This window comes from Amblyomma maculatum, chromosome 1 (assembly GCF_055883805.1).
Source record: "Amblyomma maculatum isolate TAMU_Amacu chromosome 1, ASM5588380v1, whole genome shotgun sequence".
Taxonomy (NCBI): domain Eukaryota; kingdom Metazoa; phylum Arthropoda; class Arachnida; order Ixodida; family Ixodidae; genus Amblyomma; species Amblyomma maculatum.
The window spans coordinates 242,213,205-242,357,383 of record NC_139344.1 but is presented as its reverse complement, the minus strand read 5'-3'; the positions used below and the strand labels follow the sequence as shown (position 1 = coordinate 242,357,383).

Sequence of the window (144,179 nt, the reverse complement as noted above, 5' to 3'; positions counted from 1 at the left end):
AAACAAATGTGGGAACAGGTTAGAAAGCTAAATGGCAGCTACTCTCCATTTACCATTCCCCTTCTAACAGCCCCCGGAGTACAGACAACTATACAAGAACAGGCCGACATTTTAGGTGAATACTTTTCTGCAGTTTCCAGTTCATCACACTACACTCAAACATTCCTAAAACACAAAAACACAGCAGAGAAACAAAAACTCCCTATAAGTAGTGGTACAAAAGAACCCTATAATAGCTTAATTACACTACAAGAAATAAAAAATGTCCTAGCTGCCGATAAACAAACTGCACCTGGTCCTGACCAAATTCACTACAAAATGCTCGCCCACTTATCCGCACCTGCCATAGAGGCACTATTACAATTCTTTAACAAAATATGGGTCCTAGGAAAATTGCCAGAGGCGTGGAAAAAAGCTGTTGTCGTACCATTTTTAAAACCCGGAAAGGAGCCGACATCTCCTGGTAGTTATAGGCCCATTGCTCTCACCAGCTGTTTAGCAAAATCCTTTGAAAGTGTTTTAAACATCAGACCAACTTTTGTTTTAGAATCTCATCAACTTTTAAACATTCATCAGTGCGGTTTTAAAAAAGGATGCTGAACAACTGACCATCTCGTGCGTCTTGAAAACACTATCAGAGAGGCTTTTATACACCGACAACATTGCCTTGCCGTTTTCTTTGACCTTGAGAAAGCATATGATACAACTTGGAGGTATGGGATATTGCGCCACCTAGCAGATTTAGGCATATGTGGCAGAATGCTAAAGGTTTTAAGTGACTTTTTGTCACATCGGTCGTTTCAAGTACGTCTTGGGACCACTTTATCAAGAACCTTTCTGCAGGAGAATGGTGTGCCCCAAGGGTGCATTTTAAGCACCACACTTTTCGTTGTAAAAATGAATACGATTAGTAAAGTAATACCAAATTCCATAATGTATTCACTCTATGTGGACGACCTTCAAATAGCCTACACATCATGCAACATGTCCACATGTGAGAGACAGATCCAATTAACAATAAATAAGCTAACAAAATGGGCCAGTGAAAATGGGTTTAAATTTTCTCCGCAGAAGACAGTGGCAGTTATGTTCTCGCTCAAACAAGGCATACAGCCCAATCCTACCTTACACCTAAATGAAATCAAATTGCCCATAAACAATAACCATAAATTCTTGGGCATTACTTTTGACAAAAAACTCACTTTTCTCCCTCACATACAAGTACTAAAGAAGAAAGTCTCCAAATCCCTAAACATCCTAAAAGTCCTTTCACGCAAACATTGGGGATCTGATAGGGCATGCCTTTTGCATATATATCGCTCTGTTGTGCGCTCCTCCTTGGACTATGGCGCATAGTTTCTAGATCAGCTAGGCAATCATATTTAAAGAAATTAGATCCAGTGCATAATTTAGGCCTCCGCCTTGCTTGTGGTGCATACAGAACGTCTCCTGTGCATAGCCTCTATGTTGAAACTAACGAGCCTTCACTGAAAGATAGACGAGCTTTACTTACATGCGCATATGTCCTCAGAATAAGGACACGGAAAAAACACATCTGTTACCCAATTGTCACAACTTGCCCCTCCCGAACAATATTCTCAAATAAGCCTCAGACAACAAGACCATTGATAATGCGATTTGAAGACATTTGCCGTGAGCTCCATATTCTGGACACCTTGCCTGATGTCGCTCAAGAAAATAGGCCCCTGGCCCCATGGTACAACTTTCCGACAGTCTGTGACCTCACTCTTACACAGTTCAAAAAGAGCGAAACTCCTACAGAACATATATTACAAGAATATCGCGCACTAAAACAGAAATACAGAAAATGCACAGAGTTTTACACGGATGGATCAAAAACTGCCTCCTATGTTGGCTGCGCTGTAGTGGATCGGAACTCCGAAAAAATTATTCGACTTCCTCAATGTGCATCAGTAATTGCAGCCGAGTGTTATGCTGTCCTGGTAGCTGTAGCAAAAATTGTGTACGAGGGCACTGAGAACAGTGTTATCTATACAGATTCACTGAGTGTACTCACAGCTCTAAACTCCAGAAATGCAGTCATGCCATTACTCGGTAACATAATACACGATGTAATAAAGATATCAACCCAAGGACATAACATAATATTCTGTTGGGTTCCAAGCCACATAGGCATTGAAGGAAATGAGAGAGCGGACGTTTGTGCTGCTCAAGCAGGCAGGAAAGAAATAGAGAAAGTAAACATACCTTATAAGGATTGCATAAAGTTAATTAAACGAAAACAAAAGGATATATGGCAGTCTATATGGAATAACCAAGAAAGTAATAAATTGCACCTCGTAAAGCCTATAATAGAAGAATGGGAAACAAGCACTCATCAGGAACGCTTCATGGAGGTTACAGTATGCCGTCTGCGTATCGGGCACACACATCTCACACATAACTCTTTACTAATGAAACAAGATAAGCCTACGTGTGGAGAATGCGGAGAAGTACTCACAGTCAACCACATCCTGATTACATGCCCAAAACTAGAGACACTACAGAGAAAGCATTTCACTATTTTTTATAATCTTGCCATCCCTTTCCATCCCAAATTACTTTTAGGAGAAAGAGCAATAATAAACTTAACATGTGTTCTTAGTTTTTTAAAAGAAGCAGACGTTCTGAATAAACTGTAAACTTTAACGAACCTTCTTCCCCTTTTCAAATAAGGACAGATTTTAACCTTGCTCTTGGCGCATGATAGCCTCAGTTGCTTATGCGCCAAAAAACCCCAATACAATACAATACAATACAACTTCATGCCAGCACATGTCAGGCGAGGAAGATTGACAGAGAACATTCTTTTTCAACAGAAAGAACTAATTTTAGAATCATTTGAAAAAACAGAACTAATCCTGGTATATTTACAGACTTTTCTAAAGCATTTTACTGAATAAATCATAACACCTTATTAGCAAAACTCAATATCTACGATTTTTGGGGCACTTTCCTTCAATTCATATAGTCTTATTTGCCCTTCCATTGTCAGTGGGTAAAGATAGGTAGTGAGTTTTCAGATTTCAAATCTGTACGAGCTGGTGTCCCACAAGGCAGCATACTGTGTCCAATGTTATTCAACCTTTACATAGGCAATATTATTAGTCTAGAGAAGAAAAGAAATGCACATTTGTAATACATGGCGACGACACCAGTCTTTTCTTTAAAACAACTCGCACATCTGATCTCTCTGCACAAGTGGATCAGTGTTTGCATGCTCTTAATGAATGGACAACCCTTAATTCTTTTTTAATGAATACTAACAAAACAAAAGCTGTACTTTTCAGACCCAGAAACTCTCTCTGAACACTTTTCGCTCTGTTTGCGTTCAACAAAAATTGAAAGTAAAAAGCCTTGGAGTTTATTTCAATGAGCATTTATTTAGGAATGAACATATAGAGACCACCAGAAACAAACTATCTAAGGTAGTTGGTATTTTATCAAGACTTCGCTACTTTTTCCCGAAACATGTGAAAGATATAATTTACCGCTCATTATTTTCTTCCATCATTAGTTACTGTTATTATTATTTTCTTCTGTATTTAATTACTGTTATTTGATGTGGGTAACAACCACGTTTTCAAATATTAGTAAACTCCATAAGTTACAAAAATGAACCCTCAAAATAATTTTTAATGTTTCCCACGACACATCGACAGCGGCAACCTTTCATGCACTGCATGTAACTCCAATACCGCAACTATATAAATACTCTATTAACACGATATTGGGCAGCCGATAATAATGCACCCAAGTTTTTCAATACTTCGCTCATGCTAAAGTACAAGCCCCGCAATTGCAGCACACTCACCCATGAGCATTTTTACATTCCTCAAATACGAACAAATTATGTACTTCAAATGGTAAATTAAAATCTACCAGCCTTTCTGAACACACCAGATCAACCATAACATTTTTTAAGTGCATTTCCTACAGTGTTCTTTTTTACATTTTTTTTTCCAGAAAGTTCAGCATTGATGTGTATATATGTATGTGCACACTGATTTATCTTGTTTTCTTATTGCACGGATTACGGTCTACTGTATGAGAAAATGCCGGTTTTTTTTTTGCTGTTGCTGTATAAGAAAAACACTTTTGTGCCGAAGATGACAAAGTTTAGTACAGTGGCGCTGTCAAGCCTTTTAACGGGCTTCTTGGCTGCGCTCCTGAAACCTATGTGGTGCCAAATAAAGGTGACTTGACTTGAAAGTGTTTTACAAGATCTATATTAACAAGATTCTAGTGATTTTAGTAAAAGAAACCAAAAAGTGTTCACAACAGTCTAATCTCAGTTTACTTTCTTGCATGACTGGACATTTATAAGCCTAATTTTATGAGTAAAATGTTACCTGTGGTATTAAACCAGCGTATACCCAAATGTTCACTGGCACATTGTTCTGTTGCTTTTTACAGTCGCATATTTTGGTCTTTCTTTACTTTCAGATGCTGAGGCAAGAAGAAAACGAGCAAGCCCAGGAAATGAAGGGCTGGAGTCCAGTCGAACAGAGTCTACTCCGGCAGAGCCAAAGACAGTTCAGCTGAAGCCTCTAGCATCCAAGCCTTCGGAGTCTAAACTAGCTGAGCTCCAACCCCTTCAGTCCACGCCCCTTGAGTCCAGGTTGTTAGAGTCGAAACCCATTGAGCCTCAGACCATGGACTCCAAAATGCCTGAGCTTTCAGCGCTGGATTCCCCTCCGCTAGAGTCTGCGGCAGACACAACTACGTCAGCGCATTAAACTGCGCATTAGTTCTTTCAGGATCTTCTTGTAAGCAGGGCCAGTTTAAATGTTCACTCTGATGTTCGTGCACCTGTCACCAATTGCAGAGCAAGAAGGTGCCCTTACAGCTACTCTTCACTGTGAACAATTGTACACCATACAAACATGGTCCATTTATGACAAGCATTACTTTTTCATGCAGATTCTGCATGGTCGAAATTTACTTTTAATCCCTTTATCTTTTTCATTTAAAAATAAATGCAGTGTCTACTTTTGTGTGAGCATTCATAGTTGTAAAGTATTGCTACAGGGATATGTTTTTGTGCAGGATGTGCACAGACACACAGGCAGACAGACACAAACACACACTCCTTCTACACGACACACCCAGGCACTTTTTAAGTCATTCCTTCCAGTCTGCCCTCATTCTAGCTCACACTGTGCCAGTCTTACTAGCATGACTGTTCATACACTAGCTAGCTCTGTGCACAGGCACAAAACTTGCTGGAGCTTTTTAATGACACTATGCCAATATGTACACTTCATGCAAAGGAATATATGGTAAGATTTCAGCTTGCTGTTGGCTACATTTATTTATCCTTTTAGAACATTTGTTTTCCATTCCTTTTTCTCATTGTATGCATTTTGTACACTGTGACCATTAAGAATCCACGGTCTGAGATCTATCCTATACAGATCATGTATTGCTACTCTGAATGTAAGGTTTAAGCATCTCTAGAGAGACACTTGAAACCTGCATACTTCATGCTATGACTCATTTTTGGTAGTTCTCATTCCAGCCTTTTATTTGCTTTGGCATTTGCAAGGATAGTGGAAGGATGTGAAGAAACGTACATTTCAAATTTAATTGAACCGATACCCCAAACTCAACACATGAGAATGGAGCTTGCATTTTTGCTTTACAACTGGCATGCTTGTGCAATGCTGTTGCTAAAGGTAAATTTAAATTCAGTGCACATTCCTCATTCAGATTTATTAAAGCCGAGTGTTTTAGCTTTCACAAGCAAGCCAGCAGCTACTCGGCTGAGTGTGCCACACATCACTTCGAGGCATTTTTTTCTTTTGCACACCGAAGCTCCGAGGCAAGCAATTCGTGCGTTTTATTTTTACCAGCATTCATGCGTGGGTGTACACGGGTGAAATCTACTTGTAGTGACCTTGTTGCATGTGATGATGCTGTGCAAGTTGCTTACAGCAACATTATGCTGTGGCACCATGTGATAACGATATTCATTGGGTAATATATGCTTGACAGGGATAACTGATTAGATAGCAGTGTGAAAAACCCTCACTGTAAGCTGTACTGTGTATTCAAGTGCAAATGTGGTTTAGCACCCCTTCTAAAATGATGCTCGCAGTTCCATGTACATAGCACTGAAAGGCAAAATGCTTTTTTTTGTGCATTAAAAGGAACCATGGCCTTATAATTTAGGCTTGCCCTTAGCATTGTCATGAGGTACAGAAATATCCAATTTGTGACTTCTCATAATGTAGTTGTACACTGAATGCAGCTAACCCAAGACAGCAGCGCCTTCAGATAGGGACGTAGTTTTGTATAAAAGATACAGCCATATATAACTATTTTATCGTGCAGAACTATATGCAGAGCGCTAACAGGTATTTTTGCAAAAAAAATAACCATGTCCACTCGAAAAAATTGAAATTCTAACAGCCACATATACTGTGAAACTTGTTGGCTTATTTACTCTGAGTGCTCCTGCTGTTATCATTGCAATGTTTTTGCTGCCCTCTTGCTTTTCAGTGAGAGTTAAATTCCACAAAAGCTAACTTTCTGTTACATCTAGTATTATGTTCAATACCATGTAACAACGAAAACGTAAAGTATTTTGTTTTCTTGATTCAGTAATCTAAGCTCTGTTCATTCAAGGGTATGAATTATATATACACATGTAAAAGCATATGCTATGTACACATAAAAACATTATATATATATATTTACAATTCATGTTGACACCAACATTATTCTAAAACAGCAGAAAACACTATCCTTGCTTAAAACTGTCTATAGTGCCACGCTGATGCCCATCTTATTGCGAAAGATATTTTCATAGGTCGAAGATGTGAATAGCAACGAATGATTAGCATTTCTTTTTTTCTTTTTTTCTTTTTTTTCAGAAAATTACTCGTTTGTCTTTTTCGTAAGTGTCCAGACTTTCAAACCATGCTTGGGCATAAGGCTTGCTTAGCTTCAGGCAGACTATCATATCAAATGATAGTCGTCATCTATGCTTGAAGGCAGTGGTTACACTAGGCGTCTTGTTAGCCATGTAATGCTGCCTTTCAGCTGTTGGTGACAAATGTCGGCTCTTCCCAAACACCAAGATTGTAGCAATGGAACCAAAGATGGAAAAGCGCTGAAGTGTATATCTAGGATATTTTTTGCTGCTAAATAGGCATACTTGTTAAGCTATATGATGTTACCAGGTGTCCTTTCAGCAGTCTTGAGCAGCTTACAGTGCACTGCTTTGAAATGTAGACCCCTTGAAATGTATATATGCACAGCACATTTTACCAGCATGTATGGACATCCTGAATGTGTGAGATGCACTCGGTATTCATATAATGGTTGTGTATAAGGCTGCAATGCTATACGGTGTACAAGTTTTCCTGAGTGACAAGGTGCCCCCCGCCCCTCCCCCCTAACCTTACAAGACTTTGCAAGCTGCCAGCGTGCCAAGCTGTATGTTTGCATGTTTTTCATTGTGCGTGTACAGAAACATGAGTCTCCAGGAACAAGGGACCGCGCGTTGAGTGAAATGCACCCGTTTTCCATGTATGAAGTTGCATTTAATGTCAGAACAGTAGCCTGCAGCACTTCCACTTTCGAACACCTCCATTAATCCCTCCAGCTCTCTGCAGTCCCCCTCTTCCACCACAATTCTTTCTCTTTGAAGTGATTGTGCAAGAAGCTGAGATCTTGCATCCATGTACTGCATACAGTGATTCCGCTGACATTTTGGCATCCCACACTGTAAAACGCTTTTCATCTCAAGAAGGGACCGGCATGTGGCTCAGGAGCTTCTCAACTTCTCTGCTACTGCGATAAAGATGTGGACTGTGGCAGTTGCTGCAGTACTCTGTGTGGTTATGGCAGACGCTTTCAGATAGAGTAATTTGCTCAGGGCTAGGCTTTGCATGTTTAGGACAGAAAATTAATTTGCAAGCTTTTACACCTAGAGGGAACCACTACTGCCCACAAAACGATCAAAAATAGGGTGGCAACTGTGGAAACTTAAAGGCAAGAAAATGATTTCCTCATTTTAGCTTGCTTTCAAAATCATGCCAGCAAACTATGAATGTAGAATCAGTAAACTAAGCCTTATTTTCTTGTCATTGCACAAAAGCAGCAATGAGCAAACTCCAGTATGCTTTGCAATGTTATCTTGAGCTAGATCTTTCTGCTTGATTAAAGATGTGTACATCATGTCTTGCAATGAACTATGGTCTAGTCAACCCTGCAACAGGAGAACAAATGTCAATATAAATAATGCTTTTTGTCTTTTAGATATATCTGTCCATAAATTGCAAGCATAGAGGTGCTTGCAGTTTCTGGCCGATTATGTAACACCCAATGGACCAGGCACTGTTTTTTCTTTTTTTTTACACAAAGCTCCAAGTATACCACGGGTTGGAAAAACAAGAAACAGAACTGAGCTTCTGCAAACAGTCATCCAGCCACTGTACTGCTAAAGACTTATTAGTGTCTGTAGTGGTTCAGTATCATATCTGCTAATACCCCTGTTGCCATATAGTACAAAAAGCTCCCTTTTGCTGATCTTCTATACTGGAAGTGCATGGTACATATCATGTTAAAACGGTAATTTGGACCAGATGGTAGATAGCTGTGAAAATAAAGACAAAAATGTGAAAGGACACACAAGGGCCAAACACTACTAGCATACACAAAATGTCTTTCACTTTTTCCCTTTACACTATTTGATGTCAACCGTTAAAACTTTTTCTAACAGGCAAATCAAAAAGCAATGGGCCCCTCGGTATAATTATTTGTTAGCAATGCCATATTAATGTTGAAATGATTTGACCTTGGGTCAAATTGCTAAAGCTGAAAAAACAAACAGGATAGGACACACTTAAAAATTATTTTCAAGACTTTGTATTCCAAGCGCAAACTTATTACGATGGTACAGTAACACACGAATGCAAATTGAGAGAAGCCATGTAATAAAATGACACCAATCTGCTTGCGGTGCGATAAACCAGGAAGGACAGGGCAACTCTTACTTCAAAGATAGCTACCTTAGCCTAGTTACGAATCACAGAGGCTCAAGACAAGCCAACTCTTGAGCTGCTATGACAAAAATGCAGTATCCTCACATACTAACTGTTGTTCAGCAACATGACTGCTAAAAAAAAAGTAGTCAGAAAATGAGGCAGAGTCATGAAAAAATTGTAGAACGAAGTTTTCTCCATCGCATTCTTTTGATTTTGTGCATTATCGGAGTATGCTTCAAGACAACCATGTGTGCCCCCAACGGCTTGTCTAGAAACTCCACAAAATTCCTCTCAGGCTAAAGTAATGTGCTGGACATGTTGAAGTTTAGTCCGTTTTCACCAAGCTGCAGTCAATTCCCGAGTACCAGTGTGAGGCGTCTTCTCTGACATCATAATCCTATTCCGAAGAAAAGATTGTGCTTCGTGAGCAGCCAACTATTTCTTTTCTTATTGTTCTTATAGTGCTCCAGCCTTAACATTATAAAAAAAAACTGCCACATATTTAGTGCTAACCCTTAGTGGTCTAAGCTGAAGAATTTGCATAGTCATTTATTCAACCTCTGTAGCCATTTCTGACCTATCAGGAGCACTGTCTGCAACACCTGCTTGCAGCCCGGCAGCTTACCAATGTAATCTCATGTGGACCACCTGCTGTAGTGGAAATGTGCCAATTTTTGTCCACTACATGTACCATAACAGTAGCGCCACGTTAAGACAAACAACTATAATGAAGAATCCTTTACAATGCTTTTGCCAGTGGAGGTATTCACTCCTCCACAGCTCTTGGTATGTATGTATACCTCATGCAAAGCTGTTCCCGACAGGTTAAATGAGCAACCCTATGCTACACAACTAAAGAAAGAGAACTGCAGGGCAAGAAAACTGTCATCGGAGCTGTTTTCATAGCTGTACAATTGTTTTATTTGCACACATCAGCCATCCCACTATATGTGAGAACCTTGCAAAGTACTGTAGTGCTCCAAATGTAGTTTTTAAAGCTTGAAGATGCAGCTGGAGAGGCATTTACAGTGTAGCCATGCATTCGTAACTCACCTAGATGGCACTTTTTTTCTTCCCAAATTCAGATAGAAAATCTGCTTAGCTACAAGAATTAGCACTTTTTTTTTCTCTTCTTGAACCTGCTTAAAAGTTGCAGAAACTTGTTGCAAAGACAACCCTTCCTGGTATTGTTCTTTCAACAGCAGTTCAAGCACTTCGACAGCTCATACAAATGACTAATCTACTAAAGCATCTCTGGCTACTCGAACAAAGAAGTAAAAAATTAGTACACTTCACAAAGTTTCACTACTATATATCCTCCGATCATTGACCTAATGTTTGTGACGTTCCAGAGTTTGACCACGTACTGACCACACTTGACATGCGCGTTCCAGCTTTCAAACCCCTTACTGGCGTCAGCATCTCTCCAAAACTGCATTGTTTGGTTAGGTTTCTATGTTGTAAGTTATGTGTAGATGTGTACCAATGCACATCGAAGAGTTTCATAGCCCACGTGCATTCTAAATGACAACTATTGTGCAAAGTATCTTACAAGAAAAGCCTTCAAAATGCAAACCCTTATTCCATTTTTACCTCTGTGCTCTGCAAGTTGGTCATCTGCATTGTTTTTGAGTGTATAACCTCCTGTCTGCCCTTATGCTTAGGGAGCTGCTCCATTATTTGCAGCAAAGAAATCTTGTCATAATAAAAATGTAACATCTGACCATGTAAATATGATGTTTTTTGGGTGACTGCCCATGACACTGTTGTCCAGTATGTAAATTTGTCAGTGGTCTGCTTTTTGTTGCCCCTGTACATTCAGATTAGTAGCAAAAAACACTGGATTGGTACTGCTTTCAAGCATTTGGTACTAGACCATTGTTCAGTGTCAGTATAGATGTGAAAAAGGGAGGTTTATTCAGTGACACAAAGCACGCTGTTCAATATGCCACATTTAAGCAAGAAAGGGATATTGCTTGTTGACAAGTGTAACCTAATTTAATGTAATAAAGGATGACTTGTCAGTTACTGCCTGGTTCTTCACTGTGAAATAAGTATACAAAGTATATTTCTAACATACAATATGTTCATCATCAACGAGCAATGCATGCCATGTGTGTGCACAGGTACACATACATCCACAGATTGATGACGTTTAACGCAAAGTACTACAGAGGCACATGCACTACTAAGGACCCTACTAATGACTTGGGGGGCCAGTCACCCAGACTGACCGTCCACAAAGCCAATGTCAGAATTCAATGAATTTAGTGCATACTGAAAAACGTAGAATTAAAAATTTATGTAACCAGCCAAAATTCCAGGTGATGGACACGCATACAAACCACATTTCCAGGTCTTGCAATGATGAGCTACCAAGAACTGGCTGGAAGGTGCCATGCAGGAACATAACTGCAATATCTCTATGTATATTATTTTTTGAAAAATTAGGACATACCTTGACTGTGGCTGGAGTACAAGCGCGCTCAACTGGTGGCGCTGTTTACTGGCAGTGCCTGGTTTCTGTCGGTTAAGGAGGTATGGCTCTCTTGCTCTCGTGTTCTTGCAATAAGGTCTCGCATGAGCAAGTTTCAGAAACAACAAAGTTTTAGCGAAAGCTGTATACCTTTTCTTTGTAGCCATAGGGCTGCACTTGAATGGGTACTAATTAGTAATTACATGATTTATTACAAAGAAGCATGAATTGTTGCACTGCTTTTGTGAATGAAACGTTATTAAAAATACCAATAAGAGAAAGACAGAAACTGCATTCATTTCTCCCTACTGCATTTTGAAATGACAAACCAATAGCTTCTATTTATCTAAACCTGTGCTGATGTACTGACAGCATTTGTCTAGCTTCATAACGTGGAAGAGAGAAACCAACAGGATTCCTACTTCTTTATCGGTTTACTGGCTGTGTTTGTACAATGGGTATATTCTACATTAAGGATTGATACTGTTGTTGATGTAGTTCAATAACAAATGAGCAAATAATCTCCAAGGGTGGCTTCCAACGACGACCTAGTTTCATGCAGCTATGGTGAAATGCCTTGTAATTGCTATGATCATCTGCAGGTGAAACCTCCCAGGCGCAAGATGATTGACAGTGATATAAAAAACTGCTGGCTTTTCAGAGGGTCTCTTTTGAGACATATTACCCGCATTATTTTTGGGTTGTGACCAATATAGTATGTACCTTCAATAATGAAAATAATGAAAATATAAAAAATATGAAAAAAATTGCATTTGACAGATATACAGTTAAACCTATATATAATTATACCTCCATGTAGCAAATTCCTAGATATTACAAAGTTTTTCAATTCCCCAGTGCTGCCACCATTGAAGTGCACATATATCCGCAAGTTTCATGATAATAAAACCCGAATTAACTGACCACTGATGGATATATGACAGCAACGAGCGTTCAACCAGGTGATATGACGCAGCAGCGCTGACGACGTACGTCCCTGTGGCAAACGCAGTGGTCTCCACTACTTTTGCTTTTGAAATGTGGAATTCTTTTTTTTTTTTTTTTCAAAGGCTTGCCATGTGGCATAGAATGAGGCTGTCTTTTAATTTAAAGGAAGGCATGCAGCCTATTTTCTTCTAGGAACCGAAGCAAGCTCCGGCTCTTAATATTGTCCATTAGCCACAAGTGTAAATGTTCCTCCTTTGTAGCCGACGGTCCAACTTCTTGTAATCGTCTTATTCTTGACGGCTGCATTCCTGGGCATGTCCATAAAAGGTGCTGAAGATCTACCTCGGCAGCTGGCATTGGACATTTAGGGCATGTGCTCTGCACTGCATCCTCTTCAGAGCCCCATCGGCACGTTACTGACTGAGTAAGGGCCGCCCCAGCCCTAATCCTTGTAAGGGACACCTCTTCCAATCTCGTTAGATTATGAGGGAGGGGGTAAGTGCACGGGGGAATAAGGGCACGTGCACTTTTCCTTACAACAGATACTAAGATTGGGTATAAGCGGAGCGAGGATAAAATGGGAGGCTTGTGGGTGGGGCGCTCATGTTAGGGGCTTGGTGTGTAAGCGTATATCTTTTTTTTATCTATGTTATTACCGTCTTCTTGTATCCAATGTACCTGAACGCGTTTTGTTGTTTTCTTATTTAAAGCATGTATCTCCTGGGTAACACTGTGTTTTTGTAACTCTCTTGAACTGTTTAATAGCCGCTAGAGAGTCGGTGTAAATGTGAGCTTCGATTATAGACGGTATGGCATTTATAGCCTCCATCGCATTGCAGATAGCATACAGCTCCATTACAAGTGAGTCCGGGTGGTCCGTTACATACTCTCTATGTGTGAATAACTCTGCATGTGTGGGACTGGTGGTTACCGTTCTTCCACCACTTTGAATCACTGATGCGTCTGTATAAGCTATACATATTCCGAAACTTATGTCAACCACCGGACATGTTGTCGGCTGTGGTTTACGATGGAGCTTCATAGTCTTGTTAGTCGTAATTGTTGTGTAGGCCCAGGGAGGGGGTCTATTATTTTTGGTGTCTGTACTGTCACCTCATTGTATACAGCTGCAACAGGCTCAACATACTTTCTTTTTAAATTTCGTCTTTCTTCTCTTTGTTGAATAATTTCTGTCAGAGTGTTCAACTGTGCGTATTCCTGAAGTATAGGGATGGGTGTAAGTTTTGGCAAACCCGTAATGGTGCGCATTGCATTTCTATTTATCCTTCTAGCTCCACCCATTGTCGTTTTAGTCTATGAAATTGCGCTTGGTACACTATCCAAGGTTGAAGTACTGAACGCACAAGACGTCTAGCTATATCAGTTCGGGCCCCTCCTCCTCTAGACGTGACTCGTTTGATTAAATGTAGTGCAGTCACTGCTGCCTTTTTTTGTATTATGAAGCCATTGAGTTCCTTTGCCCGACTTATATATGTCTAGCCCAAGGACCCTTATCTCGTCCACTTCCTGTAAATTGTGGTTACCAATTTTCAATGTGAAGTTATTTTGCAATTTCTTTCTTCCGTTTTTGTTCCCCACATGAATTTAACTGAATTTTTGAGGCGAAATTTCCAGTCTTGCTTCCCGTACGTACCCGTCCAAAGTTTTTAAAGCTTCTTGTAACTGAAGGTTCTGCGTCTGTAGATCTTTGTGTTGACCATATTGTGATGTCATCAGCATAAATCAGAAACTCTATATTTCGCCTAGTTCCAAGCCAATGGTATGAAAGCAATATTAAACAGTAAAGGGATTGAAACTTGTGGTACTTCTCTGTTTGATTTGTTTATTTCCAACTTGTTCTCCACTGAGCCTAACCGGGAATGCCCGGTCTTGAAGCAAGTTATATACAACTTTTGTAACCCGCAAAGGAATTCTTCCTCTCATGAAGAAAGAATATTCCAATTTCTCCTCAATAGAGTTTTCTCCTCCTCCTCTTCCTTTTGAGCATGAGGAGGAGGAAGAAACTTTATTGAGGAGAAATTGGAGTATTCTTTCTTCGTGAGAGGACGCTTCTCCTCAAGCCGCCCCATGTATATATATATATATATATATATATGGCAGAGCTCCTGCGGAAACGTCAAATAATAAATAAAACTAAAACAAGAAGCAGAAGCATTTTTTACATGTGCATACATCTTTCAACCAAGTATGTGTATTTTTTTTTTATATACTACATCTCTTCGATGGCTACTAGCAAAGCTTCAAAGACTGTTTCTTGGAAATATCCTGTTCATCAGTCAACATGGACAGTAATTGATGACTCTCAAACAAAACATATCTTCAACCACTTCGACGCCTTAAGTTCATTCAGTTCAGTTCAGTTCAGTGGTTCAATCATGTCCGACTCTTCGTGACCCTATGGACCATATCACACTACGCTTTCCGGTCTCTCACTATCTTCCTAACATCACATACTCTCGTACTCTCTGGCATTTATCCTCCAAGAGCCTTGAAAAAGGCAGGGCTCTTGCCGACACGTCGACTAATAAATAAAACTAAAACAAGAATCCTCTACATATAGCATTCACTGACTACGAGAAAGATTTTGACTCAGTCGAAACCTTAGTGGTCATGCAGGCATTGCGAGATCATGGTGTAGGTGAACCATATGTGAAAGTACTGGAAGATATCCATAGCGGCTGCACAGCAACCATAGTCCTACATAAAGAAAGTGATAAAATTCAAATTAAGAAAGTGTTAGGCAAGGAGACACGATCTCCCCAGTATTATTTACAGCTTGCTTAGACAGTGTATTCCAAGACATAGAATGGGACCAGTTAGGCATCAGGGTCGATGGAGAATATCTCAGTAATCTGCGATTCGCTGATGACATTGCCTTGTTAAGTAACTCCTGGGACCAACTGCAACTAATGATAAATGGTCCAGACAGGAGAAGCAGAAAGGTAGGTCTGAAAATTAATATGCAGAAGACTAAGGTAATCTTCAACAGCCTCGGGAAGGAACAGCAGTTTACGTTAGGTAGCGAAGCACTGGAAGTAGTAGGCGAATATGTCTACTTAGGACAAGTAGTAACCGTAGATCCGGACCATGAAAAGGAAATAACAAAAAGAATAAGATTGGGGTGGAGCGCATTTGGCAAGCATTCGCAGATTATGACTAGCAGCTTACCGGTATCGCTCAAGTAGAAAGTATACAACAGTTGCATCTTACCTGTACTCACCTATGGGGCTGAAACGTGGAGGCTAACCAAGAAGGTTCTACTTAATAGTTGAGAACAGCGCAGAGGGCCATGGAACGAAAATGGCAGGTGTAACGTTAAAAGAAAGGAAGCATGCAGAGTGGGTGAGAGAAATAACTCAAGTTACTGACATTCTAGTCGAAATTAAGAAGAAATGGGCATGGGCAGGGCATGTAGTTTGAAGAGGATAACCGATGATTTCTAAGAGTAAACAATTGGATTCCAAGGGAAGGTAAGCGTAGCTGGGACGGCAGAAAACTAGATGGGTGGGTGAGATTAAGAAATTTGCAGGGGTCAAATGGATGCAGCTAGCACAGGACCGGGTTAATTGGAGGAAAATGGGAGAGGCCTTCGCCTTGCAGTGGGTATTCGCCGCGAGATCGACCAAGAGGTGGCGAATTCAAATGCCATGGCAGGCTGATTATTTTATGAGGAGACCGTAGCTACGCCTCTTCACGGCGTAGCTGCACCCACCCAAGGTCTCGCTTTGGCTATCGTAGTATTGCTTTTGCAATAAAAAGAAAATGTATATGCCCAAATTGCGACTGTGTACGCCTCTCTGTTCACGCTGGCTCTTACATCGTGCTTTCAGCTTGCTCTGCTCATGAGTGGCCACGCTAAAGATGTGGCCACTCATGAATAGTTTCCGCCGTTTGCTCCATTTAATTCTCCAAAATCACCGGCAGCGTCCACAGCCCTAAGGCCCTTTCGTCTCACGACTGAAGTCATGCTTTACTCGACCAAGCATAGAACGTCAAGCGGAATAGAGGCTTTACAAAAGTTAGTGCCATCTAGTGAAAGAGACAGAAACTGTGCGTGGTGGCCATGTTTTGTTCAGTCCGCCCAAGCCTCCCATCGAGTACGGTGTCGACGTGCGCCCTCGTCGAACCCGTGCTTGCACCACAAGGTGCATTGGAATGATCACAAGCGATTGTTTCATTTTTTAAGATCACAGCAGTCGCTGCTAGCAACAAGCTCTATTCGCAGCAAGCGCACCATCATAGACACGCATGGAAACAAGGTATACGCATGTATGCGACCGCTCGTTTGCAATTCTAATCAGCTTTACAAGTGTCATTTGCATCATGTAAAGCATTACTGCACGTCCCTCTGACTGGGAGCTAGCTCACAGAACATGCTATCACCTAAAACGGCAAGGTTGTTTTGCGTGCTATGAAGCCTTGTTAACTTGGAGGATAAGCTTATGCTTCGATGGAGGACACGGAAGAAGGAACAATGCATGTATAACGAACGCTATAGTTCAAATACGTTCTTTGAAACCTTTTGTACGTAGGTTGCATTTACCATTGTGTGTTTGATTTAAGACAAGGGCATGATTGCCCAAGGTGCGTGTTTCACGTTGCAAAAGCGGCTGCCAAACCCGCGGCATCTAGTAAAGCAGGAAAAAATGACATCCCACTAGTGTGTTGTAATATGCTCACGTCCAGCCGTTTCGAAAGATGTTATCACGTGATAATGCATGTGAAGTCTGCTCTGCGTCCAGAGTGTGCAGCTCAGGCTTGCATTTTGTGCCTTCATACCTGCCAGCGCGGCCGATAAAATAACGAAGCGTGCACTTCACTTTTGTGTGTTTTGTCAAGTCACCCGATGGTTCGCTAATTGACAGTCACCTGAAATTCAGTTTATTTTGTAAATATGTCGATTTCTTGTTTATTCCCTCTGTCAGATAGTAGACATTTGAAGCCTTAACCTCGTATGAAAGCGCTGCCATGGGAAGCTTCGAGGAACTCGGAGGCAGAGGAACTAGGCTGAAACGAAATTTGAAAAGTCAACTCACATTACTGCGAAGTGTCTGTGCTCGGTGCAACTGGCTGTGTTCATAAAGTCAGATTTATATTATATAATACTGTTATAAAAAAATTAGGGGGACACTTCAGCTCCGTCGTTAAGGGTATGACGCGATAGCGTCTCTCTCTCTCTCAGACACACACACGATATTGTCTTCACGTTTTAAATTTTTAGCTTTTATTCATTTTATACTTGTTTCTTTATTTTATTTATTGTTTTATATTTTTATACACCAATACTCAGGGTCAGCAACAATCGCCTTTCCATTCTGAGCAATTTGACACCGTTGAACATATTCTTCAGCTATTTCAATTAAACATTCTAAATTTTCTTCAATAGCATCACCAAGCACTGGTTTTTCATTCTGAGCATTTTGACACCTTTAAACCCTCAGTTTCCGATTTTTTCTTTTTTTCGTTGCTTTTCTCATCGATTGATCAATTACAAATATTTTATTAACTCATCATCGTCTATCGCACACCAGTCAATCTTCACTCACTGGAAGTAGAAATTACCATGGCACATTTCTTTTCTTTTCTTTTTTTTTTTTTTGCTTAGCCCCCGATTATTTTCGAGACCCGTGCCAATTCTACTGCGTCGACGGCATAGGAAAGTGCTAAGCGCCATTCCAACTTACGTCAAATTACGCACGATTCTTTCATCTCAAAATAAATTGCATCCTCGCTCATTTCACCAACAAGTTTCTACCAGTGGGATGAGCGACGGTGATGCGCAAACCAAGCAATCAAACTCGCGATCGTCTCTCATAGTCGTTCGAGTAAATAGCAAAGGCACACAGCCAAAAAAAAAGTTCTGCACATTACAAAACTCTGAATACTGTACCTGGATAGGGATGACGCTGCGCGGATCGACGAGGGGCCCATGCACGACTCGTAGAGCAGTTTGTAACTGCACTCGGCAGCGCGGCTCCTCGGCTGTCAAAATACGCTTCTTGGCGTCGCTGACAGACACCGCCAGGCTACATGCCACTGTAGCTGCAGGGACAGAAGAGAGGTCCAAGCACAGCACAATAGGTTACAACGTGAAAAGCGCGGACAGAACGGCGGGCGCTGACGGACGGACACGAAGCGAACCAAAGCGAACGGATGGAGCGATCAAATTATGGCTGCCAGCGCGGGGTCAACGTGCCGCTCGCTCTATCGCCAGACTTATTTTTGTAAACCCTCTATTGGTGCGAGAATCGCACGACCGTCGCGACGATGTGTTTTTTTTTTTTTTCTTTTTTTTTTTCCTTTTTCTTTTTTTTTTTGGAATGACACGCTATGCGCCTACTTTAGCGCTGTCTCGTATCGGAGCCCATCAGTACGTCTGTTCATGCGTTTCGACGTGAGAAGCCACCATTCAACTTTTCCGCCCAAACTTTCGCGCCAAAATTTGCATGACGTGATGTTTGACCAATGAGGCGCAGCCTTGAAATCATCCGATCCCCGGGGATGGCATGTCATTCGCTGTAACCGTGGAGCGGGGGAGAGGCAGAGGGAAAGTACATCACAGCGTCGGCAGGCAGGCGGCCAAGACAGGATTCTCTCCTGGTTTACGCAACGAAGAAGTCGTGTTTTTTTGCAGTTTTGTGATCACTACCAGCGAGTCAAATTTTGTTCGAAGTGTCTAAAGGTACGTCCGACGTATCCATTCGATTCTCGTAAAGATACGGCGGACGTCGATATACAGGCTTATGGCTATATGCACGTCGAACGCGGCCACATTCCGCTTGCTACGCGTGAATGAATCTTATCCTCTATGATATCAGCTAGCCGCGACTCTCGATGAGGTGCTACGAAGAGTGCATCCGTTCTAACATAGATCACGGTCTTCACTTAAGGTTGTGTACGGCAAGCATCGCTGTCACGCACATAGCTGCAGGCGACGCTACGTACTGCACCAGCTCCACCAGCTGGCATCGAGATACGCACATTCACGAGCAGCTTTCGCTTCGCACTAAACTATCACCTCGATCTGCCCGTAATGCGAGCGAGCTATTCCTAGCATTTACGCTGTCTTAGGTCCTGCATCGACCTCCGAAGATCTAGCGCCGGCACAACACACACACACCTCGCCGTGCACAACATTCTCCAAAGTATGTATGTGAAATGGCATTATGCTCGTTTCTCACATGCAGACCGAGGAAACAGGATGTTTCTAGCTAAATTCTTCGTTTAAATTCTACATCAGAGCCATGGCACAAGACATGCCGAATCTACTAGAGGCCTGCGCTGCTACTGCGGCGAGCTGCACATCGACTCGTCGAGGCGAAGACCTACTGCACCGCACCGCAAGAGTGCACAACCGGAAAGCCGGAAGTGCGAATGATCCGAATTCTCTGTGAACAGCAATGTTATTTGGTATTTAGGGAAAGACTAGACTAAAGTGCTTAGCCTGCATCTTTTTATTGTCGTTGAATTTTGCGTAGATGTAGTTTAAACCCCCGCATGCTCGAGGTTAGCGTGACCCGACTGAACGGCCGCGCAGCTTTGAAACGATCGGGATCGATATGCATGCATCGCCGGACTTAGGTACGCGGTAGAAAATGTGCGCTGCACATTTCGTTGCAGAAGCTGAATCTTGGAATTTTGCAGAGTGTGCCATGCAAGTGATCGTTGCTACAACCACGCATCCATGTTCCAACGGCTGGCCTACACCGAGGTGCATAAATGTTCAACCGTGGACGTATCAAAGATCGAAGAGAGGACAATTTTCACAATATTGGGCGCGAAATCGATAGCTACCAGTGCTCAGTGTTAGAGAAATTCTGCCTTGATCATGCGCAATTCAGTGTTTCAGGTGTGGTCAGTAAGTTTGAACAGTTCGCCTGTCAAGTCAGCGGCGCCAGCGATAGACCGGCGGAGCGATTTTCCACGCTACACCGCTGTCTTGCTAGAAAGCCTACCTAAGCGGCGTTTGATATTCAACTGCTTTTTATGGGTCCCGTAATTGAAAGCAACGCCTTCAGAAACGCGTTAAATGTACAAAAATGTATTCTCTTCAACAGTTTCACTCCAGGCTGTCAAAGCAGGCGGACGTTGATAAAACATTTGAGCACTCCAGTCTTTAGAAATCTGTAGAATCGCCTTCAGTTTGTAAAATTATTGGAATAGGTCACTTTCCGATCGCTGGGACATAGGCCCTCATGACAGCGCTGTCACGTGAATAAGGACCACACCAGACCGAAAGCTTGACTCGTATAACATAGCTAACCAAGGTATACCTTACAGCACTGTGTTGATTTTTATGGTGCATAAGCGACTAATGCTGCCATACACCAAGAACAAGGTTTAATGTGTTTATTTTGTGTGTAATGACTAAAATGTTCTTTAGGATGTAGCTTGCTTAGGAACATTTTAGGAAACCAAAAATGCAGGAAATTTGCACGTCTCTCCTAGGATCATGCTGGGATGGAAAGGGATCTGTTGCAAAATTATACAAAATGTTTCCTCTTATTTTGTAGACTCTGGCGCATGTGTAAGATATGGTTTATTGTTAGTTCATCTCCACACTCCTTGCATATTGGTTTGTCCTCTTTCATAAGTATGAAGCTGTGTGTGAGGTGTGGGTATGTGTTTTGTGAAGATGACCTAAAATGGCCTCCATGTTGTGTTTTTGATTACTGCATGATTTCCATTCCTTAATGACAGGTTTGACAAGTATAGTTTGTAGTTTATTTCAATGTTCCAAAAATCCTGCCATTTCACTGTCACTTTTCTTTGTACAAGTTTCTTGGTATCTTCATGCAGCATATTCACCCTCTGTAATTTAGCATTGCATCAAGGTAACCTGGTTATTTCTTTTCATCACCTTTCAAGACAACTGTCCCGATTTCATAAAGTGTAGGATTTCTGACGACAGGAACTCCTTGGAAGTCATAGAAATAAATGAGATCCACAATCATGAGCTATCTAGGGTATGCATATACATGTCCATCGCTCAGTGGAATGGTGTCAGTATGCTGTTAGAACAGGTCTTGTGGTAACAACAACCATTGTCTGAGGTGGTCCTTTAATGGACATTGAAATGCTATGTAACTACAGGTACTGATAGAACTCTTGATCATGTTATATGATGCGATCCTTGCATGCATATAGGTATACATTTCAGAATCTGCAGTGCACCACTTGACCATTTGCCACCAGTTTGTGTGAAAATGTATTTTTCATGCATGTTAACCAGTATTTAACAGATGTCCCCTGTGCACAAGCCAAAAGTGCCACGAGCCAAATGTCACGAGGCCACACGACATGGCAGGAGCTGTTAAGTCAAGCTTACAAAGTTATATTTGAATATGTTCTGGGACGTTTCAGCTCCAATTAAGAAAGGTTGAGGCTTACAGAGGTCTATGCCAGGTTGTCTATCACCTAACAGGGCAGTCTACGACCATATGCTAATGAGTATATCTGAGATAACGGAGACATGAATTAAGGAATTAGTAATTATGTTTGTAGCAAAGGGCATGTAAATTAACGGGAATCCACAGTGGGATCAGCAGACAAGAACCATTAACGCTGGCACACCATACCCATACAGGTGGAGATTTGGAGTCCTAATTTTTTTTCTGATCAAAGCGTGTCATTTCCTTTGTTCTTCCAGATGAGGAAGATGTGAAAATGATAGCATCGAAAATTCCAGAGACCATCGTTAACAAGGATGCTGATCCCAACAGCGTAAAAAGGAACTTCAGAAAAGATGGGTGATTAGTAATGCTGGCAACAGTTGAAGCTAAGTGGAAAGGCATGAAATTGAAATAATATGCAGAGATATGTTGCGAGACGACCAGTCTGTGGTGTGCGACATCCGTCTCCGTTAGTTTCATCAAGTGATTGGCCAAAGCAGATGGGGCTTGTGGTTTTGTGATAAGTGCAGTGTAGTAGCATAGATGCAACCTTGCCCATTAATAATTGGAGTGGAGTAAGTGCATTGTTTTGTTTTTGTAAGATGTTCATGGTTTCCATGCAAACATTACGAGAAATTTTTTCCTAGAGAATGTTTGCTGAAATGTGAATATAATGTGGAATAAAACTAGTGTTTTCTTGCTATTTACTTTTCCTTGTATACATTAGTTTTGTGAAGAAACCACCGGCTAGAAGGAAATGTAATGGCATGCATTTTGATACTTGGCCCCGTTGTGCTGGCTCAGTAGTTAGAGTGCTTGGCTGCTGAACCGAAAGATGCAGATTTGGTTCCAGCCACAGCAGGGGCATTTCAATAGAGGAGAAACAATAGGCCGTCATGCACCGTGCGGTGTCAGTGCATGTAAAAGAACCCCAGGTGGTCGAAATTATACCGGAGCCCTCAACTATTGTGTTCCTCATAGCCGTAGTTATTTTGGGATGCTAAACCAGATATATATCACATCATACTCTGAGTAAGATGCTATTCATGGTCAGTTAATCATACACTAAATGATCAATTTTTTTCTGCATGGTACAGCAGCTGTTGTACAATTTTACTTTTGCCTTCATGAAGAATATCACACTGGCTCCACATGGCCTTCTGTTGACCCTTGATATGCGTCACAATCACACACCCGAGTATGTATTTGTCTAAGGGTACCTATGCATGCAAGGAAGGGACCGTTACTTTACATTTGTCAGAACTGAAATGCACGATCCACATCATTTCTGTAATTCAACTGCCTCCTATTTGAACTGTCCAGCATTGATGCAAGTTTCAAAGAACTGCAATTAGCAAATTAATCCAAGCAGGAAACCATGCCAAGAACTGCTTCGGTTTCATCTTTAACAACTGTTTGAGAACTAAAATTAGCCAAATGTTGCAAAACATAGATGAGAGGTTACAAAATCTAAAAAACAATGCAGCCTACCTGTGGCATGTAGGGTTTCACATCCTAAAGTGACATATGTAGCTATGAAAAATACCGTAGTGGAGAGCTCCAGACTAATTTGACTGCCCGGGCTTCGTACTTTGCGTTGACATCTTGCAGGAAACAGAAGCATTTGCATTTCACCTGCACCAAAGTGCGACTGCCATCACTGGCATTAAACATCACGACCTTGGGGCAAGTAGTCGAACGTGCCACTAAGATGTCGCAGCGTCTACGTACATGCTATACACGTCAACCTTTCTAGCATTAAAGCTGTCACATGCATGGCAGATATTCATGTTCAGCTTTGGACTCACAAGTTCAAAAGTGTACTATTTGTTTTTGTCTAGCATAAAAAACAAAGGAAACTAAGGAAAAACGAAAACAAAAATGAACATATGTTGAAAAAGCACTAGTCATTAACACATAAAGCATATTCGTTCCTTTATTAATGATAAAGTGGCCTTCAACAATAGTACAAAGCCTGAACATTTAGGAAGGTGCTGTGCCAGGCAGCTATTTTACAGAAACCTGAACCATTTCACCTGCAGTAATGCGCATCCCGGCGGTGTGGGCTGGGCACTTATTTTTCGGTCCACTCCAACATGCGAAAACTGTGTCATGTGCACTCCCATTTTCCGAGTTTTGAGCTCTGTAGTGCAGGCTAACAAATTGTCGATGACTTATTTTCGTCTGATTGTTGCACAGCGCGTGTAAATAAATTACCACTGCACCTAATAGGGGAGAAAACCTGGGCCAGGGGGCGCTGCGCCGCTCTGTGCGTCAGCGACCCTCCATGGAGATCCCGTCAAAGCCTACACGCAGTGTGGCCGCGTCGTCTGCTCCCCTCCGCATAGAAAAGCATGCTGTCGTCTGCTCCGCGCTGCTCTCCAGCACGTGTTTGCGCTCGCGCGCTCGGTTGTTTCTCTCCTCCTCCGGCCGCATTCTGGCCGCCGTCGCGCTCCAACAAAGGGGGCAAGAAAAAAAAAAAAAAAACTGGAATGAAAAAGTGACGCGCGCTTTTTCGCAAAACTCGTGAAAGTGTTTTTTTCTCTTCTCTCTTTCGTGTTGAAACGATGGTTGTCGTTTTTTTTTTTTTTAGGTATCTCGTACCGTTCGTATCTCGCACCTCTGTTTGTAACTGGCGGTGCCGCAGCAGCCATCGCAGAACCAAGTCGGCCTAAAGAAACAGATATATGTCATTAATGCCATCACTCGGCGCTTATAAAGGGAAAACACATACGTTAATCGTCCTATCCTCATATGCGATCCTGCTTCGGGAGCTCAAAACTGCCCATTCGCTAGAGGAGATAACTGAACTAGGGATTGCACAGCGTAGCTGTGGAATTAAGAAGACAAAGGTTTACTTGGAGAGATGTCCCCGCCTGCATGAAAAGTCGTCAGGCATTTCCTCGCTCTTCGTCTCACGGAGAGAGGAAACTGCCGAAAGAATGGCATGCCTCGGCTTCTCGTCAGTGATCCAGGTCGTTAAGAAACCTCTCATCGTTAAAGGTAGATAAGTCATTGATTTCGGATGGCAGCGCCACAGCAGCGAACTCCCCCTGACCGCTGTCAGCAGGAACCAAAGGGTAAGGCGGCATGCTTTGTGCCTTTGTAGGGAACGCGTCCTAAACGCGCCGAAAGCAGGCACCACGGCGCCGGCAGCATCGCCTAAAACGTCTGTCCCCAAAGAGTTGAATAGGCCCCTTTCAAGTGAGCAGTCACAAATGGAAAGGAAGCTTCCCAACCAGCGCCCGGAGCACTCGTCGCTGTGTACACGCGTATCAATTCTCAACGAGAAGGCTGGACCCTTCATTCTCTGAACATGGAAGAGACATCAAGAGGTGCCGCCTCAAGTCCTTCAAAATACCTGTCGCTTGCCTCTGCCTTCGAGTACCGAATTCGCGTTCGTTTTCGTTTTTTTTTTTTTTTTTTTTTTTTTGTCTGAGCCTGCCAACAAGCGCTCTTTGAAAACAATGTCCGCGGCGATCAATTAATCATAATTTCTCACTTTCGAAAGCACCGATAAAAAGCGTGCCTCCAGCCAGCCTCTATGTCAGCCGGGGCACAGAAAAAATCAAAAATAAGAAACACCACTGGCAAAGAGCGCCGGCTTTGCGCGCACAGACGCACGACCATCCCCCCTTGTCCTCACTCTCCTTCTCCCGCTCCGCTTGCACGTGCGGCTGCCTGTAGCACGCGCTCCCGAGCGAGCGGGCTGCGCAGACTCCGCAGACAGCCGCGCGCAGCGCGGGCGCGGATGCGCGTAGGTTTTGTAGTTCCTCTCCGCTCCGCTGGAAACCAAGCGCTGGCGTCGCGGAGCAAACTCCAGCTTTGGTTCCCTATAAACACTGACATGCACGTGCAACATCGCCGATCATAAACGGACACACTGATGTCCGTCCGGACATTGGCGCACTCATCACAGCACTCTTCGTAGTCTCACACAGCACTCTAGTAGGACGTAATCCGTACATCACAGCATCTCACGGTAAGCACAAACCACACCTCCAACAAACACGAATGACGCGATGCTTGGGCTAGAGACACTCCGGCGGCACCCAGCTTTTTCAGCGCCGCTTGTATATGTACTACGTAGAACTTGCAGCACCAAACCTCAATGCGAGCAGAAAGCGATGCGTTACGTGACGCATCTCATCACAGATGGAAGTGACGAAACTTTGAAGAATCAAAACTACATAACGACCGTCATAGACGTTAATCCACATGATAACGAGGACCAAATGAGCGGGCGTGCGGGCCGCGGGCTGGCCGTCAACACCGCGATTACATGCGCTTGCGCTCTGGTCGTGCTTGCCACCCTGCCGCGGTCCAACTCACGTAAACCTATCATCATGCCATCACGTAGTATATCACCCATTCTAGGCACTATTCTTGCCACTGTACTATTCTTTGTAATTTTACATTTCACGCATGCAGTATGTAGTACATACTTCTTTCACCTCGCACGTACACCTCATACCAACTTCGATTTGGCTACATATGGCTACCATGTTGTTGCCAAGGGATCTAAAAACGTTGGTTGTTGCGTTGCTACAACGCTACAACCACATCTGGGAATCTCGGATCCGTCCGGCTTTCCCGACGGATCCCAAGGCCCATATCGGAGAAAAATGCGTTGGGTCCGTCGGAAGAACCCTACCGATCGGATCCGTCCGCCGTACCCCTGAAAAATATTTCCCGGATCCGTCCGTCGTATCCCGAAGAAAAACGCACCGGATCCGTCGGACGTACCTTTAAGACCATCGATCGGGTCCGTCCGACGTACCTTTAGCCACAGCCAATTTTGTTTCGTCGGCGGGACGCGTCGGTTCGTCTCCGAGGTGGTTGTTGTTGTGGCTGTAGGAAGAAGAAAAAGAAAATGCGCAGGCCTGCTACTGGCTCTGTAGCTGAACCACCTCCGCTGCCTTGTGCGGAGGGAAAGACGCGCGCCGCAACAGCCGTCGTCCACCACCTAAACGGTGACGGGTGCAATGACGGCCTACAACCTCCGAAGGTCCAGCGTTTCGGCAAGTACGTGATTCTTTTGCTCACTCCCGTTCGTCCATAACTTTGCTTGTTTTGCGTTTTTATCTTTATATTCATGATAAAAAGTACGTTAACACCATTTCGCAAATTGGCCCGCATGTTGCATTTCCTGACTGCCTGCAAGGTTCAGCCCAACAAGCTTCTGTGACTGGAGAGCTGACCTGCTCATTAGATGTGCGCATTTCTCAATAATAAAGGTTTTATTATTATCATTTTATCTTTAACTGTTTGTTATCCGTTTCTTATTTATATTTCAACTTTAAAAGTTTATATATATCTGAATCTTATGTCCCGCGTTCAGTTGTATTTCCTTATTATATGTCTAGCTTGTGTTTTAGGTACCACAAATTTGTTGCGCCTGGGATTGTTGTTTATTTCATGTAGATTTCTATATTACTATAGTCAACGACTGTTCTTTGTTCTTTTTATGTTTTTTTTTTAATGTGCTCTACAAGACATGCTCAAGGTCAATGTACAACTGGTCGCGCAACTTGGAAGAAAACGCGTGCAGCTGCCTACTGTCAGAGGCATCAACTCGATGATGAGGGCTCCTGCGAACTGTGAGGCAAATTACTAGCGCACAGAAAATAAGATCTGCCAGAACTCCAAAGAACTAGAAAGTAAACATAATATTCGCGCTCAGGAATGAATGCAGTTTTTGTTTCTTGCGTAAGAAAAAACGTGTCACATTTTTAATAATATTTTAACTTGTTTCTAACGGCCTCTCTCGGCCACTTATCCGCTGCGTAGTTGCCCAAAACTTTTTTCATCCGCGGAGTGGGTGCGTCGTCGGCCCCGGTTCAACGTTCATCGTTGCGTGCTGCGTACAGAGTGGGTTATCTGTAACAAACAGTCAGTATTTCATTCTGCTGGTTGTGGTAGAGGTTTACAGCAAGGCGAAGACTGTCTGTGCTCGATGAGAAACTGATTGCCGCTGCATGTGCGCATTTCCGGACGATGGGACAATGCTGCGTCACAGCTCGGCGGCTCGGCTCGGCCTCCCAGGCACGTCGCAAAAGTGGTGGCTTGTTTTACGGATACACGTCTGCATAAGCGGCGTATCGCTGCATGTTTTAATTGAGTGGTGAAGGTGAGATTTTATTGTTTATTGCCCCCAAGACGCGTGTCGCATTGCTCAGAGCCCCCCGTTCCGCTCCCTTTGCTGCGTGTTTTGCTTACTGCGTCGTATTACCGCACCAACGTTCGCTGAACGTGCTTTAGCTGTTATTACAGTGACGTTCCTATTGTCAATGGGATCTTTCTCATGAACATGTTAAATGCTTAAGTTGTAAATTTGTAACCCCACATTGACTCCTTTCAGTGGCAAATGAAGCGCGAGTAAAATATGGGAATCATGAACAGGGCGAGATTTATTGGAGCGAAGCTATATCGTAGATATTTTCACTTCTCAGACGCATTAACTTCTAAATACTAGCAATCCCAATTTGAATTGCTTACCTAAGCTCTTACAGGTTGGCGTTCTAGCGCTAGCGTTAGTTATTCCGTTCGTTTGTTTTTGTTGTTCTTTGACGCTGATATGTACTTTGTTTGTTAGCAAGATCTTTCACCCTTTTATAATCTCACCGCGTCTCGCTTGGAGACCTACGCTCAGGAAATTTTGTTATCACGAGGATTTCATGAAGACCGTGACGAATGAGCGGTGGTCGCTTTCCTACACTTAAAAGATTTCATTGTCGTGAAGCGCCTATGTAAGTAATCGTGAATTAATAAAGCCTGGCTTCCTATGCAGCACAGCTTCACTCATTTATGCCCTTAGTGAAATGCCTCAAGCCATGTGGTTCTATCCATGTGCTTGCCGAATTCACTTGAAGGCCCTTGTTCACAAACGTGCCCGAAGAAATAAGCCCCAGAATGCGTTTACATGACGCGCGACGAAAGACTAGGCTAACGACGACGGAGGCAGAACGATGCTATGATAAGGTGGTTAAAGATGCCGTAACATTTCAGTTAACGTTAAACTTGACAGTAGAAATCCATGTCAAGTAAAGTTGGCTGAACAGTTACGGTGTCCATTTTTCTGCCTTATCCGAGCATCGTTCTGCCTCCGTCGTTGTTGGCCTTGTTTTTCGTTCATAAGTAAAAAGACAATCAAATTCCCCGCCAAAAGTACGTTACTGTGACGTCACAAGCAACGTCACGTGTTTGTTGTGCCTCACAGTTCGCAGGGGGCACTGGGAAACTAAAGCCTCGCTCAGAGTCGACACGCAGGCTTCTATGGGAGTTACGCTACCATTTGACATGCTACTCATTGATTTCCTTCTCACCGTAACTCTTTTGTATAAATTTCATTTCATGCATGTGTTATCTGTTTCTTTTTTAAGGTTCTATCCGACTGTGTAAAACTTGCGTGTGCATTTTTTTTTTCTCCTTTGCAAAGATCATACGGTTGTTTCTGCGCACATTAAATAAAGATTGATTATTATTATTATTTCTTCTTAATATCTGACGGAAATCATGTGGAATAAACGGACAATATTTTCTATCGGAATAATACGCACGTTTCCATGAACAACCTTTTTGCGATTGTTTTCAATCCGAAGGGCTTAAATCATGGCGATATATGTAAACGCTGATTCTTTCTGCATGGCCGATAACAATCACGACAGATAACGACAGCGAGGAAGAGTCGCCCAAAATACTCTCGCTCCCAAAGCTCTTACGCAACGGCGCCGCGTTCTAGAGTAACGGTGCACGAGCGCGCGCGGTCTTTTGAGAAGGGCGCCAAAATGGACAGCGACAAGAAGCGCCGATTAGCAGCTTTGGCTGTCATCCTTGAAATGTCAGAGGATGATGAAAGCGCAGGTGGTATTGCGCCCAGCAAAAGATCATGCTGGGTTAAACCATGGCTGACGAAGAAGTCGCTTGGCGTGCAAAATCAGTTGTATGAGGAGCTGCGCGCTACTGACCCAGAGCAGTACAAGTGCCTGCTCCGTGTCAGCAGCGAACAGTTCCATCAGCTCTTGGCCCGTGTCCAGCCAAGGATCGAGCGCCAGAATACCGTAATGCGGAATGCCATCCCAGCGAAGACCAGGCTTCAAGTTACCCTGCGTTTCCTGGCATCAGGTGAGCAATTTCACCTATAGTAAGCTGACGACAGTTTCCGTGTCGTAAGGCATACAGTTTAGGAGTGTGCATAGGCGCTATGTTTAGCGCAAGCGAATAATGAGCGAGAACAGTGATTCAGCATCAGATCGAGGGGAAGCTAGGAAGCAAATGTCAGCAGCAGCATTAGGTTAGTAAGTGGTGCCTTAGGAGGCTACTTCTCGCATACCCGGAATGAATCATGTCACCGGCTCCTTAAAAGGTATATGTGGATATTTGAATAATGCGAGACGTGTATATACGTCATCGTAATTAGAGATGCATTATTTATCTCAATTAAAAAGGGGGTGTGGGAGAAGTGAGAAGTTTGTGTTGAATACAGGTACAGTGTCTCATGACAATGTAATATTCTTTTCATTTGTGCGTTTTTTTTTTGTTTTTCTTTTTGTGTGTGTGTGTGTGTGTGTGTGTGTGTGTGTGTGTGTGTGTGTGTGTGTGTGTGTGTGTGTGTGTGTGTGTGTGTGTGTGTGTGTGTGTGTGTGTGTGTGTGTGTGTGTGTGTGTGTGTGTGTGTGTGTGTGTGTGTGTGTGTGTGTTTACATTGCATGCGACTTATTCAGTGCTTGCTTTGCTTTTCAGGGGAGTCTCAGTTTTCACTGAGCCACCAGTTCCGGTTGGGGCACTCCACAGTAAATGGCATTTTACTTGAGACCTGTCTGGCCATATACTTGGAGCTGAAGGATGACTACCTCAAATCTCCAAAAATGAAAGAACAATGGCACACAATTATTAAAGGTTTCAATGAAAAATGGCAATTTCCAAATTGTTGTGGTTCCATCGATGGAAAGCATGTTTGCATTATAAAGCCCCAAAAATCTGGATCTTTTTATTTCAATTATAAAAAGACATTTAGCATCATTCTCTTTGCCCTTGTGGACTCTAATTATAAATTCACTTATTTGGACATTGGCGCTCCGGGTTCACAAGGGGATGGAGGTATATGGCAGACAACTTCCCTGTGCAAAGCTATCGATAACAACAAAGCCGGTCTGCCAGCTTCAGTGAAAATTGGGAACTCCCCCACGCTGACTCTGCCTCCAGTGATTGTTGGAGACGATGTGTTTCCGCTGTCCGAGCACTTGATGAAGCCCTATGCTGGCCATGTCCTGCCACTGGACAAAAAGATATTCAACTACAGGTAACCATAATCAGTGTGTCACATATTTAATCAATCTGCATACCACTTTGTGGCTTGCCATAGCACCTTAGGGCTTGCTTTTATTCCTATAGATATCCATTTGAAACTATGAGCTCTACACACTGATTTACATTAAGCTGTGATGACTTTCTTGTGCAGGCTATCAAGAGCACGCTGGATAGCAGAAAATGCATTCGGAATCCTGTCAAATAGGTTCCGTTTCCTTCATTGTACAATAGAAGCAAAACCGGAGCGTGTCAGCATTTATGTGTTTGCTGCATGTGCCTTCCACAATTTCTTGGGCTCCGACTTGCTGGGTGCTCCAGATGCCAGCGCAGCAATGCCACAAGACACATTCTTTGGTGTTCAATGTCCCATGGGAGCCGCCCAAGGGCAGCAGCCTGTGCACTTAGAGATTCTCTTTGTGAGTATTTCAGTGGCCAAGGAGCTGTGCCTTGGCAAAGAGACATGGTGCATTCGGACATCAGCAAGTACAGGCAGCCTCCTAGCCGACTTTGCTGAAGTGCGCTCTAGCTATTCATTGGTGCACTGTGCTTTCTTCTCTGTGCTTCTGTGCTTTTTTTTTTTTTTTTTTTGAAATTTCCCTCCCATAATATGCCTGATTTATGTTGTGGTGTTTGCTGTTTGTTTGCATGCTATGCTAATGCTGCAACAAGCTGCATTATTTAACACTAGCTGGCTTAGAATGCATGACATGAATAACGAAGAATATTTATTCATATCAAGAAAAATTGTGCATTGTGACTAATTCACATGCAATGGATTGTAAAGTGAGTTGTATTAGAACCTAGTTTATAACTACAGAATAAATAGAGGTACAGAATTGATACAGTACAGAGTAAATATTAAAAATTATAGTCAGCATCAAAAAGTACAATGAACACAGTTTCACAGTTGTCGAGTATTGAAAGACAATTTGATAACAACAAGTGTATTGTTCTTTTCGGCCACTTGGCTAGTCAGGTACACTCAAGATGAAGATCTAGCTTTGTTTTATGATCTGAATAAATTCACCTTAAAATATTGCACTTTGAGGGCATCTCGTTTCTGTAAAAACTGTCAATTGAGTTGTATTAGAACTCAGTTCACAACATGGATTATAAGCACAATGTAAACAGTATCAGAGATCTTGAGTATTAAAACGTAGTTCTATAACAATTTGCACTTTGCCCTAGCACCAACACTACCACAGACTTACCATGCCATAGCACTTATCAAAGACATGGCACTTCACGCACTTATGTGAAACAAGGTAAAAGAGAAACTAAGCACCAGATGAATTTGTAAGTGTTGGGTTAACTTGTGACCAGAAAATAAAGAGGTTGCCTATGTGAAACTGTGTGTTCTTAATGGCACATTACAGCTACAGCACATTATAAACTGTCTCTCCATAGCCTGAGTCACTTCGGGATGTCAGACACCATAAACCAAATCATTAGAAACCTTGATAATTTGAACTCAAAAAGGCCGAAAAATTTGCTTTAATGGTATTAGCTGCTGCCATGGCTCAGTGGTTATGGCACTCAGCTGATGACCAAAAAAAACATGAGCCTTTATAATACATTTCATTTTGTGGGGCCAAAGTGTCAGGTAGAATTTAACGAGTTTAAGTGAATGTGCTTACCATACCTTGTAACGGTTGTTTGACCATAATGCTGTAGTGACACCAAAGCAAAGTAAGAAGTTACCTAGAATGGGTATGCAACTGCAGCCAACACTTCGTTGGGTATGGCACTTTGGTTCCTCTAGCATCACAGTAAAACAAAGTAAAAAATATTGCTAAGAACTGGCTAAATTCAATGCAATTGCTGCTAACACTTAATTAATTATAGCGCCTTGATTTCTCTATAGTAGAAGACAACCTAAGAACACAGCAGTTGCTAACTATGGGCCATGGTATGCGCCATGTATATTGCTTCACTCAAAAGTAAACAAAAGCTGTTTTTGGTAATTGACTACATTAAATTCTTGAGCTTGTAATGTTATGGTTATCCTGACTTAGGCAACAAAGTTTTTTACAATGAACTAAGTACTGCCACAGATAGAATGAGAGGAACAAGATAGATGACACAGTATAAAAGAGCACTGAGCAAAGATAAAAAGGGGGGGGTGGGGGGGAGCCTCAGTTCGCAGGTCGAGCCAACATTTCAACAAGCAGACTTGTCTACGTCCAGACGAAGACAAGTCTGCTTGTCGAAATGTTGGCTCGACCTGCGAACTGAGGCTCCCCCCTCTACCCTTGTTCAATGCTCTTAGTGCCACAGAGGACTTCGTGTTTAAGGTACAGTTACAAAAGTTGCACATGACTACACTATCAAATTAAAAGCTGCTGAAAAGAATAAAAAAAGACATTCAATCATCATTCGGCACATATTTCTTTAAAACTGTGAGCAAATCTTTTTGGCACCTTATGAGGTCACGGGGTGGCAAAGAACACATCATGGCTGCCGTCCCCTTCGCAAAATGAGTTGCAGCGTCGTCGTCTTGCTGAAAAGCATCAGCAATCTTTTCGATGGCTGCCGTCCTTTTTTGGATGGTGTCACCCTGTAATGGACCCCGATTTATATGGCGTGGGCAACTGTTGGGTGTCAGCGTTGGAGGATCCAGCAGCACATTCCTCGTGTCTAGAGATGGGTCAGCCGCCCTCTCCGCGTTGCAGCATGTGGCATCATCATCGGGCTGACGTGGAAAACACACCAAAATAATGTGTCAATTGGTAGCCACAATAGCACATAAATTTAGACGGCGCTAATGCTGCGATGCTTCAAGCTTGAGCACAGGCAAAGAGGTACTTTGGAATAGGTCTGGTGTAAAATGGTTTATATTTTAGTGCATGACACATCCTGGTTATGTTGATGTGTAGATAGTGAGGCAGCACTTACCAATTCACATTCGTCGCCGAAAGCTTCAGTGACAGTCCTGGCCGATGACGATGGTTGTGTAGCATCCAAGAATGTCATACAGGAAAAGAATTTCCATTTACCAGAATAGGTGTCTGAAGCAGGCTGGCCACTCTTGGTCGTGCGGACCTTCTTTTGCTCTGTGCGATATGTTCTCCTTTTATTGTTGAAAAACGTCCGCAAGAGGTCTGAAACAATTTACAACATCTGATTAATAACTGCCCTCGAGCCATCATACACTGGCAATAACTGTAATGTGGATATGCGCAGCTATAAAGCACAATTGGGACCACCAGTCAGATTTTTGTTTTGCTTTTTTAAATATTCTGGTCTTTTTTATTTTTTAAATTCCTGCAACTGTTGTCCTTTCCCTCAGTGCCCTGCGGCACCCTTATGCTAGATGAGGAAAACTGGGGACTTCTTAGAAAGCCGCAGTAGATGTTGCTCAACGCATATTTATTCAGGAGACGGTGGGGATATGGCAGCAGTCCTGACTGGCGCCTTCATTCCGAGACACCAGAGTATGGCATGCGCCTTGGCTGGGGAACAGACTGATGGTGGTTTGAGTCCTGGCGTGGACACAATCTTATTTTTTTTATTGAACCTTTTTTTTTCTAGGGGTATGTCACACCGTGGTGACAACTCATGTACACCCTCATGAGGCAAGAAATGCTTTCACATTAAAGTATACCAATGGGTCCAAATGAATTTCTTCAGCTAAATCGCAAAAAAAAAAAAAAAAAAAGTCAACTGGGCCATTTGATTGTGATATCTGAACAGTTATTTTTGACTGGAAGCATCAATTCAGCTCGAATGGTTAAGATGACTGAACGGTGAAAACACAACTCTTTTTCGAGCAGTTCGTTTCGATTTCTAATTAAGCCCAACTGGCTTTTTTTTTTTTTTCTAGCAATGCGCGCACTGCCATCAAAGCACCTACGCTAAGATGCTTCGTTTGTCGCGCAGCACACTGCTGTAGCGCTGAATACTGCCTGGTCTTTATCGAAAGCTATATAGTAACGGCGAGCACACTCTTACAACGCGCGTACAAAGCGCGCCGGCAAATAATTGCGAACGAAAACGAGAAGAAACAACTTGAGAATTTTGGAAACTTACCTGCAGTGTATGGGCCGCACTGCGGGTACTTCAGCTCCATTTCTTCGGTAATATGTTGCCACAGCGTGGCCCGCAGAGGATTGTCGGAATATTCATCGCTGTGAATATTCCAGAGAGCGGGAAAACTTTCCACCAGCGCGATAAAAAGGAAGTTGCCTCGTCACTGAATCTTGAACCGTACGAGCAAGATGGGCTTTGAATCGTAGAAAAATCGGAGTACTCAGAGAGCGATTCAGCCATCGCTGGGTCGTTGACGATCAGCGTGTGAAAATTTGGAAATTTAGCGCGAGCAGACAGACAGACAGAGAGAGAGAGAACTTTTATTTGTCCAACAGAGTGACTATTGACGTGCCAGGCCGACCAAGCTTCACCGCGTCACCGGGTTGTGTGGCGCCGCCGTGTCGCGGGATGGACGTTGCTCTACTCCCCCTGCGTTTGCGGTTTTGGGAGGAACGAGACCTCGGCCAGCGGGAGAGAAGGAGCTAGCGCGCTGCTCCAGAACGTATTCGCAGGCTGGGATGCGCGGCCGCCCATCGGACGTTTGTTGCCATCGGCTACGAGATGGGTCCCGGGAAGCTACTTCTTACACCGTGGTCCCGGGACCTGTGGCTCCGTTCCTGCGACCTGCAGCTGCATCTCGACAGCCTGCTGCCTGACAGTGATTTGTGACTGCGTGGGCGGGGCCGGACGAGAGGAAGACGCGAGAGCGTTTTCAGACACGAATGTTTTGTGAAGCGACCGAGAGATTGCTCGAGAGGCATCTCAATGGAGGCAGGCTGCCGTCCTGCTCTCAGAGTTCTTTGTTTATGCTGTAAATACCTGTATGAAGCTATTTTCATTTGTTCTTCCTAACTCCGTCTCGTACGTCCGCTTCATCGTTGTTCCCACCCCAACACCACGCTATCCGTGAATCACGATACTCCCGCTCTTCGGGGGTTAGCAGACAGCTTTTGCGCTCATGTATTTCAGATCGATCACAAGCTTAGATTGGATTTAAATTCTGCTCGTCGCCAGACTAAAACGGTTTACCGCTAATGCATCCAGAGTCACAGCTACGGACCTGAAGTGTGAAAAGGCCTCTTGGCCATATCGTGAATCGCTGCTTGCGGACTGAAGCAAAGCAGCGGAAATCACTGACGTAGGGCCACGTCACAGCGAATCGTGAGCGTGATTCGCGATTTGGTCCGCCGTGTGAATCCACCTTTACCTTCAAGGTCGACACCGGCGCGGATGTGACTGCAATCGCACACGACCAGTACGACAGAACCGTCATGGGACCCATCAAGTCAACGCAACAGCTGTTGATAGGCCCAGGCCAGACAGCGATAGCCACTGTTGGCTACATCGATGCAACAGTCACCTGGCGCAACACTGAAGTCCAAGAAGCAGTCTTCATCATCAAAGGATTAAAAGAACCGCTGCTCAGTCGACCAGCTATAGAATCTTGGGATTCTACAGCGCCCTCTTGAGCTAGACGAAACCCTCGCACAATCAACTGATGTCCCCAACTTCTTGGCGTCATACCCAAAGCTAACGTCTGGGCTGGAGTCATGAAGACTGAGTACCACATCAAAGTCAAAAAGGATGCTGAGCCATACGCAGTCAGTTATCCTAGGCGCGTGCCTCTTCCACTGCTTCCACTTGTGAAGAAAGAACTAGAAAGGATGGAAGACTTGGGAGTCATCCAGAAGATCGAGCGAGCAACCGAGTGGTGTTTTCCAATGGTTGTCGCACGAAAAAAGAACCATGAGCTGCTCATCTGCGTGGACTATGGTCAACTCAACCAACAAATAATACGCGAACGTGTGCTCATGCCTACGGTGGACGAGTGTCTTGCAAAATTAGCAGGTGCAACAGTTTTCAGCCGCCTAGATCCACGAGCAGGGTATACTGGCAGGTGCCACTGTCCAAGGACTCTCGCGAATACACAGCCTTCATCACACCAGTTGGCAGGTTCCAGTTCCTGAGGCTTCCCTTCGGAATCTCCACAGCGCCAGAGTTCTACCAACGAGAAATGCTCCGTGTGCTCGAAGAACTAGATGGTGTGAGTTGTCTACAAGATGACATCATTGTCTCAGGGAAGACAACTGAGGAACACGACACCAACCTACTGCTGGTGCTGAGGAAGCTGAGATATGCAGATGTTACCCTCAACATCGACAAGTGCTCCTTTCGACAAACAGAAGTAACATTCTTAGGACACGTCGTAAACTCAACAGGAGTCAGCGCCGACCCGAAAAAGGTCATGGCCATAGTCCAGCTCGACCCACCATGTGATGTGTCAGAAGTCAGGTCTTTTTTGGGCTCTGCAAACCACCTAGCGAAATTTCTTCCAGAGCTAGCAGACTTTACGAAGCCTCTCAGAGACTTGCTCCATGGACGCCGACTGGCACTGGGGCCCAGCTCAGCAGCAGAGTTTTGACAAACTCAAGCAAGCTTTAAGCAGGCCGCCGATTCTCACTCACTACGATGCTCAGTCGCCTCACACAGTGTCTGTGGATGCTTCCTCATACGGTCTTGGGGCTGTACTTCTACAGCAGTCGCACGAAAAGCTCCTACCTGTGGCATATGCATCACGCTCCCTTACGGATACAGAACAAAGATATGCCCAAATCGAAAAGGAGGCACTGGCAATCAGATGGGCTTGCGAACATTTCCGCAAATACCTGTTGGGATCAACCTTTCACGTGGAAACGGGCCACAAGCCGTTAATACCGCTGCTGACGACTAAACGACTTGACGAGCTGAGTCCTCGCCTTCAACGTTTCAGGATGCGCCTTTTGGAGTACGACTACACCATGTCCCACACTCCCGGCAAAAAGCTGTACACAGCTGACCTGTCCCGGAAGCCATCTGGGAAACCAGCAGACAAAGAAAGAACTCTCAAGAGTGCGGTGCGCGAGTTTGAAGAATTAGCACTTGAACAGCTCCCTGCTTCAAACCAAATGCTGGACAGAATCAGGGCAAGCATCCAGTCAGACGAAACACTTTCCAGGGTGGCTACCTTCTGCACTACATCATGGCCAACTGTGCATGGGCTGTCACCTGACCTGAAAAGGTACGTCGAGGTGGCTAGTGAGGTTTCGCTCGTTGATGGTCTGCTATTCAAAGGCGACAGAATAATCGTCCCGCCAGACATCAGAGTACAGGTTCTGGAAAAACTCCATGCAGGTCACTTGGGCACAACGAGGTGCCGAGCGAGGGCAAGAGAATGCATATGGTGGCCAGGCATAGGCAAGCACATTGAAGACTACGTGGAAAAGTGTCCAACTTGCAGAGAGCACAGAAAGCCAGAAACAGAACCCCTGCTTCTAACCCCATTGCCAGCACACCCTTGGGACACAGTTGGCATGGATCTCTTCACGCTGGAGGGGAAAGAGTATGTTGTAGTAGTAGACTACTACTCCCGAATTTTCGAGCTAGAACAGCTGCCGAGGACAGCTACAAAAAACATAGCCCTAGTCTTGGAGCCAATGTTTGCACGGTACGGTGTTCTACGGACAATACACACAGACAACGGGCCGCAGTTCACTTCCACAGAGTTCAAAGAACTAGTGCATCACTGGGGAGCCTCACACACAACCTCAAGCCCTTACTACCCACAGAGCAACGGTATGGTTGAGAGGGCTGTGCAGACAACAAAGCAGCTTTTGGAAAGTCTTCCAACATACACGAAGCGCGCTGCTTGCCTACAGGGCCACACCAAGCATGGAAGGGTTTTCACCACAACTCTTTATGGGTCGTCGTCTGAACACCACAGTACCAACCACTTCGAAGCTGCTAGCCCCGAAGTGGGATGACAGCGAATTCAGACAAAATAATGAAGCCTGCAGAGCTCGTGCAAAACAATCATACGGCACCCGGCACAAGGTACGGAGCCGAGAGCGCTTACCACCAAGCACAGCGGTGCGCATCCTCGCTGGAGCTGCATCACACGGCGTGGTAACACAGCCAACATCAGAACCAAGGCCCTACGTTGTACAAACCGACAGAGGGCAAGCAAGACGTACACCAAGACACCTGCAACCGTTGCAGGACACGAACACCACAAGAAGTGGACGTGTTTGTAAGCGACCAGAACGCCTATAGACCTGTGAGATCAAACCTTTCAAGAAAGGGGGGTGTTGTGGACGCCACTGACGACAGCGCCCCAAGCGGCAAGCTAACCAGGCGGACCGCCGGGAGACCCCAGCATGGGCGAGCGCGCTATAAGCGCGCCAAGCAGAGTGAAAACGGGCGCCATTACCTGATGTATAAATAAACAGTTTTGCCTGTTATACCGGCTACGTCTACCACAATTACCTTCCAACCCTCCCGATTTGCCCGGGAGCGTTCCGATTTGTGACCGAACTTTCCGATTGTACGATCACTTCATTCATTCATTCATTCATTCATTCATTCATTCATTCATATACCTTTATTCATGAGGATGACCTGAGGCCTAGAGGGGAAGGGGGCGAGTTCCGCATCGTAACCACACAGTATTCAGCGCATCGCACATACACACAACAGAGGGCACCACCAACCAACTAGCTCAGGAGTTAACTTTCTTAAAAATTGCATCATAATCGCCAGGTCACCATCAGAGGCCGCACCATCGGCATCATTATCTTTTTTACCTTTCTAATGGCCTGTAATATGGATCCAGGGTAGGCTGTGATTACAGAGGGGAAGAGCCGCATCTACTGATCAAGGCCAATTTGACAATTAATATGCTGAGCAATTTGAACCACGTTAGCCAAAGTGGCTGTCGCTGGTCGCGTAAACGGTAACGGTAACGGTGTGGCGGTCGTTTCTTGGCGGCGGCGGCAAATTCGTCAGTGACGGCACCCGCAAAAGATGTAAAGTTTCGCTGGCTTCGCCTTCGTTCTAGGACGGCCTCTCAGCGCACTTGTCGCAGCTTTGCCCAAACGTCACGCTATCAATCATCAATCCTCTATCGCTCTCGGCCGCATGCCTCATGTTACCAAGCTGCCCTGATGGCGAACCATCGCGGCCAATAACGGTCGCGGACAGAATTGCGTCGCTTGTAATGGTTTCGCATTAAAAAACTAAAACGGCGCTTCAATGGCGTCAATCAGTTTGCATCTGCTGCGGAGGCATCGCGAGAACAGTCGGCAGCTGAGTGCAGAGGTCAGTTGCTTTTTATGCTTGCTGCTTGTGTGTATATTTAGACAGCGTTTAGAGCTCGAGTTTTCCGAAAGTACGCATCTTGGTTGGATAGGCTCTTCCATCTTATTCGTAATAGGGGAGCAATATTATTAATTTGCATCCACCCAAGCACAGCTATACGGCTACAAAGGAAAGCTATACTACTTTCTCGGGAACTTCATATATAAAGAGAAATTCGTCCTGGTCTGGGGATCTAACCCAGGACCGCGGCCTTTAATTTTCGGGGCAGTCGCTCTACCAACTGAGTTAACCAGGACATCCTACCGGGTGTCCAAGCTAACTTTAGCCAAGGGTTAAAAAAATAAAACATTTGAGATATGCCAGATAAACCACTTGTATACAGCTCCCAGCTATCCCGAGCGGTACAGGCAATTTTTATTTTGCAATTAACTAATTAGTAATCAAGGTAATTTTTCTAACTTGCTAAGGATTGACTTTAGACAATAAATGTGATTTGCAAAGTTGAAGAGCATATTCTAAAAAAGCCCACGAAATGCAAAAATATCACGTGACTAACGCATTCGTGAGCCACGATTGTGGTTGCTCTCAATCGTGGTTGGAGTGAACGAAATAGCTGCGGCCGTGACTCGACTGCCCAGTCCCAATGGATGGTTGCAGCCAGCGCGGTGAGCACGCAGCGACTTGGACCGTCACGTGCGCCGACTACCTGAAGCGGACGAAGAAACCACCGCAGCCATATCGGCCTGCCGCTGCAACGGGATTGTGGAGCCAAGGCCGCAACTGATTTCGTTCACTAAAGCCCAGGTTGAGGCAGCACAATCGTGGTGTACGAATGCGCCAGTCACGTGATATTTTTTTGTATTTCGCGGGCGGAAAAACGATACACGTGCGGATTTCTTTATCGGAAATACATGGAATGGGGGTTTAAAAGGTGCTCTTCAACTTTGCAAATCCATTTATTGTCTAAAGGGATCCGTTAGTAAATTAGAAAAATTATTTTAATTTCTAATTCGTTAATTGCAAAATAAAATAATGGTTTTACTCTGGTTAACCCTAGCTGAATTGAGATAGCAACGGCGCAAGCTTCTTTTGCCTGCTACATTATTCCCCTATCACGCCCTATCAGTATAAGGCACTACATTATTGGGGACACTTAAGCTCATCGTTTAAGAGTATGACGCGAGAGCGTAAGCTTCCTGCCTTCTTTTTCTGCGTGTCCTCCTCCTCGGCTGTTCAAGGTCAAGCGTGGTCTCCGCCGAGACCACGCGACGGCCCGAAATCTGGCGCAGTATTGCTATCGCAATAAAAAAAAAATCCCTGTGGTGCGCCATATGGTCAGCAGCTGTATACAAGTGTGTGTGTGTGTGTGTGTGTGTGTGTGTGTGTGTGTGTGTGTGTGTGTGTGTGTGTGTGTGTGTGTGTGTGTGTGTGTGTGTGTGTGTGTGTGTGTGTGCGTGCGTGTGTGTGTGCGTGCGTGCGTGCGTGCGTGCGTGCGTGTGTGTGTGTGTGTGTGTGTGTGTGTGTGTGTGTGTGTGTGTGTGTGTGTGTGTGTGTGTGTGTGTGTGTGTGTGTGTGTGTGTGTGTGTGTGTGTGTGTGTGTGTGTGTGTGTGTGTGTGCTGTTTATTGCCTCGGGGCATAAAAAGAATGTTATGACAGATGAAGGGTGTGGTGAAATAAATGAAAAAAGGTTGGCTGACGAAATGAAGTCGAGGAAAGAACGATGATGCGGTCCCTGCGTCTCGCGCGGCATAGGCCAGCTGCCACCAGGTGCCGGATCCGCGTTGTTGCGTTGGTACTGCTCCGGTAGCGGACCAACGGGTAGCGAAAAGCCGAGTCAGACGTCGGGCTGCATGCACTTCAATATTGGGCGTTGGTCACCCAAGCAGAGACTGGCCGAGAGTTAGAGAGAACTTAACGAAGGTTTATTTACATGGTGAATCTGAGAAGGTACACACTGGAGAGCACTCGTGCTCTCGTTTTTAACAACTTTTTTTGTCCCCAAGTACCTAGTTGGGGAATTTTCTATTTTGTCAAAGTCCAATCACATTTGAGTTCCTGATCTGCTGGCATTCGGGAACCGCCCACTAGAACGTCCTCCCAGCGCACTCTTTCCACTTTAGCGGCACGATGGCGACTCCGCCGGGGGAAGTCAGGCATGGGGGTCCCAAGGAGGCTTGCTGGCTGTCCAAGGTCGGAACCGCGCGCCACCCACGCGGGCCCCTCGCGCGGGAGCACTCCGCGGGAAAGGAATGCGGTGACCGCTCTTCTCCACGGGGGGGGGAGATGACCCGCTCTCTCTCCTCGGTGCTAACACGCAGGCGCCGCGGCTCTCTGTTTCCAAACACAGGCGCGCCCGCTCTTCGGCGAATTCGTTAGCGCCTCTGCGCACAGTCCTCCGGACACAAACTGGGGCAACTGCTGCCGTCGCTGCCGATATGCGACACCGCGTTGCTGCGTCCTGGGTGGTTCTGGTCCACGAACTCCGAGGTGGTCGCGTGCAGTCTTCTTAGAAAAACGGACGCCCATCTCGACACGTGCACCGTCTCGTTACTCGGGAAGTTCGAAACGTAACAGCTTCTCCGGCGGCGGTTGAAGATCCCGATGCACAAAGGTCAGCAACCATTGTCCAGAGGGATACACGATGTCGTTCTGGTTCGGCTCACTGTTGCTGATGCTCTGCTGCCTCCAACGGACTCTGCAGCTCCTCGTTGCCTCTTGTCAAGACTATGGAGGGCTTCTTGCTCTCTGCAGACCAGCTCATTCACAGGAAAGACAGCATCAGTTTGAACAACACGAAAATCACAGCCGCAAAGACGGCAAGCGCCAGGACTCTCTCCACGAGATCCACCAGGCTCTCATACCAATATTACTTTAATCCTTTTACTATTACTTCAGCACTTGAAACAACCAGAACATTATTCATTCACACAAACACAATGTTCAAGATTAAAATAAAAATGGTAATAATGCAAACGTATGCCAGGAAAAAAAAACATACCCAAGCCAGACTCACCGATGCTATCAATAACACCAAAAGCATCGACTTAAGTCATCGGCATTGCCGTTAGGTTTACCGTGGCTCTATCTTTCGCTTTCCGGGCAAGCTAGCTAGACAGCGCGTGTCGGACAGTCTCTGAATGACTTCCGCTGGGCTCTCCCATTGAACTTCCAATTTATTTTTCTGGGACGGTTTTAGCACCATTACCGCGTCTCTAGCTTCAAGACAGCGTAATCTCGCTGTTCGGTCATTGCACTGTTTGGCCCTCACCTGCGCTTTACTCATTTCGCCTCCCGCGAGCTCCTGCCCCTTGTGCAACCTTTCAAGCAGCGCGAGCACGTATTCGACCATCGTAGGGTTCTCTTCCCTGCCCTCACGCGATTCCCGAAGAAAGCGTAGTAGCGAGCGCAGGGAGCGGCCGTTGACCATTTCGGCCGGCAAGAACCCCGTGGCCTCATGAGGCACGGTTCTCAGCGCAAACATTGTTGCATGCAAACAGGCATCCCAGTCGGTTTTGCGATCAAAACACAGGGCTCTCAGTATGCGTTTCATTACTGAGTGCATCTTTTCTACCGGGTTGGACTGCTGGTGGTACACTGAACTATGGATTAATTTAATCCCACACTTCTCCAGGAAAGTTGTATTCAGTGCGCTGGTAAGAACAGTCCCCTGATCTGACTGTATTTCAGCGGGAAACCCAACCCGTGCGAAAATGGACATGAGTGCGTTCACAATTTCCATTGAGCTTAACTCCTTCAGGGCCACTGCCTCAGCAAACTTGGAGGCAGGACAGATTACTGTCAAAATGTGGCTGCAACCAGTCTTAGTCCTTGGAAGGGGACCAACAGTGTCGATCACGAGTCGTCGAAATGGCTCCGTGATCACAGGCACAAGCTTCATTGGGGCTCTCGCCTTATCTCCCGGCTTGCCCCCCCGTTGACATGTGTCGCAGGTCCTTACAAAATTTTCCACCTCCCGAAAACATCCCGGCCAGTAATATTCCTGCAACAACCGATTCTTTGTTTTCTTGAGCCCTAAATGACCTGACTGGGAGCTCTTGTGAACCAAGTGCAAAAGATCACCGCGGTAGCGTTTTGGTACGACCAATTGGTCGACCTGCACTCCTCTGCGATCACGATACTTTCGATAAAGTATTCCGGACCTTTCTAAGAATATCACGTTTTTCTTCGCGATACCTTTACTCTTCATGTGCCTAAGATTCTGCAGTGTGGAATCGGCTCTTTGCTCGGCTATCAGGGACGATCGGTCCACCCCGAGCAATCTTTGCAAGCTGTCAGATGCCGGTGTTATGAGAAGCTCACCGCAGGCCTCTTTAAGCTCAATACAATCCTCGCTACTTTCTCGCGTGTCTCGGATGTTCACTTCCTCGCTAATCGGCGCGTGGACTGCCTCTGTCGTGTCTAACGGCTCACTCTCTGTCGCGTCAACGTCACCTGACGCTTCCAGTGTGACGGATTTAGCAGCCAGCTTTCGTGCTTTCGAGCGAGTCAACGCGTGAACAGCCCCTTCTCCGAACACTAGTCCCTTCTGCTGCAAGAGTTGGTCAGATCTGTTCGAAAAAAGATAGGGGTACTGTTTCGACAGACTGGCTGACACAGCAGCCTCCGTATGAAGTACGCCAAATGGACCTTGAATGCTGATGTTAGCGATTGGAAGGCACACGCTACCGGCTTCCACCGCTTGTTTAATCCATGCGCACTCTCCAGTGAAATTTTCTGGCTCTACATACGAGGGATGAACTATATCCATTGTAGCTGCCGAATCTCGAAGCAAGCGACACGGTTTTCAGTTCACGTCGAGATCTCGTAAGTATGGCTCTAGAAGCCGCATACTTTCATTGTTGCTGTTCACTGACAAGCAAACAATCTTTGGGCTTTTGCAAGCCGCAGCTAAATGTCCCGGCTTTTGGCAGTTGTAACAAACCAATGGCCGTCTCTTTTCAAAAGCTTTCTTCTGGCAGTTTTCTACTTCAAGTGCTTCCTCTCTTACGATCACACTTCTTTCTGAGACGTCTACGCCTCGTGCTTGCTGTCTCTCTTCTACAGGCTGCCCTCTCCATCCAGCTGCTTTCCTATTCTGGTGTTTAAGGCTTTCCGTCCTGTCCAGCGCACGGCGCGAGACGAACTCTTCTGCCAGTTCTGCTGCCTTCGAAACAGTCGCAACTTCCGGCCTGTCTTGCACCCAATGCCTTACTTCATCAGGCAAGCAAGAGTAGAACTGCTCGAGTCCGAAGCATTGCAACATTCTTTGGCTTTCGTCATAAGCTTTAGCTTCTTTGAGCCGTTCCCCCAAGTTAGCCATGAGCTTATACGCGAACTCCGGGTACGACTCATCATTCTCCTTTTTAGCTTTGCGAAATTTTTGCCGGAAAGCTTCCGCTGACATTCTATACTTTTTGAGCAGACTAGATTTAACCTTATCGTAATCGTCTGCATCTTGTTTAGTCAAGCGGGCTATCACATCTGCCGCCTCACAAGGCAACAGTGTCAGCAAGCACTGTGGCCAAGTTGCTTTGCTAAACCCTGCCTTCTCGCACGTGCGCTCAAAGTTTACCAAGAACAGACCTATGTCCTCTCCTTTCCTATAAGGTTGCATAAGGTCTTTCATGCGGAACGACTTGCGTTCTACTGTGCCCGATGCTACGCTCTCATCACTTTCATTTCGAGCTTTTAGCACCTGCAGTTCGAGACGCTTCAGCTCAAGTTCCTGCTCTAAGCGCTTACTCTCTTCAGCCATGCGTTTCTCATTTTTTTCTTCTGCTTCCCTCTTTGATTTCTCTCTCTCAGCAATCAGCTCCAGGCATTCCGAGAGCTCATCGTCGTCTGCCTCAAGTGCCTCAATAGCCTCAATGATATCTGGCTTTCTCGTTTGGTCCTGAAGATCTAAACCCAGACTTTTGGCCAACTCCAGCAAAAGTGGCTTTTTCAACACTTTCAAATTCATGGTTATCCCGAGTGCTGCAATTTCTTCCTTTTAGAAATCTCTTATCGTCACGTACTTTCAAGTCCCGTGCTAACGATAAACAATTCCCTACCACCTTTGTAAACTTACTTACTACAAAGCCTGGTAAAACCTCAGTAAAGAAAAGCCAAGCACTCACCGACCAACCATGATTCCAGCGGAGTCCATCCCGACGCTGCCAACCAGCTGTTGCGTTGGTACTGCTCCGGTAGCGGACCAACGGGTAGCGAAAAGCCGAGTCAGACGTCGGGCTGCATGCACTTCAATATTGGGCGTTGGTCACCCAAGCAGAGACTGGCCGAGAGTTAGAGAGAACTTAACGAAGGTTTATTTACATGGTGAATCTGAGAAGGTACACACTGGAGAGCACTCGTGCTCTCGTTTTTAACAACTTTTTTTGTCCCCAAGTACCTAGTTGGGGAATTTTCTATTTTGTCAAAGTCCAATCACATTTGAGTTCCTGATCTGCTGGCATTCGGGAACCGCCCACTAGAACGTCCTCCCAGAGCACTCTTTCCACTTTAGCGGCACGATGGCGACTCCGCCGGGGGAAGTCAGGCATGGGTGTCCCAAGGAGGCTTGCTGGCTGTCCAAGGTCGGAACCGCGCGCCACCCACGCGGGCCCCTCGCGCGGGAGCACTCCGCGGGAAAGGAATGCGGTGACCGCTCTTCTCCACGGGGGGGAGATGACCCGCTCTCTCTCCTCGGTGCTAACACGCAGGCGCCGCGGCTCTCTGTTTCCAAACACAGGCGCGCCCGCTCTTCGGCGAATTCGTTAGCGCCTCTGCGCACAGTCCTCCGGACACAAACTGGGGCAACTGCTGCCGTCGCTGCCGATATGCGACACCGCGTTGCTGCGTCCTGGGTGGTTCTGGTCCACGAACTCCGAGGTGGTCGCGTGCAGTCTTCTTAGAAAAACGGACGCCCATCTCGACACGTGCACCGTCTCGTTACTCGGGAAGTTCGAAACGTAACAGCGTCGACTTCAGCGCTGGACATTCACATAGCAGGTGATGGATGTCAGCTTCTGTATTTTTGGAGACTGGGCACCTAGGGTGTGGATACAAATACCGAAATTGAGGCCACTTTCGAATCACTGCCGGTATAGGGCGAGAGCGAAGTGATCAATATCTCGAAGTGGGAATGGTATTGGTTGGATATTTAGGGGAATCCACCAAGGTGGAGTAGATTTGTAGTAAGGGGGTAATTACGACTTGCAGTGTACGTTGCCGCGAGATGTTGACCCACAGAACCAAGGGTAAAAACTGATATGGCTATTAATAATGCCGGCTGCAAATCTCTGATTGTTACTGTACGCCTAGTTGAAACAATTGGAAAGTTAATTATTAGCAAAGTTGACGAGCTTACTAATTGAACGATATTACCTAGTTTTCTTATGTCCGATGACACTGGTACAACTGTGCATAAAAAACTGCCTTCATATCTCAAAACCCCTAGTTAAAAAAAAAATATATATATATGTATATTGTGCCCGGCTTCTTTGAAACACCTCGTCATGTGGCAAGTAGAGGATGTATTGGATGTATGCTCTGGCTGCCGTGTCCTTATATTTTTGTAGCAGTGTACGTTCCTATCTGTGGGCATAAGATGACTACGTCAGGGCAGTCATGATAAGCCTGCAAATGATACCTGTGCCCGCCTCTAGGAATTTATCTTATCAAATTTTCTATCTTCAGATGGACTTTTCGCTAAGGTCAGGAAGGTGATTACTGAGAGGCTTAGCGCAGGACAGACGAGGACAAGAGGGTGGTGGTGGTAAGCATTTAATACAAAACGAGAGGATGCTTGAGAGCCACCCCTAGTGGGCCGCTCCCCTTACAATACTAGGTGGAGTCCCTTATTCCGGGACTCCATTGGTCTGAGCCGCCACACGAGCTCGCTGGACCAGCGCTTGTTGTGCCGCTAGATCCAGGCAGCCGAGCAGGGCCGCCTCCCAGTCCTCTCGGGTAGGGGAAGGGATTATGGGTAAAAGAGAAGGATTTAGCTGGCGTGCCCAGACCATGTGAAAGGTGTCAGCCACCTCTCCACAGAAAGAGCAGAGGCCAAGGTGGTCTCAGGAGAAAAGGGGGGGGGGGGGGGGGGGGGTCAAGAAGAGCCTATATAATGCATGCTTTGTGTGCAGCAAATGTCATTGAGCTTGCATGCAGCACATATTTAATTCTTATAATCAGCACATGATTATATTTTCTAATCATCATTCCTGTGCCTCGCGGCAACCACCGGTGCCGGTCGTTCGCGCGAATTCCGCCTCTAAGCATGATAAGTAGCACGTGACGTTCTCAGTTTTAAGCTTTTCCAAGCCTTTTCCACATTTCTAGCTTTTTACATTTTGTTTTTCTTTCTTAGGCTCGCCCCATAGACATAGTCCACACCACTTATTCTATGGATTTCAGGTGGTGGGCAATGGCTCGGGATATTACGGTACATGAGCAAGGCATGTAATATGGAGAATAGATTACTGACTGTCCCTTAGGCTAATAGAATTGACTCAAAATGAAAGCAAGGCGCCGCAGTTAAGGTTAGGTAAGTCTGTGCGTCTAACGCGGTGAAATTTGGCGGAGGGCTGGATTAATTCGAGGTAAAGAGGGGCATTTATCCTACGGCGGACGAAAAATAAAAAAAAAAAATGCATGTTTGATTTCTAACAGTATTTTGTTCTCTATTTTGGAACTGTAAATTGAAAGCTCTCATCATAAACATCCTTGATAGGAGATTGAGCATTACACATATTGTCATATTTCTAGCAGTGTATCAGATGAATAAAGTAATGATAACTGAAATGAGCAATGTCATTTGGTTAAATTATAAACATATGTTGCAGCCTCGTATTCATGCCATATAAGTAGATATTCTGAGCTAGTTGGTCAACTCTGATATTTGTTCTATTCGTTATGCATTTCTGTAGTTGGTGAATGGTAAGTTTTATGCATGCACCTCAAAGTTGCGGAGCCCGTGTCTGGCGCATTCAAATCCCGCGCGCATTTCCCGGACTTCTGATCCCCCCCCCCCCCCCCCCCTTTCCTCCATTCCCCTAAGGGAGAAAAATCAGAACATGTAGGCTCCCTGCATGCCCCTTCACCTTCCCGAGCGGGACAGGAGAACCGGTCCCTACGCGGGGCGCTATTCTGCGCTTCACCTATGGGGCGTCTTCGTCGGCTGTCTCGCCTGCTGTCGACTGCGACTCCCCTGACTTCAACAACGAGCGGCCGCAGTGTGAGGAATAAACTACCTGTTTGTTCTGTAAGGAATAAACTACCCGTGGGCAGAGGAATCGCTCACAAGGTTCATGATAGTATGATGAGCTGCTAAAATGAATACAACTAGCAGAATGTGCACAATGCATTCGCTAACGTTTTTTTCTTTTTTCTTTATTGTTTCATAATACATTCGACTGCAAAACTAAGAAAGAGCAGCTGGCTAGAGACCCACACTCCCCTGGAGAAAAAAAAAAAAAAAGATTTTGCGGATCTGCCAAACTTGAACAGAAGCGTATAAATACAGCACACCAGCGGCATGCAGCACAAATAGAGTCATCATGTGTTTACTACCATTAAGCATAGAAAAAAGAAGCAAGTAAGTCAAGAAAGAACATAGTCAATCACAACAATCATAAACCACTCTTTGGTTTTATTATGTCTATCACCTGCTACACTTGTGGTGGTAATTTAAGCAATGCAGGCTAAGTGTACAGTGTGTCAGGTATTTTATGAATTTATTATATGCACTTGTTTCCCTTCACAAAATTCGTGCTGCAGTGGTGAATAAACTATTATGAGAAGAGAAGAGTTCCATTGAGTCAGCGGCAAGTTATCACCTGCCTGCAGTACTGTACTCCTCTTGTAAAAAGGGTATCCAAGCGCCACCTTTCAGCACGCAAAACTGATGAAATTTATATGAGCTCACTTCTCCCAGCAGACTAAGATTTTATTGTCTAAACCTCCACTATATTTATTTAAGTCGAGTTTTAATGGTGGCGCGTCAACAAATTAAATTAAGATCCCAGGACTAATGACGATGGAAATGTACCGAGTCTTATGAGCACTTTCAAAATTTTCTAGTATATATATATATATATATATATATATATATATATATATATATATATATAATATTAACAAAAACTGATCAGTTAACGCTTAAAAACAACTCAGTTCGGCGCCGACGGGCAGTCAGAAGCCGTGGGCATGGTCCGTGGGCAAGCCGATGCCATATATCAGTTTCTGAAACGAAGAAAAACTCGTTTTCTAAAGAAAACCCGGTGTACTTTTTCGCACAAAACCGAAAATGAGCGCGCTAGACGCGTGGGCAAGCAAACGCGATGTCCGTTGATGATTTGTTGCAGTCATGATCCGCAGCGCCCGGGTTAAAACATTTGAGTTAGGCCAAGCACTCTGGCGCAGCACACCCAATTTTTTATTTTGCAATTAACCAATTAGTAATTAAGATCATGTTCCTAATTTACTCACTATTGCGTTTAGACAAAAATGTGATCAGCAGAGTTGGAGAGCACCGTCTGAAACCCTCATTCCATTTATTTCTTTTGAAGAAAGCCTCGCGTGTATCTTTTTTCCAAGCTTTCTAAAGAAAGCCTGCGAAATGCAAAAATTATCACGTCATATGCGCATTCACGCGCCACGAATGTGGTGCTTTCAACTGGGGTTTGAGTGAACGAAATCAGCTGTGGTCGTGGCTCTACGGGCGCCGTACGTTGCAGCGGCAGGCCGATACGTCTGCGATGGTTTCTTGCGCTTCAGGCAGTGACTGTGCATGTAACCATCGCCAACGTGGCAGCCTACCGCTAGAAGTGGCCTGTCATTCATTCATAAACCTTTATTCATGAGGATTACCTGAGGCCTAGAGGGGAAGGGGGTGGGTTAGGTGAGGTTGAGGGCGCCAGACTCCGACATGAAGTCTAGCAGGGCACTAAGCTTGCGCTTGGCGTTGGTATTGGGGGCTGTCCAGTCTTCGTAACTCTGAATGTGGTGAGCAGATGTGTAGCGTGCGCGGAGGCCAGCCGTGCCAGGACAGGTCCAGACCAAGTGCTGCAGGTCAACGGAGTCAGCAGGGCAGTTGGGGCAACTGATCTTGGTTCGGCGCCATTGACTCAGGATGTCCGGTGTGTACGCTGCACCGGCTCGCGCCTTGTGAGTTAGAACTTGGGCTGGACGAGAGAGGCCGGAAGGGATCGGAGGAGTAATACCGGGTCCCGCAACAAACCCCTCCGCTCATGTTTAAGCCGCGTGATGACAGAGTCCGGTATGATGAAGGAGACAGGAGGTGGTCCGAGTTGGACGGGCCCACATCAAGGCTATGCCGGCGGTCTTCCTCTAGCTGCGCGCCAGCGGCCTCGTGGGCCATTCTGTTCCCAGTTCCTTGTGCGTGATGTCCAGGTGTCCAATGAATTCGTACCGAGACTTGTGATGTCTCTCGCAGGTATCGGCAGCGCTCTTTGATGCTGTGTTGTGCTGAGGTCTTGTAAGAACGGGCTTGCAAGGTTTTTATAGCCTCTTGACTGTCGGTGTAGATGTGGATGAAACGATCTGTTCCTTTGGTGCAGTGTTGAAGGGCCTCGTCGATGGCTGTTAATTCGAGTTCAGTTGCGGACCAGTACCTGCGACCACTGTGGCTAGTAGCGTGCAGCTGTGAACCCTCTTGGTAGTAAGCGGTGGTTGCAAACGTGATGCCGGTGTCATCGTCATGATATAGGGCGGCGTCGGTATAAATGCGGAGACCGATGTGCTGGTCTTGTGTATAAATTATGTGGCGTTGTCGGTGATCTCTTCCTGGCCCTTTCGTGCCGCCGCTAATTTAGTTCACTCAAACAACTGTTGAGAGCGCCACAATCGATACGCCCGAATGCGCCAGTCACGTGATATCTTTTTGTATGTCGCGGGCTTTTTTTACAGCTTGGAAAAAGAGACACACGTGAGGCTTTATTTATCAGAAATAAATGGGGGTTTCAGAAGGTGCTGCCCAACTTTGCAAATCACATTTTTTTTTCTAAAGGCAATAGTTAGTAAATTAGTATCTTATTGCTAATTTTCAAGGGGATGGAAAAAAAAAATAAAGTGCACTGCACGGCAGAGTAAGTTCAATTTGGCAAGGTGCTGGATAATCGGTGGACGTAGCGCGTTTCCACCACCCTTTCTGCGCATATCTCATGTATTGTGTTTCAGTTTTCTGTGCGAAAAAGCGCCGGATTTTCATCGCGCTGCAGGGCAGATACGGCTTCTGCATCTACGGCTTCGAACTCACCATTGGCACTAGCCACAAAAATACGTCAAGTACCTAACTTTTTAAGTAAAAAATTAATTTGTTGACGAAATTAAGTTAACGAAATAAAAAAAAGAATTGGACAAGACGATCGCTGTATATAAGTTCGTCCACATTCAGTTGAACAAATATGTGAATCTTGGAAAACCTTGAGCTACGTGCGTGCCTGAATGCGCGTCCTTTGCGATATAATTCAGTGGACGCTGCATCACGAGGCCTCAAAATCAAAACTCGTCTGCGGCGGCCGTCAGTTTGATGGTGAAAACATCTACACGTAGTAGTACAACGTTAGTACTCATTGGGGAATCCAAGGTGGAAGGTATCAATTACGAGCTCTCCACTACGTCGATCGTCCCTCGCCGTCAGGTTCGTTTTCATAGTCCACTATCGGGTAATTTCTAGCCGTCATTCGTTTCTTTATAGCGTCGTTAACTGGCACACAACAGCCACACTATAGTATACAAGAAGCCTATTCTTATGCGCGTACTGAACGCGTGCTTTTTATAGGCGTAGTTTCCTTGAATAGATTAATTCCTAAAAATTTGACGATGCACTAACATATAGCAATTGTGACATCTTAACTTTTATATCCTTGCGCACGCAAAATGCGTTGTTCTTTTGAGTTTATAGGTGAAACTGTATTTGATTTCCATTCCTGCTTGGGTCCAGAAAATTATGAAATGAAAAATGCGCAGATGTATTGTTCCGACACAGAACGCGCGTGGACTGCTACACCACTAAGCATTTGACATGAAAATATAAGACTGTGACAGTGATAGGCAGCACTGGTATCTGCATTAATGCAGATGACCACGTCAGTGCTGCGTGAACTTCACTGTCTCATTGTTTAAAATGTACTCTGCTTACTCTATCCTCATAGCATTTGACAAAATGCCGAGATGCAGTGTATGTTTTAAGGTCATGTTTTCGAAATTATATATTTTTGACCAACGTAATGTGCCCATGCATGCAGGCTGTGAGCGAGAAAAATATTAAATATTTCAGAACTGGGTTTTCTGTGCAGAGTGTACGAGAAGGATCCTCCGATATGCGTGCGGCGAATTGGCATGCGATATATCGCTTTCAGAGTGTGCAAAGTAGCTGCAAAGCCAAATGAGATGTGTAGAACATGCTGGCGGTAGGTTCGCTATGGCATCTTGACCACGACGAAAAAATAAGCAGCGAAAGAGCTGCAACGCCGATGAAAAAAAAAAAAAAAAAAAAAAAAAAAAAACGATATACGATGGCACGACCGATTGGCGGGCAGCGCAGAATGTCTCGGTCTAGGCGCGTCAGTATGCCCGCATGAAATATATGTTCGCAAAGCAGAGGCAGAGTAAATGAAAAAACAAGCAAAAAAAAAAAAAAAAAACCCCGAAAGAACAGTATTTCGAAGAAGCATGCCGTCTTTCTGTTGAGTTTTCACATTACATTACGTCTGCACATGTGAGCAATTAAGCTGCTGCGAAGCAAACACAAATAGATCGGTACCAAAAGGGAAGAAAGCACGATTTATCACATACGATGAACGAGAGCAACGAAACTGGTGATGAGGAAGAGCAGAGACGATATAGAGAACGTCGGCCCATATAGTTAATATGGTTAATACACAAACGCGTTGGCCATTCCAATGGCCATGCTTACCTCCGCGCGGAATCCACGGAATCAGGTCGCGTTCAGTCCAACTCCAGCCGCCGGCAACCATGCTCAAAATCGGGAAAAACACAAGCCTGAGGCAATAAATACCGCGTATATAAACTCCTCCTACAAGTTCATAAAATAAAAACAAACAAAATATCCGCGGTACAGTGCATCCGCGGTAAGCATATTGGCCTCCGAGATCACCTCTGCGAGTGCGCGCAGCGGTGATCTTAAAGGCTGTGTTTTCATTTTTTTTTTTTTTTGCACAGTACAATTTTTACCCGAGAGATGGCGCTGCGCCATCTCTCGGGTTAGGGTGCCTCGATACCGGGTAAAAATTAGCCAAAGCATTGGGGTTTAAGGATAATGAAGAGAAAATAGACTTTAATAGGGTAGAAATAACCAAACGAAGGTTAGTTGATTGGTGGCTGAAAGGGAGGCAAGAATAGGTCCACACTATATATTACTATTCACGGCTAGGCGGCCTGTGGCGCCGCCGCCCGATTCAAAGGGTTCAGCCTTATCCATCCATCCACCCATCCATCCATCCATCCATCCATCCATCCAAAATAAGGAAGAGGAAATTAGGAGGGCAGAAAGGGGAAGGGGGGGGGGGTCACGTGGCAAGCACGACACGAACTCCGGATAGAGGAGGTTCATTGCCGGTCGGCTAGCTTGGGGGGGGGCAGCGTCGACATCTGACTTGAGGTGGCGCTCACTGTCAAGAAGGCCTAGAGCGTAGCCGTAAGTAACCAGTACAAAGGGTCATGTAATGAATTACAATTTGTGTGCGTACATATAGCATATGCATATAGCCCTTGTTGTTTAGTATGAGTAGTTAGACACCTGCTCAGACGTGTCCAGTGGTGATATGCTTGATGCGCACGTGATCGCAGCTGGCTTGTAGGGTTCGGGTGACCGCTTGATCACGTTACGTGTGATTGCAGAGAAAATGAGTAGCAGTTTTCAGAAGTGTACGAGACCTGCTCATCGTGGCATTCCGGGTGCGAAGGTGTCACCTTTTACTGCAGAGACAGTGCTGTCGTGCGGCGTTTCTGCTTTAGATTATATTCTCGGTGGCGGCGTGCCTCTTGGGTGCATTTTGCTGGCGGAGGAGGACGCTTTCGGCACGTATTGCAGGCAGCTGCTGAAGTACTACGTCGCAGAAGGAATTGAGCAAAAGCACCGTATCTATTTTGCTAGCGGAGACGTTGAGCCATCCAAGTTTCTCCGCGAGCTACCAAAAACATTGCGATCCTCTGCTGATGACAATCCGAGGCAGCCTGCTTCAGCGCCTATCACGAGTGATGGCGACCTCAAGATAGCATTCCGCTACTTACGCATGCCAAAGCAAGATTCCCTTTTGGACTACGAAGAACTGGACCATGTTTTCGACTTCTCTGATCGGATCGAAAGCGCGAACCTCTCCAGCGCTTGTGTGAACACATTCAGCCCTTGCGAAACGTGGGGGAAAACGGCTAATCGGTCCTTTGGCATTGTGGAGCCTAATTACGCTTCTGTGCTGGGTAGTGTGAGCGCATTAGTTGACAAAGCAAAGACGGACGACAGCGCACCGCATAGTGCTGTCAGGATCGCTCTGCAGGGGCTCGGGGGTCCGGCCTGGGGTTCGGTCTCTTCATTTTCCTCCTTTCTTCACGCGTTAAAAGCGCTAATTAGAGGAGAGCCGGTGAATGTGTTTGTTACAGTTCCAGCAGTTATCACGGAGGCGCATCCTAACGTTCTCCGGCGTTGCCGGCGAGTGGCTGACGTCGTTCTCAAGGTCCAGGCATTTGACGATCACGAACGTGGTGCTAACCCGCTGTACAAAAATTATCATGGACTCTTGCAAATTGTAAAGCGTTGTCGTCTTTCGTCACTCAATGTTGTGATCCCGGATTGCGACTTCTTGTTTCATCAGAGAAGCAAGAAGTTACTTATCGAACGGCTGCATTTACCGCCAGAACTCGGCACTGATGAGATCGTTTCTGCAGACAAAATGTCTGGCATGGTATGTGCAAGTAACCAGAAGTTCAATTTCTGAGGAAGCGTAATCTGTTTGGCCACCGGTCTGTAGCATCTGAAAATCTTGGTTGTATTTTTTTTTTTTTTTGCTCAGTATTTTGTAAAGGTTTACACTTATTGCCTATCGTGGACATGACGAATTATGTGGGGATAGAAAAGTAATTACTTGGAACCATACATATATATATATTTTTTTTAGCTAACTATTTTTTTGTAGAGGTTTACACTTGTTGCCTATTGTTTACATGATGAATTATGTGTCGATAGAAAAGTAATTACTTGGAACCATACATGTATTTTTTTTTTAGCTGAGTATTTTGTAGAGGTTTACATTTGTTGCCTGTTGTGGACATGACGAATTATGTGGGGATAGAAAAGTTATTATTGGAACCGTACATATATAAACAGGCTCTTGAATGTGATGGGTTTTTTTTTAGTGTGATAACGATGATGCATGGTTTAGAATGTTGGGCTCCTTTCATTTCTGTTCTGTGAAATTGCATCTTGTAAAAGCTGCTCAGTATTAAGAATATTCCAGCAAAATCGGTCTTATGGAATAGATGAATTTAATAATGAAATTTTTAACATGTACAAAATTGGCAGCATTATAGGTGCACTTCTCTTTAATGTGACTGTATTTGAACCCTGTTTTCTTTTCTTCATCCAGTGGTATTTATGTGGATAAAATGAGCATTAAATTGTAGCTTATGGGGCTATGTCCATTCTTGCATAAGTATTCTTGTGGGCAAGTCTCCTGGATGCATGAGTGGAGATCAAAGCTGGTTGCCTTGTTAGGTGGTGGTTCAAGGCATTACTTGTGGAGGGGAGGGTTGGACTCATATCCTAATCCAGGGCGATCAAATGATTTTTTCATTACCAAGTAAGGCACCTGTGTGCTTAAATAGCTTTTCCTGCATTCTTGAGGCTTTTGTTCCTTACAGTAATGAGAAATTAAGGGGCATGCCCTGTTGATAACTAGCGATGTTTCTTACAACATGGATAAAATATAAGGTAGGATGTGAATTACGCATCATAACAGCATTATTGGATTGAAAACTTGTTCTAAGGTTATTAAGGTGAGCAAAGTTTGCTAGTATTGCTAACATTACATGACCTTTATAAATGTTACTTTTGAAATTTTTGGAGTTTTGTATTCAAACAGTTCGAAAGCAAATATGATGAAACAAACTTGTAACCAAGCAGGCAGATTGGGGCCTGTTGTCATTTTGTCTATTTTGGTGCAGAGTTCTTGCTGGTAGTACCTTTTTATTCCTTAATTTGTTTAGCATGAGTGATGGATACTTCAGGCAAAAATTAAATGCAAGTTTCAGCATTAACTGTGGTGTTTACAAGTGAAAATCATGCTGGGGGGGGGGGGGGGGGGGGGGCAGTACCTTATCTATTTCATTATGCTTCTTGGGCTTCTTCCTCACTGCTGGATTAGAGCTCCCATAGGCTGACTTGAAATTTGGTTTTGCTGTTCATGGTGCTATATTTATGAGGTTGATATTAGAGAATAGTGCTGAAATAGCTGTCAGAAATGATCTTGATTTGAACATGTCCTGCAACTTGTCTGGTAAACTTTACTGTAACATGTTGTTAATGGTCAGTTGAGAGGTTAATATATGATGATTGTTGTGGAGCTCCATTTTAGGTTGATGCATAAACTCTGTGCAAGCTGGTCAACCATGGTTGTTTTTGAAACGTCTGACCGTGTGTGCACAGACATGCACACTCCAGCCTGTATTGCAAGTTCATTGCATTGCCTAAAGTTTGACTTTGTTGTAAATAACTGTGGACGTGTGAAAACATTGAGCTGTTAATATTGGGTGCTTTTTTTTTTTTTCTTGATAGTGTTGCTTACAAACAGAACCATTCGTATGCAAACTGTGTTGGATTCTTCTCACCAGACTAACCTAATCAAACCGTCTTTTTGTTTGTGCACATAAGAAATGTTTTATGAGCGACAGAGCAAAAATCATTGCTTACGCATTCATGCCAACGCAGTGCTGTTCAGTATAGTGCCATTGCTACCCTTATCCAAGTCCTTTTGCTGTGTGGAAAGACTGGTCCCTTTGCCAAGGTTTTTGTGTTGCCGCATATTATGCAGATGCCTTGTTCAGGTCTTTGCATTGTTATCTAATGAATTATTTACACCTCTGATTAGAGCACATAAAAATTTGTGTGTGTGTGTCCTTTGCTGAATAAAGTATTTGTTGTCCAATCTCGTATCATCAGTTGCGAGCACAAAAGAAATGCTGTGTGTGGGGAAAGCCCTGCTACTGTGAGCAGCTGCTTATGTTCAGATGAATGTAGTCTTCAAGTGTTGCTTTTAGTAGTGCTTGAAGACATTTTGACTGCATGTTTTGATACAAATCTGTTGTACTGTGTGTTTATTGGAGTAAATAAACTGACAAGGCTTGCTTATTAAGTGGGCTTACAAGATAATATTTTAGCGTCATTCTTAATATTTTTAAATGCACCTTGTTACAGGTGAGTTAGTGTTGTAGGTGAGCGGCAGTGAAATGTTTACTGCATCAATTTTAGCTTTTATATAATGAACTCTAAATTAAGGTTTTAGACTCCAGGTTAGATATTTGACATATTATATTTCTTGTGTGTACCGAAGTGAACAGTTTGCGGGCTCAATAGTTGGTAGGAGCATTTACAGTGGCGTGTGACGTTGGCTGTTTCTTTCTGGAAGTGTCATTGGTGAATCAGTTACTCATCAGTTTGATGAGCGCAGTCTTTTTTTTTTTTTTCTTCCTTTAGGACGAGCTGCAACACACTAGCATCACGGCTGAAAGTCTGAGTTTTTGCTCAGGTGAGTTTGCAAAGCCTAGAAGCCACATAATACATGCATGCCGATAAATTTGAGCATCGCCTCGATTGTCTCGGTCCCAGATAGCTTTTACTAGACGGTGTTGAACTGCAGCTTCCCGAGCTCTAATACCCAGTGAGTGTTGTGTACCAGTTTTGCTAATGACTGTACATCGTATAAAAATTCTGTAGATATCGGGGGGTGACAAACAAGCTCATGTTTGCACAATTTCTAAAGCATGCACGCCCTACCACGGTCTGGAAAAAATGGCTACTTTCATTGCTGCTGAATGGCTCTAACTGGTTTAATGTATTTCAGCGAATTCCTTAAGGTGAATTAAATTTAGGTTAGAGAATAATTTGCATCCAGGTGGCTACAGAATAAAGCTATGTAGCTTTCTCTTAGTACTCGAGGAAACTTGCCTTGCTCTAGGCATTGAACAGTGAACGACCACCTGCTACGCTGTCTCTCTGATGAATGCTGATGAGTAGTTGCTCCCTGAATGGGAGCAACTACTCATCAGCTCTACTCTACCTTGTGCGATTCCTGGCATAGAGTAACATGTTTTCTGCCTCAAGTAGTTGATCACTTTGGCCCCATCCTGCTTTTTGCTAGCCACCCTGGTTTGCTTGGTTGGTGAACTGACTGCCCTGGACAGGCAGTAGTTCCACATTCTCGAGCCCTGGACTGGGATGGATTTTTCTTTTCTCCAACTGCACTGAAAACTGCATAGCTTCTCTCCTTTCTATCTATTTGGTTGGGCTCAGGTGGGTGCTAATAAGTAATTTCTTCCTTAATCAAATGCCTCCTGCCCCGCCGGGGTGGTGCAGTGGTTACGGCGCTCAACTACTGTGCCCAAGGAAGCGGGATTGAATCCCGGCCTCAGCGGCTGCGTTTCGATGGGGGTGAAACGGAGTGGTGTCCGTGTGCGATGTCGGTGCATGTTAAAGAACCCCAGGTGGTCAAAATTTCCGGAGTCCTCCACTACGGCGTCTCATAGCCTGAGTCGCTTTGGGACGTTAAACCCCACAAACCAAATCAAACCATCAAATGCCTCCCATAACACAGATATACCTGTGTAGATCAGGCTACTGAATTCTTGACTGTGACGAGGTGTCCACCTTCCTGCCTGCTTGAAAGAAGGGTGTGTGGGGTTTTTGTCAAGCTGAATTGCTTTTGTGTATGTTTAAGTTGTTTAATTGTGGTAAGGAGGAAGCTATATGAGAGTTTAGCTGGCTTATTTGTGTGTTTTCCATTGTCACTTCATCGCAGTTTTTAAGCATTAGTTTCACCAGTAATATGCCGCCTTCTCGGAAAGGTGACTTTATTGCATTTAGCCTTACAGTTCTTTGCAGCCAGATGAGCTAAGCTGTGGCTGCTTGCTGTATGAAATGAGCTTTTTTTTTTTAACAGCTACCAGGCGCATCTGCAAAGGAGAATTGTAACACGAGCATACAAGCAGCAAAAAGGAAAGGTGAGCTGTTCATTGTAGATATACTTTGCTTTCTTAACTTAGGACAATCCCTCTTTATTGTTACCATATTCTGCACTTGTAGTAAGGAAGAAATTACTTATAACATCCACGCAAGTACAGCCATACGGCCAAATATATACAGTTTTCTCTTAAAACTTTGTAGTTAAAAAAATTCACCTGGTCAGCGGTTCAAACATAAGGCCATCGCTTGTCTGGACCAGTCGCTGTACCATCCGAGCTAACCAAGGTGGCCAGCAGATTTGATGGTAGGGTGAGAGCGAATTGATCACTTCAAAGTGGGAACATTGTTTGTACAAAGCTTAGAGGAATCCCCCCAAGGGGAAGTACATTTGTAATAAAGGAGTAAATTACTCATTAGAATCCACCTAATGACGGCCACAAAAGAAAGCCATACAGCTCTCGAAAATTTTCTACACTCTGATTGTTCCTGATGCGGAAAGCGTTCACATCAAACCACATTTTTTCGCTAGTTCGTTGTGACGCATGCTCAACACATAAGATCATAAGAGTAATAAGAATAACAGCTGACAATGTGTTCAAGTAGCCACTACATACAAGTTCTTTTCTTTCTTTCTTTTTTAATGTTGAAACATTGCTACCCACATTCTTGGATTTTGCCGACGTAGCTGTGATGCCTCCATCGGTCAACCGCACTGAAAAAAAAAAAACTCGCCACCCAGTGGGTTATGAATCCAGCCAAGAAAAAAAGAAAAAGATCAGCTTTGCTGGCCACTGCACCAAATTCAGTAGCCAGTTTATTTACATGCAAAGCTGCCAGTTTTTTACGCTTCGTCTTGGATGTCATGGTCTTTGTCTTCATCTCCCCTGACAAAGGTGCACTGAAGACCTTAATTGGGCCTCCACTGTCCTAATAAAAGCCTAAAGCACCCATTAAATATCTAGTTAAACATGGCGAGACATAATTCGGGCTTAGCTAAGCTAAATCGACACTTAATTTTTTTTTGGTGCCTGTTAAGGAGAGATAATACCCAAAAGAGTGAACTTCTGAACTGCCTGCCCGATTTCACTGAAGCTTGCAGGGCTAGTTTGTAGCACTGGTGGGACCACCTCTGCTAAATTCCATTATTCTTGAAAAGTGTTTGTAATCTTTGCAACAAGGATGATTATATTTGGTTAGGAAAACTCTCATTCAGAAAAAAAAGGTAATTATCAAATTTCCTTTTATGTTATGTGGCTTCATGAACATCTATAGCACACAACTGTGCAGTTACCTTGCTTCTTTTTGCTATACTTTAAACGAATGCTACCATCTAAAGAACGGCAATGGTTCTTCATTAGCACCATTTTTTAAAGCTTGTTTTTTTTTTTAGCGAGAAAAAAAATTATATACTGACCGAGCACACAGTTGTGTTCCTCACAAAATTTCCCCCCAGAAAGCCCACTACAGTACTAATATTATCAAGTAATGCGGAAGGATAGCTTTTCTTAACTGACAGTTTACTGAAGAAACAAATTGACAAAAGTGTACTGAAAGATTGAAAATTGCCCCACTTTATTTCTGAAACTCCAGTGTTAAAAAAACTCCCCAGCAACATATGTTAGTTCTTCATCTATACGCTGCTCAGCAGCAGTGGCTTCAAGCCGCTATTTTCTGGTCACCTTTCAGTTCTGAAGTGCTTTTGCTCACACCCACACTGCATAAATTTGTTCTTCTCTATGACACACACCATAAGCAATGTTCGGCTAGTCTAAGACCTTTTTAAGTTCCTTTGGTCCTCTTTCATTGCAGTGTAGAGTAGCCAGTGCTGTACTTGTCTGTACAGGTATTCAGAGAGCGGCAAAACGAGAGAGGTCGGCCTGTGCTGCATCGGCCACTCGCTTCCGGCAAGCAGCTTCGTCTACCTAAGCCATTGCGCGACGCAAACTGCGTAGCTGGCATTCTTTCAAAGAAACCAGAAACGCAAGGTGACTATACTCCGTTTCATACATCAAGTGCAACACTGCCAAAGCTACAGCTCTTGTTTGCGCTCTCCGCATCCGTGATGAAAAATAGTGTCTGCTCTTGACGAGAGGAAATAATAGTTTTGTCTGCAAGCTTAATACATCTTACATTTGCCATCAACTTCATAAAGAGCACCTTTTTTAGGGAGAAAGGATCAGATTCGGTGAATTTGTATGTTTTTATGTCGTTTTCGTTCGTGTCGCATTTTCGCTGCCCTGCAACTTTGCCAGCTGTGCCACTAGATGGCGCTGGCTGTGCCCTCTGCGCTGCGCATCTCTTTTTGAAAAAATGGTTCTTCGGTGTGCATTTTTTTTTATAAGATCTGCACTGCGAAGATGTCTAGGCATGCGAAGCAAGTTATTGCAAACGTGTATGCTCGGAATAGAGCCCGTTTTTGCAGGAACTACTCGGCCACAAAACGAGCTCGTAGTAATACGCCTCCTTTTTTTTTTCTTGTGGACTACTTGCGTAGCTTTCGCTGCGTTGCACCTGATGTATGAAACGGAGCCTAGGTTCAGCACCTGATGTGATGTGGTCTGACAAAGCCAGCCCTCGCATGGCGTGAAAAGACGTTTGAAATGTTGCATGCTATTGTTGTGCCGATCACATCTCAAGTTTTGGTTTTCTAGCCAATCAGGGCACGCCTTTCCCCATTTTTCATGCTTGTTTGTCAATTTTCCTTATGTCTCACTCTACTCTCGATGGAAGCCCATGTGCTTGTTGGAAAAAGGACTGCTTCCAGCATGGGTACATGCTGCACGTTTGGCCGAATACATACCCCGCATGCAAGCTTTGTAAATGGTGCTTTCAGGCCATCTCCCCGAGCCCAAATGAGGGCGCAGGCATTGCTGACCTTTCAATTCCTGCTTTTCTAGAGCACTGCTGTGAATCAAATTTTGCCGAAAGGTTCTCTATTAAGTGCAGGAATCGAAAGCAATAATAATCCAAAATTGGACTTTTCATCCCAAATTGTCGTTTTTTTGTACTGTGTCACCTTTAGGTTATTGCTGAAGCTATTACTGGTTATTACTTGGCAGGAGTATTTATAGCTTTCTGCAGGTGCGATATATATTTTTTATTACTTCTAGGTTTCCTCCCTCCCTTCATCGATGGTAACCTGCCCAGATTCCTGCCAATGAATTGTAAGTATTCCGAGGGTGGCCAAAAACTACTGAAATGGGCTGCTGACCATTAGTTTTCTCCCTGTGAATTTTGAAAGATCATCTAGAGCAAACATTACAGTTTGTTATCTTAGTTGAAAGGGCACTATGCAACACTGTATAATATCCCTGTCACACGGCCGACTCGGAACTACCTTGAACTTCCTTGGTCTAAAGGAGCGCAAGGGAGTCGCAGGGAGTTTCGCCTTAAAGGAGTTGTCCCCGTGTCACACGGCTTGCAACGAGCTTCTCAGAGCAGCCAACAGGGGTCCATTAGGCGCTGTTTATTTTGCACAAAGATATAAAAAATAATGTCCAAAACAAACTGAAATATTTTTTATACTACTATTTTCCTCGCAAAATGCAATTAGCTTTAGTCATATCAATATAAAAGAACACACATTTGCTGAAAACAACGACCATGCATAGCCATTTTTTCCGCTCTGCTGGACACCATGCGCGGCGTTGTGCAATACGTGGTGCAGTCGCGACAATTAAACGCAACTAACCGAGTTAGAATACAATTTTATGCAATAAAAACTAATATATTTAGGAGTAAAAATTACATTATTGAAGAAATATGTTATTTAATGACTCAGAAGCAAAGCACATTGGAAACGAGAGTACTCCCTTCGCCCATCAATGGAGATCGTCGATCTCCTTTGCTTCAAAACTCCATTTAACTTCCTTCCATAATGGACTGCCGTGTGACACGGCACGTATCTCCCTCGAGGTAATGGCTACCTTGGTTGAAGGGAGTTGAAAGGAGTTCAGCCGTGTCCGTGTGACAGAGGTATTAATCAGGTTACAGTCTGAAACTACCACAGCCTTCTCTTCCAAAAGTAAGAGGTCCTGCTTATGAAAATGTAGGCCACCTCCTCTGATGTGCAAATATGGCTGCTGGTGATGCAAAGGTAAGCTTCTGGTCAACACGTTTATTTTACTCTTACTTGTTCATCGTAATAATTTTAATCTTCAGTCATATTAATGGTGTACCAGTGGTGCCATGGTGCAGGATTAGTTATGCAATGTTTTTTTTTTTTTGTTTTTTTTTTGTTCCTTGTGTATGTGGTAGAGAAACTGCGCAATTAAACTAGCATGATGTACCAGGTTCTTACTTATTAAGACAGCCGAGGTGTTGGTGTGTATGCCTATGGCACCAGTGTTGGATACATGACTGAATCTTAATTCATTGGTGATTACTTTTCAGTTGGTGGTGGTGATAAAAACTTTAATTTCCAACAGATACAGGGTAGGCGTCAACCTACCCGCCTACACGACGGCCTGGAGCCCTTGGACCCGGGCGGCATGTTCGGTCAGTCGGATTACACCTAGCTGAGTCTCGGGGTGTGAGCTCAACAGTAGAGTCTCCCAAAATTCTTCCGTTTTTGTCTGTTCATTTATATTTTTTATTTCTGAACACGTCCATATCATATGTACTAAATCCACCTTATCCTGACATAGTTTGCACCTATCTGAGAATTGCTCCGGGTACCACTGACTTAAAGTAGCTGGGTTCGGAAAAGTCCTTGTTTTTAAGCGCCTCCAAATGCTTTCTTGGATCTTATTTAGTGTCCTATCTGCCGGTGGGTATTCTAACCTGTTTAGTCAATAGTGCTCTGTAATCTCTTTGTAGCTGACTAGCCTGTCCCTGCTAAGATTTCCATACACAACCAGTTATTTCTAGTGTCTTCATCAGCTTCAACTTAGGCTATGTGAGGGACACCATAGTAGAGAGTTGCTGATCATTTTTACCACCTGGGGTTCTTTAACAGGCACTCGCATCGCGCGACACATGCTTGCCTCGTGTTTCACCTCTATGAAAACCCATCTGCCACAGCCAGGATCAAATCCACGTCGCCCGGCTCAGCAGTCATTTATGCATGTTGTAGTGTTTCACTATCTGCTTTTTGTGTGCATATATAGTAAAACCTCGTTGGTACATTTTTAAAAAATTGCGAAGAAAACGTATGATTCAAACTGCCTGGTTTTTAAAAGTTTAACTCCTGAGCGAGATACAAAGGCATTTAGTATTGAGACTTTCACTGCATAAAAGTGTAGATAAGCATTTATAGACTTCAAGTATGCACAGCTTCTTTTTTAGCTCTTGCAGAATTCAGTCCATTTTTGCACTGTCCTAAGCGCGGAAGAAGTTTAGTAAAAAATCCTGTTCGCAGGAAGCAGTGGCGAGTTGGGATCGTTTCCTTGGTTGTTTCCGGATGGTTCGCTGCCTTGCATTATTGACATGTGGAGAAGCCATCACGATGGCTTGCAGTTTCCGCAATTTTGTTCATGAGTTTGTAATCCAGTAATATTCCTTAAAATTTCCCCTCTCCGGTACAAAAGTGTTTATCAGAATACCTGGTAGAATTATTTCAAAAAAACAAATGATGAAACCAAAAGTAGGTTTAAGCCAACCCTATGACGTGACATACAAGCTATGGCGTCATGGGTAAGGCCGCAAAAACAACCATGCGTATGTTAACTAGTTAAACTGGGTATAGTAAGTGAAAGCTGGGATCACTATTTGTCTGCAGTGACTGAAAGAAAACCCGAAATTTTGTCGTCCAGCAAATGTGGAGCGGATATTGGCTATCGTGAATTTAGTTTTGCCAGGCACCCAGAATTTCTCATAGAAATCTCCCTAATTGATGCCATGAATTCAGAATTTTTTAAAAATTCATTTACGTTGCAACAAAACAATACAAGCCTATGAAATTAGGTACAAATGACCAGAAACTTTGGAGAATGCACCATGAAAGCAACCACACTCGTTGCGAAAGGAACTCGCCCTTTCTCTCTTGATTACTGTCTGTGGGCCTTAGCACTTTTGAAACGATAAAAATGAAAGGAAGAAATGTTTAGTTGATGTGCAGGAAACTGGCAGCCGATTTATTTTAAAATGATGCTTCTTTCTCAAGGGAGTCCTTTGCTTTATAATCTCCTGCTAGTCGTTCAGCATATCATAGTTCATTTGGGAATGGAACATTTGTTTTTTTAATGGTGAAAATAATGTTTAGTAATTTTGCCGTTAAATTCGGTTTATCCAAGTAAGAGGTGAGGAAAAATATTTTAACACTGTTGGGTGGCACAAGGATATCATGGCATTATCCCCAATCACATACACAAATGGCGGTGTAGCAACAAAAAACTAAATATAAGGTATTTAAAAACATAGTGCCTTTAGTGCTCCTGTGCTGGATGTTAAACACCACAAAAAGCCAGTTTTTGTAATTTGGATATGGACCTCTCAGTGACCGAACTACGAGCTGCACAAGGAAAGATTTCTCGAAGTTGCCTGTGGGCAGCCCCTATGGGACACTTGCGCTGCCACGAGCAGGCACACCGAAAGAGGTGCTCTAGTTGGCACCAGAGTTTCGCCTGCGGGGTGCCTATTCCAGATGTCCCAACTAATGCCGGCCAAATGTTAAAAATATTTTGAAGCACTGTAGATGGTGGAAACTGCAACCATCTTGTCGAGCGGTGTATGTAGTAAGTCAGCATAAAAAAAATATTTTGTTGAAAAGAATAGTAAAATAAATGAAAAAAAATAGCTTTTTAGCTGTCGTATTTTAGACGAAAGCTCCAGTGTCAAATTGTGGAGCACGCCATCAGACATTAAATTTGTTAGTCTTTATGGGCATAGGTTATGTCTTTTCTGCATTGAAAAGAAAGCCTGCGAAGTATGAGGAAACCCCACATGGCCATGTAGTCGTACGCTGTCACAGCTGCGCTCTTAAATGCGGAGTTCAGCAGCATAACTGTATGTGTTATCTTGCCGCTGATGTGACAGGCACCTGCGACCGAACAGTGAAAAATGTCTGGCGTGCTGGCTGTGAGTTGCAGTACACATGTTGAAACACTGAGAAGCATTTTTAGTCATTGGTCGAGGGTCACCGAATTCAGGAGCAAAGCAATGCATCACGACGCCATGTGCCAACTAAGAATGCAGCTGAGTGTATAGGTGCTAAGTACCAGTGCACCCTTTGTTTCATGCTCTGAATATGGCAGGGTCACAGCATCAATGCACATTTCATTGTTTTCACCCCATCACATTTGCGGCACCATCAAATGCGGCTATGCTCATGAATTCCACCTTTGAGACACTGCTGTAGCGGTGCACAAGTTCATTGTCAATTGAGGTTTTTCATATTTGTTGCTCATTCTTTAGTGCATAAAAACTAATTTAGAAATTTATCGAAATAAAAACCAATTAATCGAACTCTTTAAGTGCTATTCACTTTGACATGGAAATTTTTGCCTGAAACACGGGAACAAAAATGATAATTTGATCAATTTATTTCAATATTCAAGTGATACCTATAAAATATTCCTTTCCGTGTACACTGGTGACAAACGTTATATTCACTTATTACTCTCAGTTACAAGTGTCCCAGTTATAGCTGGGACACTTGGTATATACAGGGTGTTTATTTAAGTATTTCAAAGGCTGTCATACATTTCTTTTTTTTTCACCTAAGGTTGTCATAAATTAAAAAAATAAAAGATTTTTGAGTTAGAAGAGTACAGCATTGCCAAAAAGTAGTGTATCAGAATACAGCTAAATTGTGCTGGCTGGCAGGTTGGTTAACTGACATTGCATTGCTGACCCTTTACCTATTACTTTTGGGTCCTCATTTATCAAGATACTTGCAGCCCAGCTTAGGTAATATCCATGCCTGTTTTTAGAATTGTGAAATGCTATTCTCGTCGCTGCAGCAGCACAATTTTAAAATCTGATATCAGTGCTACCTAAGGAGGGCTGCCAGCCTCAAGATAAATGCGTGCGCTAACACTAACAGAATGGATTAAATTTTAAAAATTTAGTATTCCTCAGGAACCTTTATGAAGGGCAAGAGGCCACAGTCAGAACTGGGCATGGTCTTACTGATTGGTTTCCGATTGAGAAAGGGGTGAGGCAAGGCTGCATACTGTCGCCCTGCCTATTTAACCTATAAGCAGAGTGCATCATGAGGAAGGCCGGTCTGGACGAGTCTTCAGCTGGAGTGAAGATCGCTGGAAAACGCATCAACAACCTTAGATATGCGGATGATACCACTTTAATGGCAGAAAGTGAATTGGATCTCAAGAGACTTCTGATGCGCGTACAAGAAGAGAGTGAGAAGTTTGGGCTTAAACTGAACATTAAAAAGACGAAGATCATGGCGTCTTGCCCTATCAAGTCCTGGAGCATCAATGGACAAGAAGTGGAAGCTGTGACAGATTTTCTGTTCTTGGGCGCCAAGATTACCTCGGAAGGAGACTGCAGCCATGAAATTAGGAGACGCCTGCTTCTGGGAAAGAGAGCAATGGTTAGCCTTGACCGCCTAATAAAGAGCAGAGACATTAGTCTGCCAACCAAGATCCGTATAACCCGTGCTATGGTCTTTCCAGTTGTGATGTATGGATGCGAGAGTTGGACTGTGAAAAAGGCTGACCGCCAAAGAATTGACGCGTTTGAATTGTGGTGCTGGCGAAGACTCTTAAGAGTTCCTTGGACTGCCAGAAGATCAAATCAGTCGATGTTGTCGACCATAAACCCTGACTGCTCATTGGAGGGTCAAATTCTAAAGTTAAAGCTCAGCTACTTTGGTCATCTGATGAGAAGAGAGGAGTCGCTGGAGAAAGATTTGATGTTGGGAAAGGTTGAGGGTCGCCGGAGAAGGGGTAGGCAGCGAACGCGATGGTTAGATAGCATTCTCGAGGCATTGCAGATGAAGCTATGTGATGTTAAGAAGATAGTGAGAGACCGGAAAGCGTGGCGTGACATGGTCCATAGGGTCACGAAGAGTCGGACACGACTGAACGCCTGAACTGAACTGAACTGAAGAAGTCTGCTAGTCTGCACAGCCGTATTTTGATGCACTACACCGCTGACAGTGCTATGCCAAGAATGCGCCTTTTTTTTAACTCTAAAAACCTTTATTTAAAAACTGCCGACAGCATTAGGTGAAAAGCCCTGTATAATGATATACATGCACAAGCACGAAACATGATATCAGTGAATGGTAAAAATCCCGAAGTGATCTAAATTAATCCGAGTAGAGCACTGCACCGGCCTGAATCCGAGGCCGGCCTGCAAAACTCGGAGTGAGAGGCCTGGCCCTGGCTTGTTCTCACAGTAACGCATGAGGTAAATTGCTCACTGTGAGCAAGTAAACACCTGCACTAAGAAAAGGCCAAAAAAGATTTTGTCAGTCGTATTTTACAGCCCACGGTGTCTAAATATTAAGGCGTCCTCGCAGTCAGTGGGATGAGATTTTTTAGTGAACAATATTTCGCGATTGAATTCATGGTCAAACAGGTATCCTTTCGATAGACATGAATATCCAAAGGGCTTGCATACGTCCCAAGCTGACAAGGGCTATGAGGAATGCTGTAGTGGAGGGTTGCAGCTCATTTCTACCACCTGGGGTTCTTAAAGATGCACTGACAGCAAGCAGTACATGGGTACCATGCTCTCTCTCTCAGTTAAACGCGGTCTCCGCAGCCAGGATCAAGCCCGGGTACCCTGGCTCGGTTGTCTAGTGCCTTAATCACTTAGCCACCAGAAACTTTTTTTTTTCTTTTTTTTTTCTTTTTTTTTCTTTTTTTGTACAGCGCGCAGCATGGCTTTCTTGCATTCATCTGCCTGCTGGAACGCCTCAACTGTACTTCACTCTGCAATAGGGAAACAAAAGCTTAGCATCGACCCTCTATGTATGGCCCATGCGCGACCTATACCTTCAACTCGGAGCCCGGGACCTGCCCAGACCCGGTAATCGGCTGCCCCCAGCCTTTCGGGCCAGTCCAAGCCCTTGTAGTGATCTAATCCAAAGCCTTCCACTATGGCATCCCTCAATGCCTGAGTAGCTAAGGGGCATTAAATCCCAAACACCGATACCAATACTCCGTATACTTTCTCCAAACATTTATCTTGGTACTCCGACTTTTAGTTTTGTCGGCTCCAAATGGTGCTCCAAACAACCTTGAGCCATTCATATCACTACTGGAGCATGCACTGCAAACTCTAGCGTCACTGTAGTGCAATAGCCTACAGCAGACAAGGGAATGATTCTCTTCCTTTAATTTTCAGTTTGATGTGTAAGAATGAACTGGTCTCCCCAAACCTGATTCTACAGTTGTCGGGTTGAAAGTTGGGCGAGTTGAATCTTGTTGAACAAGAAAGCGCTCGTGTTGTGTCCTACTCTTTGGTCTTCGTTTCTTGCACTACCTTTTATGATCATTCTACAGTGGCAAGAATGGTTTGCATTTGCATTTAGATGCTATTGAAGACAGTAAAGCTGTTTTCATTGCCACAGGGCTATGCACCTGTGGTCAGTTATTGACAGCCTTCACATTGATTGCAAATCATGGCAAGTATGACTACGTGACTTAAACAACTATGCGACATTACCTTGGAAATGAGCTCGACCACATCTTGTTTACCGTGAGCAATATTGATAGGGGTGTGTGAATACTACTTTTTCCCAACCAAATTAAGCATGAATAGTGTCGCTTAACAAATCAAATGCGGATCTAATATTCACACCGGACAAATAGTCATGCAAAACATAGAAGCTCTAGTAGTGACACTTTGGTACGTTGCTACAGTGTTATGTGTTATAACTATAGTTTTTAAATAACAAACGCTAACCTTCACTAAAGGGTTGCAACACAAATTAAGCATATGAACTCCACTATCAAGTTATTGTATATGAAATTACATTTCACTGTCTGTGACAAAAGAGAATAAACTGTATTAGGATGCAGCTTAAAAAAGCAGCACTTGGTAATAATGCACTGGTAACATGGTAGCACTGCTGATCATAGGCTGGGACTAACTCCGATCCGTAGCATCCTCTGCCGACCATTCACGGCAGTAAGCCAAATCAGCATTTTTATGTTGAATATATTGAACAAGCCGGCGGCATAAAATTTGCAAGCTTATAATTGGTCTTATGGTTAGCTTCTTGTTTATACTTCGTCTCACAAGATATCTGTAGCACTGCGAAAGGCAGAGGCACCCCAGTCCAATCAAGATCATGCGCATTACAATAGGCAATTGTGCTCCTACGTGCCTCTCGTCCACCCCTCAATTTGGCAGGGGTGACAGTAGGAGCACAATTCTTTATTATAGTGCGCAGGGGCAAGAGGCACTTAGGAGCAGAATTGCAAGGACTCTTCTGCCTTTTGCCGTGCTGCAGATATCTTTAGAGCTGCATTTCAATGGAGGTAAAATGCAAGGTGCCTGCGTACTGTGTGATTTCAGTGCATATTAAAGAACCCCTGGTAGTTGAAATTATCCAGAGCCTGCGGCATCCCTCATAGAAAGAGTTGGGATGATAAACACCAGAAGCCATACAAAACCAATTAACAAGAAAGGTTTGATGGCGGACTGTTTTTGTCGTGGAAGAATTGTACAATGCACCTGAGGGTGGGTGCCAGCTTGCTATATGTGAGCCATGGCCTTCAAGGTTAGGCATGAAGGCAAGGTTAGCTGAAGTTGCTTGAGCCATTCTGCATCAGCCACTCGTAGTTCCATGTACAAGCATTTGGCTGGACTTGCAGAATCGTCCAAAATAATTGAGCGGTCCACTTTTTTCTACGAAAAAGCGAATTTAAAATTGGCAAACTTTGCCGCTCCTCATGTTTCGTTTAATGTGTTGATAACTGAGAGTTGTAGCATGGCACCATTCATAGCGTCCACAACCGGCTTGTGCCGATTGGTCCCAATGTGGCAGGCTTCCATGGCACTGGGAACCACGCAGCTCACTCGGAGTGATCTGGGTATGCGCAGTGGGACCTCATGGAAGTAGATCACAGTATGCTATAACTCTCCAATTAGACTATCTCAGCCAGAGTCATGCTTTCGTCATGTCTGCACCACTTCACATCATGACAGTGCAGCAGCACAGCTGCAGGTCATACCACGGACGAATGCACACGCTGCATGAAGCAGTAACATTCAGTTCCTGCGGGTAATGGCGGTTGCGAAAGCTGCCATATGGAACACACAGGAAGAAAGCGAATGGACTGAGTGAATCTGCGATTGCACCCATTTGCCTTGTGGGCGGTGACGGCAGCGTCAAAGCCTCGGCAGACGCTTCTCCTGTTTTATTTTCAGTCAGATCGCAACTTTTTGTAGGCCACTTCGTTGACAGTGAAGATTGTACCATTTCTGTCACAATTTTGAGATGGCAGCTATGAACAAATAGCCAAGCTGTCAGAACAACTCCGTATAAATCCAAGATGACTCCTTTCATTGCCGCGAAGAACTGGTTGGTTACAGCAGCGATGCCTGCTTGCCTCATATCGTGGTGAAAAATGAGCTTTCCAGTGAAAAACAATCTGCATAGTATTCCTGGCATTTCATTTAGTCCAAATAATCAACACTATGGGCTCCACAGAGACCTAAAAATTGGTCATGAAACATGCATATATTCCTGTGTGTGTGACTGTTTCGAAGTCCGAAAAATTGGTCAGTGCAAACGTATGCAGTTATGCCCGTGCCACAAGTCATGCTTCAGCATTAAAGAGTCACTGGAAAGTCACTTCATGGAGGGTGAGGAAAGCTGATGATGCTGGTAGATATTCTGTTGTCTATCAATCTGCTGCAAAAATATTCAATCTAGCATATGTAGCACCAGAGGTGTTAGTGGTTAAAAACAGGCTTCACATTTTCCCTCTCAAGCAACAAGAGCATAAAGAGAACAGACCAATGCTGCGCTCTGCCCATTAATGCATTTACAAGCCAATCTGGTTCATCCATGTGTGTGTGTTTTTCTTTCTGCTTGCTCCCTTGTTACGGTGTGAAAGTAGAAGGGTGAAGGGAAGGGAGCTAGGTGCACTGCAGTCTCCTGCCTGCCTTTTTCCACCTTCCAGCAACACAGTTAACCCCTTCACTGAGGAACGTGTCTTTAAACGACCACTCCTCGCAGTTGTGCTTTGCGGAATGCATCTTAAGACATGGTTTGCCTTTCCTGCACAGGAAGCCCAATTTGTCTGACTTCTGTGAACTTTGTCGATTAACACCAACTAAATTTAAATATGTTCGTCTTCAACACTGTGCGATCAAGACAGGACAGTAGAGACACACAAAGCTGCACTTTGTTTGTGGTCCTGTCTTGATCACACAGTGTTGAAGATGAACGAATTTCACCAACTAGCCAGCCAGAAGACTCTGCTAAATTTAAATAAGCAGTACGACTGCAACAAGTGAATGAAAAACTACCTTCTTGCAAAAGAAAGAAAAAAAAAAGATATGGGGTCACAGCATAGATGCTTCATAGCAGCAAATTGATGGTTACAAAAATTAAAGCCTTTTTGAAGCACACTAGTGGTGACAGCCAAGATGAGGTGAAGAAAAAGCCCCATGTGTTATTTACATCCAGTGAGCATGCTGAAAAATGCAATAACAACGTAGTTAGTGATGGAAGAGCCCTGTTCCAAAGCATGCCACGATGTTACTAATGCTATCTTATAGCATATGTAATGCAGGTGCATGCTGCAAAGTAGCATTTGGCGCATGCTCAGTGCAAGCCGCAGTATTTTCCTAGCATACTCAATTCTTGCTTGTGTAATGCAAGCAATCGTTGTCCTATGTTTTCGTCTTTACGACTTGTGCCTCTGAATGTTTGTCTTGCTTGATTGTTTTACTGGGACTTGTATCATTAGAAATATCTGAGATGCAATTTTCTTGCTTCAAAAAAAAATGAAATTGCTGTGAAGAATTCTCATCTAGCTTGCGTGACACGCTAGCAACTAAGCTGCAATGTCCTCACTTGAGGACACAATCTATTTGGTCCTCTGTCAATAGTTTGGTCAGCATGAAAGCAGCAACTGGCCGGTCACGGGAATCTTGCACGCATCGGTTAACCACTGGTTGCGTCATGGAGCCAGTGCTGAGGTACGGTCACTAATGAGACAATGGTCTGATTGCTTTCCATGAACGCTTAAACGCTGCAGCTTTTTCGTGAAACCAATGCCAAAGCATAAATGGATTCCAAGTGGAATATGGAAAGTTAGAAATTGCAGTCAAGATGTTTTATTTTCTGCAATTTAAATGGAAGGAAACTTCATTGCAATTACAAATGTCTGAGGGATTGCATGGTTTCATGCTTCATAGTGTGAAGTGGCACAGTCAATGCAGCCTACATTTTTCAGTATTGTGTGAATGGCTATGAAGAAAACTCTGCAGCTTCATTTGGTTTCTTTCAGCTTACATGAGTGCCTTTATGTAGCATCAGCTCAGGGGCTGTTAACAGTTGTAGTTAATATGAGATGCCATCAGGCTCATGAAAAACAACTAGACGCATCAGGTTGCACCGCATTATCTTAAGCATAATGGTGACCAGGATAATGGGCTTGTAGCCCTAAAAATTATGTTTGATTTCAATTTCACTGGCCAGCACTGTGCACAAAAGCAGACTTTACTGATAACACGTTTTTTGTTTCTGATTATTCTAACTTCTCTGTTCGGTTTTACGGACAACTCACATTGTGGGAAGTTTTTCTCTGAACAAGGCATGACTCTATTTTACAGTCTTCATCACCCCAGCCCTCTGAGACTGTTCAGAAAGGCTAAGAGTACTATAAAATAATGGTCTCACAAATATGTGCCGATGCTTCGTTTCACCCTAACCTGTCTTTGGTCGGAGACCATTGAGTGGCTTGTTTGAGGTCTATGCTGTAAAATGCACAAAAAATGAATATAAGAGATTATTCCTCCTCTTTGAAAAAAAACGATGTGTAAAACAGACCACCATCCTTTTTTCTTCTGTCTTCTCCACCTGTGATTTAATCACTAGAGGCTGTCCTTTGCAGGGACCAGGCTTTAGGCACTGGAAGACGCTTACGCAAAAGCAGGTGGACAAGGCGCCAGTGTGCCACAAATGTCCGTAGCGTTCTTAAATTGCTGTAATGTCACTATGTAAAGGGTTTACCCACACCAGCTAGTACACACACATACTGCGGCCTCCGCTGTCTCCACCCACAGCCATACCTGTTTTTCATGGGAACCAGAGTGGCCAGAGTTAAATACGAGGTCTACCTGTTGGTGCCACTTGAGTGTCAAATTTATAGTTTGAAATAAAACAAAAAGTATAGCTGATTTCTTGACGTCATCAGCAGCGAAGCTTGTTAGTGGCCTGTCCTCACTGGACCCAAACCCCGCCGGGGTGGCGCAGTGGTTACGGCGCACAACTACTGTTCCCGAGGACGCGGGATCGAATCCCGGCCTCGGCGGCCGCATTTCGATGGAGGCGAAAATCAAGGTGCCCGTGTGCTGTGTGATGTCAGTGCACGTTAAAGAACCCCAGGGGGTCGAAATTTTCGGAGTTAAACCCCACAAACCAAACCATCACTGGACCCAAAGAAGTTGTGCTGGAAGCCTGCTAGGAGCATGGAAGGTCTTATAAATGTATTGGAATCGCTGATTGCAACAGAAAAGGGAAGTTGGGCAGATGCTGCAGTTTCGGATTGCACAGAGAACCTGCAGGAGCCCGAGCACGAGTTGATTCAGTTTGTTTGACAGATCTACAGATGCTTTAGATGTTTTTCATGAACTTTTCGGTGTAACTTCATAGTACAAGAAATTCTGGAAGTGGTTAAACTAGGTTAGACTATTTATTCTCAGCGACTGGCAGGGAAGTGTGGAGCGAGGATTTAGCTTGAAAGTCGCCATGGAAAATCTTTAACAAATTTCTTGTGTGTGATTCTGTGGAAAGAGGAGGTGGCATTGTTAATCTACAGGTAACAAAATAATCTCACATACTCATGGCTTCTGCAAAACAGCATTACCATGCTTTTTTTGGAAGCTAAAGAGAAGCAGGTAGCCCAAAGGGTGAAGCGCAGTTTAATAAAAAAGTATGATCTCAGTAAAGAAATAGAAATTTAAGGGGAAAGAAAGCAGTTGGAAGCAGCTGTTGCAGAGTTAAATCCTTGGCAGACTCTTACGCTGAGAAAGCAAAGGATATCAATTACATGACATAGGTCTAAAAGTCTTAACAGTCTTAAGTCTTAAAGTCTGGACTGGCAAAGAAAAGGCAGCGGGCTTTTGTCAACATCAGTGCTGAGCATGACGAAGAAATGAAATTCAGCTTTCGTGGCAGGTGAAACTAAAAGTAAATTATCTTCTCTGTTTTAGTCTTAGTGAACAGATTTTTTGTGTGATAAAAGTTACCTATGTGAGGTGTAGAAATCATTGCTATGATCAAACGCTTTGTTGTTCCTTGAGGTATTGAAAGTACTTGAAGAACCTTGAATTTAATTTATTTTGCAAGCACTGCCAACATTATGCAAGGTCTTGGGCAGGAGCGGGCAGACAAATAATAGAAAAGGTAAACAAGAAGGTAGAATAAACGCACAGAATGTTAACTACCAGAGTTAGAAAAATTATACACACAAGGAAAAAGAATGCGAAAAACAATGAAAATACAGAATCAGCAGAGCTTTGGTACTAGCCAAATTTCTAATGGAAGTTCATTACAGATCAAGAGCTGCCTACAGACGTCTCGTTTGAATACGGAGAGCGACAGGAATGCTGATTGCATGAATTTACAGCCATGACTAAACGGCCGCCAATGTGACCCACTAACTCTTGTGTTGCTCAATGTTTTTGGTACTCTAGAAACGCATGCATGTACATTCTTGTTCGCAATGCGTGTTTGGACCCTCAACGGATAAATGGCATTTTGGCATGGCAATTACTTTGCCATTAAAGCAAACTCAGAACTGCCAATCCACATTTCAGCCTCTAGTAGCTTTTCACTGCATGCTGTTCATATTCCATTCACTCAGTGGGCTTGGCTTAAAGATGGCTGTCGAATGCCCTTTCCTACATTTAATCCTGTAATTTTCCGAGCTTCGGGCCATGTCGCCAGGTACACGTGTAGTCTGCTACACAGCTTTCGAAAAGCTTATAACTACAGAACTATTTTCTGGGGAAGCATGAAACTTGCAATTAGTTTTACAACATACTGAGCACCTTAGGAGGCACTGTAGGCAGAAACAGGGGCATTGGCTTCTTTCAGCTCATTGTTTTTGTAATAAGCTGCTTTGGTTTGTGTAGTCATTTAGACTATACGAGTTTTAGCATCTTGTGCGGTAGGTGCTGATCTAGAAAAGGGGGTCATACACAGATATACAGCCTTGGTTTTATTTGCAATCCTGTGCATTGTGTGAAGCCTTTGAGGCAGGGACGGGCAAGTCAGTGTATAACTCAACTAACAGTAAATCGCAAATTCTTTCTTTGAGGATGCGAATTTTGTTGCGGAAGCAACACTACGCTAGTCGTTGAGCCATTTTGTGGAGCCCCCGATGAGCCAAGCTGCACATGTGTGAGGAGCGAATGACATCACATGGAGCACGGCTGGAGAGTCGCGTCGGAGCCGCCGCCGACTTCTCCGCTGCACGGGTGGCTCAGAGGTGCTGCCGTGCCAGCTGCGCATGCGCCAGGAGGGAGTGACGTCACACAGTGCACAGCTGGTGCACTGGGGCCACCGCCCACTCCTCCGCGGTGCTGTGATTCAGAGATGCCACCACAGATGTTGCTTCTGCAATTCCGCTCGGGATGGTCATTAGTCAGACCACAGCCAAATTTTTTTATTGCTATTTTAACTTCCTCATCCATGCTTCTTAGTGTTGATTCCCCCACCAGTTCCTGTGCAACAGAATGCAATTGACATTTGTAATCACTAGTAGCATTCAGTGGCCAAAACAAACTCCCCTTGTGCTATTTCAATCAGATTCAGTGCCTATGCAAAGCACTGGGCTGCAGATCTCAACACTGGTTTATGTCATTACCCCTCAGCTGGTAGCAGAAATACTGTCATTAGTTGGAGGATTATGCTTCAAGCATAAATGGTGGCCAAAGCATGCCAGTTATGTCGTCACTATAGAGGCTGCTACTCATGCAGGCTTTTCTCCGTATCTTTTATTTGTTGCTTGTTGGCCTCGGACACCTGTGCTTATGGTAAGTGGTAGGTCCACATTGCAAAACCTTAAATTGGGTCCCCTACAGACTCCTTCCTCATGGCGACGTAGCTGATACCAAGTTGAGATCCTCTGACTGTCGACCCAATTCAGAACATTGTAGTCAATTTGCCTACACAGCCGCTAACGCATTTAACGTGTGCCATGAAGCAAAGTGCAGCACTGGTATTATCCAGTTACAATACTGGCTTTGCTAGTGTTCCGCGCTCTTTTTTTGTCGCCGCCAAGCAACCGTGTAGCACCTAGAAGCCAACCCGACAAACACTCCTGCTGCACTGCATCATCCATCGTGATGACGACGTGCCACGCTGTGTGTGAGCTGTAGCAATGGTGACTTATTTCTGTCAGGACAGCCAGAGTAATCGCTTCTCGACTGTTTTCCTGTTTTGCCGCTCGACTCCTGCAAAGACGACGAATGGCTTTGCTGCACAACTTAGTTCCTTATGCGGCACCTTCGTGCAACTCAGGCAAAGCCTATATAGTAACTCTAGTGTTACCTAGTGCGAGGCAAATGCACACAATGTATCGTACTGTGTAGGATTGCCTGTCCTAGGTGTGGAAACTAGATATAGTACTCTTTTTCTTGCAGTGCAAAGGAGGTGTTGTTCATGCACCTGCCGCCCACGTGTTTACAGCAGCGTAGAGTTGTGTGAGTGGTACAGAAGAGCTAAAAGGTCTAACAGGTGCTAATTTAGCTCTGCTGTTTTGTGGCCACTGATGGTGAAAACCTAGCATGTCTGCATTTTTATTTTGCATATTCAGATGGGACATGGCCATGGGACTTCCTTTGAAGCATTATGTCCTTTGGCAGAAGTGTTTCAACTCAGCGTTTCATCTCTGAACCTTTTGCACGATATATTGCTATGCAATCTTTTTTTTTTTTTTTTTTTTTTTTTTTAATGCCGCTGCTGCTATCCAAGTAATTGTCATCTGCGTTGTAGCACTACTGTGTTCTTTTGATTTTATCCCAGGCAGCGTACGTGTTTCAAGATAATCTACCTTGGCAATGGATACTGTGGATGAACCAAGCATGGCATGCCATCAGGTTTGTTCTTCTTTGTCACCTTGAATTTAAGTGCTTCCTTTCATGAACTAACAAAAAAAAGGGTGCTGGGGACAACACACACTTGTCAGAGTGAGAAGTTTATTTGCCATTAATTAATGCGCAAGTTATTGTACTTGTAGCAGTGCTTGTAGAAGGAATTTCTGTTATTGCAAAAGTATTGCAAGTTAAATGAGGTAGTCGGCAGACAGGAACACAAGCAGAAGTTTACTTCTCAGAACTTGATCGACATGTTATCACCCAGTTGTCGCGTTGAATTGAACGAGAGGGCAGGGCATCATATGGTCTGCATATTTATTTATTTATTTATTTATTTATGTACATACTGCAGACCATTGGTGAGGTCCAAGCAGTAAGGGCAACAGCAGTGAACAATGCAATAATGTACTACAAAAACATACAGCATAAGCAGGCATGATTTGACAATGCAATTGTGAAAATACAATACAGTGATTTCAAACACGGCTAGAAAAAACCTAGGTTACAAATTTTTAAGGCTGCGATGATTCGGGTAGTGAGTTCCAGTCGTTGATGGTGCGAGGAAAAAGGAAAATTTGGACAAATTAGTTCTTGAAATATAAGGTATTAGTAGAGCTTTGTGATAGTGTCATGTATTTCTTGCTGGCATCGGGGAAAGATAAAGCGAAGTGTCAAGCCTAAGTTTATTGTTCAGAAGTAAGGAAAGGAAATCTAAATGGAAATTTTGCCTCCTTAGCTGTAGTTGTTCAATACCATGGGCAAGCATTAGTTCTGTTGGTGAGTCAACGAGGAGAAACTTTGAATGTATAAACCTAACTGCTTTTCTTTGTATTCTTTCGAGTTTCTTGATGTTAGACTTAGTGTAAGGATCCTAAATTATGCAAGCGTATTCAAGCTAGGCCTAATTAGTGTATTATAGCTTAGGAGCTTAACATCAGCGGGAGCGTTGCGGAGCTTATGCCTGAGGTAAGAGAGTTTTCGGAATGCAAGTGAGCAAATATTATCGATATGATAGTTCCAAAAAAGGTTATTAGAAAGTGTTGCGCCTAAGTACTTTACTGACCCCACTTGCTGCACTAATGATAGTAGCGGATTTGTCTTGTGAGTTATGTGGGGAAAAACATTTTTTCTGTATTGAGAGCCATGTCCCATTACTTGCACCAGTGTACAATATTAGTATAGCTGTCTTGGAGATCAGATTGGTCATTAGTATTGTTACGTTCCCGAAATAACACAGTCATCTGCATAAAATCGAGTTTGCACACCGGGTCAAACCTCATTGACAATATCATCATCATCATCAGCCTGACTATACCCACTGCAGGGCGAAGGCCTCTCCCATATTTCTCCACTTAACCCGGTTCTATGCTAGCTGCATCCACTTGACCCCTGCGAACTTCTTAACCTCATCCGCCCACCTAACTTTCTGCCGCCCCCCCTGCTACGCTTTCCTTCCCCTGGAATCCAATTGTTTACTCTTAGAAATCATCGGTTATCCTCTTCAAACTACATGCCCTGCCCATGCCCATTTCTTCTTCTTAATTTCCACTAGAATGTCGGTAACTTGAGTTATTTCTCTGACCCGCTCTGCACGCTTCCTATCTCTTAATGTTACCCCTACCATTTTTCGTTCCATAGCCCTCTGGGTTGTCCTCAACTTAAGTAGAACTCTCTTGGTTAGCCTCCATGTTTCAGCCCCATAGGTGAGTACAGGTAAGATGCAACTGTTGTATACTTTCCTCTTGAGCAATACCGGTAAGCTGCTAGTCATAATCTGCGAGTGCTTGCCAAATGCACTCCATCCTAATCTTATGCTTCTTGTTATTTCTTTTTCATGGTCCTGATCTGCGGTTACTACCTGTCCTAAGTAGACATATTCGCCTACTACTTCCAGTATTTTGCTACCTAATGTAAACTGCTGTTCCTTCCCGAGGCTGTTGAACATTACCTTAGTCTTCTGCATATTGATTTTCAAGCCTACCTTTCTACTTTTCCTGTCTAGGTCATCAACCATTATTTTCAGTTCATCCCCAGAGTTGCTTAGCAAGGCAATGTCATCAGCAAATCGCAGAACTGAGGTATTCTCCATCTACCCTTATTCCTAACTGCTCCCACTCCAAGTCTCTGAATACCTCCTCTAAGCAAGCTGTGAATAGTGCTGGGGAGATTGTGTATCCTTACCTAACACTTTTATTTATGGGATTTTTGTTACTTTCTTTATGCAGAACTATGGTTGCTGTGCAGCCACTATATATATCTTCCAGCACTTTCACGTACGGCTCGTCTACCCCCTGATTTCGCAATGCCTGCATTACCGCCGAGGTTTCAACTGAGTCAAATGCTTTTTCATAATCAATGAATGCTATGTATAAAGCCTGGTTATATTCCGGGCATTTTTCTATCACCTGATTGATGGTATGGATATGATCGATAGTAGAGTACCGTTTCCGAAAACCTGCTTGATCCTTTGCTTGATTGCAGTCTAAGGTTGTCCTTATTCTATTAGCGATTACCTTAGTAAATACCTTATACGTAACAGACAGTAAGCTGATTGGTCTGTGATTTTTAAGGTCCTTAGAGTCCCCTTTCTTATGAATGAGGATAATGTTTGCATTCTTCCATGGTTCCAGTGCCGTCGATGACACCAGGCACTGCGTATACAGGGTGGCCAGTTTTTCTAGCACGATATCCCCCCGTCCTTCAGCAAATCCGTAGTTATCTGATCCTCTTCAGCTGATTTCCCCCTTTTCATAGTTTCTAATGCTTTCTTGACTTCGTCCTTCGTCACTGGTGGAACTTCTGACTGTTTTTCCCTACCGCCAATCTCATTATGGTCCTGACTACATTGTCTACTGTAGAGATCTCTACAGAACTCCTCGGCTACTTTGACTATCTTGTCCATATTCGTGATGACGTTGCCCGCTTTGTCCTTTATCGCATACATCTGGTTTTTGCCTATGCCCAATTTCTTTTTACCGCTTTAAGGGTTCCCCCATTCTTTACAGCATGCTCAATTTTCTCCATGTTATACTTCCTAATATCGGCCACCTTGCGCTTATTGATTAGCTTTGATATCTCGGCCAATTCAATCTTGTCTGTTGGATTGGAAGCTTTTATACTCTGGCGTTTCTTAATCAAATCTTTTGTCTCCTTCGACAACTTACCGGTATCCTAACTATCTAACCGCCTACTTCTACCGCGCACTCAGTAATGATATCTCAAATTATTGTTCATTGCTTCTAGGGTAATGTCGCCATCCTCGGTTAGAGCTGAATATCTATTCTGTAGCGAGATCCTGAACTCTCCTGCCCTCCCCCTCACTGCTAATTCGTTGATGGGTTTCTTACTAATCTGTTGCGTTCCTTCTTCATATTTAAGCTAATTCGGGACCTCACCATCCTGTGGTCACTTTATCGCACTTTCCCGATTACCTCTACATCTTGCATAATGGCGGGGGTTGAACACATTATGAAGTCAATTTTATTTTTAGTCTCCCCGTTAGGACTTTTGCATGTCCATTTCCAGTTATTCCGTTTGCTGAAGAAGGTATTCATGATTCTTAAGTTATTGTGCTCTGCAAACTCAACTAGTAACTCCCCCCTGCTCTTCCTAGAACCAATGCCATAGTCACCTACTGCCTGGTCTCCTGCCTGCTTTTTCCCTATCTTGGCATTGAAGTTGCCCATTAGTACAGTATACTGTGTCTTTACTTTTCGCATTGTCGATTCTACATCTTCGTAGAAGTTTTCAACGGCGTGGTCATCATAACTACATATGGGTGCATAGGCCTGTACAACCTTCAGTTTATACCGCTTATTAAGCCTAATTACGATGCCTGCCACCCTCTCATTAATACTATAGAATTCATCTATATTACCCGCTATATACTTATTGACAAGGAAACCTGCTCCTAGTTGTCGCCTCTCTGGTAAACCTCGATAACACAGTACATGCCCATCCTTCAGTACAGTATATGCCTCATTCGGCCTCCTAACCTCACTAAGCCCTATGACATCCCATTTCATACCCTCTAGTTCTTCTAACAGCACTGCTAAACTAGCTTCACTAGCTAGGGTTCTAGCGTTAAACGTTGCCAGGGTCAGTTTCCAATGGCGGCCTGTCCAGCGGAGCCAGGAATTCTTAGCACCCCCTGCTGTAATCGTGTGACGTTATGAGGCCTGTAGACTGCATACAAAATGAAGCAATGACCTTAACAAAACAGCTTCAGAGGAAGGCATTCAAGATCATTGTCACACATGATTATCTAACTAAGCTACAACTGCACATGTCAAAATACAGAAAAAAACAAAATAATGTTACTCGCGGTGACTTTAATCTACCCTGCGTTGACAGAGAATGGTTGCAGCCACACTTAGGGCCACACTTAGGGTACAATAAACACATGGATATCGTCTTCGATATAATGCTTACGCACAATATGTCCTAAGTGGTTCGTAAACCGACGCGGGCATTTCATACTGGCAGCTCAGTTCTAGGTTTAGCATTTGTCCCCCATGCTGTCCATCAATGCATTGTATCTGTCAATAATGAACTTTCAGATCATCACCTAGTCAGCGTTTTTATACCGATAAACCCGTCTGCCAGACCAAACAAGTGTGCACCACATCGCATCTTGGATTTAACACATTCGGATGACGCCTCAATCATCGAATACCTTGAAACGTGCATTGTTGAATTTGATGGCACTGATTTATGTGCACTGTAGAGCCAATTTAAGACATGTCACTATTGTCTAGACAAGTTTGTACCTAAAAAATACAAATCCATTCGGAAGCAGACACCTTAGATAACTCGGAACATCATTCAATTGAAACGCCAACTTCAAAGTCTAAAGAAACAACATGCACAGCAGAGCATGATCGATAAGTTACGAGAAGATCTAGCACGTTCTGTACGCCGATCGAAAGATTATTACTTCAAAACATCGTTGCCAAATTTCATACGAAATGACTGCAGTAAATTCTGGCGCCACATTAGCAAGAAAAAGACACCCATATCTGAACTGTCAATCGACTATACTATGGTTTTTAATAATCACGGCTACTCCTCCACCCCTCGAAGGCCTATCTTTTCTAAATGCTCTGTATGAGGGAGGAAAAAACAAGGTCGTTAGGAATTTCGCTGTGCAGCCATGTTTCTGTAATTATTGTGACGGGAAGATCATGCTCAAGGAGGGGGATTTCAAACTGCTCAGCCTTATTAATAATGCTTCGGGCATTGACGGTAATTACTCAGAGCCAGTTTTCTTTCTCCGCACTTCTCTTGTTTCCACCAATGCGTTTATGGCGGGAGAATCTTTTCAGGAGCACGAGCATTCTGATTGGTTGAAATTTTGCGGTCTAAGTTGTTAATTTAGCCAGTGAAGGCATGGGAGAATGTGCTTGCTTTTTGCGATAGTTTTTTTTTCAGTGGTACTCTGTCGTTCTTATCATCATCCCAAAGGTTGGCTTGGCTATTGATAAAGAGTTTGTCAAATGCTAGTGAAATTTTATCGCCTTTATCACGGTTTGACTTAGCACTCTCCCACAGCTTTTTTCTTCTCTCTGACTTTGCGGGAAAATTCTTTTCCGATTGATATTCGAGTGTCTTTTAGTTTGCATCCTTGTTTCAAAATATCTGTTTTTTGCTGAGAGTCTAGTAGCTTGAATATAACGGGCCTCGTTTTGTTTTCATCAGGCTTTCCCATACGATGAATCCGTTCAGTATTAACCAGTGGGAGTTAGGTATGTCTTCAATAACTTTTTAGTTAATGCCACGTTCTGAAGACTCAGAAGTCTCATTTTCTTTTTCTTCTAACCTATGCACAATTGAATTTGACCTGCGGTTGCGGTTTTCGAGGTCTTCTGTTTGGTTTTTGAGGTTCTGAATTACACGATTCATTGATGCTAGTTGGTCTTGACAGAAAATGATTTTAGCTTCAATTCTCGATACAGCGTCTATTTTAGTGTTGATGTCAGCCAGTCTTTTTTTCTTTTGTCTCTCTGATATCTGCTGCAATTTCCTCTAGTTGCTTTGCAAGTTGTGCATTGTTGGGACCAGGATTTGACTCGATATCACCATCCATCAAGAGCATTTGATTTAAGTAGAGGGCAAATCGATAGAAGAAACAACACATCTGTGGGTACGGCAGCAAAAGTAGGAAGGCATCACTAGAACGTATACATTTTCCATAATCTTTCCTCACCTGCGGGATGAAGACACAACTGAAGACACAACTGTCAAAGCCATGCATCTTGACAGATTACATTGAAAGGTAATATAGGTCCAACAGATATGTAGCTTTATTTTTGTGAATTTCATAAATTTTGAATGAAAGGTGTAAGGAAAAATTCTGTGTACCTTAAGGGGGGACATGGGTCTTAAAATTGGTATTGTTATTTATTACCCAAAATTTATGAAACCTCACATAATTGTTCAGTTTTTTCTACTGATTTCAAATATGCAAACATTTCTCTTCTAGGGCAATTAGTTCCAAAGGTATTAGAGAATTATTGTATTGTCTGCTTAAACAATAGGAAAAAAAATGCTCATCAAAAAATAATTTTTAATATACAGATAGATACTATAAAGTGTAAGGAGTGCAATGTTGGAAGCAGTTTTAAAATTGAGCTAATAATAGAGATTTAGCAGCCCACTGAACTTTGCACTCACAGGCATGGCAACTGTGTAAGGATTTCAAAGTTAAGATATAAAAGTTTTACAAGTGAAAATAAAAAATGTGCTTCGCATTCCTTATACTTTATAGTATCTACATGTATATTAAAAACTAATTTCTAATGAGCATTTTTTCCTCTATTGTTTGAGCAGACAATAGCAATAATTCTCTAATACCTTTAGAACTAATTGCCCCAGATGAGAAATTTTTGCATATTTGAAATCAGCAGAAAAAACTGAACATTTCTGTGAGGTTTCATCACACTTGGGTAGTAAATAATAAAGTTAGTTTTAAGACCCATGTCCCCCCTTAAGCTTTGCCTTTAAAGGGCCACTGTCCAGGGAAGGACCTTTTAAGCAAAGGAGCCCTGTGTTTCGATCAGGTACCAGAGATAGTCTGTGCAAAATGCTACAGTGACACGCGCGCCGCAAAGCAACAAAAATACAAATCAAAGCTCTCTCATGTTCTCCTTCAGGAAGCCAGCTTCCCCCTTCCCTGCGCTGGCACGTCGAGCCGCTCTATGACGTATTTGTCGAAAACGACGTCCATTGGTCCTTCTCGCTGTCTGAGGGTGAAGGATGGGTGTCTATCGCTCGCTGCGCGCTTTTCCCTTGGCACAGCCGGACTGAATTCAACGGAGCGTGCTCCCTCGCCCCCCCCCCCCCCCCTTTTTTTTTTTCTTTTTCGCGCAGGCGGAGTGCCACACCCCACCTCCCGCCAAATGCGGAGGAGAAAGGGGAATTTATCTTGCGGGGATTAGACGACAGGGCAGGAGAGTGAAAAACCTTTGTGAGGGAACGGGAGGAGAGAAACACGACAGAATCGGGTGATTGCGGTGGCTGTAACTGCGGTATTAGTTACTCTTTTCAAAAACATTTTGCAGCCTTGCATTCTGGGGGCGAATTCTCACAGTCACCGGGGAAAAAAATATTTTTGACCGGAGGGTGGACAGCGGGCTTTTAAGGGGGAATGCAGGGCTAAAGGGTCAACTTTTCAACTGTGGCACAAACTTTGATAAAAATTTTCAGGCATGGCTTTTCTTCCTTTTATTAAAATATATTCGAAGTTTCATCACTTAGCACAAATAGAAAATAGTTGTAGCTGTCATAATGAGTAATTGTGTCAGCTTAGGAAAGCTATCAATGTGCTTAGACAACTCTTAGGTCATCCATTGTGCAGGATAAATCCAATTGCAGGTTGTTTATGGCATTTTTGTATAGATATCTGACCAATTTAAAAACGAACCTCATTTTTTTCTGGTGTCGTTATATATCACATATTTGATACTTTCTTTTTTTTTCTTAGAGAATGATTAAGAGTCCAAAAAGTACCTTATCTTGTTCCCAAGGAAATTTTAGTTTAAAAACCACCTTGAAAGCAGCCTTTCGCAATATAGTTTGGAAATGGTAGTTTTCCTAACGGTCGTGATCTTTCAAAAAAGTGCAAACCGAGAAAAATGGGTTCAGGGATTTCACAACATGCTATTCAAATTTAGAGCCGGAATTAATAAAAAAGTGGCCTGTGCATACGTTGGGCTGTCCTTTAAGCACTAACACTGCTCTGTGGTGATTTCTTCAGAGTTGCCTTTTTATTTGTTTATTTATTTATTTTTTTAGCTTTACAACTGCACCTGTGCAGGAAAAAGAGACAATGTATCTGCACGCACTATTATCTCATGCATTTAAGACAAGCTGGACATGCTGATGTTTCTTGGTAGTTCGGGGGCAGTGCTATGATCTTCAGGTATTAGCAGGAAAAGGCCATTACTGATTGAGCCATACATGAGGCTGCCCAATCTGTAGAAAAGGTTAAATGTAGTATAAGGAAGATAATTCTTGTAAGACAATAAAGTGGATCATCGCTGAGCGTTCCAAATTGTCTTCCTTACAAAAGAAAAATAAATCTGTTCTTTTTCATCATTTTCATGAAATTTTTTTTGTGGCATATTTCATTCAGTGCCATGGAAACTTATGGCGATGCTAAAAGCGGAAACATCGCCCATTGTGACACTGATCACAAAATCGGCTCTCATTCAGAAATCTCTATTCAGGCAACGCAATCCATGTTCATGCTATAGGTAGCATGTCATCTTGTTGCACCTCGATGAAAATCCTGCTAGCATTTCAAGCTGCTGTTCAATTCAATGTTTTGTCTTTCTGCCTCACTGGCATCAGAAAACTGGCAAAATGGCTCTCGAACAGGTTTCCCCATCTCAGTATTATGATTATCCATGCTGCACGGTTTTATATTTATTGCTGCTGTGTATCTTTGACTGCTGTATCCACTTGCGCTTGGAAGCTACTGGGCCTATGCAGCAGAAGATGCTTTAACTAGCAACAGCCTTTCTCTTAGTAGTTAAGTTTCACAAAAATATTTATTATAGCATGTATAGGCTCCTATAAGCCTAATGCAAAGCTAGTTACTTAGACTAAATAAAAATTTAAATTTGGACTGGAGAGCATTGTTGATCTTAAGTTCATGTGACACTGAGATTATTTTAAGCAGAAAGAACAAATCTAGTAATTCATTGTGTTTAAATTTTGTCATGCTTGGCTCGCTTTGACATTTTCTGCACCTGCATTTATTACAGCGGTCCTAAGGCAAGTATCTGAGATGGTTTGGTGTTGGAGTAAGTAATTCTAGCAGCCGTGAGTAAATGGGTGTGAACTGGATTTTTTTTTTCCATTTGAATATCATTTAACGGAGTTCTCTTTTTATTTTCCAGATTTCAGAAGCAGAACCAGCGGTCCAAGAAGAGGCACGAGTTATCGGCTACTTTGACCTTGAAAACTCGGGCCTGCAGCTTGTAGAGGGGGAGAACACCTTCTACCTCCCACCTGAAGCACTTCGGGAGCATGTCCTGATGTCTGAGGAGGGAAAAGAAGGGCAAAACATAATTGTTGTACTAGGCTCAGAAGCCGATGTCGTTCAAGCGCTTGCTAGAAACTCTGAAGAATTGCTTGGAGACCAGACAACATTCACTGTCAATCAACTAGAGAGTGCCATCTCAGCAACCCTTCCACAGCAGTTTGCTGGTGTAGAAGCAGTTACCACCACTGAAGGACAACAACTGCTGATATTGTCTGAAGACACCACTGAAAAGATGGCCAACCTGGAAGATACAGAAGGTTCCGCTACTGTTCTCCAGACTCAACTTCTCTACCAGGCGAGTCCAAAGGCTAACTTGTCAGAGGAGTGTGCTACAGCAGGAACTAGTATCCAAGCAGAGCTACAGCCAGGTTTTGAGCACTCACCAGAAGTGAATGGCAAGAAAGGGACAAATGTGATTCCTGAAGAAAGTCACATCCAGACAGGACCTGTTCATCATTCACAGGAAAACTCTGAACTTCAAGGTGGAAGAAAGTCTGGGCCTCCGGCTGTTTCACCTCTGGGTGTTCGTGAGGTACCTGATGGAGGAGACAGCTTTCGGATATCGATTTCCCTTGCTCAATGTGGCAGTCTAGGCCAGCGAAAAATTGTTGTATCGCCAGGTGCTGTACGAGCAGAAAGGACTGAAGGAAAGCAGAATGGTGCAGTGGGTGGAGGCAGTGTACGTGTGAAAGATAAACATTCCAGCCTTAAGTCTGTGTCAAAAGCAAGGGAACCTGCCATAGGCATTGAGAGCACTTCCAAAATCCCACTGGCCTCATCTGCTGTTCATGAAAGATTAGATGCTGCTAACATGCTGTTAGCAGATAAGCTCGCTAAGGAAAAGGAAAAGGCTGAATCTTCTGTGCACAAAAATGTCAGCAGCATTGAGGCTGAAGATGCTGCTCATGCATTTCCTGAGCATGTAGGTGAAGGCATGAAGACAATTGCTTCAGTGCGTGCACCTCAAAATACAATTGAGCATGTCGCTGCTGACTCTTATGTACCCAAAAGCAAAAGGGATGAACAGGTGGTTGAAGACGCTATAGCTGGGTCAGAGAAAGCAGCTGGGAAGTGCTCGAGTGGTGAACTGTTCAAGGGGCTTGGTGACTCCGAAAGTGTGGCATCTAAACCTTTGCCTGCGAGTGAAAGCAAGAGGCATGTGCAGGATCGTTCTGGCGTTACTAGTGTGGTGCAGGAAAACTTTGCAGAGTCAGGTGGCCTCGGTGCTACCACACTGACGGCTACTAAGGCAGCTACGTACACACACAATGAACGGGAACTTTCAGCTCACCGTGAGAATGCTTTGAATAGAGGTGCTGTTGGATCGAGCACTGATGACCACCAACAGTGTTCATTTCCTGACAGAGGCACTGGCTTTGTATCTACTCTCAAACAAAATAAAGTTGAGGAAGAAGCATGTGTGCCTCCTGCGAAACATAATTCTCGCACTCCTGCACGTGTTCACACTGATACTGAGCAAATTTCTTTCACTGCAGTCACCACAGCTCCAGAAAGCAATGTAGAAGGTAAAGAGCAGCATAAAGAATCTGTCATCAAATCTACTACCACTCAGAATGAACTCTGTCAAGCCATTCACGGTATAGATGCACGCGTCTTCGAGAAACCTAATGGTGAGGACACACCAGCTGTGAAAGACCTACCTTTGCAGAAGCTGGAAGAAATCGCTGAAGCAGACTCGTCGAAAGGACGAGCAAAGAAATCACGAGAAGTAAGCAAAGCAAGGGAACAAAGTGCTTACGTTGCAAAGAGTGATGTGGAAGATCAAGTGGCACTGCAGTTACCCAAGGAAAAAGCACCAGCGACACCTAGTGACACAAAAATAGCAAACGAGCAAGACCTTGCAGCAAGTAGGCTGTTAGCAAGCAAATCTGAAAGCTCTGCCTCTAGTAACAGTCTTCAGGTCTCATATGATACTGCGCTTGGTAATAGCCAGGAAGGATCAAAAAACGCAGATGTTGAGAATGCTTCAAAAAGTAAACTTGCCCTGGCAGAGGAACAAAATGCAACTCACTCACTGGGTTCACTGAACTTAGAGAGCAATGAAAGATCTGTATGTGACAGTTTAGGTTCACGAGCACATAAACTCAAGAAGCAAGCACCTAAGTTTTGTGACAGCAGGAGAGAGCATCAAAAGCCTGATGCTGGGCTTGAAGATACACATGGAGAACCTGTAGACAATTCTGTGCCCTCGAACTCGGAGTTGCAGAGTAAACAAGAGGACAACAGGATTGATGATACTGATAAGGATAGCCAAAATGGGCCGGCACTTTCTCCAGAAGCTAATGAGCCGGAAGCTAGGGAAGAAGTACGTGCTGGAAGTTCCGATGAAAAACTACTTGCTGCCCTTGATCTGGTTCCCTGTCAAGAATCGTCGTCGTCTCGATCCAGTGTTGCATTAAACTCTTCTCCACCTCCTGAAATGCTGGATGGGGCATTTGAAATGCCAGGTTCATCATCATCATTGCTTCCAGTACACTCGTCTCCACCTCCTGAAAAGCTGCAGGCAGCCGAAAGGCCAGGTCCATCATCTGCAGTTTCTGGTTCAGTGGGCACAAAAAAGCGGAAGAGAGAAAAAAATGAAGGCCCATCTGGAAAACCAGGTCCATCATCTCAAACTTATGATGCAGCAGCCAAAAAAGGGGAGGAAGAAGGCAGTTCTCCCGGTAAAAAACGCTGGAGCCTTCGTTCTCCGACAAAACCAAGAAAACGGTTTATCATCCCAGACAGCGATGATGAAGATTTTGACTCCTATGGAAATGACGACATTGATACACTGCAAAGCAAGTCGGAGGAGGCGTTCGATGTACTTTTGAATGTCTTTAAAACCGAACAAGCCAAGAAGGCAGCCAGTCATGCTGAACCGACTGCAAAAAAAAATACAAAGAAAGGTGGGCCCTCATCTCCAAAACGAAAGCCTTCTTTTTCAAAGTCACATGGTCGTGGTGACGCTGCAGCGAAAAAAGAAGAGGCCACTTCTAAAGCAGAGAAGCCTAAAGCCAAGGAAAAATTGACACGAAAAGGCTGTCTAGTACTCACGCCCTCTCATGTTGATAATCGGGCACCTGCGACCAAACGAGCTGTGAAGCGGCGCTCTGAACATGCAAAACCTGCGGCTTGTAAAAAGAGTGCAGATGGTGATACTGCCACCCAAACTCCTGCCATTGGCAACCGGATTCCCTCTGTGAGCGAATTGTTTGCGGGAGACATAAGAATTCGCTGTCAGAAACCAAGTTCAAATGACAAGGCGCCGACAAACTATCACTGTTCTAAATGTGGCTTTCGTTCAACTCGAATGGAGAATATTGTGAGGCACCACAAACTGGACTGCCCTTACACTAAAAAGCCTCCTGTGTGTTACGCTGATCCCTCAAAACGTGCAAATGCCGCTCCCACATGATTTCATTACCTCTGAGAGTCGCTTATTTGTCTTCATTTTTCTCGGCCCTCACATGAGCGTTCAACTCGAATGGAGAATATTGCGAGGCACCACAAATTGGACTGCCCTTAAACTAAAAGGCCTCCTGTGTGTTATGCTGATCCCTCAAAACATGCAAATGCCGCCCCCACATGATTTCATTACCTCCGAGAGTCTCTTATTTGTCTTCATTTTTCTCGGCCCCCACATGAGCTTGTTGCCTCCACGAGCAAGAGGCACTTATTTGTTGTCCTCATTTCTCTCAATCATCAACTTCACCTCCATTTTTTTTTTACCTTTGTGTATAAAATCTGTGTACTGTAGAGTATGTGAACACAAGTGCTGGTATATGTGCAGTGTAGTTTCGGAAAGCTCATCAGCTTGGGTGCAGAGCTTTAATCTTTGTTTAGTGTTCCTGTTTTGGCAAATCGTTAGTTTCTGAAGGCCCACAGTTGACTTATTCAGTTTTGTGTTCATTATTCTGTTCTTTCATTTTAATGAGAATAAAATGAGGAAAACCAGACCGCCACTTTGTGTGTGTTTTTTTTTTCTTCAAGTATTCTCTCTTTCTTCGTATGACATGTTCTTGCAGCAGTTTTGAGTTTATAGTACTGGTGCTGCTTTTGGCCCCTGAGGCCCTGAAGAACTAGCACACGGTCCTGTAGTGTATCATTTTCATTCACTGATGTCGGTCTTTGGTCGAATATATAGGGGAATCCCCCAAAGTGGTGTAGACTTGTAATAAGGGAGTAATTACTCATTGACATCCACCTATGTGCAGCCATACAGCTACAAAGGAATGGTTTACAGCTTTCTCGGGAACTTCGTAGATAGAACAAAAATTTGTCCTGGTCCAGGGGTCGAATCTAGGAGCACCACTTTTCTGGGGCAGTTGTTCTACCAAATGAAATCTCCAGGATGATCTATCAAATCATATAATAGAGCGAGAGCAAATTGATCAATAGCTTGAAGTGGGAATCATGTTGGTCGAATATTTAGGAGTCTTTTACCTGCGCCATCACTGTTTAAATGTTCTGGTGTGTTGCGGTGGTTTTGAGTGTAGGTAATAACTGCATCAAATTTATGCTTCATTTGTGGTGGTTAAGAGTGTTGCATCAGGGACCTATTGCTGCACTTTAGTAAAAAAAAGCATGTTGTTTCTCATGACACCCGCACATATTTACACATTTTTGTAATGAGGGTGCCTGTGCGATCTTTGGTTATTGTGCGTCTCCTATTCTGCTTTTACGACCGCTTGATGCTGAACGCTGCCTAGGATGATTCGATGTTGAGAAGGGCACGGTTGAAAGCCAGTGTTGACTTGACATCATAGTCCTTTGTTCTAGCTTGCACTGTGGAGTTTGGAAGCCGGCATTCCTTTGATTATTCCTTTTTGTAGTTGCCCAAGTCCAAAGCTTGTGCACCGTACTAACGCGATAGCGTTAAAGGCCTGTTTACGGAAAAAACTGCGTTCATGTTGCGAGTGAAAACTTGCGAGCATGGCGCTGGGAGGCGGTAGCTGGCAGCTGACATGACCGAGCACTGACTGCCTGTAGTGTTGCCTGACATTATGTTTGGCAGGAACTGCCAACTCGGGCCTCTCCTTTCATATGGAAGGGGGATATCAGAATCAGTCTGCCAGAACCCTTGCATTCACGTTACCCTTAGGCCATGCAAGCACATTCATATGGCTTGGTTAAAGTATGCCTGGTAGCCTACACTATCACTAAAGGCAAAGCTTAAATGTCCCCCATAATTTTTTCTTTTTTTTAGCTTCTCTGGTATGCACATAGCGCTTGTGCCCGGCAAAGTGAATATAAGGAAGCCCGACTGCCAGCATTGCCTTGTTCTTAACTGAGAAGTTTTGTGCTTTAGTTATCGAGCAGATTTGTTTATATTCCTCCATCTTTATATGCTTGTATGCAACCTTTTTTTGGTGCACTTCTGTAGTGTGTATGTGTGTTTTTTTTTTTGCTATGACTGCATAATGACTTGTATAAAATGTATTCCCTGCTTACATAGTAGCCATATTTGTTTGGTGTTTTAGAAGAATGAGTATGCCTCTGTTGTCACCATCATATCCATTTTTTTGTGTCATTTAAAATCAAACGGCCCAAAAGCTCTGAGCATATAACATTCTTTTGTTTGTTATTAACGCTTCGACAAGACATTAAATATATCGTCAACCACTTCTTTCGTGTGTTACTGTTTTCTTTTTTTTTTAAAGAAAGTTTAGCTTGCTTCGAGGTGCATTAGGGCTCCCATTTACACTTTTGGTGCTGGAAATCAAACAGTATATTGCTAACCTTGCTTTCTTGCTCACTGTTAAAAGCAATGTGCCTTTTCCCACCTTGTGATGCTTTTTACAGTTATGGCTGTAAACTACATTAACAACTTGGCTTCATGTTTAGTTCATATCACATTTAGTATTTTTTTTTTTTTTTTTTTTTTTTTTTTGTGCACAGAATTATTTACGTTCCCATCTGCACCTACATTTTTGCTTTGCTTGTGAAGTGAAGGAAGGTCTATGTATGCTAGCAAAATTGCGCAAGCTTCCCTCAGGGGTGGCTGGGTGGCTCCAGCGTTTAGTAGCCGAGTATGATTTCATGTGGTCAGTCCCATTCATGGTGGGCACATTTTGGTGGACATGGAATGTACAAGTGTCTTTTGATCAAAATTATGAACCTTCCATTACTATGTACCTTAGCCCGCAGTGCTGCATTGGCTCGTGAAAATTTATTGCAACTCCATCGAATTGAATTCTGCTGGTGGTTGTGTGTTGTGGGCTTTTCCTTTGTTTAGTCATGCTAAGGTTCACATTTCACTCCTTGAACCCTTAGCTATGCTTAGTGCTACAGCTGAAAGCTGGAGGTGTCTGAAATAGTGAAATTGCTTCATTGCTATGTGCAATCAATTCTTGAAAATGCTTTTTTTTTTTCCTGATAGAGATGGCATCTTTCCTTTCTTTCTCAGTTATACCTCAGGATATTCATTTGTTGGGAACAGTGGCTTTGAGCTGGTAGTAAACCATGTGCACTCAGAGAGAGAGAGAAATTTTATAACTCCAAAAGCATTTAGAGCTTTCGTGGTTACAACCAGCTCCAAGGATGAGATTCACTGCCATGCTGAAGAATTTCTAGTTTCAGAAAGTCACATTAAAGAGGTACAGATAGGCATAAAACTCTTCATTGTGTTTTTTTAAATGCTGTGTAAGGAAGCAAGCATAACCATCATGTCTAATGGAATTCACCTTTTCAGCCAACGAATCATGATATAACAAATAGGTTCAAGGAGAGCTCTTTCATCTTGCCAGTTGTTTAATTTCACATAAGATGCACATATAAAAACATCATCATCATCATCAGCCTGACTATACCCACTGCAGAGCGAAGGCCTCTCCCATATTTCTCCACTTAACCCGGTTCTCTGCTAGCTGCATCCACTTGACCCCTGCGAACTTCTTAACCTCATCCGCCCACTTAACTTTCTGCCGCCCCCTGCTACGCTTTCCTTCCCTTGGAATCAAGTTTGTTACCCTAAGCGACCATCGGTTATCCTGTCTTCGCACTACATGTCCTGCCTATGTCGATTTCTTCTTCTTAATTTCCACTAGAATGTCGGTAACTTCAGTTATTTCTCTGGCCCACTCTGCACGCTTCCTATCTCTTAATGTTACCCCTACCATTTTTCGTTCCATAGCCCTCTGAGTTGTCCTCAACTTAAGTAGAACCCTCTTCGTTAGCCTCCACGTTTCAGCCCCATAGGTGAGTACAGGTAAGATGCAACTGTTGTATACTTTCCTCTTGAGCGATACCGGTAAGCTGCTAGTCATAATCTGCGAGTGCTTGCCAAATGCGCTCCATCCCAATCTTCTTATTTCCCTTTCATGGTCCGGATCTGCAGTTACTACCTGTCCTAAGTAGACATATTCGCTTACTACTTCTAGTACTTTGCTACCTAATGCAAACTGCTGTTCCTTCCCGAGGCTGTTGAACATTACCTTAGTCTTCTGCATATTGATTTCAAGCCTACCTTTCTGCTTTTCCTCTCTAGGTCATCAATCATTATTTGCAGTGCATCCCCCGAGTTGCTTAGCAAGGCAATTTCATCAGCAAATCACAGATTACTGAGGTATTCTCCATCTACTCTTATCTCTAACTGCTCCCATTCCAAGTCTCTGAATACTTCCTCTAAGCAAGCTGTGGGGGGAGATCGTGTCTCCTTGCCTAATACCTTTCTTTGTGGGAATTTTGTTACTTTCTTTATGCAGAACTATGGTTGCTGTGCAGTCGCTATATATATCTTCCAGCACTTTCACGTACGGCTCGTTTACCCCCTGATTTTGCAATGCCTGGGTCACCGCCGAGGTTTCAACTGAGTCAAATGCTTTTTCGTAATCAATGAATGCTATGTATAAGGGCTGGTTATATTCTGAGCATTTTTCTATCACCTGGTTGATGGTATGAATATGATCGATAGTAGAGTACCGTTTCCGAAAACCTGCTTGATCCTTTGATTGATTGCAGTCTAAGGTTGTCCTGATTCTATTAGCGATTACCTTAGTAAATACCTTATATGTAACAGACAGTAAGCTGATTGGTCTGTAATTTTTAAGGTCCTTAGAGTCCCCTTTCTTATGAATGATGATAATGTTTGCATTCTTCCATGGTTCCGGTACCATCGATGACACCAGGCACTGCGTATACAGGGTGGCCAGTTTTTATAGCACGATATCCCCCCCTGTCCTTCAACAAATCTGTAGTTATCTGATCTTCTCCAGCTGATTTCCCCCTTTTCATAGTTTCTAATGCTTTCTTCACCTCGTCCTTCGTCACTGGTGGAACGTGTGACTGTTTTTCCCTAAAGCCAATCTCATTACGGTCCTGACTACTTCGGCTACTGTAGAGATCTGTATAGAACTCCTCGGCTACTTTGACTATCTTATCCATATTCGTGATGACGTTGCCCGCCTTGTCCCTTATCGTATACATCTGGTTTTTGTCTATGCCGAATTTCTTCTTTACCGCTTTAAGGCTTCACCCGTTCTTTACAGCATGCTCAATTTCATCCATGTTATACTTCCTTATATCGGCTACCTTGCGCTTATTGATTAGCTTTGATATCTCGGCCAATTCTATCTGGTCTGTTGGATTGGAAGCTTTCATACTCTGGCGTTTCCTAATCAAATCTTTTTAATCTTAAGGATGCACATATCTGCAGTACAGAGGGAGACAGATTAGGTTGTGAAGTTTAGCAGTAAAAAATTGGATGTCATGATTTTAATGATAATGACTGCAGCGAGCATAGGATACAGGAGGTCACACTGGAGGTTGGTGGATAAATAAGTATGAGTATCTTAGGACGTCAATGAATATTGGAGCAGAGTAGTCTAACGAATAATGAAAAAGATGTAACGACTAAAGGTAGCAGGGATGCAGCAGTCATGAAAAATGGGGCATTGTGAAGCTATAGTAGGTACGAAGTGGTATGTGGGCTTTGGAAGCAGGTGATGGTTCCTAGTCTGACTTTTGCCATTCAGTCCTGTGTATGAGATCAGAAGTCCAAGCTTGATTGGAAATAGGCAGCACGGGGAGGTTAGGATTGCTTTGGGAGCACATGGAAATACTCCAAATCAAGCCCAAGGTGACCTAAGGTGGCCTTCATTTGAGGGCAGGGAAGCTAGCAGCAAGGTAGGATTTGAGCAGTGAATGAGAAGTAAGGAAAGGCAGTGGGCTAGGAAAGTTTCACGAGGGCTGTTATCACCGAAATGAAGAAAGCGAACTCGAAAATTGGTAACCAAATATTTCGAGAGTAGTATAGGGAACAGGCCAGGAATTATTAGCAAAAAAAAAATTTAACAGGATGGGAGGCCTGTGGAAACAGGACGCAGATCAAATCAGCACTGAAAACATAGAGAACATTTGAGCACAAAATAGCTAAAGAAAACATCGGTAGTAATCCTGGGGGTAGATTGTCATTCGAGGCTAGGACAGGAATATTGTAGATTAAGACATACCGAGTTTACCACCAAGAGATGCGATTCATCAGAGGAGGAGGAGGACTGATAGTTTACTGTAAATGGCTCTGCCCTACAGTACAAGATGGTCAAGTTAGTCAAAGCACTGGGGTTTAAGGATTGGAGGAAAAATATATTTTGAATGGGTCGATGTAACCAAATAAAGGTTTTTGATTTGTGTCTGAAATCAAGGTGAAAGTGGTAAAGGTACAAAATATCCTGCTATTCATGGCTTGGTGGCATCGCCACCCAATTCAAAAGGATCATTTCAGCCTTATCCACTGTTATCCATCCATCATATGGGCAGAGGAAAGTTTGCCATCACTTGAGCTTTGCTGTTAAAGCAAAGTGGTGATTTGGGCTTGTTGAGGCAAGAGAAGCGAGTGAAGGTGCCTCGGGGGTCACAAAGATTACAAAAGTACAACAAAATGCTGGTGGATGCACCACACATGGGACCACTCCACGAGAGCCGGCCGTGAACATGCACGGCACCTGAGCGACAGACACTGAGGATGCATTGCTAGCCAAAGGCACAAACCATCCGGGAAATTAAATTGGAAGGGGAAGGGTTACTATGAATCCACTTTGTAAGAGCGGGAGCGGTGGTAAAGAAACGAACGGATAAGTGGGAGGAAGCACACAAAAAAGCCCATAGAAACTGAGTTGAGAGCCTCCGTGGTTCTCAATTGCGACAGAACTCGTAGGAGTTATCACTTCTGTACTGCTGCTAGGGTGCCTACAAGACAAGACAAAGGGGGAAAACTCAGCTACACGGCAAACTCATCGCCGTCAAGGAGATTCCATCATCTCGCATCGAGGTGTTATTCACTCTTGGAATAAATTTACTGGTTTTTAGAAAAGCTATGACAGTCATTCTATAGCCTTTATTTTTTTATAGCTTTGCATTCATGAATCCACCCACAAGCTACATACATGTAATACATGCTCACGCCCTCAGTAAATGGAAAAACGTCTCAAACAGGTTTAAATTGACCTTAAAGTTTGTCTTAAAGACCACAACCTGTAGTTTCGTTTCATGGGGAGCTTCAATAATGTTATTAGGCTCATTGCACACTGAAGTTATAGAAGCTTGGGATCTTTTTTCACAATCTGAGGATTTCTCAGTTGCTATTTTAAGCGTTTGGCAAAGGTTGGCAAAGTATACAGCTTGGGACAGCCATCATCACCATCATGGCAACGAGCATTCGACAGAAAAGAGACGCCAGTGCCTGTGTACGTACTTCAAATACAGTGTTCTATTATAGTGCCTAGAATATAACCATGTCCTGATGCTTCCAAAGCATCAAGTCGGCTGTGTCCACAGCTCACTTGTTAAGTATAGTACTGTAGTGCCCAGAATATAACCACTGAGCCAAAGCAGTAAACCAAACCATTTCGAAGTAGCTTCATGATGTCTATAAACAAGAAGTGTATGAGGTGCACATTTGTTGTCAAAAGGAGTCGACCCCTGACAAGCGGCAGGCACATATGTGCTACAGTACCTCATATCGGAGACTGTCAGTAAGGGAAATTGGAAGGAGATGAAATTTTTAGCTTTCATACACAATCCATATCTCACAGTATTGATTTGTTACTTGCAAGGCTATCGCATTTTAGTTCTCAGTTGCCATGATATGTCTTTAAAAGCGGTCATTACACTAAAAACAATGTCCAACAAAGACTGAATTAAAGCATACTCTTAATTATACTTTTTTGTATAATAGACGTCTTACTGTTTACAAACACAATGAAATGTTAGGGATCAATTGCTAAGGGGGCGTGCTGAGAGAAAATGGGCTTATATAGTTGGCAAAGGCACAGCCTTTCCGGTCCAGTCGCCTTGCTGTAAGGAGTGTGCGGAGCAGTCTGATGATGTATATTTTCTGCCCGAAGTTGCGCATTAATAATAATCAGATAAGGCCCAACTGTGCAGCACTACTTGTACCTCGGCCCATTAGTGACTGCCGTCTAGAATAAAATAATCGCAAGGGTCCAGCAAATGTGCACTTTTCGTGATCTACTTAGAATAAGCCTGAGCAGGACCTGAAATTCTTCCAACCTCTTAAAAAGTAGAGAGCTTGATCACAACAGAGGGGCATGCCGGCAAGAGAATTGTTTCAAGCTTCTGCAAAGATTACTGCTTTTTAAACATCCTTCACAAAAGTGACCAGCAGGCCCTGTCTGTGTACAGAGTCTCTCGTGGATGGAGACATGCAGGATACAAACAAGCCCTGCGCTCAGCTGGGAAATTTTTCCAAGTACACTCATTCCTGATTTGTCTCAGTTTGATTATGTTCTGCCTGACAAATAAGTTATCTTTGCTAGGATATGTACTACTAGTCCATCCAGGGGCAAGTGTAGCATAGAACAGCACTGTGGTCTGCATTGATAGAACCATTCACAATAATAGGGTAGTTTAGTACATTTTCTACTGACTGCCTAATATTTTTGTATATAGTGTGCTGATACTACTCGAAAGTGCACATAAATGGAGGAAGAGAAATTGCCTAAAATTAAGTTCTGAGAGTACTTTAATTCATCAATCACATGCTATCTGGCCTTTTGGCCCTTTGAGGACTCAGTCGGTCGTGTTTCCAGTATGATTTGCTTGGAAGGACAAGTAAACTAAATGCTTGCTTGTCCATTAAAAATTGCATGGTTGCTTCAGTACGCTTGCAAAATTCAGCTTACAGTCGAGTGCATGCCACACATACTGAGAGTACTTCTGGTTTGTCTTAGCTTTTTTACAGCACCAAGACTGACTTTTAGTGTGTTAGCACTAAGATCCCCCATTCATCATTTCACTGATGTTTGGTTGTTTGATTGGTCGTCCTCACAAACATGCCTCTGGCAGGTGGTAATTTGTAGACAACGTGGCCAGGCACTGATTGATCAGTGGTTCTGTGACGTCGCAATACCATGACTGGATTTGCAGGAGCAGACAGCTTGGGCTGCACTTCTGAGATGAGAATTTGCACCCGCAGGGCGCCTTAGATTGCAGTCACACGCGGTACTTCTACCTAGATCATGCAGGCATTTTTTGTACGGCTTGGTTAAAGTGAGGCTTTGTATCTATGTCAGGTGGTCTTTCACATAATGTGGTGGATTAAATACGACTGCATACTAATGGGTATGTGCAACTGGAAGCCAGAGTGAAAAGTTCAATATTATACTAGCACACATAATTTGAATTTTGCCTAACCACGCTAAATCTGCAGTCATTTTTTTTGTTAGGTGCTTTTGCTATTTAGAAAGTGCAGGAATATAAAGGCCTGACCTATCGATTAGCACTGTCCAACTGCCCTGCCACAAGGCTCAGCGGTTAGAGCACTCAGTCGTTGAACCAAGGATTTAATTTGTTCAGTAGCATCCACTCCAGCTGTTTTTTGATGAAGGCAAAAAAAGGTGTCCCTTTTTGAGGGAAGAGTCGAAATTCTGAGGACAAGCTACAGAGCCTTTGTCTTGAGTATTGGAATGGGTGTGTTGGCAAGGTGTTGCTGCACTGGACTTGTGTTCCAGCTGTCTGGCAGAGTATAGAAAATTGGCCCATAGACCGAGCAGCTTCCACCAGATAAATTTGACCCAAATGTTTGAAGTGAGTAATGCTTCAGGAACTCTTGCCTCATATGGTTTTGGTTCGTCCTTGATTGTTCAGATTGTTCACATGCAGGCACATGGCTGAATGATAAAAGCGCAAAAAGGTCATCATTCAGAGTCATATGGCAATCAAAGGTACCAAAACGCTGCAAACTTTCATGACTTCCACTTTCATGCGACCCGGCTGGGTAAGTGGTAAACCAGAGCACGATATTACCCTTTAGTTTTGGATTCCGGCACAGCACCACGTGGCTCCAGAAGGTTACAGCTCTTGTGCTACCTACCGCTCATCCGCAGGAACAAATACTGGTGTGAGTGAGCTGGTATATAGCGCAGAGTCAAAATTCTCATTAGCAGTACTAATTTGCATATTAACTGACAGCGTCGTCGTCCTTCTTTTTTTTTTTTTTTTTGACATGTGAAGCTTCATACACAACGATGGGGACGGGGACTGGGCACTGGCATGAGGAACGTGTAGATGAGCCATATGTAAAAGTAGCAAAAGATACGACATGTACGGAGCGCAACTTCCAACTGGTTTTAATTTTGAAAAGGCCGATACATTTATACCGGCACTGAGCAAACACAAGAAAAATAAACGCACTGCCCACATAGCATCCCGCCGCCAAGTGTTCTGCCAGTTGGAAGTTGCGCTCCATACATGTCGTATATGTGCCTTTTTTGTGTCCCGTCTTCTTCGCGCAAGTATACGTAACCTTTCAAAGATGAACCAACTTGCCCAAACAAGAGTATTACTTGACTATATAGTGGTTGCAAGGCAACCAAAGTCCTTCCTAAAGAAAGTAATGAAATTCTAATATGGAAGGGTGTTAGGCAAGGAGACATGATCTCTCCACTACTATTCACCACTTGCTTAGAGAAAGTATTCAGAGGGCTGGATGCGGAACAGTTATGGATAAAGGCATGTTAATGGAGGATACCTCATTAATCTTAGATTTGTAGATGATATATTGCCTTTCTGAGTAGCTCAGGAGACAATTATTACAAAGGATTAATAATGACACCGGCAGGCAAAGCAGAATGGTGGGCCTAAAAATGAGTATGCAGAAGACTCAAGTGATGTTCAATAGCCTTAGAAAGGAACAGTAGTTTTCAGGCGACGAGCTGCTGTAAGGGATAACAGAATACATCTACTTAGGATAGGTAATAGCCACAGGTTCCGACCATGAAATGGAAATTAATGGAAGATTAAGATCAGGCTGGAGCACATTCGACAAATACTATCAAATCGTGAATGGCAGATGACCAGTATTCCTCAAAAGGAAAGCATGTATCGCCTATGGGGTAGAAACGTGGAGGCCAACGAAAAGAGTTCAACTTAAATTGAGGACCACGCATATAGCTGTGGAACGAAAAATGGTTACTGTAACATTAAGGGGCTGGAAGCATGCCAAATTGGTGAGGGAACAACTGTGAGTTAATGACATTCTAATCATAATCAAGAAATTGGCACAGACAGGTCATGTAATGAGGCAAGATAGCCTGTGGTCTCAAAGGGTGACACTCTGGATTCCAATGGAAGGCAAGTGTAGCAGGAGGCGGCAAAAGGTTAGGTGGGAGGATGAAATTTGGAAGTTTGTTGGGATCAAATGGATGCAGCTGGTGCAGGACCGGGCTAAGGCCTTTGCCCGTTGATGGTGAGGTTGATGGTGGTGACGATGATAATGATGACATACTAGGTACCCGCAACTGTAATTAGTCGAAGCCACCTCAAGCCCCGCAAATAGTACTTCTTTGAATGACCTGTCTTATACGCAGAGTCCATTCCTCCAAAAAATTTATCTGACAGTTTAGGTTAACTATGTACAGATATACATTCAAAAGCAAAATTTAGCACTTCTTCAGCTAGGGTTTAAGTCATTTAGCATTGCTTTCCCACGTCTTGGCAAGTTTAGCAAAGTATTTAACATGTGGTTTCGGCTTTTATTAAGATAAGGAGGCCTAAATACGGTCTTTAGTGCAACTTTGTCACGGGAGATTAGAATGATTCAAATGATGAAAATGATATCTGAGGCACAGCATGAAAGATTGGCAGCTTAGCACGTGAAGAAACTGCCTACCAAGATTGTGCGGCAGTCTAACGCAGTGGCCAGTGAAGGTGGTCTCTTTTCTTTGGCCTGGGTTCGAAACCCACTAGCAAACGTCCTTGTGGTTCACGTGCATGTACATCGCACGTGACAGTGCCGTGCAGTCCACCATTTTTTTTACTTGACTTGCCTTCAGCCCACGTCTTCCAGCTCAAACATCTGAAAGACACTGTCAGGCGATGACATATATGTGCTCAGCTTCTGAGCTTGGAAACCTGAGCTTGGGTTCGATCCCGCCGGGCAGCCACATTTTTGATGCTGCAAAACTCAACGTACCCTTATGCTGTCATATAGCAGGGCACAGTAATGAATTTCATCTAAAAAAAATTATCTTGAGCACTCCACTAAGATAAACCTCATAGCTTGAGCTATTTTGGGACGTCAAACCCCATAGAAATCTAAAAACAGGCTGTGAGAATTATTAATCTCTAGTCTTTTGCCGGGGCATATACTGTAGCGGCTTTTAAATGAAAAAATAAGCCTAAGCTGAAAGTGAGCGTTCATGAAACCTTCTAATCACACTAGAAAATTTGCAAATGTTTCCTTTGTCAATTTTCACCCACATAAAAAAAAATGAAAAAAAAAAAGAAAAAAAATTTAGAATTCCAGGGGGGGGGGGGGGGGGAGTTTCTGCCCTGACATCTCTAGTCAGGTGCGGCATCGAGGCCTACGTGTGTTTCAAAGTGCTGTGTTCAGTATTTCTGGAATTTTATGTTCTTTTCTCTCTCTCTCTCTCTCTCTTTTTTTTTTTTCAGGTGGATGACATTCGAGAATCAGCATATGTCACTGAAGACCCTTTTTCTTCTGCTCTGTTTGTTTTCAAAAATTCAGCTACACTGCAGATAATAAGAACATTGGAACTTCTGGGCATTGCATGCCTTACTTTGTATGCACTGCTGGGATCGTCCCAAATCTAAGAATGCATTTCAGGCAAAACGGCATTTTGTACAGTGCATTGAACTGCAGCTGCATACTGTGCTACACTGTGTGTGCAGCCGTGTGTATGTATAATGGAGCTAAAGACAGTTAATTCTTAATAAATTTTATCCTACAAAAAGTTATGCTGCATTATTTGTGTGCTATGAATTCCGGAGTAATTAATAAGGTGCAATGAGCAGTGCTTGCACTGCTCTGCCATCTTCAAGAAAATTATTGCAATTGCTTCACATCGCACAAAGTGACTGTCATGGGTAAGGATTTTAGAACCTTGGTCAGCTGTGACGCCACCCTTACACCAATTTGGGTGATGATTGCACTTGGCAAGGCAATTTTTAAATGCTACTGCAGTTTTTCTAAACCTGGTGTGGCAACACTCCAACAACATACCACGCTACTTGTAGCTGTACTAGAGTCACAAATCCTCAAGCTAGATATAGCTAAGCCAGAGGAACAGTGGGAGGCAACTCTGCTTAGCTCAATGCTGGACGATCTGCATCAATTTGTCTCCCAGTCAAGGGCAGCAGCCATAGCCTGCTGAGGTCCTGCACCAAGGACGCCACTTTTCTGTATATCCCCCTCCTTTCTCGCTTTGAGAATAAATGTCCTCAACAAAAAAATAGGGTGCCTCAATGTAAATCGATAAGCACTTGGGGTGCCTCGATTCCCGTGCCTCCGCAAGCGGTCAAGGCAGAGTGCCCTTTATTAGTGCTGCTGCTCATGCGTGATACAGTACGTATATGATTAATTATGAAGAAGTTTACAAGAAAGTAGTCTAGATTCTAATCTCTCTTACAAAAATGTGCAAAGGTTATACAGCAGGGGCTTCCGGATTTAAAAATGAAAGGGACAGTTAAACTTCACCTTTAGAGTATTATGCAATAGCAGTTTACGCATACGTTTTTCCACTTGAATTTTTATATTCTTATACACCAATATTTAGCATCAGCAAACATTGGCTTTCTATTTTGTGCAGTTTCACACCTTTTAGCGCAATTTTCACTTGCTCAATTATTCACATTAATTACTTGATCAATGACACACACTAATTCTTAATTAGCATCATCAAGCAATGTCTTTACATTCTGGGCATTTTGGTGCTTTGAACCACCCTCTTTCTCATTTTTATTTTTTAAATTATTTCATTTAATTGATCAATTACTATATTTTCTTATTTTGCATCAACAAGCCCATGGCTTTTCAATCTGATAATTCTGACACCTTTTAACCCCCTTTTCCAAATTTTTAATTTATTTCATCAATTACAATGATTTCATTATTCGTCACCACCTGTCACACCATTCAGTCATCAATCACTAAAGCCACGAATTACCTAGATATAGGTTTTTTTCTTTTTTTTTTTATGCAGCCCCCTTTATTTCCAACGCGCGGTGCCGAGGACGACTACTACTAACGACGATGCAGGCGGCTTTTCGAGCGAACGACCTCTATAAGCTATCGCTATGTGGCTGATATTACACATTAGCTAGCTGATAGCCATGCACAAGCAGATTTACTGACTAGTCATAGAACAGGAGTCTCAAACACGCGGAGCTGCGTGGTGCTTCCCGCCACTACCCAAAATTTCAGCCTTTCTTTGTTCCCCAGACACCTATCATACGTGTCATATCTACCAGCAGACTTATTTTACAACTAAAATAAACTAAAGGTCTCGTCAACGGGCGATGCACGTTCCTTGCGCGAATGAATAATGAAAAAAAAAAAAAAAAACTGTGAAAAAATTAGCTGTGGTTTAGCCTGTGGTTAAACCTGGAGTAGGATGGATAGAATATGCTACCTGGAGTTACGCGAAATCATTCTGCATGGCTACGCCTGGTTCGACTTCAAAGTAAAGACATTGCTTTGGCGCATAGTAGTTTACTCTATGGTTTCAGCTTTATTTATGTCATAGGTGAATCGCTTCACGTATGAGCACCGCCCCTTGCATCTCGTCGTTGACCATTCTCACTCGGGTGTAGAAGACTTCTAGTGGTATATATGACGTCTTTACGTCGAACTCCGGAGCACACCGTCGTCACAGCGTTTGAACGAACGACGGAAAAAATGTCCTTGTGACTTGTTTTTCACGGCAAACCACTCGTCTGAGCTGGTTATAATTGTTTAAATAGAAATCTGTCCGATAGCAACTCGCTGTTCTGGTTCGTCTCCAACTACCGAGTTATCTGTCTTCTAAATAGGTATATATCCACATTAACCTCGATTTGTTTTCTTTTCCACGTCGTGAACTACATAATTTGTTTTTGAATAACATGGTTTAAGTTTCATTATGTATACATATTGCTGTTTCGTGTATTCTCTGGTGTTTCCTTGATGAGCTTGTTTTTAAAACTGTGTACACTTTTGTGTTGCCTCCCTGCCAATAATTAGGATTGTAGACTCTAAAAGCTGTGTTAGATGGGAAATAAACTTTGACTTGACTTGACATTTACTTCTTCGTCTTTTTCTTTTTTCTTCTTCTTCTTCTTTTACTTCTACTAATTTTTTCCTCTTCGCCTTCGTCTTCCACGGCGCCGACGGCTTGAAAACCTACCGCAATGTAGCTTTCGCTACAAAAAAGTTACTTGCGCGGAAATGAAAAGAGGCAATGGCTGCTCATTAATTCTGCATGAACTTCGGACGGATATCAGCTGCTTTCAATAGCGACGGACCCAGACAACCCGCCCTCATTTTTATCTCCAATATACATTTTCTAGTAGCTAAATAAAGGTACACTACGCTACCCTTGAGTATTCGCCGGTGCCTGAAAGAGCGCCAACTCGGGCCTCTCCTTTCAAGGGGGAGGGGGACATTAAAATCAGCGAGCCATGACATTTTAATTCACGTTATCCCTAGGCCACACAGACACGTTCATACGGGGCTTTATATGTGGGCTGGTAGCCTACGCTATCGCTTCATGTTAAGTATATGAGTACGCTATACTGTTTCGTCGCTGGCTGCGCTCGCTATAGAAAATAGGAGGGTAAGCGGCATCCAAGCAGATGCACACGCCGGCGCGAATAGGAAGAAAAGGGTAGTTTCCGCACTGCGCATGCTCACGGCATTAAAGTGGATTCTGCTTATAACGCTGGTGAACTTTCATGCGTTCAACGAAACACTGGTTGTGTTCGATGCAACGCTCGCGGTCGCCCGCAGCCCAAACCTTTCGCTCCACATTCGATTCAGCAGCGTTGACCCCCCCCCCCCATTTTTTTTCTTCTCGAGATAACTGACTGCGGGGTTAAGTGTTGCATCTTTTCACTAGCTCATTTTTCTATAGCTTGTATTTATTAATTGTTATTTTTGTAATTTCCGCTTCCTAACCCCGCGAAGGAAGAAATTTTCTCAATATGCGACTGGCTTAATTATGAATATGATTCAGTTTGGGGCCAGACACTTAATTCTTGGTTGCTTCCCAGGAAACACAAAGCCATCTTCAAGACATCTAGTTCTCTGCTAGTTTAGCCAAGCAGGTTGACTACAAGCCGTCTTCTTCAAGCCATTAGCTGCTATTAGCCGGCTTCAAGCTCAGCTTTTTTTCTGCTAACGCTCCCTCCAATATAGTCTTGAAGACGTCTTAGTAAGCTTCGGCCAAGAACATCAGTAGATATTGCAGATCTGTGCTGAAATGGCCTTATTGAAAGCAGTCCGATTCACAGCTATTACTGGATTATTTTGCAGTCCATCCACGAAGAAATACTGAATTGTTAAGAATTCTGCATTACGGTTGGAATCTGTACACTCCATGCATGGTTTCAACCCTGCTGCAGAATCGTCTGATCAGTTGAGCGTGTGGTGAATGTCACACTGGAAAGCATGTTAACCAACATTAAAACCAGTAATATATTTATTGCAATTCACAAATACAAAAAGTGTGAAGTTTTCACTCTTTCAGTGAACATAGAAAAACAATATATATGGACAAGTGGTTCAAAATTGAAATAAAAAACTGATTAGAAATTCCAAAATTTCAAATAAATACAGCAAGTATCAATCTGTGACCAATACTTTCAGAATAAAATACAAAACAAATAGAGTTGAAAACGAACAAATACAGAACTATAGTTCAATATTGCGGAATTGCAAATAAACACAGAGGCGTCACTGTCATAGGAACTTTCAGTGATTAGAAGATGTCGCCAGAAATTTCAACAAACCGGATACAAAAAGTTCAGCAGCTCAAACTTTATATATAAAGAGCCACTTGAATATGATACAGCATCTAAACTACAAAGACAATGTTACTGTCACCAGGACATTTAACGACTAGAAAGTATATTACTAAAAATGACCAAACACAGATACATACAACTGTTGCGAAATTCTCCACAGAACTTTCAATAGCTACAAGATAATGATTAAGTTCTCCAAAGTTCAAAAATAGAAAACTGGTTAAAATTTTCAAAATTACAAATAAATACAACAGGTCTTAATATATGGCCAGTACTTAATATATCACAGAACTTTCAATAGCTACAAGATGATTAAGTTCTCCAAAATCCAAAAATGGAAAACTGGTTAAAAATTTGAAAATTACAAATAAATACAGCAGGTCTTAATATATGACTAGTAGAAATTTCAGTTCAAAATTATTGAGACAAAACGCAAATACATACAAATAGTGCAAAATTGTCTACAGAACTATCAACGGCTGCAAGATAATGTTCTTAAAAGTAAAGAACTGCTTATGAACTACAGAACTCCAAATGAATACACGTCTAAAATAGTCACAAAAAATTCCAGTCACTAGAAAATACAGAACAAATTGAATTCAAATTCAACTACTTGAAAAAACAAAAATGTGTGAAACTACCAACAGAACCTTTCAGCAACTAAAGACGTAAAAAGGGCTGCATAGTTTATAATTTATTGCAGAAAATAAAGAAGGCTAAACTGCAAATGCAAAGGTATAAAACTGTTACTGCAACTTTTTGAGAGGCCCGCTGAATGAGTAAGACACACGAGGGGAGCACACCATCCTTGAAAGTGTCGCTATTTTCATCGGCTGTGCAGCTGGTTCAGAAGCTGTTACTCTGCAATATTAAAAAACAAAAACGAAACATTGCGTTTAGCATGAAATAACAAAATGAAAAACCTACTTCCCTCTCAAATGAAATGCAATGCTTAACTTTTTGCGCCATTAACTTGACTAAATACTGACAAAAAGCTATGAAGAAGATCAAAATAACGCTCAACAGAAGCTGGATGCACAAAATATATACAGTCAGCCTGTCAGCTTATTCATCTAAGCACACTGAAGTGTTACCATGAACTCTTCATGCACCAGTAAATGTTACTATGCAATGCTGTCGCGGCGCTCCCACAACAGCGAGAAACAGCACCCTGGTGTCACGAAAAGAAGTTTACAGTGAATTTCATGCCCCCCTGCCCTGGCCTTTAAAAAATATTAAGGCGAAAGCCTTTATAGGCTCATGAGTGTGCGTGCGTGCATCCGCAGGTGTCACACTCAACCTGTCAATCAAATGACATCACCTAAAAGAAAATTTCCCATAAATTTTAAATGGCGCTGGGATTTGAGCTCGGGTTCTCCCGGTTGAGAGTCAACATTGCTAACCGCTCAGCCACGACGCCACAGTGTAGCTGCATTGTTAAAGCGTCAATATATGTGCAGGCATTTGCACATTCACTTAAAGCGATATCGTGATAACTGAAATTAATTAACACTGCACCATTAAAGCTTTCCCTTCACACTTTAGTGGTCCAAAGTGCATCCCCCCCCCCATGCCCCAGAATTTTTCGTTTTACTTAGCCGGCTCAATCACAATCATTGTTCAATGTACATAGCTGCAGAACTGATCAGGTACATTAAATCATTGCTTCAACTACGCAAGCCAGGTTTTAGTTGCACTAATATGAAACCTGTGGCCGACAGTTCCACATTCATTATACATGCAGTTTACAGCTTTGGCTGGCGCATTTGCTATGAAGAGCCCCACCTGGTTCTGTTTACTATTTTGCTAAATGACACTTCTAACTCAGGTGAAGTCTATGGTATGTGTCTGTGTATATAATGCTCTACAGCATGTAGCTGGAAGCACTCACCTGATTGACCACCCAGTGTTACTGGCTCTTCCGACAGGACAGTATTTGCATCAGAGTGTTGCCTGAATAAAAAATGCAACAATTGAAAATGTGTTTTTAGTTATATCCATATCAATGATGTAGAAAGCTATGTTCATGTAAAATAGCACACAATTTTTAGAATCATGTTCACACTGCTGCTTTATACAAAGGCACACGCACACAAAAGAATGTTCCCATGGGTCACAAACATTAGGGATTCAGCTAAAAACATGCTACAAATGGCCCACAGCAAATGGACATATGTGACTGCAATGCATTTCATGTTACCATAATGCAAATGTCACAATCATAACAGTATGTTATGTTAGTGATTCTTTAAATAGAATTATGAATGGACAAATTACCTTCTAGAGGCTGTTGTCACCCTCAATGTGCAATTCTTCAGCCATCCTGCCGCTGCTTGTTGTATCGTGTGGGAATCGGCAGAGGCATAGCGCCTGTCCACTCGTATAGATTCTGAAAAGAGGCACACCTTACTGAAGGATTGCAGGCACTGTCCAACAGCTTATTTGAAAAGTCTTAGTGGCTCATGCCATGAAATGAACTCCAGTTTGGCTAAATAGTAACTGTTTTGGCATTAAGAATATAACATGTAAACTATTATACCATCTATCATCTTATGATAATTTTTCAAATTCAAGCTAACAGTGCAGGCCCTACTGGCATACTCATAGGAATGAATTAATGCTCATGCACTATTTGTAAAAGCCTACCAAATACACACCTTCAATCACACGGAAGACAAGCAGGTCTTTCAAGCTTCTCTTGCCCCGCTGCCCGAAAACGCTGAACATCTTCCCCACTTCGTCGGTGAACACTGTGCGCAAGATGTTTGCAGTCAAAGCCCTGATGTTTTTTCCACCTATCAGTGAAAGTCGGCGTGCCTGAAAAAAATATATATTGAACGATATTTCCCAGAGTAAAGCAAAACAACTTCACATATTTTGGGAGCATATCTTCTGGTACAGATGAATGAAGAATTGCTTTAGCTTGGTAGAGCTTGCCTCAATGTGGTGAAGGCTAAACCCAGCTTAAATACGAATTTATATTAGAGAACTGAAAAAGCATGTCTTAGATGAAGGCAGTTTTCCACTACATCAGTTCTTAGCATTCACTCAAATGATAAACAGCATTTTGTGGCTACGGCCTAACACCATAAGATTTTTTTCTTCCAGAAATTTGAGACCACAACCTTCATGCTTTTCTGAAATATGATATATAGTACTGAAACCTATAAGTCTACACACTTAAAAAAAAAAAAAGGTCACTGCAGCTACCATTCTTGCAGCAGTGCATCCGTCAATGTGAGCACTGATGAGGGTGACTGGAATTGGTGCTTGCGCTACTCCATTACTTGGTCTAATGGTGCCACCACCATACATGCATAACACTTCATACCACTTCAACACTTTGCTGTCCTTTGCTTTTTGAAGTTTTCCTTCTCAAGAACACTATCCAGCTACGGCATGTATGTCAAGGATACTGAGCTTTATTTGTTCAATTCCAACTGCAATAACTGGATTAATATGAATAGTGAAACTGCATTTCTCGCTACCAAGCGATAAGTCCTCTCCTTACCTGATACACTAAGTAATGCAGTATAGTATTAAATGTATTCTGTGCATCCCGCAAGCCCTCACTCTTAGACAGCCATAGAGTCACATTTACTTACCAAGCTTGTTCTCACGGCTTTGTCGCCAGCTATCTGGGACTCCAAATAATTTATGTCATCTTCATTTTTTAGAGCAGCTTTAAACGAATGTCTTCACAACTGTCATCTTTTGTGCTTGTAAGCAATTTGAGGATCTTTTCATTTTGCTGTTTAATGTGCTGAACTTCTTTTAGCAGGACATATGTTGCATCTGAAAAAGGAAGGCCTCACTGTACACTTCACAATGTTGGCTATGTTTGAATCTACATATCACAAGAATTTATAGTGAGCAACGACTGTAAGGCAAGCGTGATTAGAGAGCGTGAGCTGTACCTATACCTTTAGAACAACTTTCGCTGCTTGGCCTTTCAACTATGGGTTCTTCAGAGCACGAAGTATAATGGGCACATGTTTTCGGGCTCTGGGCACTTTTCTTAACAAATTGTGTCGAAAGACATTTTGCAGGGACACGCTTCTTGGGGCTGCAAACCACAACAATATGCCAAAATCACTAAGTAAGCAATCCAGATTTGTTCGTTAGAAAAACAAATTGCAGAAATGCAATTTCCTTTCAAATGACAATAGCATTACAACCAATGCTATCATTATAGAGATTCACCTTGGCAGCTTGCATGGCATCCCTTCAAGCTCACTTTCATCTTCACTGCTTGATATAACTCTAATAAGTTTCCGTCGCTTGCCACGTCCTCTATCTGAAAGGTGAGAACTATTCTCTTAGGCAGCCATGAGGTGCACAAGAAGGGGTTTGGATACTAAATTAACTATGCTCATGAGATGCTGCAAGATTTACCCATCATCAAGACCTAATAACAAACTCAATGTAACCCACGACATGGGAGTAAACATCACAGCAATGACAGCTACAATTGAGAAATTATTGGTATAACACCTGAAAAGAAAGATAAAACAAGATATTTCCAGCATTGCGATCTAATAAAGTGTTTTGCTTCTTTCAAGCAAACATTCTACAGTACCTTAGAGGCACGAACAGACAATTAAATTCATTTTCATGCCTTACTCTCATTAATGTAAGGTTTCTGCAGTGAAATGCGTGAAGCACAAAATGCATTTGTTGCTTAATTCATTTCAATGCATCAAGCAAAAAAGTCGAGGTGACTCTCTGAAGACTATAACAACACCATCTGGTGTTTTTGTTACCATAAGTGTTAAAAATCTGTGTCTAAACACACATTAATGTGAATGTCAAAATGTCTGATGCAGTTCTTAAAGAACATACTGCATATGATTCTTGAATGCTACCTTCATCTGCAGATGTCTGAATGTTATCAGTGGCTTCAGCACGAGCCAGGAGTGCACGCGCAGTCTTGTATGAAGCTAGAATAAAGGCAAAAATACTGCTTGCTTAATTAGCCGACATTACACAAAGAGTAGGTGCTGCTCTAACTTAAAAAACTATCACGCTGCTTTGGTGCCTATGCATGGTGTTTTCATTGCCCATTAGAAAGTTGTTTCTGATGCCTTAACTGATATCTATGATCGTTATGGCTTAGACCAAACCTGTTATGATTGAGAGTCAATACCACCATGCCACAGCAACAGTCCTATTAGGAAGCAGTAGTAAACTAGCAAATGAAGGCTGACCACCTTGCTTTAATGGGCACTTTAACCTGGGAGGTCAATGCAAGAATTTAATCAAGACATTAATACATTATTACTGGCATTTTCTTAATGATTTGCTCTTAGAACAACACCACGAATGACCCAGTCACTCCAAGAAAAGTAGGAATGCAAATAAGCAGGTTCGAAGAGAAAAATGTTGGCAAGCGACTTACATTCTAGACGAAGGACAATAATCTTGTGGCGAGAATATGATTCATCCGGAGTTTGCATGTGCTCAACAGCTTTGCTTATTGTTTTGGAGTTTGCATGGCTAGGCCACAAGCAGTCCTCTCCATCGACCCAGTTTGTTGGTACAACAGCAACAGAGTCATCGCTGGCAAACCGCACCACTGCATACATCTGTCGATGAAAGTCGTTAGTGCCACCCACAGGTTCTCACCTGGGATCATTTTTGTGAGCAGTAACATAAATATACCTTCTAAACATGCCTCACAAAACATTTCACTTTGTTTACAACATAGAACATGGAGTTGACTTTCCAAATACACAAGGTTAATCCACAGCAACACAGAGTATTAGGGGAAGTGTAAACACAGTGCCTTGTAAAAATAAACACAAATCTAAACATATTGTACAGCACAGATTACAAAGATACTGTATCAATTCACAAAAATCAAGAAAGCTGTCCGACATTAGATGCAACAGTGATACCTCCTGCAAAGACTAAAAACGGGCTTCTGAATGAAGAAGTGGTAGCACAACATACGCATTAGGTGCGCTATGATGGGGAAAGAGGACACATTTGCATTTTATGTCGGCTAAGAGCCATGCCATAACATGAGATAGGTTCTGAACAACAAAGATGCCCAGTTCAGAAGAAATAATAGGCTTGGAAAACATAACTTCTGAGGACTGAAACTTCTGGCCTATTACAACTTCTTGACCAACCCTGTCAAACGCAAAGTTGGAGACAAGTATTACACTGCTGTCTGAGAGCATACAGCAATTGTCACCAAGGCTGCTCTTCAAAGTGAATGTTTTAAACACTGCGATACGATTTTCAGGACCTTTGAATGTTGGTGGCAGTGGGCCATCAGCATGCGGTTCCTTGAAAACCACACCAGAGGAGGACGCAGCTCCTTTTGCTGGAAAGAGTTCCCCAGACCTCATCTTCTCATGAATGCGGTTCGCAACTTCCTCAAGGGGTTTTTTTCCACTTCGGACAAGCTTTTTCAAACTATGAAGGAAGCTTTCCCCAGCAAAAGCGCTGTATGTATCAAGGCAACCATGTAAGAGGACATCGCCTGCCAGATGAATCAGCCCATGAACGTTATAGCTCATGTGACGACGGCCATACAATCTGTGCACACAATTTACAAAGTAAAACAACAAGTCTTTTGCAAAGCTATTCAGTGAGATGCATAAAGAAGGGCTAGCCAAGATTCGTACAGCAACATGGAGAACAATAAAATGCTCATAACTCTTACGAGGTAAAACAGGCTTCAGAACAATGGGACCTGCATAGAGAAGGAAAGTACGCAACTCAGTTGCCTTCCAGCGATCAAGATGCTTTAAAGACCGCAGTGGGCGAGCGAACTCCAGGCACCAGTAACTTTTCAAAGCAAGCAAGGACTCTGAAAGCTGTGCAACAGCAGAAGCTGACAGACGATGGGGCAGCTCACCTCTTGCCCATAACAAGAGGAACTTTTTGGTGACTCCTATGCATACCAAGTGCATATAGTCCAAAGGAAAAGTTGAGACTAATCCAATGGGAAGCCTCTCAAGGACAGTGCTGCCAACATGGTGTTCTTTCTGAGTTTTGCTAGCAAAGTCATCATCTGTGCGAAGGGGTGCATTTGTGCGAGTAAAAACAACCCTCTGATCTACAAATTCTCCTTTTTCTGTGCACTTAGTGCAACTGAAATAACCAGAGTGAGTTTTCACACCTAGCACAAAGGCTCGTGCAGGGGCGTCGCATACAAAAGCTCTAACTTCTATAGTGAATTTTCTGCCCTTTACACAAAGTCCACTCTGATACAGACTGCACATTTCATCAACAAATGGAGTGAGAAAGGTGTCTGCAGACTCTGGTTTTGACTCTCCATGGTAGCAGCCGACAACAAATATACCACTGTTTGGGATTCCCTCTGCCCGACATAAAATAGGCCAAAACTGGCTCGTAGAGCTTTTCGATAAAGGAATTCCGTCAATGAAAAATGTTAGCTTGAGACATGATGGCGCCACTGAAATGTCTACAAGTGCATTCAGCAGAGTCATCAGACAGGTTTCTACTCCCATATGTACATAACTCCCTGGTGGCACAACAATAATATCATGCTTCCTAGGTGTTCCGAGCAACGCCCTGGCATCCGAAGGCAAATTAGCGAAGCATGGGCAACAGTCGTGCGTTTTCAGTTTCTTTAAAATATCACTGACAGCCTTGAGGCCCACCCCATTTCGTACTGCCCAGCTTCTCAAAAAGTCGCTCATGCTTTCATGACCTTTCTCATCTGAACACACACCACCAGAAAAGCTAGTACAACTTTCACTTTGAACAATGCCAGGCACAGCAGACACTTCTGTTTCTAATTCCACACAGTCTGAATCGGAACTGGAAATGTTGCCTCGTTCTTGATTAGCTGTGGATGGGTCGTCTGACATAGTGAACACATTCGCACCGACAGTTTGCAACTCTGAACATCCCGGTTCTTGATTAGCTGTGGATGGGTCGCCTGACATAGCGAACACATTCGCACCGACAGTTTGCAACTCTGAACATCCCGGCACCGGCCCTTGCTGAAAAGGATTCGCCGAAACCGATCCCTCGGGCGACGGTTCAGCCATCGAACGTATGCGCCGACGCTTCTGCCACCGAGACAGTTCATCGAAGTTTTTAGTGCGCCTCGAAGACATAAGAAAAACTCAAAAACTCTACCTTTTGAAATCGAAGTCTTGGCGTGCTGCCGCTAACACAAGCACAGCAATCGTTCCGACGGAGCAGCTTTTGGCGCGAAACAGCATAGCAACAAAACTGACAAAACGCGGCCAGTGCGGCGCTCGCAGCGCCGCGACGCATCTGCACAAAAGACGTGTTTTCAGTGCAATGCGCTTATTAAAACTAATACCAACAAAACTTTGTATATCAGAAGTTTTTACTTTTAAAAATGTAATAACAAAATTTACTTGCCAATTTGTATGCAGCTCTATACTTCAAAAGTTGAAGAGCAAGAAATGAAGGTGTGGTGGCGCTACTTTATTTTTGAACAAATGGCGGGAAAACGTGACTTTCGCGCAGTATTATATAAAATATCTGCGTTTCTATAAGTGCTATCCGGACGTGTCTACTTTAATGCTCCCTGCAACATTTTGTAAGCGCCACGTACGTGCAACTGAGATATATGTTAATTTTTTTTTCGCTTGAAGCATACGCGGATCTAATTAATGAAGTATGGGTTACCATATTACAGGCACAAATGCCTCGAAGAAAAAAAAAACATTTTTTTTTCAGAATATTGCATCTCATTCAAGCATGCATGCACATTATTGTCTAAATTACGTCAATAAGGAAATGTCTACAAGGCATCAAACTTGAGTTGTCTTCTAGACGCCTATAAGCAAATGTCTACTGTTTTACTGTTGTAACTGATTCAAATCGTTACGGCTGTTGTAGTTTTAAGATAACTTCGTTTATTTACAACAACAATTGAGAATCAAATACAACATCTTTAAGAGGGGAGCAAGAGCTCGGAAATACACATGCTTATCGATGGAGCTCCCCGTTCGTTCTGTTTGCCCGCATTCATTTCTCCCTCCGGTCGGAGGGGTCCGCGGTCCGCTTGTCCCGGCGTTGGCCCCTCTCTCATGGCATCCCGCAGAGGGTGGCCCGGGGAGGAGCTGTCGCCGGCCATAAATTACTGAAAGGCGCCTGTTTAGTGTCAGGCGAACACTTTACACAAAGGGGGCAAAAAAAGGAGAGAAAAACGCAAGTTTCAACACTGCCCCGCCGAATGAGCTTGCTCATTCTCCGTTTTCGAAAAGCTCTAATGGGTACAGTAGCTGAACGGGGCGTCGTATCGTTTTCCCCTGCGACATCCTGACTTCACAAGAGCGAACTTTTCCGTCGCGCCCGGGATTTATGGCTGCGATGATCCCGCTCTTCCAGAGCAGTCGCGGCCGGTTCTCTCGGACCAAAACAACCTCTCCAACTTGAGAATTCGCGGAATTGGTTCGCTTAGAGGCGTACGCAGAGCGCAGCTGCCCCAAGTATTCTCTCTGCCATGCCTGCCAAAACAAGTTCAAGATCTGGCCTCTTTTCTTCCAGAACGCACGCAGCGAAGCCGCGGACGTCTCAATGGCTCGTGTTTCAGGCGAAGGCAGAGCAGTTAGGCGTCTTCCGGTTAAGAAGCTAGCCGGTGTCAGTGGGGCGCCGTCCTTAGGGTCCTCGTAAGTGTACGTGAGGGGTCTGGAATTTATCACTGCCTCTACTTCGGCCAAAACGGTTGACAGCTCAATAGCGTCCAGACAGTGAGGTCCGATCGTTTTCCTCAGCGCGGTTTTCACGCTACGGACTAGCCTCTCGTAGAACCCGCCCCACCACGGCGCCCGCTCAGCGATAAATTTCCATTCTATGCCTGAATTGGCGAAATGGTCCTGTGTGTCAGGGTGTCGCAGGAGCTTCCACAAAATGCCCATATCTTTCGAGGCTCGTTTAAACGAAAGAGCATTGTCTGAGTAAATGATTCGGCACAAGCCCCTTCGCGACACAAATCGTCGGAACGCCTGGATTAGACGCTCAGTACTCATGTCCACAACAAGTTCAAGATGCACGGCTCGCGTCACAGCACATGTAAATAGCACAATATATGACTTCAGCGTCCGACTGTTCTCCCTCACCATGAGGGGTCCGGCGAAATCCAGGCCCACGACCTGGAATGGGTCTGCTTGGGACGTTCGATCAGGTGGAAGGAGCCCAGTCGGTGCATCGAAATGAGAAGCACTATACCGTCTACACACCACACACGACCTCACCACACTTTTCACCAGCTGACGGCCGCGCACAATCCAGTACTTCTCTCGAAGCTGCACGAGTGTGTCCCTGGCGCAGTTGGTCCCACGAAAGGGTCTCTTTCCAAATCACTTGAAATAGCGCCTTTGCCCTCATCGTGTATGGGGATAAAAATCCAAGAGGGTCGTACAATCGTGCCGTTGTTTGCAGTACAAAGCGCTTGGTGTTTATCCTTTCCTTGGAGAATTCACTGATCGGGTCCAGGGAAAAGGTGAGAATGTCTTCGTTTGCCTGCCAGGTGAGACCAAGCACCTTTAACAAGTCCGCTGGCTGACCTAGCGGCCTTTCGTTCGGGCAACTTTCCTGGAAAATTGACTTCATCCTCTCGCTGTTCGATCCCCATTTATGCAAACGCATTGAGGCTGCTTCAAAAATGCCGTTCGCCTGCTCGTAAATTTCTGCGGCTTCTTCATCGTTGGCAGCGCCACACAGCAGGTCGTCGACGTAAATGCTTCCCTTGAGGAGCTCAGCAGTATCAGGGTATTGGTCTTTGACACTGTTAAAGTGGTGTCGCAGCGTCGCCGCCAGCAGGAAGGGACTAGACGTAACTCCAAATGGCACGCGTGCCATTCTTAACACTACGGTTTTGGGGAGCTGTTTGTCCGTCTTGGGGCTGCTTTCATACCACAAAAACCTCAATGAATCCCTGTCTTCAGGAGCCACCCTAACTTGTAGAAATGCCTTCTCCACATCGGCCACCAGCGCGATTCGATGGCGTCGGAAATTCAGCAGCAGCCGAAGTAGTTCTGGATTTAAATTTGGTCCGCATTCTAAATTCTCATTAAGAGATTTTGCTCCCAATCCATGAGCCGATGCGTCGAAGACAATTCTCAACTTTGTCGTGCTGCTGCTCTCACGAAGTACAGGCTGGTGGGGCATATAGTAAATATGTTGACCGTCGCTACAAGCCTCATCGGGCACGATCTCCGCTATGCCTTCGGTCACCAAGCGTCGCACTTCGGCATCGTACTCACTCATTAGAGCAGGCGTCCTGCTCAGTCTTTTCCCCAGCTGGCGGAATCGTTTTTCTGCTACTGCTCGATTGTCTTGAAGATCGACTTGCTCCTTCCAAGGAAGCTTCACCTCATACCGCTGATCAACAACCTTTACGGTCTTGGTAAAGCCTTCCCAGAGATACTTGTCGGAGGTATCTTCCTGTGTGTTGGAGACTCCAATACTTTCCAACTCCCGGAAACATCTCAAAACAGGTTCAACTTGGTCTGCAACCGTAGTTCTTAGCACGACTGCATGGGCGCAAGTGACATCTTTGCAGGGGAATGGCGTTTGCCCCTGCACTGCCCAGCCGAACACTGTTTCGAGTGCTGTTAGCCTGTCGCCCAGTTTTTTAACCTTGCCAGTTAGAAACTCCCAAAAGTGATCTGAGCCCACCAGTACGTCGATCCCTGCTGTATTGGGATAACAGCATTCGTCACCCGGTGGCAAAGAAAGCTCGTGGAGATTCTCTATAATTCGCTTATCTGGACAAGGAATGGCCTGTTCGCATATTGTAGGCGTTTCTAAGGCTTCAAATTTGAATTGAGTGTTGGGATCATCCTTTGCCAATAGACACACCTCAACGCGCCGGAATGTGCGCTGCTTTTGCTGTCCTCCGAAAATTCCAATCGACAGTATCTCTGTTCCGAGCAATTTGCAACCAAGTTTTTTAGAGCAGTCTTCTGTAATGAATGTTCTCTGACTGCCGCTGTCAAAGAGAACTCGGGAAACCTTTCTTGATTTACTTCCCTTGTTCAGGGCTGTCACGGTAGGCATTAAGACGGTGCGGTGACTGGGGTCTTCTGATCCTGAAGCATGCAGGTTTATTGGTTGCACCCCTTCGTTGGCCGACCGTGCGTTTTCGGCTTCGTTGATTGCAGGGTCGCATAACGCTGTTGCATGTCTGCGCTTGCACCTTTTGCAGCTGATATTGACTCTGCATTGCCTTGAACGATGTCCATGCTTCGTGCACCGAAAACATCCGCCTTTCGCTGTTAATATCGCTTTTCTTTCTTTGACTGACATCTTCGATTGGCACTCTTGGCTGTCATGACCTTTCGATTTGCAAAATACGCATTCCATGCAGGATGCTGCACCATGCAGGGCTGAGGCGGAAGAAGGGTGAAAGTTCCCTCGTTGATTCCGGGTCTTGTGCCCATCAAAATGAGGAGAAGGCTTACCATGCGTGTCGTCGGGCCTGTCCTCCACCGTCCTCTCGCGGCTCTGCAGCTCGAAGCGGAAAAACCTCAGCAGAGATTGCAGAGGCGTCACCTGTGCGGGGTCTGATGGCGAGCTCGTTGACCTAGAATCATCGCTCATCGTTGACGCTGTTGCCTTGTGGGCCTCACATTATGTGCTATGAAAGTCCAGGATCAACTCCTTCGGCATAGCACGGAGAAGGACGGGATACAGCATCGCCTGGTAACCACCTTCGTCGATGCCCAGCGCCTTGAGTCCCCGCATGTGAACTTGTACATCATCATATAGCCGCCGCAAGGCCGCCACGTTCTTCGCAGATAACACAGGTTTCACATCAATCAGGCCTTGCATGTGATCTTGAATCAACGCTTCCTGATTCCCAAAGCGCTGCTGCAAAATGTCGACCGCGTCGTTGTAGCAATCACCTGATGCTTGCAGTCCGGCGATTGCTGTCTTGGCCTCCCCTGTCAGCAGCGTCTTTAGGTAATTTAGGCGATCTATGTTGGAAAGATCTGTGTTCTTGTGAACTGCCACCTCGAACTGTTCCCAGAATGGCTGCCAGTTTTTCCGTTTGCCGTCGAATTTGGCCAGTTCCAGCTTCGGAAGTCTAATTTTCTGAGCCGCGGGACTGGTACCAATTGAAGCTTGATTCCGGATATCTTGAGTCCTGATTGCGTGTTCAGCTTCATCTTTTCTCAATTTTAGACGGCAGATGCAGGTAGTCACTCTGTCGCTATATTCGATGACTTGTTCAAATTCAGCTTCTGCTTCATCTTCTTTAACGGTAGGTTCTATTGCCGCATCCACATCGATAAGCTGTTGCTTTACCAATTGTAAACGTTCGATGAGAACGCTCACCTTTTCGATGGTGGGTAGTGGTTCAGCGCCCAAGATGTCGTTCGTTTCTTTGGTCAGCCGCGTCGCTTGGCTTCTGATGGTCTTTCTCTTTTTCCTCAGAACATCCATGTCGCTGCTGTCGTTGGTCGTTTAGTCGCTGGGTCCGGTCGATAGTCCTGATTTCCGTTCCCGGGTTTCGGCACCAAATGTTTTGTTTTACTGTTGTAACTGATTCAAATCGTTACGGCTGTTGTAGTTTTAAGATAACTTCGTTTATTTACAACAACAATTGAGAATCAAATACAACATCTTTAAGAGGGGAGCAAGAGCTCGGAAATACACATGCTTATCGATGGAGCTCCCCGTTCGTTCTGTTTGCCCGCATTCATTTCTCCCTCCGGTCGGAGGGGTCCGCGGTCCGCTTGTCCCGGCGTTGGCCCCTCTCTCATGGCATCCCGCAGAGGGTGGCCCGGGGAGGAGCTGTCGCCGGCCATAAATTACTGAAAGGCGCCTGTTTAGTGTCAGGCGAACACTTTACACAAAGGGGGCAAAAAAAGGAGAGAAAAACGCAAGTTTCAACATCTACAAGGCATCAAACTTTATATGTCTTCTAGACGTCTGTTTTGTGGCTAACAGAAGCCGTAGTCGAGTTTAGACGGGTCAAGCTGAGTCAAGCTGTCTAGTAGCCGACATTGGTTTCCTGGGTTGTTTTATTCTTTGTAGTGATACGTAAGGACCGAATGGTATTCGGTTATAACCATTAAATAATTTGTAATTGAATTTCTTCTCTCTTGTTTTGCACTTTCCCTATAGTTGCTGTAGTTAATGTTAAAAATAATTTCAATTCGCGTTGAACAAAACAGTTTTAAAGATAATTTCTGCGATATTCCATCAAGATAAAAATACTCAAGACGGCTCTTTATACACATAAACGTCAGAGCCAATCAAAAAAATTTTAATCGAGTAGTTCTCTTTTTTTTTTCTTTTTTAAAGGGAAAAGTTATTTCTTGAAGTCCATAACCAGCGACAGTGGCAGGCACATATCTCTTTCTGGTCATCTCTCTCCCCTCAATGGCTGCATTCGCTGCAAACAAACGGGAAAGCCGGACCTGCGCCGTGCCGTTTTGGAAAATTTGAATATAACAATTATCAAAATTCTGACCAGCATCCTTGGAAACTGTCTTGCATGCTTGACTACTAGAATGGAAGTGAAAAAAAAAAAAAAGGGGGGGGGGGGCATTGTGCATGATGCCAGGCGAGGATGCCACGACGTCACTCAGACTAGGAATTCTGGAGAGAAATTAGAAAAGAAATTGCACCCACCACGACGGAGGCATCAATGCTGTCATTGATTTGATTTTACTCTCGAGACACGACCTTCCATTTAGACGGCGGTGTAGCATTCTGTCATAAACACTGCGTTTTACATTATGTACAGGGCTGTGAACTGGAAGGTTTACGGGCGGCTTTTCGGTGAGGATATCTGGCTGAATGGTTCCTGGCTGCCGCGCGGGACCGAGTAGGTGCAGTAGAATGGAAGACAAAGTGACTGTCGTGACGCTGGGGCTACGTCGACCCGGCCTTCACTTGGTAGCGTGCAGAGACTCGGGGTTGAAGTAGGATTGAATCTTCGAAGTTGGTGAAATATGTACAAGCAGGTTTACTGGCACTTTGAGAAAACGTATTTACAAGAATATTTACATGAAGAAGAAGGGTACATCAGCAAAATGACAAGCGTTAAGAGTTCATAGCGAGAAGCGACTGGATGAGCCGTTTACCCAGGGCCCAGAGCGACATTTCGTGCTCTGCAGCGTCCTTAAAACCCCCCTATGTCCAGCCCCTCTCTGAAGATGTTGACCAACCAAATCCAGGGCACGCCCCTCAGGTATCGGCATCCAATCGAACACATCACTGCACTGATGGTCTGAAGCACTGACTGGTCCGGCATTCATTCGTTGGGCGTGATCACTTGTTGGCGGGAAAAGCTTGGGAACGGCGAGGAGAGGAGGTACATTTCTATTCTTCAGCAAAGAAACCACAGGCTGGTTCTGACAAGGGGTTTTACTTCTCAGAAACCCGAGTGCACGTGGCGCCGCATAGGGCTCCCAACATTGTCCCTTTTCGACAATGGCAAATCTTTCCTGCATTCCCGGGAAATCACTTAATGGCCGTATGAGTCATGCTCCTTTCTTGTCCTGCACGTCAGCGGACATGTCACTCTGTCGTCTCCTTTGGATAGGAGGCATTCATCACTGGAGGATAGCACTTCTCGACTGGAAGGGTGAACAAAAGAAAGAAAGCACTTCCTGCTATTTCCCGCAGGGGGACGTTTCTTTGTGTTTTTCCAGACGTTCTCTTGACAGGGTCAGTTTGGCATTTGCAGGTTGTCCACAAAGCAAAACAGGCTTACAAAACAGAATTCCTGGAAACAGGCTCACTTAGAGCCATTGGACCATCACCACATATTCACAAAACTTATCCATGCCCACAGGCGAACAATAGAGCGCGCAAATGCGGATGCTTGGTCGTAACAGCCTCCTCCCCCGCCAGAAGAGACTCGGAGGGCAGCAGTCCCAGCTGCTGCATGAAGAGACGACTTAATGGCCTGCACGTGAACGCTTGAAGCTCGCTGTTGCTTGTCGCGTTGTCTTGATTGTTGTAGGCCAAATTGCTCGAGCTGTCTGAAACTCAACCACATGTCGAAGCAAGCACTCGGCTCCCGTCTGAAGAGACCAGGTCAAAAGAAAACTGCCATTGTTGTTCGAGAAAAGCCCACTCTCAAGACGTTCAGGACCCACGTATTCCTAGAAAACCAAACGTGCTGCTTTACATAGTCACACATATACAAGCGCACGAAAAAAAAAACCTGATTATCAATTTGGATACATGGTGAGGAACATCTCGGACCGCTTAGAAAGAGCGGCTAAGCGCGTCCGCATTCCCATTTAACTTCCCCTTTTTGTATCCTATTTCAAAATTGTACTGCTGTAAAATCAAGCTCCACCTAAGAAGGCGACTGTTCTTCGATGTCGCAGTTTGCAGCCAAGCTAGGGGACAATGGTCCGTCTCTACGGTGAATTTGGCCCCTCCAAGATAGCACTGCAATTTTTGAATGGCCCATACAATGCAAGCGCATTCTTTCTCTGACGCGCAATAAGCCCTCTCTCTAGAACTCAGTTTTCTGCTCAAGTAGAGCACGGGGTGCTCATTACCGTCGTCATCTCTCTGGCAGAGAACAGCACCTAACCCTCGATCACTGGCATCACACTGGACCGTGAATTCTCGGTCATAGTCTGGAGCTCGCAATACCGGACGGCTAATCAGCACAGCCTTCAGGTTTACGAAGGAGGCTTCCTTTTGTTCGTCCCAGACTACATTTGTCGGTTCTGTCTTGCGGAGAGCGTCGGTCAGAGGGCTAGCCAAAGATGAATAGTTAGGGATGTAGTGATTGTAGTATCCCGTCAGACCCAGGAATGCTCGAATTTCCGTCTTCGTGCTCGGCCGCGGGTAGTCTGCTACCGCAGAAATCTTAATCTCGCTGGGTTTCCTGAAACCTTGACCTACATTGTGACCCAAGTAGTCCACGGTCGCCCTTGCCAGGCAACATTTCTCGGCCTTTACGGTTAGTCCAGCTTGACGCAAAAGGCTCAGTACAGCTCTTAGATGTACCATATGGTCCGCCCATGAGTCGGAAAAAACCGCAATGTCGTCTAAATAAGGCACCGCGAATGTTTCACACCCCTTTAAAACCCTATCCATGAGTCGGGAAAAACAAAATGGAGCATTTTTGAGCCCGAAACTCATCATTGTTGGCTGGTAGCTGCCCGTCGGAGTGACGAAAGCCGCGTATCTGCTGGCGCGTTCAGTGAGCGGTACTTGCCAGTATCCTCGAGTAAGGTCCAGCGTAGTCACATATGCCGCTCTACTGACCTGTTCTACTCTCTCCTCAATATTCGGAATAGGATACACTTGATCCCTGGTGAGAGAATTTAGCTTTCGGTAGTCTACCACAGGCCTAGGGTCTTTACCTGGAGCTTCTACTAAGATCATAGGCGAAGCATAATCGCTTTCCGAAGGTTTTATTACTCCCAATTCCAGCATGCGAGTTACTTCCCTATCCAGAATTTCTTTTTGCCTTGGAGAAAATCGGTAGCACCTTGATCGCACTGGCACGTCTGAAGTCAGCTCAATATCGTGCTCAGTCAAATCAGTTCTGCCTGGCCTGTCCACGAAGCAGGCCTCAAACTCTGTTATTATCTCGCCCAGATCGGACAGCTGGGATTTCTTTAGTTCTCCTCTCTGCTCCGTCTTTTTGATAAGCTCCTGAGCGTTGCTTCCTTTTCCGCTGAGGCAAATCAAGTTGTCCCCCATCTCCTCGGGAAGGTTTAACGTTAGATTTACCACGGCTTCCCTCTGCACATAAGGCTTCACAAGATTGCAATGATAAATGCGCACTTCTTTACGCCTACCGGGAATTTTCACTGCGTAGTTAGTGTTAGAAAGCTTTGCAACGACTTCAGCCGGTCCTTCCCACTGTACTTCGAGCTTATTCTGCCTTGAACTTCTCAGCAACATCACCTGGTCCCCGATACAAAACGTCCTTTGACGGGCTGTCTTATCATAGTACACCTTGGAACGAGCCTGGGCTGACTTCATGCTGGCCTCAACGAGTTCCTTAGTGTTATGTAAGCGATTCAAGAGGTTCAGAATGAATTCTACTACTGTTGGGTCTTCTCCGCGCCCCTCCCAGGCTTCGCGCACCATTCGCAAAGGTGAGCGCAGTGACCTTCCGTACACAAACTCGGCTGGGCTAAATCCAGTGGATTCGTGCGGCACTGACCGCAAAGCGAAAAGTGCTGCAGGCAGGCAGGTATCCCATTCGTGCTTGTTTTCATAGCACAGTCCCCTCAGGACTCGTTTGAGAACAGAGTGCCATCTTTCTACGCTGTTGCTCTGCGGATGATGGATCGAGCTATGCACTACCTTAATGCCGCATCGCTCGAGAAATGAGGTGGTGAGGACACTCGTGAAAACGCTACCCTGATCACTTTGGACCTCGGAAGGGAATCCAACTCGTGCAAACACTGACAGCAGCGAATCCACTACACTCTCGGACGTCACCTCGCGCAGCGGAACAGCCTCTGGAAACTTTGTGGCTGGGCATAACATAGTGAGGATATAACGGTACCCTGACTCTGTCACAGGAAGTGGCCCAACTACATCTATTACTAACCGGTGAAACGGCTCGGTAATGATTGGTACTAACACCATCGGAGCTTTCCACTTATCTTGCGCCTTTCCAACCCGCTGGCACGTGTCGCATGACCGTACAAAATTTTCCGTGTCCTTAAAACATCCAGGCCAATAGTATTCTTGCAACAGCCTCTGCTTTGTTTTCCTTATTCCAAGGTGACATGACCACGAGCTGCCATGGGAAAGTCGCAGTAAGTCTCCGCGGTACTTTTGGGGAACGACTAATTGGTCCCGCTCTACTCCGCGCTTATCCTTGAATAAGCGATACAGCACTCCCTTTCTCATCTCAAAAGAAATGTTATTTGCTGTCTTAGTGGCGCGGTGGCGCTCTCTTATCTCCTGTATCTTGGGATCATTGGCTTGCTCCATAGCTAAGTCCTCTCGAGTTCCACTTAAAAGTCTCGTGAGATTACTAGACACTGGCGGCAAGAGGTTACTCTCAAGAACGTCCTCATTCCGCGTCTCATCAAGCTCCCTTTCAAGTTGACATATCTGAGATGCCTCGCTCTCAAAGTTTTCTGACCTGCTATCTTCCGCATTTACCACTGTTTTAACTGCCGTTTCCTCCGCTGTGGATTTTTCTGGAATGAGCAGTGTAGCTAGTTCTCGCGCCTTTGAACGTGTTAAGGCCTGCACATCTCTGTCTCCGAAAATCAGAAGGCAAGCTTTGACCTTCTCGTAGTTGTCCGCGTCCTCCTTGTTTAGCCGCGCGACAACCTCCGCTGCCTCGCAGGGCAGAACCGTCAATAATCTCTGAGACCACGTGTCTCGCTGGAAGGACAGTTCTTCGCAAGTTCGCTCAAAGTTACCCAGATACAGACCGATATCCCCTGATATCACATATGGCTGCATGTACTTTGACATCTTGAAATCTGCCTCCTTGTTGAGAAGAGGTACCGCTAGCTGGGGACAATTGCCCGACCTCTTGCTCAACTCTACTTCTAATTTCCGGAGCTCAATTTCTAGCTCCCGCTTTTTTGCTTCTCTTTCAATTTCACGCTCTTTCTGCTGTCTGAGCTGTTCCTTTTTTTGACCGATGAGGTTCCATGCTTCACTGAGCTCCTCATCATCGGTTCCTAGATCAGTGATTGCCTTTATAATCAAGGGTTTTCGTGCCAAACCACTTGTATCAATTCCCAATTCCTCACACAATAGCAACAGGTCCGGTTTCTGCAGCTTTTGTAGGTCCATGATCGCTCCGAGTGTCGGCTACTTCCAAAACAACTGTGCAAACTACCAAACCTAAAGGCGTTTCCACACTCTTTTTACCAGTTCTAAAATCTAACCCTGTTCTAGAACCTGGTCCACATCAGAAGAAAAGCCAAGCACTCACCCACACATGCGATCGATGTTCCGAGCTGCTCTCTTGTTGGCCGATTGTTGCTCCTGCTTGTTGCTTGAGATGCCACCTCCGATCACAAGATGTTGTGGCTTGTAGCTTCAGATCCACCTCCAATCACCAGATGTTGTGGCTTGCAGATTCAGATCCCACCGCTGCCACCAGTTGTCGTGACGCTGGGGCTACGTCGACCCGGCCTTCACTTGGTAGCGTGCAGAGACTCGGGGTTGAAGTAGGATTGAATCTTCGAAGTTGGTGAAATATGTACAAGCAGGTTTACTGGCACTTTGAGAAAACGTATTTACAAGAATATTTACATGAAGAAGAAGGGTACATCAGCAAAATGACAAGCGTTAAGAGTTCATAGCGAGAAGCGACTGGATGAGCCGTTTACCCAGGGCCCAGAGCGACATTTCGTGCTCTGCAGCGTCCTTAAAACCCCCCTATGTCCAGCCCCTCTCTGAAGATGTTGACCAACCAAATCCAGGGCACGCCCCTCAGGTATCGGCATCCAATCGAACACATCACTGCACTGATGGTCTGAAGCACTGACTGGTCCGGCATTCATTCGTTGGGCGTGATCACTTGTTGGCGGGAAAAGCTTGGGAACGGCGAGGAGAGGAGGTACATTTCTATTCTTCAGCAAAGAAACCACAGGCTGGTTCTGACAAGGGGTTTTACTTCTCAGAAACCCGAGTGCACGTGGCGCCGCATAGGGCTCCCAACATTGTCCCTTTTCGACAATGGCAAATCTTTCCTGCATTCCCGGGAAATCACTTAATGGCCGTATGAGTCATGCTCCTTTCTTGTCCTGCACGTCAGCGGACATGTCACTCTGTTGTCTCCTTTGGATAGGAGGCATTCATCACTGGAGGATAGCACTTCTCGACTGGAAGGGTGAACAAAAGAAAGAAAGCACTTCCTGCTATTTCCCGCAGGGGGACGTTTCTTTGTGTTTTTCCAGAAGTTCTCTTGACAGGGTCAGTTTGGCATTTGCAGGTTGTCCACAAAGCAAAACAGGCTTACAAAACAGAATTCCTGGAAACAGGCTCACTTAGAGCCATTGGACCATCACCACATATTCACAAAACTTATCCATGCCCACAGGCGAACAATAGAGCGCGCAAATGCGGATGCTTGGTCGTAACATGACCAATTGCAATCTCGGAGCAGAAAGCGGGTGCTGGCTGCGACGTCGCCACTCGGCCCTCAAATTGTTCGCTGGAAGGACAGGTGCGTCGGCCTCTGGCACTGACAACGTGGGGCGGAGGTAATCGTCGCTGTCTGGAGCCATTGCTGGATGCTCGAGGCCTCCTGCCCCACGGTCGCCGCCCGAGCGAACTACCGCAAGGCAAACGAGAAGGGAGAAACCGAAGCGACCTAAGCATCAAATGCGGCTGACCTTCTCTTCCTCCTTTTTTCGCCCGCTCGTTACCCGGGATCTGGTCAAAGCGCCCACTCGCAAAAAAAGTCTGACTGTACACCAGCGCTCACACACGCAAGCACTCCCCCCCCTTCCTCCACACACAGATCCTCGCTCGGTGCTTACTGTAGCATGTGGTGTTTTGGCCGTTGTGCCGTAGGGCGAGATGCTCACTTCGACCCCGCTCTCCTATTAACTAATCGACGCTCCAAGCAGGTTGACGCCAAACGCATAAAGGCGCTGAGAAGTGCATGTTGCACTCAGCATTTCTTTTTTCTTTAAAAGAAATGCGTTCCATTCACAGTGAGTGAGTGGAACGAGCTTCACCCTGATATAACGCAACAGGCATCACCTGAAAAGTTTACACAGCTTCTGAACACTTCATTGTTAGCGTTGTGAGCCTGCTAGTCAAGTTTCATCCATGTACAAAACAGTATGATACCCTTTTCCGAACAAGTTTCATCCATGTACAAAACATAGTATGATACCCTTTTCTGAACACTGTTCAGAAACGGGTATCATATATACTATGTTTTGTACATGGATGAAACTTGAGTAGCAGGCTCACAGCGTTAACAATTAAGACTCAAGATTGTACATATCCCACACATTGGGATGCACAATCAGCTCACGGTCTGGCTCTGTCGGCAGTTCGAAATTTTCATCCCTGCTCTCTTCTAGTGCCTGCGACCCTGCGGCCTGTGAGTTATCCACGTCACCCTCGGCAGTGCTGCTGATGACTGTTTACAAGGCGAGCTCAATATACCCGCCGGCAGGGCTAGCGAACCGTCTTCGTATTTTCAGGCAGTCGTCCCTCGGGAGGCGAGGCTGGGTCGACCTCCTCTCGTGGTTCCTGTCTGCTCCACCGTCCTCCTGCCGCTTTCCTTGTCACCTCGAGTCCTTTCTTCCCGTTCTCGGAACCCTCGCCATCCACGCAACAGCGCCCGTGTAGCACGTCGTCCCCCGCATTCCATGCATGTCGTTCAGTGACCCTTCTTCGCATTCAGTTTTCGGACAAAAGGCAACATGAACAGGCAAAATTGTGGAGAGGTCGGTGACTTCCGGCTCACCGCCCAACCCGGATCAAGTTTTCACACAGACAGTTAGCCCAGTTAGCCATCACACATGCACTGATATCGTACAGTACTTGGATGTCTTGCTGTTTGCCTCTGTCGGAAAGCGGCTGCAGCCAACGTTGGCTGCCGCGGCCAGTACTGAACCCGTGTCCTTGGGTTGCGCAGTCGAGCAAACTGAAACGCTGATTCACCGCGGCGGGCCACATGGAATGCAAAAGTACAAACTCCAGCTACGCCATTTTATCGACGTACAAAGTGGGAAATCTCACAATGCTGATTCGGACTTTTTTAAAGACTGGGCTCGTGAGTGACGGCCTTCAGTTTCGCATTATTGCCATATGGCGCTGGAATGAGCACATCATTAGGCTGTCTTGCACCAACAAAGAGCTAAACAAAACGGCGGCGACAGCAAAGAGCATGTTCGTCGGCCATCGAAGTACTGAATGCCTGCCGCTCTCGACCGCGGTCAATTTAAAGTTAGCAAGGAAACATCGCGAAAAGGAGCCAAAGGAAACTACAAAAATCTAGAACAACGTGGAAGCAATCGCACGTGGCTGCGATCATGCGAGGTAAATGCGGGCGCATCTCGCATTGCAAAGGAAATAAGATAGAGCCGCGTCGTGACCGCTCTGAGCGCGTGACAAAGCTTCATAACAATGCAGTGTCAGTTGGTCCCTAAAACGACAAATAAAAAGTTTATTACTTTAGTTAATTATTTGTATACACTATTTGCACATATCGCATAACGTCCGCCTTGAGGCATAATCATCCTGCGCAGACTGCACGGAAGTATATTACTGCACGGAAGGGTATGTTATAATCGAAATCCAAAGGGTTCGAGCGCAGGTGCGATCGTAGTGGAAGCAGAGGCGCAGGAGCATTTTCTTTTTCAATTTTTTGCTTGTGTTGTTCGCTCACGTAACGTGACACGTAGTGATGGCAGAAATGAGGCGTAATCAACGCATGCTTGCACCCAGGGACGCGCGGATTTACGGATCACTCTTCGAAGGGGCGAATGAGCAAGATAGGTATGGTGCGGGGATACTTGAACCATGCGTTTCTCGGACTTTTTTTCATCGAAAAATTGGGGCTCAGCATCAATTTTCGGTGTAACATCTCGCTTTCGGAGGGGAAAAGGGGGGGGGGGGGGGTTCGCCCCAGCACAAATCCGCCCTGTACACGAAGAGAATGAATGCAGTCAAAAATTCTCGATCTGTCAGAATAACGAGCCTGGTTTTACTGTCATATTAATGCACCTGGGTCGATAACACTGTATGAGGAAATTACAGTTAACGGGACTATAACTCGACACCTGAAAATCCATTTCTTTCGTCCAGTGCTTGGTACCCTCGCCATGACCTTCACATGCATTTGTCGCTGGAACGTGTTATTTGTAGCGATGCGTCGACAGTATAGAAAAAATAAAAATTAGGAGGATGCTTAACCTTCGCCTGAAGAGTATACAGACGCGATAGCGTGCGCGCTCACTGCCTCATTTCAAATGCTCGGATTCCCGCCTTCGATCGCTTCACTCGTCTATCTGCCTCTTAACGAGAGCTCTCCCCCTTCTCGGCATCCGTCTTATGGATACTCTCTGATTACCAAGCACCACCATCACAAGACACATCCTTTAAAGAAGACTCCAACACTAAACTCGCCCGAAGGGTGGCTGTTCCTGGCCCTACGGGGCTGGGACGGTAGGTCAATGCCGCTTGCGGCGGGGGCTAGCCAGCCACCGAATTTTTATCTCTTGTGGGCCGTCATTGCACACGCCACCGCTTAGGTGAAGGACGACGGCTATTGCGGCGCGCGTCTTTCTCTCCCTCTTTTTCTTGCTTCTCTACTCTCTCCTCTGTCCGCACGAGGCAGCGGAGGTGGCTCAGCTACAGAGCCAGTAGCAGGCCCGTGCCTTTTCTTTTCCTTCTTCCTACAGCCACAACAACAACTCCAACACTATTACACGTATCTGGTACAGTGTCAGACGGCGTTGCCGCACTAGTCCAGCCACAGGTTCCTTCATACGTGTTCAAACTCAGTAACACGCACACTAGATCATTCGTCTGCACCATGCTGCATGGTTCCATTCACTACTTACTAATTAATCAATTAATCAATCACACTATTTGCCGATGTCATTACACTTGTCCCTAAATGCGCCGTCGCGTGAGCACGTTCTGGTTTCGTCGCATTGGGCGAACATTCACTCTCTTTTCATAGTCCGAACACAAGTAGTTTCGCCGCTAGATAAATGGTTGCTGTAACCACAAAGAGAGTCAGCACGCAAACCAATTAGCCGTGCAGATATGGCAGTAGTGAGGTTTTGTGCAAAAAGGAAGCATGCGATTAGTGCTCGCACATGTAGCAGCTGCAAGGAAAAGCTTAAAAGTAGATCAGGTGGCGGTTTCGACACTCCGTCGCCGCAGCAAACGAACTTTCTAAACGCCACAAGCAAACAACGGCACCGAGACGGTGTCGGCAGGAGAGGGAGGAGGTAAGAACTTGCTCTGGTGCCCGGCTAGCACACTCGATCCCGCTTATGGCTTTCGTAACGCGATGCACTAGGGTTTACATGATTGATGAAAGTCGAGTTGTTTTGATAGCTGTCGAATTCATGTAAACACGATTTTTTAGTTACTTTTCTAAACCTTGCGCGAACGTAATTAAATTACATTACCAATTATACTCCAAATAAGAAATGAGATTACATTGCAATCACCCCTGAAGAGTAATACAATTATTCTTAAATTACTTTTTGGTTTTCATGCATACAAAATCTCAGTAGAGAGTAAATGAAACAGCAAGCCATCTCCATACGCGACGCACGTATTGTTTCGTCATCCCGCCAAATTCCATCCCAGACAACTATTTCCTCCTTTCCTTGACGTCATTACAAAAAGAATGGCAACAAAACCACAAAAACAAAAGCATGGATAAATACTAGTCACTTTCATTGCGCTGAAGACACAAACGAGCAGTCAACCACTGCTTGTAGCCCCCTTCCTCTCGAGAGTGGTTATATATTGCTTCTGTGGTCTCAGGAATCAACCTTACCTTCGCTAATGTCCCGCTGCCTAATCCGCTCCCCCCCCCCCCCCCCCCCCACACACACACACTCCTCCCCGTGTATGGCCGTTGTGCCCTTACCCGATCTAGCCTCGCGCTCCTATAGTTTTGAACTCTTTGTTCTAAGCCATCTGCCATTTCAGTGGCCACTCGGAGCCTAACATTTTGCTGCTTTTGGAATAGTCGCCACTACACCGGCAGTCTCACACGCCTTGTTTTCAATTCTGTCCATTCTTGTCGATCATTTACGCTAGCCCAGGCTTACACTTTCCGTCTGTGGAAAAAAATCCAAAACTCTCTCGTGCGCTAAGCCGAGAAAAGAAAGCAGCAAAAAGTGAGCCTCCGAGGTTGTAGCACGCTTCCCCTGATGGCGGTTTCTACTTGTCGGATGCAATGCGCCATCTACAAGCAGTGCCGAAATTCCGCGGAGTAAGAGCCACGTATGTGTGATGATGATGAGCACTTTGGGATATTCTTGGGGAGGGGTTACTGGACGCGTGTTATGCCGGCCTGAGTTGTGGCGGCACTCTTAGCGTCCAGGGGGAAGGGGAGATGGAATGTTGGGAAGGGGGGGGGGTTGCTCAGCATGGTGCCGCTCTCGCCGTTATCTGCTTCATCGACAGCGCCATGGTCCGCAGGTGCAGTGGAGTCTACAGTTGAGCAGCCAGGGCGGCCTCCTCCAGGAAGGGCAGCAGGAGCCGGTGAGCTGCCGGGGGATTCCTGGCCGGACACACACACACACACACACACACACACACACACACACACACACACACACACACACACACACACACACACACACACACACACACACACACACACACACACACACACACACACACACACACACACACACACACACACACACACACACACACACACACACACACACACACACACACACACACACACACGCACGCACGCACACACACACACACACACACACACACACACACACGCGCACACACACACACACACACACACACACACACACACACACACACACACACACACACACACACACACACACACACACACACACACACACACACACACACACACACACACACACACACAGGAGGTGCCCCAGCGTTCCCGCATCGCCACATTAGGGACAGGCAGGAAAGGGGGCCCAGCCGCGTACATACAACCTCCGTTGCGGAGGCGAGGAGCAGAGCTGGTTCCCTGCGGGCAAGCCTGTCCGAGAGGCGGTGAAAGGCCCTCCCCTCAGCGGTACGCCGATCAGGATGGAGGGTCTTTACTGCCTTCTTGAGCCTGGAAAATCGTAAAGGGAGATTCATTAGAGATACCTGCCTCATTGAAGTGTGCTGCTTTGGCAAGTGCATCGGTCTCATCGTTGCCCTGGATGCCAGCGTGACTCGAGATCCAGTGCAGCGACCGAACGAAGCCGGCATCCTCCAGGGCCTGGAGGCGTGCTCGTATGTGGCAAGCCGATAGCTGGGAGCAGGACGGCTTGATCAGGAGCTGCAGTGCCCATCTCGAGTCGCACAGGATGGCAATGAGGCCTGGGGTCTGGAAGGTCTCGAGGTAGTCTGTCGCCAAGTGGAGTCTGCCAGTTCGGCCGCAGTAGAGCTGCCCGGGAAGGAAAGCCAGCAGAAGCTGGCCATCCCCGCCTGAGGGGCCGTCATTACCGCTGCAGCCTGGCCCGTGGAAGGCAGGACCGAGCCTTCGGTGAAGAGGAGGGTGCTCCCTTTGCACTCTTCCACGAGGGCAGCGGCAGCCTGGCCAAGGACAGCAGCAGGAGAGCGGCGCTTGTTGATCCCATCCAAGTCGAGTGTGACTTGCAAAGGGGGATGTGTTGGCGGCGGAGGGAGTATCGAGTACCCTGTGGTTGGTCCGATGAGGTCCGAGAAGGGTAGCTCCGTCAGGGACATAATGGAGGTGGTCCACGTGCGTGAGGCCTCTTTAGGGGAGCATCAGGGTCAGGGGGTGGACACCAGCTTCCGCCAGTGTTGCCCTAATCCTAGAACGCTGCGTTGCTCCCAGAAGGCATCGGATCCATCTCCTGCGGACTCCGTCCAGAACGTTCATCCTGGGGTACCTGAGGGATATGAAAGGAAAGGTACAGTATGGATGAGGAGGCCGCCGCCTCGAACAGGTGGATGGTCCACGATGTCATGCAGCCGTTGCCCCCTGCAAAGAGGCATTGGGCTGCTCGGCCGACCAGGTTCAGGTGAGCCAGGTAGGCCTTGTCCGTAGGGATCCACGTGAGGCGGTGGTGGATGACGAGACTCAGGTACTTGACCTGGCACTTGCTGGGAAAGCTGGTGCCGTCAACCATGAGGGTGGCAGCTCGGGCTGAGGCTCGCGTTCCCAATGGGTACACCATTAAGGCCTCAGACTTTGAGGCCGAGAGCTTAAGCCCTTTGGCGAGAAGGAACTGCTGCACTGAGTCGAGGGCTCGCAGCAGGGCTTTCCTGGCTGAGACCATCTGTCTCCTGGGGGCCCGGACCCATTGCGCCACGTCGTTGGCATAGACACGTGTCAGGACTATGTGATAGTGACCGTGTTTAATGGCACCCGGGAGGTCCGCCAGGACAAGGTTGAACAGGAAGGGGCTGGAACAGACTCCTGGGGCACTCCGGTGTTGATGGGGCGAGGTAGACTGAGGGTCTGTCCAACCCGAACCTGCAAGGTGCGATTGGAAAGAAAGGCTGTTAAAAAACGCCGCAAGTTGCCTGCCACCCCAGGTCGCTCAGCGCCTGATGGATGGCCTGATGCGGTAGGCAGTCGAAGGCTGACAGGACATCCAGGAGGGCGAGAAGGGCGACGTCGCCCTCGTGCTTTGCCTCCACTCAGGGAGGACACCACGTCAGCGATGGAGTCTGCGGCGCGTACGTCTGTCTCCGGAACCCGTACTGGCCTTCTGGGAGAAATTTTTTGACCGTGACAATCCAGGAGAGATGCTCCATGGCCTTGCAGGCAGCGGATGTCAGGGACACGGGACGGTACGAGGAGAGCTGCTGGGGAGGCTTCCTTGGCTTGAGGATGGGGACCACGAGGCCATGGTTCAGCTCTCAGGAAGGGTGCCGCTCTCCCAGATCCCATTGAACACCTCCAGAAGGCTGGCCTTTTCGGGGGTGTCCAGGTTTCGCAGCATCTGGAAGGTGATCTCATCCGCACCTGGGGCTGTCTTCTTGGACCGGTTGATGGCCCGAAGCTTGTGGGTGGTGATAGGATGCGAACACTGGGTAGCAACCTTGGAGATTGCTGCAACAGGGAGGGAATGATGGCTCTGGTGCTCAGGTGATGGAGGGCTGGGTTGAGGGCCGAAGACAAGGTGGGCGGCCTTGGACAGGTGGTCTGTCAGCTCCTCGGCCAACATCTGGTAGGACACCCCTCTGGCGATGGCTGCTCCCAGGACAGGATGGCAGTCGACAGTCACCTGCAGGAGAGACCGGAAGAGTCGCCATCATGTCGCGGACTGCCGGGTAGTCTGCAGCTTGTGGCAGATGCTGGCCCAGCCTTCTCGACCACGTCGATTGGCCTGTCGGCGGCAGCAAGCTTCGATCTTCCGCTATTTGTTCCAGTCCTGACTCCTGGGGGAGCTCCGTCTTCTTAGCCCTGCGTTCCGCCCTCCGCCTGGCTGCTCGAAGGCCCAGAAGCCGGAGGTCAGGCACCGGGGTCAGTCTGGGGACGTGGCAGGACACAGTGGCACCCTGGGCGCACTCCCCCAGGAGCGTCAGGAAGTCACCTGCGTGGGGAATGTCCTTAGACAGCTCCCTGAACTGCGACTACCTCATTACCCGATACACCATGTCTCGTTGTCGACGCTGCTTGGTAGCCGTCAAGTAGATGGGGTAGTGGTCGAAGCCCAGGGAGTCAGCCGCTCGCTCCCAGGTGCAGAGGCAGGCTTCCGTCAGCAGGGCCAGGTCGATGATGGAGGAGCGCCGAGGCCTGATGAAAGTTGGGGCCGTGGGCTTCAGGAACCGCAGGCCGGCAACTGAGATAGCATTCAGCAGCTTCCTGCCCCCGTCTGCAGACGTCTGGCTGCCCCAGGTCCTGCGGTTGGAGTTAAAATCGCCACAAATTAGAGCATCCTTACCTAGGCGGCAGTGCAGGGCCATGAGGCCGGGGGGGGGGGGGGGGGGGACGTAAATTGAGGCCACTGAGGTGTCCGTATGGCCAGGACGGACTCGGACGGCCCAAATCTCTCGAGGTGGCCCAGATCCTTGTCAGCGATATCGAGCACCGTGTGCGGGACGGTGTTGCGCACGTATATGGCAGTGCGGAGTCGGTCCTGAGGATGGGCTGGGTCCAGGCAGGGGGCGTCACTGCACGTCTCGAGGGCACAGCAGGAAAGGCCCGAGTATGTCGCCCTGTGTACGGGCTTCCTCTGCTCACAATACCCTTTCACCCCATCCTGCGTGTCAGCAGTGGCAAGAGTGAGGGAGCAGGAGTCAGCTATCAGCGCCCCCCCCCTCTACAGTAGTTAATGGTTTTATCGGGCGTCTGCTTGAGGGCGAGAGGAGTACGGGCTTTGGACCGAGGCGACTGGGTTCAGCGAAAACAAGGAAAAAATCTTTTCTTACATATTCTCTCTGCTACCGTTAGCTAAAGGACACAGTAGATGATTGTGTAAGAATCTTTATTGAACCCATATTATGCAGCGTGTTCACACATTGGCGACTAAGACCACGAGTGCCCGCCTATCGGTACTCGAGGGTGTACCGTGTAAGCTGTGATGCCGAGCATTGCTTCTGCGCAGGCTTATGTACAGGTGTCTGCCGCTTCACGGTTTCAGTACAAGATTACGAGAACAGTGCATGGCGTCGTTTTAACAGCCGACAAGTGTTCATTCAAATGGCCTGCCTGCTAGTGTTGAGCACAATAAACGCAAACGTCGAAGGCGATAGGGGTTTGTAAGTATTGAAAGTGTCCCTGAACGGATTTGAAATAAGTCGTATTTAACAGCGATGAGAAATAACACTGTTCGGTATGAAATAATTTTTTCTTTCATTTACATGCCGCGATAAGACGAGAAAGGGTGATGAAGGCTGGCCCCACATATTATTATCCAGAGGGTGGCTGGTCAAGCTGTTAAATTTACTCCATATTTTATGTGCTGTTATCAGGATAAAGTGGTGTAATTACTCCCTCCGCATTTAACATGCATAGTAGTATAATAATAATGTTTATTTTTCTATCAAAAAGATGAAGGAGGCCGTTGTTTTTGTTTTGTAATGGCAGTAAATCTACTTCTACCAGCGTATTTTTTTTTCTCTCAATACCGCTCCCGGCGCACCTTATCTCCCAACGTTTATAGAAGCTACGCACGGCTGTCCCCCCCCCCCCCCCCCCTCTTTCCATACCTATCCTTTCCCAACCCTCGCCAAGGGTGGGGAGGGGGGGGGGCATCGTCAAGAGGGGTTGTCGGCAATGGGAGAGGGGCGAAGACATTCTGAAAGAGCGGGGACTCGAAGGCGGGGGAGGTTGCGCTTTTACAATACTGCAGGGAAATAGCGGTCTGGATTTCGACACTTTCTTGTGTAGTGCCTCAGACGGGTCGTTGAGCACGTCTGTCGCCCGCGAGTACTCCTGGTCGGCCCGGACTACGGGGCCTCACGAAAAGCAGGCCCGATCTCTTCGGATCTCTGCCTCCGAGGTGAACGTCGTGTACGTTTGCGCAGGAGTGGATCTCAGTACAGACACGCGTCATGTTGCTAAACAAAGATGGCGCTGCGATCAGCAGCGACATGGGGTTTAGGCAGAAACGCAGCGTGCCTACACAGCACCAAGCGACGCTGCCTTCGAAACCAGTTCGCGCGTGCTAATATTCGGCAGCGTAAGCTTCGCTTCCGTGTAGAAATGGTTTGGTTTATGATTGGAGAGTAGTTCAGCACTTTTGGAGTCGATTACTGCTGGAATTGCCCGGTAAAGAGCTGCATTGGCTTCCTTCGTCGTGGCCTCAACAGCACGCTGCTACAGCGGGCGGCTGTATAGTGACTGATTAGGCTAAATGAAAATGAGAAACCGCACTATATATAAAAAAAACTAATAGCCAGCATTGTTCAACTCCCGGGACTATTGCTAGCGCTTGCAAGGAGGTCGAGGAATGAATGACTGAAAGTGTTTTTCATATGACGACTCTTTTGCTACTCCAAGCACCTTCACTCTGAAGGACAATATTACCAACAAATATAGTGAACTAGAAATCATATTCCTTGCTCAGTGTACTGGCAACTGAAGTCAGAATTTCACTGAATAATAACTCAATATTTTAGTTCATTGCAACATATTCGCCTAGTGCATGCGCTGCGAACTTGTTTTAAATTGCTCGATCAAAAGACGTTTGACGTCTGTTTCATCGTACAGACGTATAGCCAAGGTCATTCACAGGTTAATATATACATGAACGCCAGTAAGAATGCCCTCATTTTGATCTTTTTGCTCTTTAGGAGAGGTGCATGAGCGCAACTGCAACGTCCTCCACGATTGCTTGCAGCGAAATTTGCGCGATCTGCTAAGCTTTTTTGATATACTTGGAAACATTTTATTCAAAACCGCGTCATCTTATTCTGCTCATTTTGCACATCTCATGCCGATTCAACTTTGGGACATTCATATGCCACACTTAAATATCCTGCTTTATGAGAGCTTGCGTACGTGGATATTTAATTTGTTCGTCAAAATCTTAATGACCTTCAAAAAGAAAGTTTAATAATCTGAGAAATAACGCGGTGTGACTTCACCCGGATCCTAACTATGTTTAGACGCTTTCTAGGGCCGGTGATGAAGAGTCACTAGTTGAAACTCGCGAAAGTGATATCAGAGAAAAGCTGCTTCACACGTTCGGGTCTGTTTCGGCAATATCGCGCTAGAGTGACCGCTCAAAGTAACAGCAGTTGCCTTCGCAGCAGCTTTTGTGTCCTTTTCTGTACGAATATATGCACGGGCACAAGTGAATCTAACTCAATGGGCGGCGTCTGAACTTGATATATTATATACAACAAAGCGTGTACGAGCTGAAGACGTTATTGCGCTATTCGTCGTGCGGCCGAAAAGCAGTCACGACAATTAAGAGTTGCAAGCAAACTGATCAAGTGCAACGCACGTTCGTCTCGAAGGCAATCAGTCGCCGAAGGGTCTACTTGTCGCTCTCAAAGCCGCTGCCCATCGCTCTCATATTTATCCGACCGCAAGAAAACTGTGAAATCAGGTGCTATTTTCTTTTTTGTGCCTTTTGGTGCAACCAACTACACCATAGCTTGCAGGAATATCGGGAATTGTGCTCTAAAACACAGCAAGCGCCGCGCATCCAGTGCAGATGGCGTGGGTGTTTGCCTACATCCCGAAAGTCACTGCTGTTGCCAGCGCCGCCGTATCTCCATTGGCGTCACGGGCTGACGCTTGTCTATAAGTAATTGCGACAGGAATTGATTACTTTTGCTATGAAATTACTGCCCTAAAGTTACCCATTAAATTAAACACCGGGTCAGAACAGCTTAGGGAATAGGCAGAAACTTAGTAGTCCAAAGCTGACGGCCTTCCTCGCCAGAATAGAAAGCTAGATGCCACGCTGGTGTGGTTCGGAGGTAGCTTGGCTCATTGCACAATGACCCCGCAAGGATGGTTGCCGGCATCCTGGACTGAGGAGACCATCCTGAGATGACCCAATCATCATCTCATCAGTGTCCAAATCGGTTTCAGTAAATATTATTTTTTCCTCCTTCTCCCAAGACGAGCAATAAAGAGCGGCCTGGACAGGAGACATGGTGCTGTTGGCACATTATCCGTGTGTTGGGTATTCATCAAGATGAGTGCAGTGTCCGCTGCGGCTTGCTTGCAGGCAGAAGGGTGAGCGAAGTGATTTTAACGCGATTGCGTTAAAGGCTTCGTCCTCCGGAAACTCCGGCGTTGTCTGTGTTGTGAGCGAAAAGTGATTCACGAGCCTGCCTCTAGCAAGCGGTACGTGGTATATAGGTGACATGGCCGGCGGATCAACCCACCGGGACCATTGGATCCCGAATCAGACAAGCTAGGCCACGCGGGCACATTCGTAGAGTTGGGTTAAAATAGGGGCTTTGCATTTGTGACCGGTGCTCTTGCACATAGCATGGTAGCTTACGACTGTATGGTAATGACTATGCGTGATAAAGAGATGCACAAATTCAGAGATTATAGTGATTAAGTGAGTAGCAAAGGTAATGTAAACGAAAGTGAATCCGTAATGGGAGCCGCGCATCCCCTCCAACCAATGACATCGACAGAAATCTCCCTGCAAATGAGACGCGAAAGAAAAAGAACACAAAGCCCCTCTCATGCCAGTGGCTGAAAAAGAGAGTTGTTTTGGCCAGAAGAAAAGAACTGCTCAGCTAAAGGTAGATACATCTTGAACTCTCTCTCTACTGTCCAATTCTTGGGCGATCCTCACGTGTGGGTAGGCGCCATATGTTATTTGCTAACCAAAACAAGTGTCATGCTCCAAGAAAATGCTAGCGTCTCTTCCTTTCGAGAGGGACCAGAGGCGTGTGCACATGGAGTGGAGGCGCCCTCCTCGGGAGTGGGGAGGCGGCACTGAGTCTGCCCCATACGCTCAGTCATTTACTCTGTCGTGCCTGTGTCGCCCATTATAAAAGTGCAGGGTTACGCCATGCAAGTTTTGCCGACGATACTGGCGGCCGACGACCCCTGATGTTGCGTTCCAAGGACTGCTCACTTCCATTTTTACCTCTGGAAAGCCAAGGCAAAAAGGAACAGTTGCCAGAAGCGCGTCGTTGCGTCCTTTTTTGTATTTTATGCGCACACAATTTTGCATGTGTTTCAATGCTATCCCGTCAAAATAAGTGTTATAACCAATTCTCATATTTATGCTGCGTTTGCGTTGTCGCCGTAGCGGCCTTTGTGGGAGAGGATTGTGGGGACGGGGAAGGGTCGCTGCGCTGAAACTTTTTTATTTCGTTGAGAACCGACGGCATTTGGACGGTGAGGGTTATCTGCCGTTTAATGACTTTTTTTTTTTATCAACAACGGAAGAAACAGGAAGCGAGTACTTTGACATTCTTTACACGAGAACACTCCAAAAGTGCGACAATAGCTAGGGTACTGCCGGCTTCGTACGTGAGAGAGTACTTGCTGCGGCGTCCCCGCAAGACACCACGATTTCCGAGTGTCAAAGGCGCCACACACTTTACTTCCACGGCCAGTTTGGACCTTTTGGGAGGATAGCGTCCGGAAAGGTCGCGCCACCTTTCTGAC

General features: G+C 44.7%; 7 protein-coding genes and 1 long non-coding RNA gene across 18 annotated transcripts in view; 4 read left to right on the top strand and 4 right to left on the bottom strand.

Annotated features, from left to right (window-relative positions):
• LOC146206079 (dual specificity calcium/calmodulin-dependent 3',5'-cyclic nucleotide phosphodiesterase 1A-like) overlaps positions 1-10,982 on the top strand; it is a 563,618-nt gene extending 552,636 nt beyond the window's left edge. For all 4 annotated transcript variants that reach the window (XM_084590730.1, XM_084590731.1, XM_084590729.1 and 1 more), the window contains one exon: positions 4,468-10,982. In XM_084590730.1, the coding sequence (XP_084446856.1) occupies positions 4,468-4,760 (293 nt within the window). In that variant the 3' untranslated portion in view covers positions 4,761-10,982. The remainder of the gene's footprint in view (positions 1-4,467) is intronic.
• Positions 10,983-33,388: 22,406 nt separating this feature from the next.
• On the bottom strand, positions 33,389-34,221 carry LOC146206078 (uncharacterized). Its single transcript, XM_084586989.1, has 2 exons — positions 34,058-34,221; positions 33,389-33,854 (listed from the first exon to the last, which is right to left on the bottom strand). Exons 1-2 carry the CDS (start codon positions 34,133-34,135, stop codon positions 33,528-33,530), a joined length of 405 nt encoding a protein of 134 aa, XP_084443115.1. The 5' UTR covers positions 34,136-34,221; the 3' UTR covers positions 33,389-33,527.
• A 20,642-nt stretch (positions 34,222-54,863) lies between these two features.
• Positions 54,864-93,222, top strand: LOC146206076 (uncharacterized). Of its 8 annotated transcripts, none has more exons than XM_084590724.1 (8): positions 54,864-54,984; positions 59,035-59,086; positions 60,497-60,557; positions 63,630-63,683; positions 64,947-65,016; positions 79,646-79,719; positions 88,983-89,021; positions 89,118-93,222. In XM_084590724.1, exon 8 carries the CDS (start codon positions 89,256-89,258, stop codon positions 92,679-92,681), a length of 3,426 nt encoding a protein of 1,141 aa, XP_084446850.1. In that variant the 5' UTR covers positions 54,864-54,984; positions 59,035-59,086; positions 60,497-60,557; positions 63,630-63,683; positions 64,947-65,016; positions 79,646-79,719; positions 88,983-89,021; positions 89,118-89,255; the 3' UTR covers positions 92,682-93,222. The 8 variants fall into 8 exon arrangements, with proteins under 8 accessions (XP_084446850.1, XP_084446846.1, XP_084446848.1 ...); XM_084590720.1 differs by lacking the exon at positions 88,983-89,021 and adding an exon at positions 74,500-74,589; XM_084590722.1 differs by lacking the exon at positions 88,983-89,021 and adding an exon at positions 62,363-62,504.
• Positions 54,991-57,643, top strand: Elp4 (Elongator complex protein 4). The gene has a single exon (XM_084590726.1). The coding sequence runs from the start codon at positions 55,193-55,195 to the stop codon at positions 56,279-56,281; it is 1,089 nt and encodes a 362-aa protein (XP_084446852.1). The 5' UTR covers positions 54,991-55,192; the 3' UTR covers positions 56,282-57,643.
• Positions 93,223-109,083: 15,861 nt separating the features above from the next.
• Positions 109,084-113,213, bottom strand: LOC146206075 (uncharacterized). Its single transcript, XR_014703238.1, has 5 exons — positions 113,131-113,213; positions 112,183-112,342; positions 111,803-111,914; positions 111,417-111,478; positions 109,084-110,386 (listed from the first exon to the last, which is right to left on the bottom strand). It is a non-coding gene; the product is annotated as an uncharacterized LOC146206075 (long non-coding RNA).
• Positions 113,214-118,728: 5,515 nt separating this feature from the next.
• LOC146206074 (uncharacterized) lies at positions 118,729-122,089 on the bottom strand. The gene is made up of 3 exons (XM_084608474.1): positions 121,951-122,089; positions 119,740-121,410; positions 118,729-119,648 (listed from the first exon to the last, which is right to left on the bottom strand). Exons 1-3 carry the CDS (start codon positions 122,087-122,089, stop codon positions 118,729-118,731), a joined length of 2,730 nt encoding a protein of 909 aa, XP_084464600.1.
• A 30-nt stretch (positions 122,090-122,119) lies between these two features.
• On the bottom strand, positions 122,120-122,935 carry LOC146206073 (uncharacterized). The gene has a single exon (XM_084608464.1). It carries the CDS (start codon positions 122,933-122,935, stop codon positions 122,120-122,122), a length of 816 nt encoding a protein of 271 aa, XP_084464590.1.
• A 12,646-nt stretch (positions 122,936-135,581) lies between these two features.
• LOC146206072 (uncharacterized) overlaps positions 135,582-144,179 on the top strand; it is a 12,587-nt gene continuing 3,989 nt past the window's right edge. The window contains exon 1 of the mRNA XM_084590716.1: positions 135,582-135,661. The gene's annotated coding sequence lies outside the window, so the exon portion shown is untranslated. The remainder of the gene's footprint in view (positions 135,662-144,179) is intronic.

Coding starts and splice junctions, on each gene's coding strand:
- Elp4 (XM_084590726.1), top strand. CDS start 55,193: ATGAGTAGCAGTTTTCAGAAGTGTACGAGACCTGCTCATCGTGGCATT.
- LOC146206078 (XM_084586989.1), bottom strand. CDS start 34,135: ATGACATTCTTGGATGCTACACAACCATCGTCATCGGCCAGGACTGTC. Junction 33,855..34,057: donor TCGGCGACGAATGTGAATTG/GTAAGTGCTGCC, acceptor TTTCCACGTCAG/CCCGATGATGATGCCACATG.
- LOC146206073 (XM_084608464.1), bottom strand. CDS start 122,935: ATGGATGTTCTGAGGAAAAAGAGAAAGACCATCAGAAGCCAAGCGACG.
- LOC146206074 (XM_084608474.1), bottom strand. CDS start 122,089: ATGAGCGATGATTCTAGGTCAACGAGCTCGCCATCAGACCCCGCACAG. Junction 121,411..121,950: donor CAGGCCCGACGACACGCATG/GTAAGCCTTCTC, acceptor TGCTCGGAACAG/AGATACTGTCGATTGGAATT. Junction 119,649..119,739: donor GTCAGCTGGTGAAAAGTGTG/GTGAGGTCGTGT, acceptor CGTCCCAAGCAG/ACCCATTCCAGGTCGTGGGC.
- LOC146206076 (XM_084590719.1), top strand. CDS start 79,681: ATGGATACTGTGGATGAACCAAGCATGGCATGCCATCAG. Junction 79,720..89,117: donor CAAGCATGGCATGCCATCAG/GTTTGTTCTTCT, acceptor TTTATTTTCCAG/ATTTCAGAAGCAGAACCAGC.